Here is a 136,929-nt window from a genome sequence, read left to right on the forward strand (position 1 = left end):
GCCAATAATTTGCAGATTGAAGCTGAAAAATGGGTAGCATCTGATAATATACCCATATCTCTCAGGCCAGTGTTTCCCAGCCTGGGGTCCTAATTCTGAGGCACACAACAACCTTAGGTGGCACAGAGGAGAATCTTTTTATAAAATATTTTCTAACTATTCTAACACAATCAGAAAGATCAACTAACACATCAAACTCATGATTATACAGCTCTAATTTCTTGCAAATGAGGCTTTTATAAGTGGGTCAATTTAATGAAAAAATATTATAAATAAAAATATAAGCATTACACAGATATGACCAAAATATCATGAAGGTGGCATGCAAAGACCTGAAGTTTGAGAAATGCTGTCCCTGGGATAGTATTTTAATAAAGGATTCTTGAATCTCACAAAGTTTTTTTTTTTTTTTTTTTTTTGAGACAGCGTCTGTCGCCCAGGCTGGAGTGCAATGGTGTGATCTCAGCTCACTGCAACCTCCGCTCCCAGAGTTTAAGGGATTCTAGCGCCTCAGCCTCCCAAGTAGCTGGGACTACAGGCATGCACCATCACACCCTGCCGATTTTTTAAATTTTTAGTAGAGATGGGGTTTTGCCATGTTGGCCTCGAACTCCTGACCTCAAGTGATCCACCTGCCTCGGCCTTCCAAAGTGCTGAGGTTCCAGGTGTGAGCCACTGCTCCCAGCCAGCTCACCAAGTCTTTAAGGCCCAAGGGATGGACAGTTGCCTGGGTCTTTGTGCCCCCCACCCCAGCCCTCACCCCACAGGGACCCTCACTCCCCTCCTGCTGCTGACCCCAATGGGGACCTGTCCTTCACAGGCTATTATGTTCCCATGAAACCAAATTTAACTTCCTTTATGTTTGTTACATGGATTTTTTTTTTTTCTGGTCTGTTTCCAAAAGAAACAGTCCCGAGATGATTTTTCAAATGTAAAATCACATATTTATTGAGTGTCTACTACATTGCAAAGCAATATGCTGGGCACTATGGGATGGTTTTTTTTGTTTTGTCTTGTTTTTTAAGTATAAGACAATTCCAACCCTCCAGAACATAGTTGAGTAGGCAAGATAAATCATGCCCACTTTCAAATTCAAAACAGTCATCCTGAGACGAGAGACAGGATTGTCCTCCAAGCCTGTGCTGAGGACTAGCTGTGTGACGTGGAGTGAGTCGTTGACCCTCTCTGCGTCTCAGCCTCTTTACGCTTGCACTCTGGGTGTTGATAATGCCTCCCTCCTAAGCGGGTGTGAGGGCTAAATGAGACAAGATGAAGTGATATGTGTAGCAGATGTTGGTGACCTGCTGAGAGCCCCTTGGCCACGTCCAAGTTCACCTGCAGCTTCCACAGGTGGCAGCTCTTCCTCCTCTGAGCTTCTGTCTTTCTGCCTCTGGAAGGTGTTTTGTGTTCCTGGCAGGGCTTGCTCAGACCAGGCCCACCCAGAGGAGGGAGGAGGTGAGGCCCCCAGGGGCATCCTCGGGCAGCAGAAGACAGAGTCCATGGATGGCGCCCCGCCGCCAGTGCACTGAGGGAGCAACGCTGAGTTGTTGCTTGTGTTTTCTCAGAAGGTCCCCAGCAGGACCAAGCCTTGTCACCCACAGCCATGACCTGCTGGTGCATGCAGGCTTGATTGGCTTTCCTCCTTCCCTTCCGTACCCCGCCCCACTTTCCAAATTAACCACCTTCCCACCAGTCCTCCATCCAATGTCTGCTGTTCGGGGAACCCAAACTAAGTGAAGACGCTGGTTCACATTTGGCACTCAGTAGACATCCCCTCCCTCAGCAAAGAAGTGAAACAACTTTAGCTGCAGAAGATGCTCCCATGAAGCGACAGGATTGGTTGCTAAATGAAGAGCACAAGCCATAAGTATTGCAGGAGTCAAGAGAGAAAAAATCCATTTTGGCTCATTAGCAAGCAAATGGCACCATCCATAGAAAGCTTTGACTTGTCAAGCTGTTGGGGATCTCAGCTCTCAGTTAACTTACAAATTGAGACACTGCACAGTGGAAAACGACCAGAAAGACCTAGACTCAGCCAGTCCTGGTACCAATTGCAGGCCGCCCTGACCAAAGGTTGGAGTGGCCTCTGTTGACACCCCCCGACAACTACCTGCGTGAGCTGCCCTGTATGTGTTCTAGGATTTCTGGAATTGCATTTAGCAGCATTCAGGGAACAGACAGAGCAGGTGCATTTTCCAAAAATTCCCTCCAGAGACGCCTGGAGAAGGGATTTATGAGCTGCTGCATCTCCGTTTCCTTCTTTGGCATTTATTAGCTTTTTGATGAATGTTAGAGCAATTTTTCTGTCAACAGCCTCTCATTAGGGGCCTGGTGATGTTCTTTCTGACCATAATTTTACTGAATATCATGCCTGGTCACCGTGAGGAGAAGAGGTTCCACTTAGAAACCATCCATCTTCACAACAGCAAAGGCCCAGATAATCCCACTCCAATACTCCTGCTCCAAGAGCTGCCCCGGGGCACACACTGAGCGTTCAGACAGATGCAGCCCCTAATGAAGGGCTTGTCGGCAGGCAGCGTGCCCTGCCGTTCCTTTAAAGACCTATTTCAAGTTTGATTCTGTTTCTTTTTAAAATAAGTTATAGGGAACTTGTTGGTGAAGTAATCACTAGGACTTTTTAGAGATGACAGATGCTTATGACAAATGACAAGCCTGCCTTGGAAGAGTCTGGAGCTGGCAGGTGCTGGAAGGAGGTGTCCAGTTGCCTTAATGGGCTGTTTATTTCAGCTCTCAGATGCACCGTCTTAAAACTGCTATGGTACAGAAAGCGTATGGAGGGGGTTCCTGAAGTTTCTGCCATTCTTTAGCATCAATGTCAACTCTTTTCAATATCATCAATTCTTTCTTTTTGTTTTGGAGACGGGGTCTTGCTTTGTCACCCAGGCTGGACTGCAGTGGCATAATCACTGTAGCCTCGACCTCCCAAGCTCAAGTGATCCTCCCACCTCAGCCTCCTGAGTAGCTGAGACTGCAGATGCACACTACCATGTCCCACTCATATTCTTATTTTTTGTAGAGATGGAGTTTCACCATGTTGCCTAGGCTGGTCTCAAACTTCTGGGCTCAGGCGATCCACCTGCCTCAGCCTCCCAAAGTGCTGGCATTACAGGTATCATCAATTCTTTTTCTTTTTTTTTTTTTTTTTTTGAGACAGAGTTTTGCTCTTGTTGCCCAGGCTGGAGTGCAATGACATGATCTTGGCTCACCACAACCTCCACCTCCCAGGTTCAAGTGATTCTCCTGCCTCAGCCCCCCGAGTAGCTGGGATTACAGGCATGTACCACTACGCCCAGCTAATTTTGTATTTTTAGTAGAGACAAGGTTTCTCCATGTTGATCAGGCCAGTCTCAAACTCCCGACCTCAGGTGATCTGCTTGCCTCAGCCTTCCAAAATGTTGGGATTACAGGGGTCAGCCACCGTGCCTGGCCAATTCTTTAGCATCATATCAATTAATATGCCCTCCTCCACCTTGCCATCAGCAGACAAAGGAATATAACCTAGAATGACACTTTTTTTTTTTTGAGGCAGAGTGTCACTCTGTCACCCAGACTGCAGTGCAGTGGTACAATCTCAGCTCGCTGCAATCTCTGCCTCCTGGGTTCAAGCGATTTTCCTGCCTCAGTTTCCCAAGTAGCCGGGATTAGAGGCATGTGCCAGCATGTCCAGCTAATTTTTGTATTTTTAGTAGCGATGGGGTTTCGCCATGTTGGCCAGGCTGGTTTCGAACTCCTGGCCTCAAGTGATCCACCCACCTTGGCCTCCTAAAGTGTTGGGATTACAGGCATGAGCCACCACACTCAGCCTAGAATGGCACATTTTCGAAGATGTTTTTATTGTAAACAATTTTAAATGTATGGGAAATTCAAAAGTGTAATAAATCACCACTTATACATTACCCAGCTTGAACAATTATCAATTTATGGCCAATCTTGGTTCATCTGCCCCACCCGTCCGTGCCTCCTCACTCTAGACTGTTTTGAAGTGAATCCCAGGCCACATTTTAATGTGATTTTTATAAGAGTTTACTAACTCTTGACCACTCTTCGAGTATAGCTTAACAGTAAGTCTCTACCAGAAACAGTTCCCCAAAGGGCTGCCTGTTGAGGCCTTGAGACATTCAAATTATGTCATTGTTTGGAGAGTAATTTTGGCTAAGGACTTGGAGGACTCCTTCAGCCAGGGACCCAGATAAGTTATGTTTTATAGGTCAGCAAGTGAAAGATTCAGGACCCTAAAGACGTAGGTCAGAGTTTTCAGCAAAGACAGTTTATTTTCCACTCAAGCAGCTTTTAGGTAATAATCCTATTATCTGCCCTGGTTTCTCAGCCCTGTGAGGATGAGGTCTGTGAACAGACCCAGTCTAATCATGGCTTCTCGCCCAAGTGATGTTGTCCCCTTTTGCACCTAAGAAGATTCACATCAATAACATCCAATTACAACTTTGCCTGTGCCACTCAGAGCCCTGAGAGGTAGGCTTCCTTTTGTATCTACCAGAACTGATACCCAGAGTTCTTGCTGGGGGAATACCAATGCTAGGGGCAATTTTGAAACTTTGTGGGAGCATTATTTATGGTCAAAAAGAATTGGAAACACTGCAGGCATTTAGCAGTCAAGGGCCATAAATGTCAGATGTCTCACAAACCGTGAGACAGTTCTGCAAACGCAAGTATCTCACATTCCACAGGACTGTGTACTCAGGTAGGTGATAACCTGCTTATAATGATGTAAGCCTAGAAAGTCACCCCATTTTGCACATAAACACAATGCATATTTGCACAGCTGGGCTGTACACAGAATGTTTCAGGAATTTAACTCGTAAGTTGAAAGAAAATGGTTCTTGTTGTTCAGAACTTTACCAAGAATTGTTCACCATTTGGAAAACTGTGTTCCCAAAAGCATTTCCTCACTGAGTCAAATGCATTTTCTTTTTTTTTTGGTGGGCGGGGTGGAGGGGCGCGGGCAGAGTCTCACTCTGTCACTCAAGCTGGAGTGCAGTGGTGCGATCTCGGCTCACTGCAACCTCTGCCTTCCAGGCTCAAGCAATCCTCCCACCTTAGCCTCTTAAGTAGCTACAAGCGTGCACCACCACACCTGGCTAATTTTTGTATTTTTGGTAGAGACAGGGTTTCACCCTGTTGTCCAGGCTGGTCTCGAACACCTGAGCTCAAGCAATTCACCTGCCTCCACCCCCGCAAAGTGCTGGGATTACAGGTGTAAGCCACCACGCCAGGCCCCCTCTTGATTCTTATAATACTTATTGCCTAGGCTGTTTGTTTAGCAACCAATACTACTGCTTCACTGAAACACACCTTTCCTGCTAAAGTGTGTTTCACCTAAAACATCCGACCCATCTGCATTTGTAGTTATGGATTCACGGGGATACTCCATGTAGGTATAGCATCTGACTACGTCATTTCTCCTCTAGTCACATGCAATCAGTTATGTATTGAAACACGTGTCACTGTACATTATATTATACATTCTACAGTATTATATGATCCTTTCCTTTATTTCTCAAGGACTCAGAGGGTCCCAGTCAACAAAGAATTGCCAGACATTTGAGGAAAGTCTCTAACGTGGAAGGTAGGTATCAAAACAAAGTGATCTGGAAGAAACAGAAACTACACAAGGAGAAAAGAACCTTTTCTTTTTAGAGACAGGGCCTCAGGCAGTGGCACAATCATAGCTCACTGCACCCTTGAACTTCTAGGCTCAAACAATCCCCCCACCTCAGCCTCACAAGTAGCTGAGACTACAGGTGTGCACCACCATGCCCAGCTAATTTTTTTTTTTTTTGTAGAGACAGGGTCTCATTATGTTGCCCAGGTTGGTCTTGAACTCCTGAGCTCAAGCAATCCTCCTGCATTGCCTCCCAAAGCACTGGAATTACAGGCATGAGCCACTGCACCCAGTCTAAAACAACTTAAAAAACAACTATCATTGGCACCTGTAGTCCCAGCTACTTGGGAGGCTGAGGCAGGAGAATTGCTTGAACCCGGGATGTGGAGGTTGCAGTGAGCCGAGATCGCGCCACTGCACTCCAGCCTGGTGACAGAGCAAGACTCTGTCTCAAAAAAAAAACAAAAAAAAACTATCATTGGAATAGTCTCAAAGATATAAGAAGTGGTATTCATGAAACACGAACAGGTTGACATACACATATGTGTGACCATACACGAGTATACATATGTATGTATATATAATCATATATGTTATGTATAATACATTGCATATATTATCTGTTATATACAATATATGTATAAAAACATACAAACAAAAAAAGAGCGTTTAGGGCATAAACTCAATAAAGGAATTTGTATTAAAATTGAGGAAAATCTCCTAGAAAATAAAGCAGAAAAACAGACACCATGGAAGAGAAGTATTTTAAAGAACCAGATCAAGAGAACCAACAACTAAATAACAGGAATTCCCAGAAGAAAGAACAGAGAAAAGGGAAGGGAAGAAAGCATTAGTGAAATAATTCAAGGAAATGTCTCAGAACAGAAAGGCAGGTGTTTCCAGATGAAAGGGGCTCATGGGCCAGACGTGGTGGCTCACACCTGTAATCCCAGCACTTTGGGAGGCCAAGGTGGAGGTCAGGAGTTTGAGACCAGCCTGACCAATATGGTCAGAAACCTCATCTCTACTAAAAATACAAAAATTAGCTGGGCATGGTGGCACGCCCCTGTAGTCCCAGCTTCTCGGGAGGCTGAGACAGAAGAATCACTTGAACCCAGGAGGCGGAGGTTGCAGTGAGCCGAGAGAGCACCACTGCACACCATGCTGGGTGACAGAATGAGACTCTGTCTCAAAAAAAAAAAAAAAAAAAAAAAGACAGTAATTCAGCCTGGGCAACATAGTGAGACCCCCATCTCTATAAAATAAACATTAAAAATTAGCCAGTTGTGGTGGCATGCGCCTCTCATCCCTGCTGAGGTGGGACAATCACTTGAGTCCAGGAGTTCAAGGGTATAGCAAGCTATGATTGCACCACTGTCCCCCAGCCTGGGCAACACAGTGAGACGTTGTCTCTTAAAATTTTTCTTTTATCAAATTTTAAAAGCAGTACTGTTTTCATGTGTAATCCCAGCACTTTAGGAGGCCAAGACAGGCGGATCACCTGAGGTCAGGAGTTCGAGCCCAGCCTGGCCAACATGATGAAACCCTGTCTGTACTGAAAATACAAAAATTAGCTGGGCATGGTGGCAGGTACCTGTAATCCCAGCTATTCGAGAGGCTGAGGCACAAGAATCACTTGAACCTGGGAGGTGGAGGTTGCAGTGAGCCAAGATTGCACCAGTGCATTCCAGCCTAGGCAATAGACACTCTGTCTCAAAAGAGAAAGAAAAAAGCAGTACTGCTTTGAGTCCAACACAAGGGTAGTAGTGATTCCAGGACATCTACTGGAAGGGGTATCACCACGCAGCCACTATAAGTGATGTGTGAGGCCAGGCGTGGTGGCTCACACCTATCATCTCAGCACTATGGGAGGCCAAAGCAGGTGGATGGCTTGAGCCCAGGAGTCTAAGACCAGCCTGGGCAACATAGCAAGACCTCGCCTCTCTAACAAACACCCAAAAAAATGGGATTATGGGGGCAGAGAAATCCCACAATCTGCCATCCGCAAACTAGAGACCCAGAAAAGCCAGTGGTGTCATTCACAGGCCTGAGAGCCTACGGTGTCAACTCCAGTCCAGGTCTGAGAGTCTGGGAACAAGAAGCACTGAGGCAGAAGAAGATCCATGGCCCAGCTTCAGCAGCGAGGCAGAGAGCAAGTTCCTCCTTCCTCTGCCTTTTTGTTCCTTTCAGGCCCTCAGTGGATTGCATGACACCCAGCCCCACCGGGGAGGGCCACCTGCTTTAGGAGCCCACCGATTCAAACGCCAAGCGCTTCCAGAAACACCCTCCCAGACACACTTAGAAATCATGTCTAACCAGCAACAAGCTGGGCATCCTGAGGCCCAGGCAAGTTGTCACATAAAATGAACTATCACAGTATCTATGCTGGTAGAGGCACGGCCTAGCCCTGGAAAGATACACACAAGATAGCGGCGCTCACCTCTGGGGAGTGCACCCCTGAGTTCTGGAGCTGAAATGGCCCATTGGAATGCCTCCATATTGGGCCAGCATGATCAGGCCTCCATCCCCAGCCTCCATCAGTCATGGTGCAGCTGGCTCCCTGGAGCAGAGACAATCCCTGAGGGGTGGCAGCTGAGGCAGCAGCTGGGCTCACAAGTCCTCCCCTGGAAAAGGCATCGGTGCATCCCTCAAAGTAACAAAAGAATGCCCATGATAACATGGAGAGATGTTTAGAGAGAAAAAAAGCAGAACATATATTTTTTTTGGCGGTGGTGGAGGGGATGGAGTCTCACTCTGTTGCCCAGGCTCGAGTGCAATGGTGTGATCTCCGCTCACTGCAACCTCTGCCTCCTGGGTTCAAGTGATTCTCTTGCCTCAGCCTCTGAAGTAGCGGGGACTACAGGTGCCTGCCACCACACCCGGCAAATTTTTGTATTTTTAGTAGAGATGGGGGTTTTACCATGTTGCCCAGGCTGGGCTCCAACTCCTGACCACAGGTGATCCGCCTGCCTCGGTCCCCCAAAGTGCTGGGATTACAGGTGTGAGCCACCACACCCACCGTGGCCCATAATTCGTAAGTAATCAAAACTCTAAAAAGCACCCCCTAGGCTCTGCTTCTGTTGTTTCTCTCATTAAGCTTTGCTCTTGTTTCATGACTTCTGTGCTTATAGAGAAGGAACAGGAATAACTAATCATTATCAAATAACCTCTGAATGTATAGGGTACCACAACAGAAGGAAATTGGTCATATAAGCCAATATACTCCCCACCCTTGTAATCAATCACATGTTCAAAGGAAAAAGTCAGTGGTCCCAGACATTCTGTTAAGTTAGAATGACCTGGAACAATTATTTCTTCTCAACACTTAATGCAGCAGTCATAAAATTCTCCAGCAGAGGGCAATGGGTATTTATCTCTAGATTAAAAAGTTAGCTGTGTAACCTGCTGCTGGTTCCTTTGACTGGAAAATGATACAGACTTTTCAGCCCTGAAACTAAAAGTAACTCGTTTAGCAATTTACATAGCAAAGTTAGCTAGATGTCAGTTCAGCTGAGGCAGTGGAGAGAAAGAAGTTCATAAATATAATTGTTTGCATTTTATTTTTTGAAATAGACCCGGCTGACGTCATAGCCTGCTATGAAATCGCTGATGGTTCAGTCCTGGGCTCCAGGGCAGGGTTTCTCAACCTTGGCCCCGTAGACCTTTTAGGCCTGACGGTTTTTTGTTGTGGGGACTGTCCCAGGCCTGGTAGGATGCTGAGCAGCGCCCCTGGCCTCTCCCCTCACCAGCCGTGACAGCCACAAATGTCTCCAGACATTGACAAAACTCCTGTAGAGAGAAAGGCTCCCCCGCAGGTGAGACCACTGTCCTAGATGATTGTCTGGGCAGGTGAGTTTACTGTTAACCATTGCATAGACCGTGCAGGTGATGCCGGAGTCCCGCTTTATTCCCGCCTTGGACTGTTTTTGGGAGTTCTCAAGCCCTGAGCTAAGAGCTGCTTACAAAACTCAGAAGCAATAAATCACATGTGTTCTAGATCCAAGGCCACCTCAGGGCAGAATCAGCACCTGGAAGCTTCCCTGACAAGACTCCACTCTCAGGAAGCTCGAGGGAGCAATGGGTGTATGACTCAGGATGTCCTGGAACAGAAGAGAGGCCTGTTAGTAAGATTCTCCCTCGGACATTTCTGTTCTCAACGCCCCCAATTCCGCCCAGTCTCTGGCAGGGTGGGGCGGAGGAATTCGAGCACCTTCCTTCAGATCTAGCCCACCCTGCCCCGCCCACAAGGCACCTTCATGTTCCTCGGGCACATCCCATCTTAAGAAGCTTAGCAAAGTCTCCCCCCATTCAAAGAAGTTTCTGGCTAACAAGGAGGCTTTCTCTCGAGTTTGTTTTGCTGCATTTCTGTCATTTTTATAGCTAAGGATACTAAGTGATTGTCCCCACATCTCACAGGCAACGCATGATGCCGGATCCTGCTATGATTTCAAGCAGGACTGAGGCCCCAGAAACAGGGAGCTGACCTCTGCCTGGGCCGACCTCCCCGCAGACCCCGAGGCTCAGTGCCCGGGGCTCCTGATACTTTCATGGGCTCGTGAAGACGTTTTCATGTTACTTTCTTTTCCAATCAGGAGAAGGCAGTCGTCAAAAGATCATTTTTAATTTTTTTAATGGAGGAAGGAGCCCTTGAAGGCAAAGGGTCTCACGGCCCACTAAAGTCACCCTTCAGTCCTCATCATTGTGCTGCACCCCCTTTTAGGTGAGGCTTCATACAGGCCCGGTCTTGGTTGGTTAAATACAGAGCTAACCTCAACACCAGGGGAAAACGGGCAGAGTACAGGTCTTCTCTATTACGGGGTCCATTGCATCATTTCCATATATTCATTTATTCACTCATCAAACATTCAAGTGGCTGGGTATAAATGAAAGAAAAAAAGATTAAAAATTTAAATATATTGCAAAACTTTGGGTTTAAATAATACATTAATTCCAAATCATGAAAAACAGAATTGTTTTTAATTCTATGTTAAATCCTTAAGCCACCATAGCTACTTTTCCAACACTGGGTTTGGAGGGGAGGGAAGAAATCAAGCTCCTTTCTTTCCTCATTTTACTGCAGCCTCTCTGTGACAACTAGAGGTGAGATGACATCTTAGTCAGCTTGGGCTGTCAAAACAAAATACCATAGATGGGATGACTAGAACAACAGACATTTATTTTCTCACAGTTCTAGAGGCTGGAAGTCCAAGAGCAAGGTGCCAGCATGGTTGGCTTCTGTTGAGGGCTCTCACCTAGGCTTGCAGACAGCCACTTTCTCCTTGTGTCCTCACATGGTAGAGAGTTCATTGATGCTCTTCCTCTTCTTATAGGGATACCAGTTTTATGGGATCAACGTTCCACTCTTTTGACCTCATTTAACCATAACCATCTCCTGAAAGGCCCCCTTTCCAACACAGCCACAGTAGGGGTCATGGCTTCAACTTACAAATTTGGGGCAGGACACAATTCAGTCCATAGAAGGTGAGTTGGCCAAACAATGGCATATTTTTAGCCTTTAATTGCAAGGCTGGTCTAAAAAAACAATCAAGGAGGAAGGGTGGAGTCCTTTGAGTCTTCTTTCCTAAACCTCACCTCTTCACTGATCTTTTGCTCCAGTGACTGCAGAATATAATGACCTGATAGCCTGATGGCCATTGCTCCTCTAATTGCTGGAACTGGTGAGTAACAGTGGTTATTTGTTTGAGGTGAGGTGGATATTTTGAGTTTGGTTCAGTTTCTTGGTTTGGGTTTGATGCATTTGGTTTTTTTCTTCTTCTTTCTTACCCTGAGAATAGGAAGAGGAATTATTCCTGCCTGGAAAAGATAGCAAGGTTTTTTTGTTTTGTTTTTTGAGAGGGTCTTGCTCTGTTGCCCAGGCTGAAGTGCAATGGCATGATCTTGGCTCACTGCATCCTCTCCCTCCAGAGTTCAAGCGATTCTCCTGCCTCAGCATCCTGAGTAGCTGGGATTACAGGTGCACAACACCAAGCCTCGATAACTTTTTGTATTTTCAGTAGAGACGGTGTTTCACCATGTTGGCCAGGCTGGTCTTGAACTCCTGACCTCAGGTGATCTGCCCACCTTGGCCTCCCAAAGTGCTGAGATTACAGGCGTGAGCCACCACCCCCAGCCTCGATGGCAAATTAATTGCCTAGGAAAGAAATGTCATCTGTGCTGACTCTTCCATTCAGTAGCTTAACATCCCTCTGTCACGTATGTCACGCTAAACTGTATCTCTCCACAGTTGACTCTGACTTTGAATAGTCCATTGAGTGAAGATATGAATAACAAGGTTTCTTAAAAACGTATTTGGTAGGGCACAAAATTATTGTGCTAATTACATTATGTTTGGTGGGAACTTGAATTTCTATTACCTGAGCACATCTTCCCTCTTGCCTGAAAACCCTCTACCTTCGGATGTTCGCGTTCATGATTTCTTGACATTCAGAGCTCACATATTTAATCTGGGACAGCCCTTGCCTAGTAGTGGCCCAGTGTAAAATCATTTGGTCACCCCATCACATTTTTCTTTTTTTCTTTTTCTTTTCTTTTCTTTTTTTTTTTTGAGACGGAGTCTCACTCTGTTGACTAGGCTGGAGTGCAATGGCTCAATCTCTGATCTCGGCTCACTGCAACCTCTGTCTCCTGGGTTCAAGTGAAAGTGATTCTCCTGCCTCAGCCTCTTGAGTAGCTGGGACTACAGGCGTGTGCCTCCACGCCCAGCTAATTTTTGTATTTTTAGTAGAGATGGGGTTTCGCCATGCTGGCCAGGCTGGTCTTGAACTCCTGACCTCAGGTGATCCGCCCACCTTGGCCTCCCAAAGTGCTGGGATTATAGGCATGAGCCACCGTGCCCAGCCCATTCCTATCACATTGTTCACTCATTAGGTCCGGGACAGCCAGAATCACAGAACCATGGGACAAGAGTAGGATGGTGGTAGTTTGAATTTCTCAGGTGGAATAGAAGGTGTAGGAGATGGGGGGATCCTGGGTGTGACTGGGAAGTGGTGTGGACATGAAGGTCATTGGGGATATGGAGTTCAGGGTTATGAACTGGACTATCTTTACAGATGGGCTCCCAGGACTATGGCAGGAGCAGAAGTGGGAAGAATGAATGGGGTCCCCATGAAAGAGGATGGCTGATAGGCCAGGTACCATGGCTCACATCTGTAATCCCAGCAATTCTGGAGGCTGAGGTGGGTGGATCATGAAGTCAGGAGTTCGAGACCAGCCTGACCAACATGGTGAAACCCCAACTCTACTAAAAACATAGCTGGGTGTGGTGGCACATGCCTGTAATTCCAGTTACTCAGGAGGCTGAGGCAGGAGAATCGCTTGAACTCTGGAGGGAGAGGATGCAGTGAGCCAAGATCATGCCATTGCACTTCAGCCTGGGCAACAGAGCAAGACTCTGTCTCAAAAAGAAAAAAAAAAAGAACAGCTGAGCCGGTGGAAGAATCTTAGGGGGAAGCAGGAAGCATCCCGCAGGGAGAAGGCGGAGGAGGAAGACAGAGACCTCCTGCATCTCATCATATGCCGAAGCTACATGTTACAAAGAAAGATGTTCAATTTTTTTTTTTTTTTAAATAAAAGGAATGACAAAGCAACACTCCAGGATGGCGTCACTGCTCTCCAGCCTGGGTGAGAGTGAGACTCCATCTCAAAAAAATAAAAGGAATGCTTTGGAAGTGATCATGAAGAAGATGGGAGAACCCCAGTTCCCTTTTCCTGGACCCCAAGGTGGGGAAGGAAACATCTTCTCCTTGCTGAAGGGCTGCACAGGGAGCCCATCCTCAGGGAAGAGGGGAGTTTCTTTCCTACCAGGAAGGTGGATCAAGCCCAGAATTAGCATGGGAACTGCCAGAAGGTAAACTGAGGCCCATGAAAATGTTAAACAGATTATTTGAGCAAACAGTGATTTGTGAATCGGGCAGCCCCAGATGGCAAGTGGTTTGAGGTCTGAGGAAGGAGCGCACGGGGCAGGCTCCCAGAGGTGAATGCAGAAGCAGAGCACATTGATCAATCACAGCAGAGCAGAGCCTTATACAAGCGGCCCAGCGCCCGGTCCTTAGTTACGGGGCAGCAGGCAGCTTCTGATGGGCCTAGAATATAGCCCCGAATGCTGAGTTGGGTTAGGGTTTGCTGACATAGGAACCCCGGGCCCTGCTGCAGCCTCAGTCTCAGCCCCCCGATTAGTTATTCCAACAGAATGTAAGAAAGACTGTGGAGAAAGAGGCTGGGTGCATGGACAGCGCTGGGAGGCAGCAAGGCTGGGGCAGTGTGGTGTGTGCACCTGGCTCTGAGAGACAGAGACAGAGGGACACAGAGACACAGAGACAGGTCTTACCTGCCGCTCCAGCCGAGCTCGCACCCTGGCACAGAGCTGCACCTGCTCAGAGGAGGGAATGCCGTGAGCCCACGGCCTTTGCCCAGAGGGTCAGCTCTGCAACACCAGCCGCTCCCCTCCATGTAGCCCAGCAACATGGAGTCCCCCCCAGACCCAGGGGACTGACAGCAAGAGGAACTGGAGAAGGCACAGAGCAAACAGAGCTCCCAGGCTGGAGAGGGTGAGCAATGGGGGGCAGGGGGCGTAAGCCTGGAGAGACCAAGACTTATTACCAGGACATAAGCCACTTGCTGCAAACTCAGAATGTGTCCCATGCAGCCTGGTGCACCCGTGGCCAAGTCCTGGCCGCCCTGCATAGGGTGGGCTGCAGGAGGACGCAAAGGAGCCATGGGAGGAGATGCTCTGGAATAGTTGAAGGACAAGTGAAGAAATCCGACTGTTCTCTCAACCTCACCTATGCTGGCATCAGGGAAATATGTGAACCTGTGACTCCTCAAGCAATTTTTATTTTTATTCATTCATTTGTTTTGGAGATAGTCTGGCTCTGTTGCCCAGGCTGGAGTACAGTGGCATGATCACAGCTCCCTGCAGCCTCAACCTCCAAGACCCAAATGATCCCCCCACCTCAGTCTCCTGAGTAGCTAGGACTACAGACACATGCCACCACAACTGGCTATTTTTTTTTTTTTTTTTTTGACACAGAGTCTCGCTCCATTGCCCAGGCTGGAGTGCAGTGGCACAATCTCGGCTCACTGCAAGCTCCGCCTTCCGGGTTCACACCATTCGCCTGCCTCAGCCTCCCGAGTAGCTGGGACTACAAGCGCCCGCCACCACACCCAGCTAATTTTTTGTATTTTTAGTAGAGACGGCGTTTCACCGTGTTGGCCAGGTTGGTCTTGATCTCCTGAACTCGTGATCCGCCCGCCTTGGCCCCCCAAAGTGCTGGGATTACAAACGTAAGCCACCGCGCCCAGCATGCTAATAATTTTTTTTTTTTTGACTTTTTGTAGAGACAGGATTTTACTATATTGTCCACGGTGGTCTCAAACTTTTGAATGCAAGCAACCCTCCCACCTCGGCCTCCCAAAGTGCTGGGATTACAGGCCTGAGCCATCACTCCCAGCCCTCCTCAAGCAATTTGATACGGGCAGAGAAAACAGAAGGCTTATTAATTTCAGAAATAATTGATTTAATTGGATTACAGTATGTTGAGAGCTAACGCCACATAACACTACACAACACTAACAATAATTACTTTCATTGTGATGAGAGAACGATTATGTATTCACCTCATAAAACTTTGTGGAGGGAGGGCATTGCAGAGAATAAAAAGAAGCATTAAGTCCCTGGAATACTCCTGTCTTCACTTTGGCAGCTCAAATACAAGCCTCAGGGCCTGTCAAAATTTCTCTCTGGAACCATTCGTATTAGAACCACCTGGAATGTCTCAGGCCCGCTTTGCTGCAGTAGAATCTCTGGGTTTGGAGAAATGCAGGAATTTGCATTTTTAACAAGCCCCTCCTTGATGCTTAGTGTATCAGCACTAAGGAGAAAAAAATATATATATACACACACACACATATATATATACACACACACGCATATATATATACACACACACACGCATATATACACACACACGCATATATATACACACACGCATATATATATATACACACACACGCATATATATATACACACACGCATATATATACACACACGCATATATACACACACACGCATATATACACACACACGCATATATATACACACACACGCATATATATACACACACACATATATACACACACACGCATATATATACACACACTCATATATATACACACACACGCATATATATACACACACACGCATATATATATACACACACGCATATATATACACACACGCATATATATACACACACACGCATATATATACACACACACGCATATATATATACACACACACGCATATATATGCACACACACGCCTATATATACACACACACGCCTATATATACACACACACACGCATATATATACACACACACATGCATATATATGCACACACACGCATATATATACACACACACGCATATATATACACACACACACGCATATATATATACACACACGCATATATATATATGCTTTCATTTTGCTCTATGCAATCCTTCATGAAGTGAGCAAGGGAAAAAAAGAAACTTTCCTGTACAGCATAAATTCACATTTAATAGTCCTCCTCCAGTTCTGAGTTTGTTTTGTCTAGTCCTAAAGTTGCTTTTAATAAGGGAGTAGCGATCCTAGCCCATTGAGCTTGTTTTTTAAATGATGCTTTGATTTCTCAGGCAGGCTGGGTTGATGTTACCCTTGGCATCCTCCCAGATAATTTTAGTGTCAATAAAAAAATCTGGGCGTCTGCCGCCCTCCTTATTTTACCCTTGGGTGATGTGAGCAGGATATCTTAGGATGTCCCCAGCTTCAGACATCTGAACTCAGAGCTATGTAGAGATCCGTGAGTTTGCACCCTGGCTAGACTTCAAGAGCAACAGGAGAAAATCAAAAGGAAAAGTCCATGCAAAGAGGACCTTCACCAAGGACGCTTTGAGGTCTCAAGGAGGCTATGAAAGTCAATTTCAATAACATCTGGATCTTGCTAGATATTAAAACCAGCTTGTGGTATTCATGGCTGTTCACGAGAGACAGGAACTTCTCCTGCTTGAGCTCCCAGAGGCCTTAAGCTCCCAGAGGCCAAGAGACATGAAATGAAGATCCTGGCAGCAGCAGAAATGTCTTGAAGATGAGGTCCATTCCTAGGAGTTGTATAGAACACCCCAAATAAAATGCACCAATAAAGCCTCATTCCTAAGAACAGCAGATTAAATTCTACTCAGTTCCAGTGAACTTTTTGGGTCAGAAGGTGCCAACCAATCAAATACACCGTGCCTGCCTTCCCTCTCAAAAGCGGGCACTTCCCTCTCAAAAAGAAAGTTGGTACCAATAGCCTGGGAATCCAGCCCCACCTCCGCCAGTGCTGCCCCTGCCTGCTCTGTTCAGCAGCGGATCCCCAGCTTCACCAACGAACCTCCCTTTTCCCATTTCACATTGGACTTCCACAAGTGATTTCAACTGATGAAAGCATCCTGCTGCTTTAAATTTTTTTTAATATTTGAAATCCAACCAGGTCCAGTGGCTCACTCTGGTAATCCCAGCACTTTGGGAGGCCGAGGTGGGAGGATCACTTGAGGCCAGGACTTCAAGACCAGCCTGGGCAGCATAGTGAGAACTTGTCTCTACAAAAAATCAAAAAATGAGGCAAGAGGATGATGGCTTGAGCCCGGGAGGTAGAGGCTGCAGTGAGCTATGATTCTGCTACTGCGCTCCAGCCTGGGCAACGGGGATGAGACCCTGTCTCAAAAGAAAGAAAAGTTTGAAAGCCATTGTGTGTGGGACTTTCCAGAATAAAGAGGAGTATCTTAGGCCAAGAAGAATGACCTGCCCAGGGGTCACATAGCTCGTCCATGTCAGAGGTGGGACCCATTAGCTTCCCAGGGTTCTTGTAACAAATTACCACACATGTGGTGGCTTCCGACAACTCAGATGCGGTACCTTACAGCTTTGGAGGTCAGAAGCCCTAAACGGGGCCAGGCTCAGTGGCTCATGCCTGCAGTCCCAGCACTTTGGGAGGCCAAGCTGGGCAGATCACTTGAGGTCGGGAGTTTGAGACCAGCATGACCAACATAGACTCCAGCTTTACAAAAAATTAGGCAGGTATGGTGGGGCACACCTATGGTTCCAGCTACTTGGGAGGCTGAGATGGGAAGATCACTTGAGCCCGGGAGGTCAAGGACCCAGTGAGCTGTGATTGTACCACTGCACTCTAGCCTGGGCAACAGAACGAGACCTCATCTCAAAAAAAAGAAATCCAAAATGGGTCTCCAAATGGGCTAAAATCAAGGTGTTGGCGGGGCTGCATTCCTTCTGGAAGCTCAAGGGGAGAACCTGTTTCCTCACCTCTTCCAGCTTCCTGCCACTGCCCAGGTGGTTTTGACCTGTGGTCCCAGCCAGCGCTCTGATCACTCACAGCCTCTTGTTCTCTGGCTGTCCACCTCCCTCTTGCAAAGGCGCTGGTGATTCCATTGAACTCACCTGGCGAATCCAGGCAGTCCCCCAGCTAACGAGCCTTCACTTAATCACATGTGCAGAGATCCTTTGGCCACGTGAATCAACGTACCCACGGGTTTTGAGAATTAGGACACCAGCATCTTCAGGGGACTATTACTCTGCTTACCACGTAGAACCAGAATCCAGGTCTGTTAACCCCCAACCCAGGTATCCCTACAGCTCTCAGGTCCTCACTACCCCATTTGTCGTCTTGGGCTCCTCGGAGTTCAAGGTCACCTCTGCGGCTCAGAGACAGCAGCAGAGAATTACCCCTTGAAGTGATGGTTTGGTATTTTGTGTACCGCATATACCCCTAGAGAATTCATAGCACCCACCCCGCCCCATGTTACCTAACTCCTCAGAAGGAAGGGGGTTTGCCCCTTGGGGTCAGGGTGCATCTTGGTGATCCACTGAGAAGGGTTAGGGGGAAGACTCTTTATCCAGGAATAAAGCAAGTGCTGCTCACCTGCTGGTGACTTCTTGGGAACCTCGGGAAAAGGGAACGAACCACCCCAGTGTCCACGAGTCCCTGAGTGCAGGCTGTAAATGAAAAAGTGTCTGAGACAGGTCTCAATCCGTTTGCATGTTTGTTTTACTGAGGTTAAAGACGCGTGCTCAGGAAGCAGGTCTGTGCCTTTCTGCAAAGATGATTTTGAGGGTTTCAATATTTAAAGGGGGCCGGGTGAGGTGGCTCACACGTGTAATCCCAGCACTTTGGGAGATTGAGGCAGGCGGATCACTTGAGGTCAGGAGTTCGAGACCAACCTGGCCAACATGGTGAAACCCCGCCTCTACTAAAAATTCAAAAATTAGCTGTGCGTGGTGGCGGGCGCCTGTAATCCCAGCTACTTGGGAGGCTGAGGCAGGAGAATAGCTTGAACTCAGGAGGCAGTGAGCCGAGATCACACCACTGCACTCCAGCCTGGGTGACAGACCAAGACGGTCTCAAAATATATATATTTAAAGGAAAAGGGGTGTATATTGGGGAAAGAGTAAGAACTTTTAAAAAGTGTGGGTAGACAAGAGGCAAATGGTTGCATTTTTTTGGGTCTTTGGTCAGCCATTCACATGTGAGGAGTGATAGAGGAATAGTCTTAGGCATTCATCTAGCTCGGTGAATCTGCATTTTTTACATAAGAGATGATCAAATAAACAGGGCAGAGGAAGCAATCAGATATGTATTTGTCTCAGGTGAGCAGGGGGATGACTTTGAGTTCAGTCCTTTGTCCCACACCTGTGTAGATAGGCTACCATTTACATTAGCAGAGTGAAGCGCAACACCTCTTTCAGGGTAAAGACCTCAGGGCCACAGGGAATTTCTAGTGGGCAAATTGTGAGAGAGGTATGTAGCTGCTTTTTTTTTTTTTTCTTTTCTTTTGTAGCTACCTTCTTTAGGAAGAAAATGAGAGGCAGGTTTGCCTGATTGCAGTTCCCAGCTTGACTTTGCCCTTTGGCTTAGTGATTATGGGTCCAAGATTTATTTTCCTTTCACAACCCCAAGGCTTGGTACCTTGTGTACCACTTGTGTTGATCAGAAACCAGGAAACACGGGAACCAGGGTGGGAAGAGGAAGGCAGGCTGGGCTGATGGTGTCCGTGGGTCTGTCTGATATCAGGATCAGGGAGGCTGCAGGGACAGGCCAGGGCTCCCAGGAGCAGTAAAGGGCTGGCACCCGGCATCACCCAGCTGAGTCACCTCTGTCCGCACTTCAGAGCCCACTAGGCCAACAAGGGTGAACTCAAGAGGAAACGCAAGGGGCTTCTGACTAAAGATACATGCACCAGGAATTCCTGCATTCCTTGGTGGGTGTGCCTGAGAGTCATTCTCCCTCCCACTGCCGGAATGATAACATTCCAGAGGTGTCACTGACCACTGTCCTACAACAAGCAGGGGCCAAGAAGGCTGTGAGCCTCTCAGAGGAGCCAGATGGGAGAAGCGGTGCCAGAGCGCATGAACCGTGACCCCTGAGCCAAGCCTCCCCTGTCCCTCCCCAGCTCTGGGCAAACTAACAAGAATAATGGCAGTAGCACTTTGGCAGGCTGAGGCACGTGGAGTTCAAGACTCCTGGCCTGGCCAATATGGTGAAACCCTGTCTTTACTAAAAATACAAAAAAATTAGCTGGGCATAGTGGTGGGCGCCTGTAGTCCCAGCTACTCGGGAGGCTGAGGCAGGAGAATCTGCTTGAACTCCGGAGGCGGAGGTTGCAGTGAGCGGAAATCGCGCCACTGCACTCCAGCCTGGGCGACAAGAGCAAGACTCCAACTCAAAAATAAAAAAAAAAGAATAATGGCAGAGCCTGAAGTCAGAGCTTCCTGAGAGCACCGAGGACGTCTCTGGCAAAGCCAGTTGAGAAAAGGCTTCATGATAACTAGAGGTTAATGAAGACTCTTTAGTCATCTAGGAGGGGGTAATAATTAACCAAGAGAGGTCCTCTTCAGTCTTAGCCCTGGAGGGGCACTAGCAGGTTCTGAGGGCTGGTTTCAGGGGCTTGTGACCCACGCAGTCACAGGGCCTCAAGCTTGGTTTAATGGTCTGCTGTTGCCATCTTGAAGTAATCAATTATTTTGTTTGTTTTTAAAGACAGGGTCTTGCTCGATACCCAGGCTGGAGTGCAGTGGCGTGATCACAGCTCACTACAGCCTCAACTTCCCAGGCTCAAACTATTCTCCTATCCCAGCCTGTAGCTGGGACTACAGGCATGTACCACCACGCCCGGCTAGGTATTTAGTTTTTGCGGAGATGGGGTCTCACCATGTTGCCCAGGCTGGGCTTGAACTCCTGTCCTCAGGTGATCCTTCTGCCTTGGCCTCCCAAAGTGCTGGGACTACAGGCATGCGCCCCACTGCACCCAGCCAGTAATCAATTTTGAACAAGAGGCTCGGCATTTTCATTTTGCACTGGGACCCACAAATTATGTAGCCGGTTCTACAGGTCTGTCATCGTTGTGTTTGTGTAGGACCGAGAGTTAGCAAGGCCGTAAAATGCTCAGTCTCTCAGCTTCCAAGCAGATGACTCATCTAGTCATGAAATCAGATTAAACTTGGCAGAGAACTCCCTCCCACACACACACCCCACACGCGCACCCACACGCACACCCACACGCACCCACACACGCACTTACACACACACCTACACACACACCCACACACGCACCTACACACATTCACCTACACACGCACACACGTGTACCCACACGTGCACCCACACACGCGCACCCACACGCACAGCCACACGCGCACACGCACCCACAGACGCACTCACACGCGCACCCACACGTGCACCCACACGCACCCACACGTGCACCCACACACCCACACACGCACACCCATACACGCACACATACGCACCCACACACGCATCCACGCACGCACACTCACGTGCACACATACACACACACGCGCCCACATACACACACATGCACCCACATATGCACACGCACGCACCTGCATAAGCACACACAGGCGCACACGTATGTACTCAACAGATCACACCAAACTGAAGTTCAGGGATGAATGTAGGTGGGATCAGGCCATGACTGAGAGTTGCTCGAGGGAATTTCATCACATTTCAGGGAAATAATTTGGAACTCAGCTAATGGGCTCCTATCCACTTCTACCATGGCTTAGTGAACTCAAGAAAAGAGCTGAGGCCAGGCCAGGTGGCCCACACCTGTAATCTCAACCCTTTGGGAGGCTGAGGGGGGAAGATCACTTGAGCCCAGGAGTTTGAGACCAGCCTGGGCAACATAGCAAGAGCCCATCTCTGCAAAAAAATTAGCTGGGTGTGGTGGCATGCCTCTGGTTCCACCTACTGGGGAGGCTGAGGCGGGAGGATTGCTTCAGCCCAGGAGTTGGAGGTTTCAGTGAGCTGTGATCTGACCACTGCAATCCAGCCTGGGCAACAGAATGAGACACTGTATCCAAAAAAAAAAAAAAAAGAGCTGAACTTCAAAACTAGTTTGAATATTTGGAATTAAGTTCTTTAACAGCCCCAACCACCACCATTATGACTGTACCAGCACACAGGGATGCGGGGAGAGCCCACCTCCGTCCCCTGGGGGCTCCTCCATCCCAGGAATTTGTGTTAAATGTATGGCTGGCCCACCACTGACCACATCAGGAGCACATCCTCAGACTCCCAGAGCTGTGGGTTCCTCCCACTTGTTTCCTACTGAGTCCTCTATTTTACTGTCAACACTGTGCCCCAAATCAATGTGTCCCCTTCAGCAGCCAAGTTGATATTTTTTCCGGTCAGCCCCTTGCTAATAAAACCACTACCAGAACTGGGGAAGAGGGAGGGGCTAGGAACAGAGCAGAGCAAAGGCTGCAGACTCCTGTTGCCACCGTCTGAAGCTCAAGCTCATTTTCATGAGTAAACGCTTCTCAATTTGTTTTCTGCTTCTGGCCAATCTCCAAAACTCTGAAATGGTTGTTTTTGACCTTTTTTTTTTTTTCCTATTTGATCCTGGTCTTTTTGGGGAAGGGGGAAGGACTTGCTGACATTTTCATGCTTCCATAGCTGGATATTTGGCTGCTAAAGGAGTTTTTTTTTTTTTAATTTTAGGGTGGAGAGGTCCGACGCTGTCACCCAGGCTGGAGTGCAGTGGCATGATCATAGCTCACTGCAGCCTCAACCTCCAGGGCTCAAGTGATCCTCCCACCTCAGCCTCCAGAGTAGCTGGGACTACAGACGTGCACCACCATGCCCAGCTAATTTTTTTTAAAAAAATTTTGTAGACACGGGTCTCATTATGTTGCCCAAGCTGGTCTGGAACTCCAGGGCTTAAGCGATCCTCCTTCCTTGGCCTCCCAAAGCACTGGGGTCACAGGTGTGAGCCACTGCACCTGGTGGGCTTTCTACATTTTTTAATGTGATGAGGCATGAACTTCCCAGTTTTCCGCTGTTCCCACCACCCCTCTGGCCCTACCCTTGTCTTGTGACTTTAATGTATGTTACCTGCCCGGCCCTGAAAGGCTTTTGAGCTTATAAACTGTGACCCACAGGAGCGGCACCAGGACATTGTCTTAAAACTGTACTGGAATTTGTAATTAGCGATAATCCTTCCACGAACATCCACCATTCTCCAAGGCCTTTGTGCTAGATCCCCGCAGACAGAAAAGCATAGAAGATCCTTGTCTTCAAGGCCTCTGAAATCCTGGGGGAAATGAGGGACGGGAACACATAGCCATAACTGAGTGCAATGCCTGCAGCGTGTGATCGGCACAAATGTGTTCCCTGTGTGTGGGGAAGGATGAGATTCCTCCAGTGAATACATACAGACCCTGCGAATGGTTTGGAAGGTTCTTTTCCAACTACTAAACATGAGTTAGGTACTTAAACACTTGGAATGAAATCGCTTCCATTAGAGAAAATAAATAGGTGCATCCTACAAAAGAGAATTGAGGTATGGAATGTTCTGGAGGGCTAGACAGCATCTTGTTGGTTGAAGGTAGAGAGTGAAAGGAATACTGGATAGAGAACCCAAAGATGTGGGGTTCGGTCCCAGCACTGCCATTGTGATGCCGGTTGACTTTGGGGAGATCATCTACCATCCTGAGAATCAGTTTTTGCATCTGTACAATAGGAAGAGATGAGGCCAAGTGTACCGGCTCATGTCTGTAATCCCAGCACTTCGGGAGGTCCAGGTGGGAGGACAGCTTTGACCCCTATGATCTCCACCCCAGCCAATCAGCAGCAAGGCCTAGCCACTCCCACCCCTTCCCCCAAACTGCCTGTGCTCTCAAGAGCAAACACAGAAAAAGAGACCACAGGGAGCTTTGGGTTGTAGGATTCAGCTCTGCTAGCAGCTTCTCATTCTTTTTAAAACAGTCAGAGGGAGAAAAGTGAATATTTGGATTAAAAACTAGACCTAGGGCTGAGCATGGTAGCTCACGCCTGTAATCCCAGCACTTTGGGAGGCCGAAGCAGGAGGATCACTTGACCCTAGGAGTTCGAGACCAGACTGAGCCACATACCAAGAACCTGCCTCTATAAAAAATACAAAATTTAAAACTGAGTCGGGTGGTGCTGGTGCATGCCTATAGTCCCAGCTACTCGGGAGGGTGATGTCGGGGGGATCACTTGAGCTCAGGACTTCAAGGCTGCAGTAAGCCAGGATTGCGCCACTGCACTCCAGCCTGGGCAACAAAGCAAGACACTGTCTCAAACAAAACAAAACAAAAAAACTAGACCTACAAATACGTTATAGAAAACAAAAATGAACTGGGCACAGTGGCTCACACCTGTAATCCCAGCATTTTGGGAGGCCGAGGCGGACGGATCACTTGAGATCAAGAGTTTGAGACCAGCCTAGCCAACATGGTGAAACCCATCTCTACTAAAAACACAAAAAATTAGCCGGGTGTGGTGGTGGGAGCCTGTAATCCCAGCTACTTGGGAGGCCGAGGCAGAAGAATCGCTTAATCTGGGAGACGGAGGTTGCAGTCAGCTGAGATTGCGCCACTGTGCTCCAGCCTGGGTGGCAGAGCGAGACTCTGTCTCAAAAACTAAAAGAAAAAAAAGAAAACAAAATGGTTCCACACTAAGAAAGGCAGACTAGAAAACAAGAAAATATCACTCTTAGCGAATCCCAGGCCCGAAGAAGGAATGGCAGATTAAAGGCGTTCATATTTATCATAGCCAAAGAAGGAAACACTGCAGGAAATGATTAACAAGGCTGCACGACCCAATTATAACCAAAGACAGGAAGCTGAAGCAGGAGGCTTATCTCATTAGCTAATTTGAATGCAAAACTACAGGGGATGTTTCCTGTGCGCCTCCAGGGAGCCCTTAATCTGCATAGGAAGGGCCCTCAGAGATCTCGGAGGAGTTACTGAAGCTCTCTTGGGCCTCTTCCGTATGCTCTCTCTCTCTTGGAAAGTGGAGAAGGAATTCACCCAGGATGAGTGAGCATTTTTATTTGAACTCCTAAAACATTTGTGTTTGGTGTTCATTTTGAAATTAAAGCATTTTACCAAGAAGCAGCCCCAGGGAGCTAAGGTAGCAGGGCCCAGTGGCCAATGGGGCCTTTCAGCTTCGACCTCCTGGGCTCAAGTGATCCTCCCACCTCAGCCTCCCTGTAGCTGGGACTACAGGCATGTGCCACCATGCCCGGCTAATTTTTATATTTTTTGTGGAGACGGGGTTTCTCTGTGTTGCCCAGGCTGGTCGCCAACTCCTGGGCTCAAGCGATCGGCCCGCCCCCACCTTGGCCTCCCAAAGTGCTGGGATTACAGGCATGAGCCACCTCGCCTGGCTGGCCTCATGTTTAATGTGCTTATGCCGCCTGGAGCAAGAGGATGGAAAGACCTAGGTTACCAGGGTTACCAAGCACCCAGGCTGGCAACTCTCACATTCCACAGTCACAGGCGCGAGACCATCATCATCTCTCCCAGTGCTACTGCTGTGTTTATGAGCTCCCAAGTCACTCAGCAGGGACAGTGGCATCAGATGCAGAGGGTGGAATCTATAGCACTAAAAGGACTTTGGAGAAGAAAGACAAAATCCAATGCAACCACCCTGTGTGCCCAGGTCTGTGCTTTTGGCTGTGGACAGGCTCGCCGAAGCCAGCAGCACGGCAGCTCGGTTTGAGTCGCGCCACACCAGGAGTGCATCTCAGAGTTTCTATCACATCCATTTTCTCTCCCCCGGTGACACAGTTTCCTGATCAAATACAAAATGAGTCCACTTGAGGCAGCTGCCTTTGAAGTATGAGAGGCACTACGTTTTGGGTATTGTAGGAAAGAGCCCCGGTAATTATAAAGTTTTCATCCACTTTCCTTATTATTTTTTTTCCTTTTCCACCAGTCACTGACAGGATAATCAATGGTAAAGCTGACCAAAGCTACTCTAAACACTGACGGGTGTTCCCTGAATTCTACATTGTACATCCAACTGCCTACAGGAACTTAGTCTTGCTTTTTTTTTTTTTTTTTTTGAGATGGAGACTTGCACTGCCACCCAGGCTGGAGTGCAGTGGCGCGATCTCGGCTCACTGCAGCCTCCACCTCCTGGGTTCAAGTGATTCTCCTGCCTCAGCCTCCCAAGTAGCTGGGATTACAGGCGCCTGCTACCATGCCCGGCTGATTTTTTGTATTTTTAGTAGAGACAGGGTTTCACTATGTTGGCCAGGCTGGTATCAAACTCCTGACTTCGTAATCTGCCTGCCTCAGCCTCCCAAAGTGCTGGGATTACAGATGTGAGCCACCAAGGTCGGCCTTTTTTATTTAAAGACAGGGTTTCACTCTTCCCAAGTTAAACTCGAACTCCTGGGCTCAAGTGATCCTCCCACCTCAGCCTCCTGAGTAGCTGGGACTATAGTCATGCACACCATGCCCAGCTCTTAGTCTTGCCTTTTTTTTTTTTTTTTTTAAGACAGAGTCTCGCCTGTCGCCCAGGCTGGAGTGCTGTGGCACGATCTCAGCTCACTACAGGCTCCGCCTCCCGGGTTCTCACCATTCTGCCTCAGCCTCCCGACTAGCTGGGACTACAGGCGCCCGCCACCAGGCCTGGCTAATTTTTTTTTGTATTTTTAGTAGAGACGGGGTTTCACCGTGTTAGCCAGGGTGGTCTCAACCTCCTGACCTCGTGATCCACCCACCTCGGCCTCCCAAAGTGCTGGGATTACAGGCGTGAGCCACCGCGCCCGGCTGGTCTTGCCTATTTTTGAACTTTCTATAATTGGAATGATATGTGTTCATTTTTCTCTAACGTCTATATACAATCAATTCTTACCTTTTCAAGAGTTACGTTTCACCCATATTGAAGCATGCAGCTGTGGTTCATTTCCACTCCTGTAGTATTGTATTTATGAATATAAGTCAGTTTATTTATCTGTTCCCTTTTCTAGCTTTTCCCCCTTATTATTACAAATAGTAGTGCCATAAACATTGTTTGAATGTGTCCTGGTCCACAAGGCAAAACTTCTGTGGGAATGGAATTGCTAGGGCTCAGTTTTATAGCTAATGCCCAAAAGTCCAAAGTGAGAGTACAAATGTATCCTCCTCTTGTGGGTGGAATTAGTCTCCCCAGAAGTCATAAGTTGAAACCCTCACCCCCTTGGACCTCGGGATGTGACCATATTTGGAGATGATAAGTCTTTTTTTTTTTTTTTTTGAGAAGAGTTTCACTCTTGTCAACAGGCTGGCGTGCAATGGCGCGATCTTTGCTCACTATAACTTCTGCCTCCCAGGTTCAAGCGATTCTCCTGCCTCAGCCTCCCAAGTAGCTGGGTTTACAGGCATGTGCCACCATGCCGGGCTAATTTTGTATTTTTAGTAGAGACGGGGTTTCACCATGTTGGTCAGGCTGGTCTCGAGCTCCATACTTCAGGTGATCCACCCACCTCGGCCTCCCAAAGTACTGGGAATACAGGCATGAACCACGGCTCCCGGCTGGAGATAAGTCTTTAAAGAGGTAATTGATGCAGAGATATGGAACCAACTGAAGTGCCCATCAGCCGATGATTGGATAAATCAAATGTGGTATCTAAACACCATGAAATACTACCCAGCCATGAAAATGAAATTTTGTCTTTTGCAGCAACTTGGATGGAGCTGGAGCCCATTATCCTAAGTGAAGTAACTCAGGAATGAAAAGTGAATAATGCAGATTCTCATTTAGAAGTGGGAGCTAAGCCGTGGGTACACAAAGGCCTATGGAGTGGGACAGTGGACACTGGAGACTCAGAAGGAGTGGGGGTGCAAGGTGGGTGAACAAACTATATGTTGGGTACAATGTATGCCCCTCAGGTGATGGGTGCACTAAGATCTCAGACTTCACCACTACACAATTCATCTGTGTAACCAGAAACCACTTGTGTTCCAAAAGCTATTGAAATAAAAAATATATGCATTAAATAAATAAATAGAATAACATTTAAAAATAAATAAATACTAAAATATTGGGTTGGTGCAAAAGTAATTGCCATTTAAAAATGTCAAAAACTGCAATTACTTTTGCACCAACCTAATAAAGAAGTCATTAAGTTAAAGTGAGGTCTCAGGGTGGCCCTAAACCAATAGGATGGGTGTCCTCCTAAAAAGAGACACAGAGGGAAGGCCACGGGAAGTCACAGGGCGAAGGCAGCCAACTACAGAAGGAGAGAGGCCTCAGCAGAAGCCAATGCTGCCAACACCTTTATCTCAGATTTCTTAGCTTCCAGAACTGCGAGACGACGCATGACGCATATCTATTGTTGAAGCCACGCGGTCGGAGGTGCTTTGTTGTGGCTGCTAAGCCAAACTGAGCCATCTCCCTCCAGCAATCCATGCGCATTCCAGCAGCTCTGCACCTTCTCCAAGTGATTCTTCCATTTTTGCCAACTGGGTGGAGGTGAACGATATCTCATGGTGGTTTCAAGCCGCGTTTCTCTGATTATTGATGACGCTGATCATAGATGGTATTTTCATTTGTTTATGAGTCACTCGTGTTCCTTCTTAGAAACACCTGGGCATGTTGTTTGAGATTTTGCATTACTTTTTAGGAGTTCATATATCCTAGATACTAACCCGCTGACAGGTATGTGTATTGAGAATATCTTCTCCAAGTTCATGCCTAGTCTTTTTGCCTTCTTTACGCACTTTTTTTTTATTATACTTTAAGTTTTAGGGTACACGTGCACAACATGCAGGTTTGTTACATATGTATACATGCTCTTTACGCACTTTTTGATGAACAGAAGCTCTGTCGCCTAGGCTGGAGTGCAATGGCACAATCTCAGCTCACTGCAACTTCCGCCTCCCGGGTTCTCCTGCCTCACCTTCCTGAGTAACTGGGATTATAGGCACCCGCCACCATGCCTGGCTAATTTTTGTATTTTGAGTAGAGACGGGGTTTCACCATATTGGCCAGGCTGGTCTCGAACTCCTAACCTCAAGTGATCCACCCACCTTGGCCTCCCAAAGTGCTGGGATTAAAGGTGTGAGCCACCACACCGCCCAGCTAATTCTACAGCCTTAATTGACTACGGTTCTGTCATAAGTCTTGTTCTCCAGAGTGTGGCCCCTGCCTGAGTATTTCCTTTGGGGAAGAAGAGGTCTAGACTAGCGGTCCCCAACCTTTCTGGCACCAGGGACTAGTTTCATGGAAGACAATTTTTCTATGGAGGAGGGTGGGTGATGGCTTTGGGGTGGTTCCAATGCATTACATTTATTGTGCACTTTATTTCTATTATTATTGCATTGTAATATGTGACGAAATAATTTTGCAACTTGCCATAGTGTAGAATCAGTGGAAGCCCTGAGCTTGTTTTCCTGCAACTAGATGGTCCCATCTAGGGGTGATGGGAGACAGTGACAGATCATCAGGCATTAGATTCTCATAAGGAGCACGCAGCCTAGATCCCTGGCACGCACAGTTCACAATAGGGCTCTTGCTCCTATGAGGATCTAATGCCACTGCTGATCTGACAGGAGGTGGAGCTCAGATGGTAATGAGAGTGAAGAGGCGTGGCTGTCAGTACAGATGAAGCTTCACCCAGTCACCTGCCACTCACCCCATGCTGTGAGGCCCTGTCCCTAACAGGCCACAGAGCAGTACCAGGGGTTGGGGACCCTTTGTCTAGATTATTCTAGGCACTTTTCCCTTCTATTTTAAATTTGAGATTTGTCTTGTCCAATTTCAGAAAAAAATTCTTATTGAAACTTCAAAAGAAATTACATTAAATCTATAAGTCAGTTAAGAACGGACATCTTTATGACATGAAATATTTCTTTTTATAAACATGGTATCTATTTGAGCTTTCTTTAATGTCTTACAAAGAATTTTATAATTTTCTCCGTAAAGGTCTTTTATAGATGTATCCTTAGTACCCTATTTTTTGTCATTGTTACTGTTTTTTATTTTTTTACATAAAATTGAATTTCTGTTTGTCGCTGGTGTAGAGAAACAGAGTTGACATTGTGTATTGATTCTGTCACCAGAAAACTTGCTATCTTATATATTCTAGTAATTCTTGTATTAGGGTTCTCTAGAGGGACAGAACTAATAGGATAGAAATGTATTCAACGGGGAGTATATTAAGGATGCTGACTCACACGATCACAAGATGAAGTCCCACAACAGGCTGTCTGCAAGCTGAGGAGCAAGGAAGCCAGTCCCAGTCCCAAAACCTGGAAAGTAGGGAAGCCCACAGCGCAGCCTTCCGTCTGTGGCTGAAGGCGCCAGAGCCCCCGGCAGATCACTGGTGTGAGCCCAAGAGTCCAAAAGCTGAAGAACTTGGAGTCCGATGTTGGAGGGCGCCACGGGCTCTGCTGCGCAGAGTGGGGACCTTGCAAGGCCCCCGGGAGTGACTTCTCCTGGATTTCCTGAGCAACTCCAGACCCGGGGAGGAGCCGCCAACCCGTGCAGCCAACTCTCAATTAACGCATCTCAGCATTAAAGGGAAAGAATGACACCCCCACAGCCATCAAAACCGAAGTCCTTGTTTCCTCCCCTGGCTGGATCCCGGGGGTTGGAGAAAGCCCGCCTTGGCAGCCGTCGCGGAATCTGTGATGCAGGCAGAGCCCTCCAGGCCCCGTGCAGGTTTCATCATCTGCGGTGCGCACCTTCCCGAAAGGGTGGCCGGTGGTCTGGGTCTGTGCGTAGCCCTCCTGGCTCTCCCTACACGCTGTAGGTGTTCGTGCAGCCGCGTCACGCCGAGGCCCCACTCCGCGTGGCCAACACAGGGTCTTCCAGCCCCTCCTTCCCTGGCGATGTGACTTAACAGCCTCATCCTGGGAACCTTCCCCAGCTACGTGACTTATACCCTGATTCTGGGAACCACAGAGTTCAGCACTCAGTGCTGAAATGGGAGATGTCCCCCCTGCCCCCCGCAACACCCCACCCAGTTCCTCACCCACCACCCTCGACACTGGGTTTTTCTCAGAATCCAGAAAGCACAGGGTACCCTCTGCACGTGATCACCTGCAAGCTGGAGTGTCCCTTCCCCCTTCCCCCTTTTCCTGCCCGAGGCCTGCAGAACCAGGACAGAGCGGCCCTCCTGGACGCCTTCTTCACATCAGGGCTCTCCCAAAAAACAGTTTCCAGAGTTTCCCAGACGCACCCTTCGCTAACCCATGCTCTCTCCCATTCTCCATGCAAGAAAAGAGTGAGACCTCCTTTTCTGGAAATTTCTAAAAATAGGTAAGAAGTGCATCTATTAGAGCTGGAGAACTGGGGACTGCCCAGGGAAACGTCTCCTCCAGCCAGTGCTGTCCGCTGCCTCAGTCAGTCCCCCGCTGAGTGGTCTGAGTGGCGCCGGTCATCTCAACAGGGTGGACCAGCCACTAGCCATGCCCCTAGGTCAGGACAGCCCTGGGCACTTTGACATTTTCCCCACCCGGCTAAAATTAAGATTGAGCTGCCCTGGGAATAGGGCCCATGTGCTGTGCATGCAGGGACCCATGGGTTGTGTTGTCTTCTCTGAGATCATAGATGGAACACTCCAGATGCTCTCTAGGCCATCTGGAGTGTTCCTTGAGTTTCTGTCGGCCCGTTGGGGAGCAACATAGTTGGGCGTGGTGGTGCATGCCTGTCATCCCAACTACTTGGGAGGCTGAGGCAGGAAGATAATTTGAGCCCAGGAGTTTGGGGCTGAAATGAGCTATGATCACACCACTGCACTCCAGCCTGGGTGAAAGTGAGACCCTGTCTCATATACATGCATATATACCTACATGCGTACATACATAGATGACGAATACCAGCTGAGTGCAGGGGCGGGCACTTGTCATCCCAGCTACTCAAGAGGCTGAAGAGGTTCACTTGAGCCCAGGAGGTCAAGGCTGCAGTGAGCTATGATTGCATCACTGCACTCCAGCCTGGGTGACAGAACGAGTCCCTGTCTTTAAAACATTTTTTTTAAGAAAGAGAGAAAGAAGGAGACATGGGAAATGGTTGGGGATACTTGAAAACCTTCATGAAAAAAGTGAAGTCGAAGCTGAGCTTCAAGGACCAGCCAGATTTTTACCAGGGCAGGGGACAGCCCAAGCAAAGACGCGGGACCAGGAAGTACAGAAAGTGCTCAGGAAACAGCAGAACTGCAAATATTAAAGCAAGAGAAACAGCAAGGGACTAGAGGGCAGCAGTCATCTGGGGGCCAGGTAGAAGAATACAGCACTGGAGGGGCTGAATTTAGGAAGCCATTGAGCGTTTTTGAGTAGGACTTGGCTGTGAGGGGTTTCTCAGGCAGCCCAACACCTAGAAACAGGCTCAATTCCTACTTTCCCACTTACTAGCAACAAAGGAATGGAGTCATTATTACGGCTGCAACGTGTCCCTGAAATTCATATATGCCAAGCCTCCTGGTCCTTTTCCACTAATGTAGGAAAAAAGAGAACTCAACAGCCTCATGAACAGTAATTGACTTCAGAGCCTTAATGTGAGCAGCATCAGAAGTTTCCATGCTGAGCCTCCCGCGAATAAAGCATGACAGACTGCCCTCTTTCCTTCTCAAATGTGCTAACCAACAAATCAAACCTTGGGGTGAAGGACAGGTCACAGCTCTGCCCCTCTCTGAAATTCAGAAGCTGCTCCAGCAGGGTTGAAGGAACCTGGGCTTCCCACTTCAACCTCTCAGCTTCTGTTCTCTCCCAGTGTGGCTTTTATTGTGAGAACTGGGTCATCACAAAACCATCCGGAAATGCCTGCCAAGAAGGCTCCTTCCCCAGAGTACCTGCAGCAAGCCCAGGTGAAATGGAAGGCCTTCGAGATAGCACACAATGCTGTCTGCAGATAGTGATCGGACCCCAGAGAGGGTGGTCAGGCTAGTGCTGAAATGTCACACTACCCTGGCGCATGCCCATCCTCCTGTTTCAGTTACGAGATACTTTTTCACTTATTTAAAGATATCTGGCCAACGCCACCCTATGACATCTCTTCGATGGGCAAGAAAAGGAAGCCTATATGTTTACAAAATATATTTAAATATTTTTCCCCTGATCCAATGTTGATGGCTTTTTTCAAATAATTAACTGAAAACTATTTTGCTAAAAAAAATCATAGTATGTTATTCCAGCACTGCCTTGTTTTGTTTTGTTTTGTTTTGTTTTGTTTTGTTTTTGAGAAGGAATCTCACACTGTCGCCCAGGCTGGAGTGCAATGGCATGATCTCAGCTCACTGCACCTTCTACCTCCTAGGTTCAAGTGATTCTCCTGCCTCAGCCTCCCAAGTAGCTGGGATTACAGGCACCCACCACCATGCCCAGCTAATTTTTGTATTTTTAGTAAAGATGCGGTTTCACTATGTTGGCCAGGCTGGTCTCGAACTCCTGACCTCAAGTGATCCGCCTGCCTCAGCCTCCCAAAGTGCTGGGATTACAGGCATGAGCCACCATGCCCAGCCGTAACCTGAATTTTATTAATATACCAAAGGAACTCACTATGGAAAGGTACCTTTTAGCAAATGCGTTTATGAAATGAAGAATTATTTTGCCTTCTTAGAAACACTTCAAACATTTGTGTTTTCTTAGAACAACTTTTAATGCAATGTAAGCTAAAATGACTTCTTCATTCTGTAATTCCACTTATTAAATTAGATGACTTCTTGCTCATATATCATATCGCTTGCTAGCGTCAGATCTTAATTGCTTAGCCTGTTCAATTGCTGAACCTAACCAGGCCTGTTCCTCTTTGGAGCTCATAAACACTTCTTCCCAGGAGAGGAAGGACAACAGAAAGTCAATGAAAATTAGAGTTAATTTTGTTATTTTTAGTAGATTTGGGAAACGGACTCATGAAAGATGAAGCTCAAACCTATTATGGAATTATGTCTGTGTATCAATTATCCCTGCTCTCCTGACATAGTTGCTTGAAAATGGGCATATGGAAAAACCCCATTGAGAATAATTATTCCCCCAGCATAACACATGGTTTACAAGGATGGCCCATCTGCTCTGCCTGGGGGTGTCAGAGAGAGGAGCAGCCTGTGTCCTGGGGCCAGGTCTGCCTCTCACCTGCACGGCCTTGACTTTCCTCTTTGTCACTTCTGACAGTTCTGGCTAAAGGCTTCCAAAGAAGACTGAAGAATGACATGACGATGTGCAAAATGACGACGTCTGTGTAGTATGAATCCCGTGGCATGATCTCTTTGTGGCTTCTGAGTTTTGCTTGGATGTAGGGCTTTTGTCCGTCTCCAGCAGAGATGATGCTTTAATCTATGTCCGCTGTGCCCGTGGCATTCTTCTGTTTGGGGTTTCGTTGATACATGGAAGTACCAAATCTTTTCATACACATAAAACAGCACTTCGTAGTTGGCATGTAGTAATTCTTTATGGACACTTGAGAAAGATTTTGATGCTTTCTATCAAAATCTTAATGGATTTTTATGAAGTTTTCAACCTTTTGCTAGGAAACACAGCTTCTATTTTGTTATCATTCTCCCTGTAGCCTTCCTCTTCATATCTATCAGTTCTCTCTACTTAGATGAATATTTAATAAGGTGAGATTTCCACATTTCTAATGAGATTTCCACATTGCTCATGTTTATTACAATTCCTTAAACTCTCATAAAGGTTATGCTTTTCCCCAATACTAATTTAATAACTTTGAAAATGGTCAACAATGTGAGCACAAGTCCCTTAATGGGCTTTATGGAGAGCAAACTCATGGAAAAGGTACTGCTACACCAGGCAACCAGAAACTCATGGACAACAGCCCTGGTGAAAAGCAGACAGCAGTAGACCTAGAATGATCACTCTGCCACTTACTACATGAGTGAGATAGGGCAAAACATTGAATCCTTTTGATCAGTTTCCTCATCTGTGCAATGGGAATAACAACACTTTCCAAGGCTGTCTTGAGAATGAAACGTGCGTGAATCAGTTTTGCAGGCTATGAAATGGTATAAAGATACAAGGTGATATTATTTATACACGTGAAATGTGAGAAAGAGGGTGTCTAGGCTTTTTAAAGAGCTTAAGGAAGAGGATAGGGGGTGGGGGGCCTGAGACAGAAGATGATGAGCCCAAAGGGAAGGTGAGGACCCAGCACTTAGTAATAGTAAACACATTTACCTCATGAGTTCTCTCACATATATGGAGATTAAGCACCTAGTGCCACAGGGCAATGGCATGCACATGAGTTTTTTTTTTTTTTTTTTTTTTTTTTGAGACTGAGTCTCGCTCTATCGCCCAGGCTGGGTACAGTGGCATGATCTTTACTCACTGCAACCTCCACCTCCCGGGTTAAAATGATTGTGGTGCCTCAGACTCCTGAGTAGCTGGGATTACAGGCGCCCACCACCATGCCCGGCTAATTTTTGTATTTTTAGTAGAGATGGGTTTCACCATGTTAGCCAGGCTGGTCTTGAACTCCTGACCTCAAGTGATCCACCTGCCTTGGCCTCCCTAAGTGCTGGAATTACAGGCGTGAGCCGCTGCGCCCGGCCATGTACATGAATCTATAATTCAAGCATCTCCATGATCTCTGACTTCTTTTCTTTTTTTTTTTTTTGAGGTGGAGTCTCGCTCTGTCGCCCAGGCTGGAGTGCAGTGGCGCGATCTCGGCTCACTGCAAGCTCTGCCTCCCTGGTTCACGCCATTCTTCTACCTCAGCCTCCTGAGCAGCTGGGACCACAGGCGCACGCCACCACGCCCGGCTAATTTTTTTGTATTTTAGTAGAGATGGGGTTTCACCATGCTAGCCAGGGTGGTCTCGATCTCCTGACCTCGTGATCTGCCCACCTCAGCCTCCCAAAGTGCTGGGATTACAGGCGTGAGCCACTGCGCCCAGCCGATCTCCAACTTCTTGAGGTCACTATTTTATTTAACATCAAAGTAAAATGCCTTAAGTAGTTATAATAGGAGCATCTAGAACACTTGCTACTATTTCTTTAACATATTCAAGAGCAAGGGAGTTTGCTTTCGTTGTTGTTGTTGTTGAGACAGGGTCTCGGTCTGTCACCCAGGCTGGAGTGCAATGGCACAAACACAGCTCACTGCAGCCTCGACCTCCCAGGCTCAAGCGATCCTTCCACCTCAGCCTCCCAAGTAGCTGGGACTAAAGGCGCATGCCACCACTCCCAGCTAATTTTTGTAATTTTTGTTAGAGACGAGGTTTCACCACATTGCCCAGGCTGGTCTCAAACTCCTGAGCTCATGCAATCCACCCACCTTGGCCTCTCAATGTGCTGGGATTACAGGAATGAGCCACCGCACCCAGCTGGCTTTGTTTTCTTACTCATAATCACTGACTTCTCCGCATTCCTCCAAACCATCACGCCCAGCTCTATTTCAGCCTCTACTTGCATTCCTGGAAATGATAGGATGTGACCCCCAAGAGCTGCTAACACCAGGCTGGTGTCACTGAAGCTCAGGAAGTGCTGAATGACCACACGATTTGCAAACACTTCAAAGTGAACGCCCAACATCATCAGTCTGTTAATGTCCAGGCCACGTCCCACATAGAGAACGCTTTACTTCCACATCTCTCCATACATAGGTCCTGGTCTCCTATCACATTGCCACGTAGCCCTCCCCCCCCTTCCCCCTATAGACCGTCTTCAGGGCCCCAGTCCCCCTCTGAGACTCCCGTGGATCATTCCTGTTTCTGTATCAGGCAGTGATTTAACTCCTTTTTTGTTTATACTCTCCCATCTCAAGCACTCCGAAAAGAGAACCTGGCCTTTCACAATCAAATAGAGGTGATGGATGGATGAACGCATTTAATAAGTGAGATGCCCAGCAGATGGTTTAAAACAAGGTTCCCGAGTGGAACCAGAGTCAGTGCTCAGCTTGTTAAACAAAACAAATAATGCCCAGCGGTGGTGATTTTTCAGGTCATCATCATTGAGGTAATATTTGAGGCCAGGGTGGTGAATGCTTTTGCCCAAGGAGAGCTGTCTGAACCCTGGGCTGAAGATTCAACTTTGGGAAAAATACTAACATTTAATGGATGATCCAAACAGCCAGATGCCTGAGAAGTGGATAAGACGTACGAGAATGCAGCTTTAGAATCGTGGTGGGAATAGAACCGAGACACCAAGCGTTTAGAAAATAAATGGGGGATGAGATAGTGAAGGCAATAAATAGATTTGGCCTGCTGTAATCTCACGTGAACCATTTTGAAAGTTAGTAAGCATTTTAAGAAAAGCCAAGAAAGAAAAAACTCTCTTTTTCTTATTGCTTTATACTCCCGTAACTGGTTTATTCAGGACTCTCAACTTAATAGGGTATAAACATGAAATGGTTTTATTGCTGTCAGTATCTGTCCCCAGTGCTTCTTCGTTGAATTTCCATTTTCCACAGAGTGGCAGTACATCAGTGATCAGATGGGCCAGATTTAATAATTTTTCTAACATCTAACATTTTTTACTTAATAATCAAATTAAATTAGACTAGCCTAATAACCAGTCTCATTTTTATAGCTAAGATGCAGTCCTTTTTTTTTTTTTTGAGATGGAGTCTCGCTGTGTCACCCAGGCTGAAGTGCAATGGTGCGATCTCTGCTCACTGCAACCTCCACCTCCTGGGTTCAAGCGATTCTCCTGCCTCAGCCTCCCCAGTAGCTGGGATTACAGGCACCTGCCACCACGCCTAATTTTGTATTTTTAGTAGAAACAGGGTTTCACCATGTTGGTCAGGCTGGTCTCGTACTCCTGACCTCAAGTGATCCACCTGCCTCAGCCTCCCAAAGTGCTGGGATTACAGGCCTGAGTCACTGTGCCTAGCCTCTGCTTTTTTTAAAAAAAAGAAAATGACAAATGTTGGCAATGAAGTGGATAAGCTGGGACCTTCATACATTGCTGGTGAGAATATCAGATAGTGCAACCACTGCAGAAGACAGTATGGCAGTTTCCCAAAAAGTTCAACATAGAATTACTATAGAATTAGCATAGAATTCAGCAATTCTTCTTCTGGGTGAATACCGCAAACCACTGAAAGCAGGGACTCAAACAGATATTTGCACACTTGTGTTCATAGCAGCATTATTCACAATACCAAAAGGTGGACACAACTGCAATGTTCATTGGCAGATGAATGGATAAACAAAATGTGATCTATACAGACAGTGGAATAGTATTCAGCTTTAAAACATGAGATCCTGCTACATGTTACAGTATGAATGAACCTTGAAAACATTAGGCTAAGTGAAAGAAGCCAGTCACAGGCCAGGTGCAGTGGCTCACGCCTGTAATCCCAGCACTTTGGGAGGCCAAGGTGGGAGGATCACCTGAGGTCAGGAGTTCAAGGCCAGCCTGGCCAACATGGCAAAACTCCATCTCTACTAAAAATACAAAAATTAGCCGTGTGTGGTGGCAGGCACCTGTAATCCCAGCTACTCAGGAGGCTGAAGCAGGAGAATCGCTTGAACCAGGGAGGTGGAGGTTGTAGTGAGCTGAGATTGTGCCACTGCACTCTAGCCTGGGTAACAGAGCAAGACTCCATCTCAAAAAAAAAAAAAAAAAAGAAGGAGAAGGAGAAGGAGGAGGAGGAGGAGAAGAAGAAGAAAGAAGAAGAAGAAGAAGAAGAAGAAGAAGAAGAAGAAGAAGAAGAAGAAGAAGAAGAAGAAGAAGAAGAAGAAGAAGAGGAAGAGGAGGAAGAAGAAGAGGAGGAAGAGGAGGAAGAAGAGGAAGAAGAAGAAGAAGAAGAAGAAGAAGAAGAAGAAGAAGAAGAAGAAGAAGAAGAAGAAGAAGAAGAAGAAGAAGAAGAAAAACCAGCCAGTCACAAAAGGATAAATTGCCTAAAATAGGCAAATTCGTAGACAAAGTAGAATAGTGGATGTCAGGGGCTGGCAGAGGGGAGAATGGGGAATTACTGTTGAACCGGTGCAGAGCTTCAGCTTGGGAAGTTGAAAAAGTCCCAGAGATGGGTGGTGACGATGGTCGCACAACATTGTGAATGCACTCAATGCCACTGAATTGTACCCTGAAACACAATTAAAATAGTACATTCTATGTTATGTATATTTTACCACAATAAAGCAAATTTTAAAAATTCAGTCCTAGGCATTTGAGAGCTTCCATTTCAAACTCAACCGCCCGCCCATCAGCCCCTCACCTTCTCGCTCTGCACCTCGCACCAGAACTTTCTGTGCTCTTCCATGTAGAGCCTTGGGAAGTGAAGGGTCTCCTTCCATTGCCTTGGAGGGACTTGGAGAACTGGGGTGGGTAGAGTTGTCCCATCCTCTTCCCAGACTCACTGAGCTTCCAGCGCTTCAAACCTCAAAGGAGCAGATTACTCCTATGAACTCCACAGCCTGGAGACGGGCACAAGTGTTACAGGTCTGCCCCTAACCTCAGTGGGAGAGGGACAGAACCAGATGTGGCACCATCCTCCTGGATCCCAGAGCACTCGCGCTGATGCCTCTTACCAGGCCCAGCTCTGTGTGGCCTGGGAACATCTGTGTCATCTGTATCTTAGCAAGAGTCCAGCTGGAGAGAGATGCTGAGAGCCCCATCTTGCTGGACTCTTCATGAGTGATTGTCTCAGGACACGCCTCCTTACTTAGCTTCAGGGATCAAAGGGACCCCTTCTCCTTTGTGATAGGAAGAACTCTAAGACAGTCCCCATGATCCCCACTCCCCACCCTGGTATGATCATATAATCCTTCCCCTTGAGTATGGATGGAGCCTGTGAATATCCGTAATGGAGCTCGCTTCCGTGATAATATTACATCACCTGGCCAAGGGATAGTGCGGATGTGAAGTCCTAATCAGCTGACTGTGTGACCATCAGAAGGGAGATTGCCCTGGGTAGGTGGACAAGGAGGAATACCTCCTTCCCAGCTCCTGTCACCAGGAACACTGACTGTACCTCCACGTGACTTAGGACCCAAAAACCTCCTTAGTTTGGAAATGAGGGTGGGGTTGGGGTGTCATTGGTGGTAGAGTCAGTTCAGGCCTGCAGACCTCAGGAAGCCCTGGGATGTGGTGAGCTCCTGGTAACATCTTGAACTTGGACTGTAAGAGCTAATGAGAACCTTTGGCCCTGAGGTTTGGTCCTATGTTGCAATTTTAGAACAACAGAAAAAATCCCACTTAACATTTTATGACGGGAGGTGGATGGCAGAGTTTGGTGTGTTTCTCCTTTCTTTTCCTGTTGTGGTTCTCTGTAGGAAGAGTTGTTGTTGTTTTTTTTAATCCTACTTACCAATTTAGAAATTGAAATAAACTATGTTAAGTGTTTCCAGGAAGTGTCAGTTAAGGGTCCTCCATCCTCCCCTCCGCCAATATCGCAACACGGAAATACAATGGAAACTGAGTACCCGAGAGCCTGCCCACATCTAAGGCGCCCCGCCCAGAAGCCGCTGTTGGATCTGTAAGGCTCAGGGACACACCTGGGTCTGCTGCTACACTAAGTGGGCAGCTCTCCTGCTGCTGACCCCTCTATCCTGACCCTGCAAGTGGGATAAAGAGCTTAGCTCAGAATTCAGAATTCAGGAAATGAACACTCTTCAGTTCAGGGACAGATGGGAAAGGAAGTTATGTCATGAGTCACCACTGAATTTATTGTATGGAAAAATTAGAAATCTGGTATTATGAAATACCCGAATTAAAAAGGCTTGACAACAATAAACTTCGCAGAAGGGTAACACAGGCTCCCAGTGTGTGCCAGGTCCTCTCCGTATGGTGCCCATCTTCCCTTTCCGATGGGCCGCCTCCTATGTCTGTAACACAAACAGAACTGGGTTTCAGTGGGGATCCCTGCTGTTACCTGGCACTCACCTGAGGCCAATGTCACTCATATTCAAATCTCCTGAAAACAAAGTTCACCCGCAAATCACTCAGGGAGAATGTAGGTTTTACTGGAGGTTTGGCGGGAAGCAGGAGGTTAAAGGATGCCTTACCTAGGAAACTTCCTGAAGCTCTTCTTTAAAAGAAAGCCTTGGCCAGGCGCGGTGGCTCACACCTGTAATCCCAGCAGTCTGGGAGGCTGAGGTGGGTGAATCACCTGAGGTCGGGAGTTCAAGACCAGCCTGGCCAACATGGTGAAACTTCGTCTCTACTAAAAATACAAAAATTAGCCAGGCATGGTGGTACGTGCCTGTAATCCCAGCTACTTGGGGGGCTGAGGCAGGAGAATCGCTCCAACCCGGGAGGCAGAGGTTGCAGTGAGCCAAGATCGTGCCACTGTACTCCAGCCTGGGGGACAGAGTGAGACTCCATCTCAATCAATCAATCAATAAAAGCCTCGCTTTCTCTCGGCAGCTGCCTTACCTTGATCTCCCCAGATACTGCAGGGTTCCCAAGCCAGTCTCAACATCCTGCCAGAGTGGCCTACTCCATCTGCAAACCGAAAACTAGCCAGAGGTCAGCAGAAGCAAAACACATTGTCCTCAGCAAAATTTTAACTGCAGTCACTTCTCAGGCTTATCTTTGGGGAAATCATCCTACCTGTTGCTTCATTTGCAGAATCACTTATATTCTATCTGTGGATTAATTAATTGTTAGCCATGAATGGCTTCCCATCTGGTTCTTGCCTGTAGCCCCCAACCCCTCCTGGACTATAAGTTCCATGCAGGCAAGGGAGTTTATCTCTGCTGTTCATAGTGGTATCTCTCGGACCTTATGCACAAACAGCACAGAACAGACCGCAATTTTTTTTTTTTTTTTAGAAAGAATCTCACTCTTGTTACCCAGGCTGGGGTGCAGTGGCATGATCTTGGCTCACTGCAACCTCTGATTCCTGGGTTCAAGTGATTCTCCTGCCTCAGCCTCCCAAGTAGCTGGGATTATAGGCATGCATCACCACACCCAGCTAATTTTTTTTTTTTAAGTAGAGACAGGGTTTCACCATGTTGGCCAGGCTGGTCTTGAACTCTTGGCCTCAAGTGATCCACCCACCTTGGCCTCCCAAAGTGCTGAGATTACAGTCATGAGCCACCATGCCTGTCGTCACAAATCACTTTTGAATGAAGAATAAATGGGTGCCATACACCCTCTGGTCCAGTTGGATCTCAGTCACTTGCAGTTCCTAAAGTTTGCACAAACAACACTTGTTTCTTACCAGAGACCATTGGGAGACCTGCTTCTCTTTCACAACCCTTATCATTAACCTTAGACATCACTACTGTTTTCTTCCACAGTCAAACGAAACAAGAAATGTGTTTCTCTTTCAAAATATCGGCCCGGAATATGGACGAGGCAGCGCATCACTCCTTTGCTGGGTGTGTGAAACTAGTTTGTTATCTTTTTACAGCTTTTCTCTAAACTTGTCACCAAAAAGTCTCCAAGTCATAATTTCCTCATCTGTAGAAATAGAATAACTTTTAACTTTCTTTTTTTTGAGATGGAGTCTCACTCTGTTGCCCAGGCTGGAGCACAGTGGACAGTGGTACGATCTCGGCTCACTGCAACCTCCACCTCCTAGGTTCAAGTGACTCTCCTGCCTCAGCCTCCAGAGTAGCTGGGATTACAGGCACCCACCATTATGCCTGACTGATTTTTGTATTTTTAATAGGAACGGGGTTTCTCCATGTTGGCCAGGCTGGTCTTGAACTCTTGACCTCATGTTATCCTCCTGCCTCGGCCTCCTAAAGTGCTAGGATTATAGGCGTGAGCTGCCTTTTTTTTTTTTTTTTTTTTTATCAGGAAACTTCACTAACAAGTTATCCCTGAGATGCATCAATCTCCTTTTCCTTCCATATACCTATCAAATATTTATTGAAAGTTTGTGGCCGGGCATGGTGCCACTTGCCTGTAATCCCAGCTATTCAGGAGGCTGAGGTGGGAGGACCACCTAAGCCCAGGGGACAGAGGTTGCAGTGAGCCATGATCCCACCACTGCACTCCAGCTTGGGGCACAGAGCGAGACTTTGCCAAAAAAAAAAAAAAAAAAAAGGTTTGATATAAGCCAGATTCTATGTTGTGCACACTGGCATTTATTGTCTCATCTAAAAAAATGAAATATATTAGTGTTTGTTCATTATAAAGAGAATACGAGGCCGGAGTGGTGGCTCATGCCAGTAATCCCGGCACTCTGGGAAGCCAAAGTGGGTGGATTACCTGAGGTCAGGAGTTTAAGACCAGCTTGACCAACATGGTGAAACCCTGTATCTACTAAAAATACAAAATTAGCTGGGTGTGGTGGTACATGCCTGTAATCCCAGCTACTTGGGAGGCTGAGGCAGGAGAATTGCTGGAACCTGGGGGGCGGAGGTTGCAGTGAGCCAAGATCACACCATTGCATGCCAGCCTGGGCAACAGGAGCGAAACTCTGTGTCAAAAAAAAAAAAAAAGAAAGAATACGAAGTCACAATAGGAAGTTTGAAATATATACAATGCTATAAATAAGAATTACACATAATTACATCCAGAAAGAGTAACTGTTATCCTTTTAATATATTTCTGTCTGGGTTTTCTGTATATATATGCATTTTCCATAGCTGAAGTAATAATTTACATACAATTTTGAAATGTTCTTTTTTCTCTCTTAACAGTATATTTAGGTATTTTCCTGTAGTTCATAAAAAATTCCTTTTTTTTTTTTTTTTTGAGACAGAGTTTCACTCTGTCGCCCAGGCTGGAGTGCAGTGGTGCAATCTCAGCTCACTGCAACCTCCACCTCTCAGGTTCTAGAGATTTTCCTGCCTCAGCCTCCCGAGTAGCTGGGATTACAGGCATGCACCACCATGCCAAGCTAATTTTTTGTATTTTTAGTAGAGATGGGGTTTCACCATGTTGGCCAGGCTGGTCTCGAATTCCTGACTTTAGGTGATGTGCCCGCCTCAGCATCCCAAAGTGCTGGGATTACAGGCGTGAGCCACCGCGCTTGGCCGAAATTCCTTATTTTTAACAGCTGCATAATATTTATTTAAACTTCTCCCTGATTTGGGGTATTTTGGTTGTTTCTAATTTCCTGACAGTATGGAAAAGGGAGACAGTGTATATATATCTTTATCCATAAATCTTTGTGAATATTTTTTATTTTTTCCATAGAAGCCCTAGATATGGAATTATAGGGTCAAAACACATAAACATTTTAAGCTCTTGAAATATTTTACGGCCGGGCGCCGTGGCTCACGCCTGTAATCCCAGCACTTTGGGAGGCCGAGGCGGGCGGATCACGAGGTCAGGAGATCGAGACCATCCTGGCTAACACGGTGAAACCCCCGTCTCTACTAAAAATACAAAAAAAATTAGCCAGGCAAAGTGGTGGGCGCCTGTAGTCCCAGCTACTCGGGAGGCTGAGGCAGGAGAATGGCATGAACCCGGGAGGCGGAGCTTGCAGTGAGCCGAGATTGCGCCACTGCACTCCAGCCTGGGCGACAGAGCCAGACTCCGTCTCAAAAACAAACAAAAAAAAGAAATATTTTACAAAATTGCTTTTCAGTTAAGTTATATCAACTTATGCTCCCACTAATTGTATTTAAAATTGCCCACTGGAGCCGGGCGCAGTGGCTCACTCCTGTAATCCCAGCATTTTGGGAGGCCGAGGCAGGTGGATCACGAGGTCAAGAGATCAAGACCATCCTGGCTAACATAGTGAAACCCCGTCTCTACTAAAAACACAAAAAATTAGCCGGGCGTGGCGGCACGTGCCTGTAATCCCAGCTACTCCGGAGGCTGAGGAAGGAGAATCACTTGAACTTGAGAGGCGGAGGCTGCAGTGAGCCAAGATCGTGCCACTGCACTCCAGCCTAGGCGACAGAGCAAGACTCCATCTAAAAATAAATAAATAAAAATAAATAAAATTGTCCATTGGCTAGGCATGGTGGCTCATACCTATAATCCTAGCACTTTGGAAGGCCCAGGCCGGTGGATCACTTGAGGTTAGGAGTTCGAGACCAGCCTAGCCAACATGGTGAAACCCCATCTCTACTAAAAATACAAAAAATTAGCCTGGCGTGGTGGTGCACGCCTGTAGTCCCAGTTACTCGGGAGGCTGAGACAGGAGAATCGCTTGAACCTGGGAGGCTGAGGTTGTAGTGAGCTGAGATGGCACTACTGCGCTCCAGCCTGGGTGACAGAGCAAGACTCCGTCTCTAAATAAATAAATAAAATTGCCCATTTCTTTGCACTCCTGCCAGCATTGAATATTAGAACCTGAAATATATTTTCTAATTTATAAGGTGAAAATATTGTATATTATTTAACATTTTTATTTTTGAAATTACTAGGTAACCTAAACCCTTTAAAATGTAATAACACACACTTACACAGATACACGCATGGCTAATTACTAACCACTTTAATTTTCTCTTTAAGGAAATTTTCCCACAGACTTATTAGGGTTTTCTTATTAATCTGCGTGTACTCCTAAAGATGCAATTAACTCTTGGGTTTGTTATGCAGAGTTTTGTCATTTCAGATTTTTTTTTGTCTTTTAGAATTCTGTTTACAATATTTTTAGTTACCAGAATTTTTAAAATTGTATGCAATCGAATCTAATGGTCATTTCCTTCCTGAGTATTCCATTTCTTTTCTTTCCTCACCTTGAGATCAAATAAATATTTGCCTATGTTCCCCTAATTTTAAAATTTTTTTTTGTTTTTTTGAGACACGATCTCTCTCTGCCTCTAAGCTGGATTGCAGTGGCACGATCACAGCTCACTGCAGCCTCAACCCCCCCAGGCTTAGGTGATCCTTCCATCTCAGCCTTGTGAGCTGCTGGGACTACAGGCATGCACTACCACGCCTGGCTAATTTTTGTATTTTTTGTAGAGACGGAGGGTCTCATTATGTTGCTCAAGCTGGTCTCGAACTTCTGGGCTCAAGCAATCCTCCTGCCTCAGCCTCCCAAAGTGCTGGGATTACAGGCGTGAGACACCACGCTCAACCTTAAAATTATTTAATGTAGCTAGAACATCTTTCAGCATATAATGACAGGTAAGGGCTTAACTTGATTATCTTTTCGAATTACTACGTTTCTTACCTCCATTTATTGAGACTCCATCTCTTTTTCATTTATTTTTGATGACTTTTATCACATATGAAAGTGTACACTACCTTTACCTGGGTTATATTGTTCTATTATGATACATTTCATCAGTACAGCCTTAGACTATGTTTCAATAATAAATAGGTCAATTTCCCATGTTTTTCTTCATTTTCTTAATTTTGTTAACTTTTCTCACCTGTTATTTGTTCAATTTGTTCAGATACACTTCAAAATACTTTTATTTTAGCCTTATAGGGTAGGTGTTAATAGTCTTATTATATAGATGAGGAACTGAGGCTCAAAAAGGATAAACAACTTAAGGTAATAACAAATCATGTCTTTTACATCTCCCCTGTCAGATGCAAACTGCTGTCGATTTTTTAGTAAAGTTATGAAATTTTCTTACCTTTCTTTCTCCTTTCCTGTCTGCTTCCCTCTAGTGGTCACGATATATATTACAATATAGTACAGTTTCTGAAGTCAATTTTTTTTTTTTTTTTTTTTGAGACGGAGTCTCGCTCTGTCGCCCGGGCTGGAGAGCAGTGGCGCGATCTCTGCTCACTGCAAGCTCCGCCTCCCGGGTTCACGCCATTCTCCTGCCTCAGCCTCCGGAGTAGCTGGGACTACAGGCGCCCACCACCACGCCCACCTAATTTTTTGTATTTTTAGTAGAGACGGGGTTTCACCGTGTTAGCCAGGATGTTCTCGATCCCCTGACCCCGTGATCCACCCGCCTCGGCCTCCCAAAGTGCTGAGATTACAGGCGTGAGCCACTGCGCCCGGCCCTGAAGTCAATTTTATACAGTAATTAATATGCTCCTTTATAATATAAAAAGACATAGCTTTTTTTTTTAGCTTACTTTAAAGTTCTTAACCTATATAAAGTTCATTAATATTTCTTTAATATTTGGGGGTCATGTATTATCAGGATTTTCTTAGCAAAGACCAGCCTCAGAAAACATTTATGAAAAAGTCAAGTGACATTACAGTGAAATTTTAAAAATTTCGTAGGTTTTAAAACTGTAACAATACAAAGACCCTCCAGATATTTCTTTGTTCATTTATTTTCCTATGGACATTATCTAAGTACTTTCATAAATAACTATCTTTATTTAGTTATTTTTGAGACAGATCCTGTCACCTAGTCTGGAGTGCAGTGACGTAACCTCGGCTCACTGCAACCTTCACCTCCTGGGTTCAAGCAACTCTCCTAGCTCAGCCTCCTGAGTAGCTGGTATTACAGGCATGTGCCACCACGCCCAGCTAATTTTTGTATTTTTGGTAGAGATGGGATTTCGCCATATTGGCCAGGCTAGTCTCGAACTCCTGACCTCGGGTGATCTGCTTATCTTGGCCTCCCAAAGTGATGGGATTACAGGCATGAGCCACCGTTCCCGGCCAAATAACTATCTTTAAATTTCCCCCTGTAAACCATTTCTTTTCCTCTGACCTGGCTTCACTGTCCTTTCTCATTTTTTAGTCCCTTTGTGCGTACAGTTGTCATAAAGGTGCATAGGCCAGGGGTCATTGGGGCGGTAGGCCAGCCTGAGCTAACTTTCTGGCCAGGTCTGTGCCAGGCCACAGGAGGGCCACCTGATCATAATTCCCATAAAGATTTAGGACATGCTAGCAGGGGCTGGCCTCACATCCCTAACTGCCTGTTGATTGAAGCCTTCTCAGTCTCATTTTCTTCCTTGTTCATTTTCTGCTTCTATTTTTCTGCCTTTTTCTTTTCCCTTTCTTCCTTGCTAACCCCATCATCCTTCAATCTCATCCCTCTCATTTCTTTTTCAGCTGCAAGAAAAGGCACCATAAAAGTTTAACCAAGCAAAAAGAATAATAATAAAAAGAAAAATAATTCTAGAAAGCATTTATCAACATTTATCAAAATTATTTATCATTTATCAAAATCAAGGGAAAACTTTTTTTTTCTCGATCTGATTTCCTTAAAGGGCCGGGTGTGGTGACTCATGCCTTTAATCCCAGCACTTTGAGCGGCCCAGGGGAGAGGATCGCTTGAGCCCAGAAGTTTGAGACTACTGTGGGAGTGAGACCCTATCTCTACAAAAAGAAAAATAAAAAATTAGCCAGGCATAATGGTTCATGCCTGGAGTCCCAGCTTGGGAGGCTGAGGCAGGAGAATCACTTGAGCCCAGGAGTTGGAGGCTGCAGTAGGCTACAATCTCACCACTGCACTCTAGCCTGGGCAACAGAACAAGGCCCTGTCTCAAAAAATAAAATAAAATGAATTCCTTAAAGACAGCAGCTGCTATATTACCTGTCACCTATAGGTAGGTGTTTAATATTACCATTTATTATGTCACTTCATTATAAATGTGTTCATATTTAACACAACATGAGACAAAAATGTAAGAGGGAAAATAAAAGAACATAACCAGAAAGCTTAGGTTTATTATTCACTGAGGATTAAGGATTGTCAGAGTTGATTGTCTCCTGGATTTTGTTCAGAAAGAGAGGATAATAATACTGACCCAATTAAGTAGCAAGTTGGGTAGATTAAAGTGCTTTGTAAACATTAATTAAAGATGCAGGGAGTTAGGTGAGGCCAATGTGTTATTAGAGGAAAAGTTTTCTTCCCTTTAATCAGGTATCTCTTTCTGGGGAGGGCAAAGAAATGACCTCAGGACTAAGGCACTGGGGCTGAACCCTGAGTGGGGCCAGTGACTCAGCATTCTGTGCAACCACTTCCTTCTTAGTTTTCTGTAAAATGGGAATCAATACAAACATTTTGGGAATCTAGGTTGTTATAACGTTTGCCATTTGAGTATATAACAAACCCTACAATTAATACAACCCCATAACCCTTGCTTTCTCCCTGCCTACTGAGTTAAACCCAGTAACATTAACTTCCACCAACTTCCAAAAGCCTTCCGCAACCAGCTATTAACCTTAGGAGATATTTCCACGGTGATAGCCTGAAGAAGAAAATGCAGCGAGCCGTGGGGTCAAAAATTCTTCCATGAGTTTCTTCAGCTGTGTGAACCTCAGCTTTCCTGCTCTGTAAAATGGGGTTAAGAAACCAGAAAACCATTTTAAGGATTAGATGAAATAATGTATGTGGTGTATGCACATTAAATGCTGTGTCTGAGGGTACAGGTATGCAGTAAGTTGCATCAGCATTATTAAGTATAAAATAGCCTCTCAAAGCTGACCATAATAAAAAAGAAAAGAAAAAATTAAAGGCCAGGTGCAGTGGCTCAGACCTGTAATCCCAGCACTTTGGGAGGCTGAAGTGAGAGGATCGCGTGAGCCCAGGAGTTCCAGACCAGCCTGGGCAATATAATGAGACCCCACCCATCTCTACAAAAAGTTTTAAAATTAGCTGGTGTGGTGGCGTGCACCTGTGGTACCAGCTCCTCGCGAGGCTGAGATGGGAGGATCACTTGAGCTTGGGAGGTGGAAGTTTGGAAGTTGCAGTGAGCCAAGATGGCATAACGTGCACTCCAGCCTGGGCGACACAGCAAGACCCTGTCTCAATAAAAATTAGATTAAATTAATGTCCCATCTCTTGCAAGCTTCAGACACACATCCCTATTGCTTTTCTCCGCGTGGGTCGCTCGGCGATGGGGTTGGGGATTTTCACGGTGATGTCCCCCAACTCGAACTTCACACCTTGACCGAGGACCCCCGGGAGGCGGCCGCGAGGACACCAGCGCGGCGGGGCCTGGCCCTTTAAGCGTTGCGGGCGCGCGCAGTGCGTGCCTGAGGATCGCGAGTCCCGGCGGCGCGAGCGCGCACGGGTGGGCGCGCACGGGGAGAACGCGCGGTGGGGCGGCCCGGGACAGTCTGCGCCGGACGGGCGGCGGCGTGAGGGCTCCGGGTCGCTGGCTGTGGGGACACCTCAGTCCCGGAGTAGGGGTCTCCCGCGAGGTGAGTGTGGCCCTAGGACTCCGGGCAGGGCTGGAGCGACGGGAGGGCGTCCCGGCGGCGGTGGCGGCACTTGGGTCTGGCTAGGACGCCGGCGGGTCGGGCAGAGAGGGGGCGCCGGACCCTGCCTTGCGCGCTCCTCGCTCCGACTGGGGGAGCCCGGCGCCGCTGCAGAGGCCACCTGGTGCCCGACCCGCGACCCCGGGGCGTCGCTGCCTTCTCGGGGGCCTCGGAGTCGGGGCGCGGCGGGGAGCGCGCTGGGTTCCGAGTCTGGGGCTATCCTGGGGGCGCAGGGGTGGAGGCGGGTTTCCCAGCCTTGGGCGCAAAGCGTCCCCGCTGTCCCCACCGCTCGTCCCCCCAACCCGGGACCGCTGTCCTTTGCGCCGTGGGACCCCCATGCGGCCTCGGGGAGAGGGTGCGGGTCCGACACGGCGGGCGGAGCCACCTGTTCCACCCGGGCCCCCAGGTCCTGGAATCACGCGGGGATGTGCAGGGTCTGCCCAGCCCAGCGCGGCGGGAGGGACTAAAATAGAGGAGAAAATGTGTCCCGTGTGATGAAATTGAAAAAGCAGTAAAATAAACTCCAGTATTTCTCCAAGGCTTTGAAAGTTTCCCAGTATTGTTTTACGGAGTCTAAATTTAAGCATCTAGTTGTTTGGTGTATTTTTTCCTTAACCGCAGGAACTAACCTCAAAACTTTTAACTCTTTACCAGAACCTAGTGCGTGCAGAGCAGAAAAAGTGAGTGAAGGAAAATGACTGTGTGTGTGTTTTTCCACCCTAAACAGAGTAAAATGTTCAGATCTGTAGGAAGAAGGTTCTTTCTGGCTCCAATTTTAACGGAGAACATTTTTTAAAAATCGATATTTCTGAAAGGTATCGAAAGACCAAACCAGGCATACGTGGAAACTTGAGGGAAATATTCATAGGAGAAAACTTTATTAAAAATACTTTTTACATTATTTTTTAAAAACACTACATAAAAGTGCCCCAGCATGCACTAAAAAGTTTGCCCTCCAAGTTCCGTGTCTGAATGTTACTGATTGTTTTTCTAGGTGGAGGAGGTATTTTCGTTCATGAAGCCAGTGTGGAAATACAAACAAATGCCCTATTGACTTGGGATTGGGTGGGAAGGATGGAAGTTGTCTAAAATCTTTCTTGCCAAAGTTGACAGCGTATGTATGGAATCTTGTGTGTTTTCTTGTCCAGACTAGTAATAGCCATGTTAAAGTGACTATATTCCTTGGTAACAGCACTTCAAATGAGCTTTCTTTGGAAATTTTAGGTGCTGATGATTTAAAAGTAACACATTTTCTCCATTACTAGAAATCAGAAATCCAAAATTAGAGTGATAGTGGAGCGAAGGCTGGAAAGAGGAGCGATGCTTTTAGGAAGGTCTGAGCGTGTTTGAATCTGTGGTTGCTGGGGGTAGGGGAGTTGCCCATTAATTCATTCAGGAATATTTGTAGACTGACCACCTACAGCTCGCGGAGCCGTGACTGGTCATCCAGCCTACAGTCATTTCTAGATAACAGCCACATGGCCCCAACTGATTAAAACCAGATCAAGCAAGCCTTCATCAGCAGCTGAAGAGATACCTGGCCTTGGTTCCAAAGTTCTCAGACACCCAAGGCGCCCAGAGTTGGCACTGTGTGTTGATTTGGAAGATCATCTCAGATAACTCCAGGAGTGGAGCCTGGAAACCTGAAGGGGGAGAGAGGAAGGGCCTGCGTAGAGCAGAGCTGAGAACCCGGGAGCCTCTAGAACTAGAAGTTCAAGTGCATCTTATCTGCAGTGTTGTGGGACAGCTACCAGTGGCACAGAGGCCATTCGGGAGGTGCCAGGGGAATCCTAGGAACATCCCAGAACCTGAGCTCTTTCCTTTGACGGTGAAGGCCATCGTTGCGTTTCACTTTCCTTTGCACTTGGTGGCTTGCTTCCTAGATGCCTGTGTGCTCTAAGAAGAGGGCCTTGCAATTCCGCCCCTGACTGACTGCAGCCATCCCGCTCCACTCTGAGGGGTCTCCTGGCCACCATAGGAAAGCCTGTGTTCATGGAGGCACTGCCCTCTGCACGGGTTATGTCCAGCCAGTGGCATCAACAGCCTCTGTCTGCGGAACCCACAGTGAAGCTGCCGCTCTCCGTAATGCCCTTGTCCCCTTTCTACACTGGCAGCATTCATCTTGAAACCTAAGAGTATTTTAAGAAAGTTGGTGCTGGGTTTCTAATCTGTGCATTCAGGATTGGCAGGGAAGGACCGTATGGGGAGAGCATTCTGCCTTGTCAGACAGGGATGGGGGAGCTCTTCGTGAACGTGCCTCTTCGGACTGGGTATTGCCAGAGACTGTAGCACTGTGAAGACTTGATGCTGTTTATCTTTTTTATTATAGTCAAATACATAGAACATAAAATTTACCACTTTAAAGTGCACAAATCAGTGGCATTAAGTACATTCCATTCCCAATGTTATGCAATCATCACCGCTATCAAGTTCCAGAACTTTTTCATCACTCCAAAAGGAAACCCATTAAGCAGACGATTCCCATTCCCCTCTCCCAACCTCTGGCAACCACTGATCTCCTTCTGTCTCGGTAGACTTGACCCTTCTGGATGTTTATACAGATGGAATCTTAAAATCTGTGGCCTCTTGTGTCTGGCGTCTTTGACTTAGCACAGTGTTTTTCAAGGTCCGTCCATGTCATGGCGTGTGTCATTGCTTCCCTCCTTTTTATGGCTGAATAATGTTCCATTGTGTGGACAGATCACATTCTATTTACCCATTCATCAGATGAATGACTTTGGGTTGTTTCCACCTTTTGGTTATTGTGAATCGTACTGCTATGAACCGTTGTGTACAAGTTTTTGTTTGAACACCTGTTGTCAATTCTTTTGGGTCTGTACCTGAAAGTAGAATTCCCGGGTCATATGGTAATTCTGTGATTAACTTGCTGAGGAGCTGCCAACTGTTTTCTATAGCAGCTGTACCATTTTGTGTTCCCACTAGCAACGTGTGAGGGTTCTAGTTTCTCAACATCTTTGTCAACCTACTTGTTATTTTCCCCCGCCTATTTATTTATTTATTTATTTATTTATTTATTTATTTTTTGAGACAGAGTCTCGCTCTGTTGCCCAGGCCGGAGTGCAGTGGTGTGATCTTGGCTCACTGCAAGCTCCGCCTCCCATGTTCACACCATTCTCCTGCCTCAGCCTCCTGAGTAGCTGGGACCACAGGCGCCCACCACCACGCCCGGCTAATTTTTTGTATTTTTAGTAGAGACGGGGGTTTCACTGTGTTAGCCAGGATGGTCTTGATCTCTTGACCTCGTGATCCGCCTACCTCGGCCTCCCAAAGTGCTGGGATTACAGGCATGAGCCACTGCACCTGGCCTTTTTTTTTTTTTTTTTTTTTTCTGAGATAGGGTTTCACCTGTTGCCCAGGCTGGAGTGCAGTGGCACGATCTGAGCTCACTGCAGCCTCAGACGTCCAGGCTCAAGTGATCCTCCCACCTCAGCCTCCGGGGTAGCTAGGACCACAGGCACATGCCACCACGTCCAGCTGTGTTTTTGTGTTTTTTGTAGAGACTGGGTTTTGCTGTGTTACCCAGGCTGGTCTCAAACTCCTGGGTTCAAGCGATCTTCCCACATCTGCCTTCCAAAGTGCTGGGATTACAGGCATGAGACACCACGCTTGGCCTTCCTTTACAAAAAAAAAAAAAAATTCCAGTCCTCCTAGTGGGTATGAAGTAGTATCTCACGGTGGTTTTGGTGCATTTCTCGAATGACTTCGATTCTGGACATCTCTTCAGATGCTTGTTGGCCACATCTTTAGAGAAATGTCTGCTGAGAACTTGATTCTCTTTTTGTGTTAGCTTTCATATCGTGAAATTTTGCATGTGACTAAGTACAGTTATTTGTATAGGGCTTGGTTTGTATATTTAGGTTCCTTCCTAAAGCTTCTGTTGTGGGTTTTTTCCTGCTTTCTCTTTTAGGCTGCTGCTGCTTCTCCTCGGAAGCCAGTTGTCTGACTTGTGCTTTGTCATTTTTAATCTTCTGCCTGTTGTAGTTCTTGACCCCAAGCCTGGGGTATTGATCAGTTCATCTGGCAGTACAGTATCTGTGGATTGACCACGTACAATGTGCCAAGCTGTTGGGCGGGTCATTGGGCATATGAACATAGAAGTCCTCTTTTTTTTTTTTTTTTTGAGACATGGTCTCACTCTGTCACCTAGACTGGAGTGCAGTGGCATAATCACAGCTCACTGCAGCCTCGACCTCCCAGGCTCAGATGATCCTCCCCCTTCAGCCTCTAGAGTAGCTGGGACTACAGGTGCGTGCCACCATGCCTGCCTAATTTTTGTCTTTTTGATAGAGATGAGTCTCGCTGTGTTGCACAGGATGGTCTTGAACCCCTGGGTTCAAGCAATCCCCCCACCTTAGCCCCTGAAAGTGCTGGGATTACAGGCAAGAGCCACCTTCTTTTTTTAATATACATCTCTTTGCGATGTGCACAGATTACATTTTATTTTTTTTAATTAGGTTAATGGGCACATCGGGAAAAAGAACGGTACTACACTGGAATTTAAGGGATCTGCGTCAGGTTTCAGCCTCCGATAGCTGTGTGGCCTCAGGGTTCACCCTTCACCCTTCCGGAACTTGGATTCCTGGTCTATAAAATTTGGGGTAAGACTGAATGACTTCTCAGACCTTGAAACTGGAGTTTCACTATATATAGCTTTCCTTTACAGACCTGATTCTGGGGGTATTTCAAACCATTTAGTTTGCACATATTACTTAAAGGAACTCTCTGTGTGAAAAAAAAATGTCTATACTCTTTTGTACTAGACTATAAACAGGTGAGTTGGGTCCATTGCTGCCTCCAGAAATAGTGCAATTGGTATTTTCTATAAATATTCAGAGCATTTCGGCCAGGTGCGGTGGCTGACACCTGTAATCCCAGCACTATGGGAGGCCAAGGCAGGTGGATCACCTGAGGTCAGGAGTTTGAGACCACCCTGGCCAACATGGTGAAACCCCATCTCTACTAAAAATACAAAAAATTAGCTTGGCATGGTGGTGCGCGCCTGTAATCCCAGCTACTTGGGAGGCTGAGGCAGGAGAATCGCTTGAACTCGGGAGGTGAAGGTTGTAGTGAGCTGAGATCACGCCACTACACTCCAACCTGGACGACAGAGTGAGACTCTTTCCAAAATAAATAAACAAACATGCCGAGAGTTTAAAGAGTTGTAGTGAAGATTTGAGTTCCTAACACTCTGGGAATACGGAGGTGACTAAGGCAGTGTGGGCCCTGCTCCCATGAAGCTTTGCTTGGGTAAAGGAGACATTCAGTGTCCAATGTGAATTGATAACAGAGACCCACAGGTGTTTTGGGAGCAGAGGACAGAGAGTCTTTCTGTCAGGGGTGTCAGAACACCAGCTGGAGAATGTAGCATTTGAGCTGGGCCAACAAGGGCAGTATAGGGGAAAATTTAGGCCAACATGGTAGAATCGAGGAGTCAGTTATTATGCTGCAAGGGGTTAGCCTTCCAGTCGGGGGCATGGACCAGCGAAGGTTTCTGAGTAGGCTGCAGTGGCAGATCTTGTTTCCCGGCTCTCCTGTGGAGTAGACATTTACATATGGAGGGATTAACTGGAAGTTGAACAGGATGTTAGGGACTGAGGAAGGCAGCATAGAAAAAGGAAGATATAAGATGGTATGAACAAGGGGAAGACACCTGGGCATGTCAATTGTCGAATTGAATTTTAGGTACAAAAAGAAGTTTTTTAAAAAGTATTACATACCCGGGCATGCTAGATCATGCCTGTAATCCCAACACCTTGGGAGGCCAAGGTGGGAGGATTGCTTGAACCCAGGAGTTTGAGACCAGCCTGAGAAACATACGGAGACCTCCATCTACAAGACATTAAAAAATTAGCCAGGTGTGGTAGTGTGCACCTGTAGACCCAGCTACTCATGACGCCGAGGCAGGAGATGCTTGAGCCCAGGAGGTTGAGGCTACAGTGAGCTGTGATTGTGCCACTGCATTCTAGCCTGTAAGAACAGAGTGAGACTCTGTCTCAAAAAAAAAAAGAAAAAGTATTGTGCTGGAGTAGAAAGCTAGAACCAGCTCTGTCAGACTTGCCAAACTGACTTAGAGGCGCTGTACCACGGTTTTTTCGTATGCCACAAATTGCCCATCTACACCAGGTAACCAATGAATTTGTTGCATGAGCTCATGCTAACGCCAGCAGTATCACTTTGAGATGGCACTAAAATGTACATGAGGTGAGTCTGCTCTGTTTTCTTTTTTTTTCTTTACTTCTGTTTTTTTTTTTTTTTTTTTTTAAGACTGAGTCTCACTCTGTCACCCAGGCTGGAGTGCAGTGGCGTGATCTTGGCTCACTGCAGCCCCCACCTCCTGGGCTCAAGCAATTCTCCCACCTCAGCCTCCGGAGTATCTGGGACTACAGGCGTGTGCCCCCATGCCTGGCTAACTTTTGCATTTTAGTAGAGACGGGGTTTTGCCATGTTGGCCAGGCTGGTCTCGAACTCCTGAGCTCAAGTGATCCACCCGCCTCAGCCTCCCAAAGTGCTGGGATTACAGGTGTGAGCCACTCTGCCGGCCACAATAGGCAGTTTTTCAGCCCTCCTCTCCCCGCTCCGTGGACCGTCCCACCTTTTGGAGTCTCTTCCATGTCCATTATTGCACTCTGTGCATTTATGTGGACCCATCATGAGAACATGCAGTGTTTGACTTTCAGAGTTAGAGTTTGACTTTCACTTAGGATAATGCCTTCAGTTCCATCCATGTTGCTGCAAAAGACATGATTGCATTCATTTTTATGGCTGAGTAGGCATCCGTGGTGTTTATATACCACATTTTCTTTATCCTGTCATCTCTCAATGGAGGCCTAGATTGATTCCGTGACGGTTACTGTGAACAGCACCGCGGTAAAGGTACAAGTGCAGGTGTCTTTTGATGTAATGATTTCTCTCCCTGTAGGTAGATAACCAGTAGTGAGATTGCTGGGTCCTGTGGTAGTTCTAGGTTTAGTCCCTGAGAAATCTCCATTCTGTTTTCCATAGCCGACTCTACCCTTGAGCTACTTAAAGGTGTCCTGATTTCTCTGAGAGAGGTTGATAGGCATTCCTTAGACTTCTGAAAATAGTAACATGGGAACTGTTAGTTGGAGTCTTCCAGTTTTTTCAACAAACATTTGGTGGTCCCCATTGCTTAAAAATGTGCTAAAACCCCCTGCTTTCTCTCTGCCCTATTAAAACTGGGTAATGCCTTTGTGCCCACAGGCTTGGATTGACTTGAGGAATTTGCTAGCAGGTTCCCCAGAGGTATAGGAAGAGCAGGAGGAGAAGCAGCCTCTAGCTCCTCCCCAGGGAGGAGGTGGTTACTGGCCTTACCTTACTGACATCATGCGTCATCCGGCTCGCAAACGGACTGGTGGAAGATGAGGTTAAAAGTTTCATGCGTTGGATTCCCAGCAGGAGGTCTTGTGTGAGCTTGTTCCACCCTGGTGTGGATTTAAATCTGTTCAACTTGAGATAAGATATGTAAATCAGACCACGGCTGCCAGTCTAACCAGGTGTTATAAATACCAGTGCTAAATGAACATGCTCTAAGCCAGCTTTCTTTTCACTGGGAGCATGGATTAAAAATTCAGCCAAGAATTTTGAGCTTCTTGGGGTGGGGGTGTTGGAGCACTGTAGAACCCTATAAAACAATAAGGTGTAATTCCTTCCTAGCAAGAAGTACTACATTTATCTCATTAGTGAAGCACATATTGGGTGCTCAGTAATATTTGCTAAGCAAATAAAGACAAAGCACACAAACTTGTTTCACAAAAGTAGAATGACTTCAACTGGAATTTCCTTCTATCCATAAATAATTTGCTCAGGAATCCAGAAATGTAATAGACATACCAACTGTCCATTTTTCAAAAATGAGCTGAGTAAAAAATGTGCAGGGTCTCTCTTCACAAACATTTCTTTTTTCAATTTTCATTATTTTCCAAAACCTCGGAGATTGATACCAATTTGCAAACATTGCATCAGCTAGAACTGTTCCCCAGCTAGACTCTGCTCTGGTTGACCTCCCCTCGCCTTCCTTCTGGGTCATTCCTTTTCGTTACTAGGACCCAATCAGATGTCTGGTCACGATTGTTTTCAGGTGAGATTTTACTTTAGGAAAATCTGGTTTTGGTATCTTTTTCAGTGATGGCGAACCGGTAGTAGGAAACTTCTTCCCTCGGGGCCTGTTAACCCAGCCTCTCTAGGTAAGGCGACCTGGTGAACTTGTTTGCTTTAAGTGTGGGCGAATCAACTACTTCCATGTGATGGGAGTAAATCACTGCTCCTACTAACACAGCTGAAACTATTCACAACAGAGACAGTTTGAAATCAACCTTGTTTTTGTACATTGTTCAGAAAGTGCTTTTTATTTTAAAAAAATTAAATTTAAAATTAAAAAAAAAAGTGAAAGCATGATCATTCTTCCAGGAAGTAGAATTACTAGCCTTTTAAAATCTGTGTTTAAGATTCTAAGTTCTTACGTAAGGCATTTCAGAAGGGAAATCCCAATTTGGAGGAAAAGCAGAATCATATGAAAAGGGTGCTAACCCGTGACCGCATCGACGATTCAAAACTCCAGAACAAAACTGCCCACACTCCCAGCAGCCAACTTCCACCTGGATCTTTCTTTGATCTTCAGTGCTGGGATATAGTCCTAGTTTGCTTAGGGAGAATTTTTGGAAGCATTCTTTTCTTTCCAAGGTTTTTTTCTTGAAATTGAGAAATAGCGCAGAGTAAAGAGTAGTTGCTTCATATGCTTCATATTTATTTTACTGCAGCCTCTGTATTTCTGTGGAGGCCCATTTTTAAGATTAATTTCGGTCATGGATTACACTTGGAGATGCATACACATTCATATTGACGTGGATTACCTATTAATATTGGGAGGCGTTACTGGGTTAGCGTGTGTAATGTTTATTGGTGTCAACTTTTTAATACATCGTTATTTATGAAGCTGGGTTAAGCATCCTTTCTACTGCTGTGTTTAAAGTCACTCCCCTCATCCGCCCCATTTCCCGATTTAAATGTATAAATTAGATGAGATTAATTTCTCCTAAGTTGGAAGGACTTGATCTATAAATATGGTGGAGAGGGAGGGATAATAACCACACTGATGTTAACATGTTTGAAACGACTCTTAAGTATTCAAGCTTTTCTTTTAGATCCAAGGTCTGTTTTTAGGGTGCTCTATCCTTTTTTTTAATAAGATGGTTTTAGAGTTTTGTTTTGTTTTTGAGACAGGGTGTCACTCTGTCACCCAGGCTGGAGTGCAGTGGCTTGGTCTTTGCTTAGGGCATCCTCCACCTCCCAAGTTCAAGCAATTCTCCCACCTCAGCCTCCCGAGTAGCTGGGATTACAGGCACATGCCACCATGCCCGGCTAATTTTTGTATTTTTTGGTAGAGACAACATTTCACCTTGTTGGCCAGGCTGGTCTCAAACTCCTGACCTCAAGTGATGCACCCACCTCAGCCTCCCAAAGTGCTGGGATTACAGGCTGGGTTTAGAGTTTTTAAACACTAATTTTGGTTAAGTAACAAATAGTGATTAAGTCTGTATTTTGTGACAAGTATTATACAAAATGTTGTGGCTTTTTTTTTTTTTTTTTTTTTAGGTCTTTGCTGGGTGCAGTGGCTCACACCTGTAGTCCCACCTCAGGAGGCTGAGGCAGGAGGATTGTTTGAGCCCAGGTGGTCCAGGCCAGCCTGGGTAATGTAGTGAGACCCCATCTCCAAAAAAATTTTTTTAAATAAAAAGCTTTGCCGGCTGGGTGTGGTGGCTCACACCTGTAATCCCAGCACTTTGGGAGGCCAAGATGGGTGGAAGGTCAAGATGGGTGGATCACCTGGGTCAGGAGTTCGAGACCAGCCTGGCCAACGTGGTGAAACCCCATCTCTACTCAAAATACAAAAATTAGCTGGGTGTGGTGGCTGGTGCCTATAATCCCAGTTACCCTGGAGGCTGAGGCGGGAGAATCGTTTGAACCCAGGAGGTGGAGGTTGCAGTGAGGCAAGATCATGCCATTGCACTCCAGCCTGGGTGACAAGAGTGAGGCTCCATCTCAAAACACACAAAAAAGAGCTTTGCCTACAAGGAGTTTATCATCTAATGGAGGAAAATAAGAATTACATGCAGAAACTTTATGGGATCAATTGTATCCAAGTGGGGAAAATGGCACATAGAGTGAGCAAGCGGTGGGTATCAACAGCAAGCTCGGGAGTCTGGCGGGGAGGCCAGTGATGAGGGAGTCACGAAGGCTTGACCGTGTTCGGTAGAGTTTTTGAGCTAAGCTTTGAAGCCTGGGAGGAGGGCAGCAGGGAGGCAGTGGGAAGGGGTTCCCAAGTGAGTAGCTCTTTTTTTTTTTTTTTTTTTTTTTTGAGACAGAGTCTCGCTCTGTCGCCCAGGCTGGAGTGCAGTGGTACAATCTCAGCTCACTGCAACCTCTGCTTCTCGGGTTCAAGCGATTCTCCTGCTTCAGGTTCCCAAATAGCTGGGATTACAGGCACTCGCCACCACACCCAGCTAATTTTTGTATTTTTAGTAAAGACGGGGTTTCACCATGTTAGCCAGAATGATCTCGATCTCTTGACCTCGTGACTCACCCACCTTGGCCTCCCAAGGTGCTGGGATTACAGGCGTGAGCCACAGCACCTGGCCGTGAATAGCACTTTCATAGGAGACCTGGTTCATATCGTGGAAAGGAAGGTGGAAGAGGCAAGGCTAGGCCAGATTCTAGAGAGACACATTTTAAAGCCTCGCATTCTTGCAGATTGGCTCCTTGGCAGTACAGGTGAGGAAAATGAAAACTCAGCCACCTGGCAGGGCGCAGTGGCTCACACCTGTAATCCCAGCACTTTGGGAGGCCGAGGCTGGTGGATCACCTGAGGTCAGGAGTTCGAGACAAGCCTGGCCAACCTGGTGAAACCCTGTCTCTACTAAAAATACAAAAATTAGCCAGGCGTGGTGGCAGGTGCCTGTAATCCTAGCTACTTGGGAGGCTGAGGCAGGAGAATCATTTGAACCCAGGAGGCAGAAGTTGCAGTAAGCTGAGATGGTGCCACTGCACTCCAGCCTGGGTGATGGAGTGAGAATCTGTCTTAAAAAAAAAAAAAAAAGAAAAAGAAATGTTAGTTATTGAAATATCTGGTAGTTTACAGGTGGGTGTGATATGAGTGTTGGTTTCTTTTGACCTTGGAGGAAGAAAACGCTCTAGGAGCCCCAGCTCCTCTTACCTCTGCCTGAGGTTGGCTTTGTGCGCTTGTGTCTGAATGTGCAACTTTGGTGCGGCGGGGACAGGGATGACATGGACATTGGGCTTGGTGTGTGAACGCAGAGAAGGAACCAGGCGTGTGCTCAGAGCTCTCGGGTGTGTCATGATAACTAGGGTAAAATCCTATTTTTACGAAAGTAGTCTATAAATTATTTTTAGAGTAAAAAGGAAATGGTTAATTTAGTCTAAGAGTGTGTTTTTGTTTTTTAAAGCCCTACTTAAGTTGAATAATAGAAAACAAACAATGGATGGACTCAGTTTCCTTTAATTTATGAATTGAGTTTAAAAAACTATAGAAGAGTCTTGACATCATTCATTGCTTCCTTTTCCAGTACATTTCTTATTATAAAACTCATTTTTGTTAATACACAATTACATAAAAATAGGAAGTAACACAGAACCAGATAGAAACTATGAAGAAGCAGGACTCTCTTCTTCGTTTGAGTAAAATCAAAGCAAAGTGCCTGTCACATAGAAGACACTGATGCCTGTTCACATGGATGAATGTTGTCAAGAGCCACTAGCATTAGGGCCAACAATGGCTGTTTTGTGTTTCCTGATCTTTATTTTCACCCACTGCTTACCCATATGAAGAAGCCCACTCATGGTAATGAGCGGGGTGATTCAGAAAGAGTTCCCACTGTGAAACGCTCTCATTCATGGTGCTCTTGAAGGTCAAGGAAAACACAGCTTTTTGAAAAGGGCTTGGCTGTTAAGTCACCATATAGGGATTTTTGGGGGATGTGGTTTTATTTATTTATCTATTTATCTAGAGACAGAGTCTCGCTCTGTCGCCCAGGCTGCAGTGCAGTGGCACAATCTTGGCTCACTGCAACCTCCACCTTCTGGGTTCAAGCGATTCTCCTGCCTCAGTCTCCCGAGTAGCTGGGATTACAGGTGTCCACCACTATGCCTGGCTAAATTTTTTTGTTTATTTTGAGATAGAGTCTCACTCTGTTGGCCAGGCTGGTGTGCAGTGGTGTGATGTCCACTCACTGCAGCCTCCACCTTCCAGGTTCAAGCAATTCTCCCATCTCAGCTTCCCAAGTAGTTGGGATTACAGGCGCACACCACCACACCTGGCTAATTTTTGCATTTTTGGTAGAGACGGGGTTTCACCATTTTAGCCAGGCTGGTCTCGATCTCCTGACCTCAGGTGATCCTCCCACCTCGGCCTCCCAAAGTGCTGGGATTACAGGCATGAGCCACCGCACCTGGCCAGGATGTAGCTTTAAAGACAATTTCTTTCCTAAGATGTGTTTATTCTATATTTTGGAACAAATCTTCACAAAATTTACGGTGTGCACGCCAGCCCCTTCCTAGCGTGTAGATGTGCACTTTGACCCTGCTGTAGTATGTAAGTATGCTCATTGACCTCTGCCCTACTGTATATCCTGACACAGAAAGGGGGATGTCTTTTAGAAGCTCATTTCTACCTCTTTCCCAGGTCAGCTGTGCTTGTCTTGACTGTATCTTAAAAGTGCTGATTAATGGTGGGTGTCTGGACAAGGCAGGAGAGTCTATAAACCTATACCGAAGTCCTGTCTTACACACGGTTTTACTTTCCATGGTTTCAGTTACTTGCAGTCAACCGTGGTCCAAAAATATGCAATGGAAAATTCCAGAAATAAATCCTTCATAAGTTTTAAGTTGTGCACCATTCTTAGTAGTGGGATGAAGTGCATCATTCCGATCCATCGCCTCCTGCATGCGAATCCTCCTTTGCCTGGAGTCCCCACCTGCCCATCACTTAGTAGCCAACTCAGTTCTCAGATCAGCTGTCTATGTGACAGTGCTTATGTTCAAGTCACTTTTATTTAATAATTGCCCTGAAGCAGATGAGGCATGATGCTGGCTGGTAATTTGTATATGCTGAAGAGAAGCTACCAAGTGCTTCCTTGAAGTGAAAAGGTGTGAAAGTTCTCAACTTAGAGAAGAAAAAAAATCAAATGCTGAGGTCGCTGAGACCTACTGTAAGAACAAATCATCTTCTGTCTGTGAAGGTGTGAAGAAGGAAAAAGAAATTTGTATTAGTTTTGCTGTCACACTTCATACTGTACAAGTTATGGCCACTGTGTGACAAGTGCTTAGTGACATTTGTAGGTAGAAGACATGAACACAAACAAGCTCCGATTGCTGGCAGACGGGTTGGGATCGGTGCTGTCTACAGTTTCAAGCATCCACTGAGGGTCTTGGAACATACCCCCTCAGATAAGGGAGAACTGCAGCAATATAGGTACGTGGGGTTGAGTCTTCAGACCCAGCCTGGACCTGTTTTTGTGAAGTGTTTGCAATGGCAATGAGTTGGGACAGCTCTGTTTTTAAAATGTAACATAGACATGCTAAGCAAGATTGGTTCTGCATCACTTGGTTAAGAAGAATAATTTTTCCATTCACGTTCAGAACTACCAAAGACAGTAATTAGGTTGTGATTTGGTTGAAGCCGTCTGTAGGGAATCCAAGTCTTATAAGACACGATTTCCTTCCCCCACATTTACTCGGTACAAAACCTAATAGTAGAATGTGGGAAACTTCATATTACTTGTTCCAGCTTAGATTCTTCAGTAAAGTGCATTGGGTTAACCGTTCCTTTGAGCTGAACTGTGATGCTAGAAAAGGTTACCTTCGGGGTTTTTCCTCTTCCTGTTACTACACCCTTGCGGTCTTCGGACTTCCCTCCTGAATTGCCCCGGGGTTTCTAGGTGGTGCCTGTCTTTTCTTCCCTCATTAAATCATAGCTTATCTGCCTGTATCATCTCCTGACATATTGGGTCTTTCAAAGGCTCCAAGGTGCTGAAATGACCTGATAAATCATTTCTTTAACCTCCAGGAAACCTTCCTTTTCTGTGTTGGTAGCAGCCAGACTCAGGTGCCCTCCGGTGAGTGAGGTGGGCGGGTGTCTATTTTAGAACAATCAGGTCATGCGCCTCACACACACTCACCCTCAGACTCACCACTGGCTTGCGAGCCTGGCTATGCATGTAAAATACAGCTCTGGGTTTTAAATGTACATGAATAGAATTGTGCTAAGAATCTAACTCTGACTTTTCATTGAATGCTTTGAAGGTCTGTGCATGGCCTCATCCAGCTGATCTAACTGATGTGCAGTATTCCATAGTAAGCATTTACCACGTTTCTACTTATAGAAAGTTCATAGTAGGCGAAGAACCTGGACTGCCACCAACTCTTCTCAACAGCAAGCAGCACTGTATACCCATCCTGGCACGTGTTTCCATATGTTCCTAGTAGACAGCTCCCCTGGAGTGAAGGCTGAGCACTGGGATGTGTGGCTCGTAGGACACACTTAGTTTCTCTAAGTACTGCCCAGTTGCCCTACAGAAAGGTTGTGTGAATTCACTCCCAGCAGGTTCACAAAGCTTGACCCACGTTCTTGCTGAAACTTGTTATTTTTTGTCTAATTTTTGCCACTCCAGTAGGTATGAAATAATGTAGTAGTTTTAGCTTGCACTTTTTTTGTTCACTAGTGAGGTTGAACATCTGTCTTGTACTTCGTAATCATCTGGTTTCCTCATTTGTACACTGTCTGATCATATTCCTTGTTCATTATTTTTTTCTGAGTTTCTTACTGGTTTAGAAGGTTTTCTTATATTCTAGCTATCAATTCCTTATACGTATTAGACATAGTACATAGCTTCTAAGAGCTGGCAGCTTTTCTATTAATATTGTCTATGGTGTCCTTAATTTTTATGTAGACAGATGCATTGAAATTTTCACCTTATAACTTGTATTTTTTGAGTCCTAATGAATAGAATGATTAATAGAGCAAAATAGGAAATTCAGAAATAGAACCAAAAACATATAAACATTTAGTACAAATAACATTAGTATTTCAAAACAGTGGTAAAAGATGGGTCCTTCAGTACTTGGCACTTGAGCTGTCGGGTAACCTTCTTGGCTTGAGGGCAGGGAACAGGTCTCTACTCCACACATTACACTAACATGAATCCAAGGCAGATCAGATATTTAAATATGAAAAGTGGAACCATAAAAATGCTAGTAGAAATTCGAGAGGTATATTCTATATTCTTAGAGTAGGAAAGGCCTAAATTTGCAAAAACACAAGCTATAAACAAAAAGATTGATAAATTCAACTACATAAAAATAAATTCTTTAGGTCATATTACAAATTTAAAAAAAATACTTGCAATTTATATCAAACGATTTCTATTGGATAGAAATAAAACTTTCCAGTCTGTTTCACTGCTGTCTATCCTAGTACCAGTGCCTTGTGTTTTACTTACTGCTACTTTATAATAACTCCTTGGCCGGGCGTGGTGGCTCACGCCTGTACTCCCAGCATTTTGAGAGGCCAAGGTGGGCGGATCATAAGGTCAGGAGTTCAAGACCAGCCTGGGCAACATGGCGAAACCCCATCTCTACTAAAAACACAAAAATTAGCTAGATGTGGTGGGGGGCACCTGTAATCCCAGCTACTCGGGGGGCTGAGGCAGGAGAATCGCTTGAACCCGGGAGGCAGAGGTTGCAGTGAGCTGAGATCATACCACTGCACTCCAACCTGGGCAACAGAGTGAGACTCTGTCTCAAAAAAAAAAAAAAAAAAAAAAAAGACTTAAAATACAATATGGAATAGCAGTGGTGAAAACAGGAATGGTTTTTAATATTTTCCAGTAAGGTGTTTGCTGTCATTTATTTTTATTTTTATTTTCATTTTATTTATTTATTTTTGAGACAAGGTCTAGCTAGCTCTGTCACCGAGGCTGGAGTGCAGTGGTGAGATCTCAGCTCACTGCAACCTCAGCCTCCCAGTCTCAAGCGATTCTCCTGCCTCAGCCTCCTGAGTAGCTGGGACTACAGGTACACTCCTCCACCCCTGGCTAATTTTTGTATTTTTAGTAGAGATGGGGTTTCGCCATGTTTGCCGGGCTGGTTTCAAAAGCCTGACCTCAGGTGATCCTCCTGCCTTGGCCTCCCAAAGTGCTGGGATTATAGGTGTGAGCCACCACGCCCGTCCTCATTTGTTGTCATTAAAAAAAAAAAAAACTCTTATATAGATAATAGAAAAATTCCTCCTAAGTTGTGAAGTTTTAAAAACATTTCTGCATAATTTTAAGTTTCTCAAATGCTTCTTTCATCATCTATTGAGATGATTGAACGGCTTTTCTCATTTAACCTGTTAATGTGGTACATCACATTGGAAAATTAATGTTATGCCAAACTTACAATCTTGGGATTAACTCTTCTTTATCATTATTTGGTTTATAGACCCAGTTTACTAATAATTTTATTTGGGACTTTTTGCATCTGCATTCTTAAATGACTGGCTTATCATTTTTCCTTTCTCATATATTCTTTGGGTTTTGGTGTCAAGGTTTTAGTAGCCTCAAAATTAGATAGTAGGGGCTGCGCGCGGTGGCTCATGCCTGTAATCCTAGCACTTTGGGAGGCCAAGATGGGTGGATCACCCTGAGGCCAGGGGTTCGAGACCAGCCTGGCCAACATGGCGAAACCCTGTCTCTACTAAAAATACCAAAATTAGCTGGGCACCGTGGCTCACGCCTGTAATCCCAGCTACTTGGGAAGCTGAGGCAGGAGAATCGCTTGAACCAGGGAGGTGGAGGTTACAGTGAGCCAAGATTGTGCCACTGCACTCCAGCCTGGGCGTCAGAGTGAGACTGTCTCAAAAAAAAAAAAAAAAAGATATATATATATATGATGGTGGGGGTTGCTTCTTCTTTTTCTCTTCTCTGGAAAAGTTTGTGTAAGGTTGGAGTTATTTGCTCCTTTAATGTTTGGTAGAACTCTCCGGCAAAACTTTCTCACCTGCTTTTCACTATTGAAAGATTTTTATCTGCCGATTCATTTTCATTAGTGGTTATAAGACTTCAGATTTTTTATTTTATTCTTGAATAAGCTTTAACTAGATTTTCTTCCAGGAATTTGTCCATTTCATCTATGCTTTCAAATTTACTAGCATAAAATTGTTCATAAAAACCTTTTTTTTTTTGAGACGGAGTCTTGCTCTGTCGCCCAGGCTAGAGTGCAGTGGCGCAATCTCGGCTCACTGCAAGCTCCGCCTCCCGGGTTGACGCCATTCTCCTGCCTCAGCCTTTCCGAGTAGCTGGGACTACAGGCGCCCGCCACCACGCCTGGCTAACTTTTTGTATTTTTAGTAGAGACGGGGTTTCACCGTGGTCTCGATCTCCTGACCTCGTGATCCGCCCGCCTCGGCCTCCCAAAGTGCTGGGATTACAAGCGTGAGCCACCACGCCCGGCCATAAAAACCTTTTCAACACCCATGGCACCTATAGTTGTGTCCCCACTTTTTATTCTGATATTGTTCATCTATTTTTTTCCCTCAGTTCTGTTGAAAGCTTGTCAATTTTATTAATATTTTCAAAAACCATTTTTTTGTTTTATTTTTCTCTACTGTATGTTTTTCTATTTAATTTCATGTTCTTTTTCTTGCTGATTTTGTATTTGTTCTTTTGGGCTTTTCCTAACTTAAGTTAGATGCTTGGTTCGTTAAATTTCAGCCTTCTTGCCTAATGTCACAGGCATTTCAGTGATGTTTCAGCTGCATCCCACAGGTTTCGATAGGTAGCGTTTCTGTTATTTACTTATGAGTATTTCTCAATTCCCAATATTGTTTCTGAGAGTTATTTAGAAGTATAAATTCCTAGTGCCTACACAAATGGGTTCTTCCAGTTACCTTTAGTCTATTGATTTCTAATTTAGTTGCTTTGTAATAAACAAATGTATATTTGATACCAGTCTCTTAAAATTTGCTGAGACTTGCTTTCTGGCCCCACGTCATCAGTTCTCCTACATATTCTGCATGAGTCTGAAAGAATGTGTATTGTGAAGCTGTTGCATATAATGTGTTGTAAATGTTGATGAGATCAAACTTCCCATTATATTGTTTAAGTCTTCTATATTCTCACGCTTGATACATCAGTTGCCAAGAAAGGTGTGCGAAAGGCCAGGCTTCCTAGCACTTTGGGAGGCCGAGGCAGGCGGATTGCCTGAGCTCAGGAGTTCGAGACCAGCCTGGGCAACATGTGGAACCCCGTCTCTACTAAAATACAAAAAATTTGCCAGGTGTAGTGACGTGAGCCTGTAGTCCCAGCTACTTGGGAGGCTAAGGCAAGAGAATCGCTTGCACCCGGGAGGTGGAGGTTGCAGTGAGCTGGGATCGCGCCACTGCAATCCAGCCTGTTTACAGAGTAAGACTCAGTCTCAAAAAAAAAAAAAAATCCATTGTGACAATGTTTTTCTTTTAACTGGATCATTTTCCATTAAATGTAAATATGCAAATATTTAGATTTTTATCATAATTTGTGCTTTTTATTTGTTCTCTTCTGTTTTGTCTTGTCCTTGCCTTCTTTTGGAATGATTTTTTTTTTAATCTTTCATTTATCCCCTCCTCTAATTTAGATGGTAAATATTCTGGATTTTTTTTTTAGTGGTTTCTCTAGAAATTTTAACGTGAATGCTTATACAATTTTAAAGTTGGTCAACATTTTAACTTCCTCCAAAACTCAAATCCCCTCCCTCCCATGTGTGTGCTGTCACTGTGGCGTGTTTCAGCTCTGCCTTGTACTAGAAAACAAGACTGTTTGATATACTCAGTGTTTGTTTACATTTACTTGCATTTTTAGTCCAAATCTTTCCTCCCTGAAATAGAGCCTTTTTAAAACTTTGCTCTATTGGTAGCAGACTTGCTCTGTTTTTATTTATATAGAAATTTATAACATTTTCCCTTGGTCTTTTTTTCCCACAGACTTTTTTTAATCTGAGGTACAGGTTTTCAACAGTTATAATCTTTAGCAGTTTTTCACAAATATATGTATGTATACTTACATATATGTGTGTGAATGTGTGTATTTTTCAACCTGTCTTGGTTTCAGATGAAACAGAACTCCTAGAAATTTGCATTTTCTATACTATTTTGCCATTGTTCTTTTTTTTTTTTTTTTTTTTGAGATGGAGTCTTGCTCTGTTGCCCAGGCTGGAGTGCTGTGGCACAATCTCGGCTCACTGCAAGCTCCACCTCCCGGGTTTATGCCATTCTCCTGCCTCAGCCTCCCGAGTAGCTGGGACTACAGGCGCCCGCCACCACTCCCGGCTAATTTTTTGTATTTTTAGTATAGATGGGGTTTCACCATGTTAGCCAGGATGGTCTTGATCTCCTGACCCCGTGATCTGCCTGCCTCGGCCTCCCTAAGTGCTGGGATTACAGACGTGAGCCACCGCACCCAGCCTTGCCATTGTTCTTGAAAGAATATTTTTATAGGCCGGGCACAGTGGCTCACACCTGTAATCCCAGCACTTTGGGAGGCAGAGGCGGGCAGATCAGCTGAGGTCAGGAGCTCAAGACCAGCCTGGCCAACATGGTGAAACCCCGTCCCTACTAAAGATACAAAAATTAGCTGGGCGTGGTAGCACATGCCTATAGTCCCAGCTACTTGGGAGGCTGAGGCAGGAGAATTGCTTGAACCTGGGAGGCAGAGGTTGCAGTGAGCCAAGATTGCACCACTGCATTCCAGTCTGGCAACAGAGTGAGACTCTGTCTCAAAAAAAAAAAAAAAAAATTTTTTTTTTTTTTTTTAATTAGCCCACCGCAGTGGTGGGCTCCTGTAATCCCGGCTACTTGGAAGGCCGCGGCAGGGGAATCACTTGAACCCGGGAGGCAGAGGTTGCAGTGAGCCAAGATAGTGCCACTGCACTCCAGCCTTGCCGACAGAGCGAAACTCCATCTCAAAAAAAAGAATATTTTTATAGTACATATAGGTTTAGGTTGAGGGTTTTTTTTTTCTCAATATGATTGTTTCCACTGCTGCTGTTTCAAGAAGTCAGTCTGATTATCACTTCTTTGAAAATAGTCTGTCTTTTCTTTGAGTGCATTTGATTGATTGAGACAGGGTCTTTGCCCTGCCACCCAGGCTGGGGTCCAGTGACATGATCACAGCTCACTGCTACCTCCAACTCTCCTGGGCTCAAGTGATCCTCCCACTACAGCCTCCCCAGCAGCTAGGACCATAGGCATGTGCTGCCCTGCCTGGCTATTTTTAAAATTTCTTATAGAGATAAGGTCTCACTATGTTGCCCAGGCTGGTCTTGAACTCCCAACCTCAAGAAATGCTCCCACGTCAGCCTCCCAAAGCACTGGGATTACAGGTATGAGCCACTGCACCCAGCCACTTTGAATATTTTTACAATATCTTTTAAGTTTTTCAAAAGGTAATACATTCATATGGTTAAAAAAGAAAAAGTAATTATATTTCTAAAAACTCTACATTTAACTCTTGTCCTCAACTCACTTCTACCCCTCACACCCAACAATTGTTCTTGACTTGTATATCCTTCCAGTTTCTTATGCACGTAACAACAAATACAAATATACATTCTTTATCTGTAATCTCTCGGTTTTACACAATGCATAGTATTTTATATATTGTCCTAGACTTTGCATTTTTTTGCTCAGTAATATACCCAGAGATCTTTAACTCATCAGTACATAGAGAGCTTCCTCATTCTTTTTTATTTTTGAGACGGAGTCTCGCTGTGTCACCCAGGCTGCAGTGCAGTTGCACGATCTCAGCTCACTGCAACCTCTGCCTCCTGGGTTCAAGCAATTCTCCCACCCCAGCCTCTCGAGTAGCTGGGATTACAGGCGTGAGCCACCACGCCTGGCTAATACTTGTGTTTTTACTGGAGACGGGGTTTCACCATATTGGCCAGGCTGATCTCAAACTCCTGACCTCAAGTGATCCGCCTGTCTTGGCCTCCCAAAGTGCTGGGATTACAGGCGTGAGCCACCACTCCCAGCCTTCCTCATTCTTTATACAGCTGATTAGTATTCAGTTACATGGATGTACTCTATTTAACCAGCCCCTTATGTTAGACACTTAGGTTATTTTGGGGATTTTTGTTATTACAGACAATCCTACAGTGAATAACATTATAAGGTTGGTGCAAAAGTAATCACGACTTTTGCCATTGAAAATAATGGAAAAAAACCTAATTACTTTTGCACCAACCTAATATGTATGTCCCTGTGCGTGTGTGCAATTTCTCGGTAGGATAAATTTCCCCAAATGGAATTGCTAGGTGCGTGGGAATATATTTTACATTTTGATAGATATCATGTGGTTGCCCCCAGAGGGGTTATGCCAGTTTACACTCCCACTAGTGGGGCCTCAGAGCACCTTGTTTCCCCACAGCCTTTTAACTACTGTTTTGAGGCTGCTTTCAAAATTTGTAGCTGCTTTTAAGTTTTTCTTGTTTTCGGTGTTCTGTGGTTTCATTGTGATTGTCTAATAGTACGTTTAAAATTTTTATTCTGTTTGAGATTCATCAGAATTCCTCTGTCTGTAACTTGATGTCTTTATCAGTAAGCAGGATATAGAGGATACACACAAAAATGAATAATCGAGGAAAGTTTAATAAATAGATTATTTACAAAAAATATAGGCAGGGTTAGGGAAAGCAACAGAGGATGGTTCGGTACCTAGAGGACAGCTGTTAGCACCCCTAGGCCCTGGGGGAAAGGGAGGGAGCCGTGGAACCTGGGGAGGGAGCTGAGAGGAAGGGCAGAGGCTGGGGTTCTCGGCAGGACCCACCAGCCTGCAGGGAGCTGGCAGCCCGCCCTTCGTGCCTGGGTCTCCTTGGCTGGACTCAACCAGCAGCCCCACAGCAAGGGTGCCCATCTGATACATTCCTGCTCCTGAGGCAGCAGAGTGAGGCTAGAGAAAGACGGAGAATGGTTCTTGTGGGGGAACCCTGAGACTGAAGTTATACCACCTAGTATCTTTCATCCATTGTGAAACACAGCCATTGTCTCCTTAAACATTCATTCATTCATTCATTCATTCATTTTGGAGATGGAGTCTCACTCTGTTGCCCAGGCTGGAGTGCAGTGGCGCGATCTCGGCTCACTGCATCCTCCACCTCCGGAGTTCAAGCGACCCTCCTGCCTCAATCTCCCAAGTAGCTGGGATTACAGGTGTGCCCCACCACGCCCGGCTAATTTTTGTATTATTCGCAGAGACCGGGTTTTACCATGTTGGCCAGGCTGGTCTTGAACTCCTGACCTCAAGCGATTCACCTGCCTCAGCCTCCCAAAGTGCTGCAGTTACAGGTGTGAGCCACCATGCCCGGCCTTGAACATTACTTCTGCCACCTCAGCTCTCCTCCCCTCTGAGAAACTCCAGTTAAACACAAACCTTAGACATAGACATAAACTTTTTCAACCTGTGCTGGGTCTCTTAACCTCTCATTGGTTTTCACATCTCTCCGTGCTACAATCTGGACAAATGATAGGCTTCTTCAGATCATTTTTCTTTCTCTCATTCTCTCTCTCGCTATATTTGATCTTCTGTTAACCCCATCTGTCGAGTTTTTTCATTGTAATCAATTTTTTCTTCCTAAAAAGTTCTATTTGGTTGTTTTTCACATTACTCTGGTTATTTTTTAGGATGATAGCATTTGCTCGTGCCTGTCACTGGAAGCGGGGAGTCACAGGTGTTTTATATTTCATCCAGCGCTGAAACAGCTTTGAACAGGCCGACCAGGCCATGGAGTCTGTCTAACTGCCAGAGAGGAAGGTTTCTGGGATTTGGTTTGGTTTTTGTTTGTTTTAGAGATGGCCAGCTCTGTCACGCAGGCCGGAGTGCAGTTGTATAATCATAGCTCACTGCAGCCTCAGATTCCTGGGCTCGAGCCATCCACCCACCTCACGAGACTACAGGCACGCACCACCACGCCTGGCTGATTTTGCTATTTTTGGTAGAGTTGGGGTGGGGTCGGGGAGCATCTCTATGTTGCCCAGGCTGGTCTCGAACTCCTGGCCTGAAGCAGTCTTCCCACCTCGGCCTCCCAAAGTGTTGGGGTTACAGGTGTGAGCCACCACTCCCAGCCTGTCCAGGGTTTTGCCTTCTCTTTTCCCCAAAGCTCATGACTAGTAGGCTCAAGTGTCTCCTATTCTTAAAGAAAAAAAAAAAAACCATAAATATACGTGTGTGTGTGTGTATATATATATATATATATATATATATATATATATGAATCCAAAATGCTTTTCTTCAACCCCGTTTTCCTCTACAGCTATTGCCCCATCTCTCTTTTCTGTTTCTCTTTTCACCCCAAATTCAAAAACCACTAACCGTCTGCTCCCAGGATCGCCGTTCCCAGCGCAGCCCACTGCAGTGTGATTTCTAACCCGCCTTCACCTTAGTTGATGGAGTCAGTGGCTGGTTTTTAGTCCTTATTCTGTTTTGTTTTGTTTTGTTGTTGTTTTGAGACGGAGTCTTACTCTGTCACCCAGGCTGGAGTGCAGTGGCGCAATCTCTGCTCACTGCAACCTCCACCTCCCACGTTCGATTCTCCTGCCTCAGTCTCCCGAGTAGCTGGGATTACAGGTGCCTGCCACCACGCCTGGCTAATTTTTTGTGTTTTTAGTAGAGATGGGGTCTCACTATGTTGGCCAGGCTGGTCTCAAACTCCTGACCTCAAGTGATCCGCCCACCTCGGCCTCCCAAAGTGCTGGGATTACAGGTGGGAGCCACCGTTCCCAGCCCTTATTCTGTTTTGAATTTTTGTGGGTTGTTACTTCTCTCACTGTTGAAATGTTCTCTTCCCTTACGTCAGCCACTAAAACTTCTTGGATCTCACAGCTTTTCTCTTCTTACCTGACAGCCACCGTAGTTTTCACATCTTCATCGTCTCTTTTGTGAACTGATAAAGTAACTTGATAACGGCTTTTATTACCTCTTAAATAGTCTATTGAATAGTTAAGATGTGCAGCATTCCAAAGATAAGGAGATCATTTGGTAAAAGTGCGTGTCCCTCCATCCTCGTCTTCACCCATTTCTGTTCCCAGAGTCAGCCATGGTCATTTTCCTTGTGTATCCTTTCAGAGGTTGTTTGCGCAGAAAACCATTCACACGTATATTTTGTTTCCCTGTCAAAGTGGGAGTGTGCCCCACTCTGGTTTGTTTTTGTTTGTTTGTTTTGTATTTTGAGACAGAGTCTCACTCTGCCACCCAGGCTGGAGTGCAGTGGCACGATCTCGGCTCACTGCAACCTCTGCCTTCTGGGTTCAAGCAATTCTCCTGCCTCAGCCTCCCAAGTAGCTGGAGTTACAGGCACCTGCCACCATGCCCGGCTAATTTTTGTATTTTTTTTTTGAGACGGAGTCTTGCTCTGTCGCCCAGGCTGGAGTGCAGTGGCGCAATCTTGGCTCACTGCAAGCTCTGCCTTCCGGGTTCACGCCATTCTCCTGCCTCAGCCTCCCGAGTAGCTGGGACCACAGGCGCCCGCCACCACGCGCGGCTAATTTTTTGTAGTTTTAGTAGAGACGGGGTTTCACTGTGTTAGCCAGGATGGTCTCCATCTCCTGACCTTGATCCGCCCGCCTCGGCCTCCCAAAGTGCTGGGATTACAGATGTGAGCCACTGCACCCGGCCTAATTTTTGTATTTTTAGTAGAGACGGGATTTCGCCATGTTGGCCAGGCTGGTCTCGAACTCCTGACCTCAGGTGATCCACCCACCTTGGCCTCCCAAAGTGCAAGGGTTACAGGCGTGAGCCACCGTGCCTGGCCCCCCACTCTGTTCTTTCCCTTGCTTTTTTCCACTCACAGAATGTCATGGAGATGGAGGGGCCGCCTCATTCTTTTTTAAACAGTGTGTCGTGTTCAGTTAGCCTCACTGCTTTCAGGGCCTTCTCCTGGTTCTGCCCACCCTTCAGACCATGGCCAGAGTCATCTTTCTAAACTGTAAGTGGGTCCTGTCCCTCTGCGGGGCGTAAACCTCCCTTGGTGCCCCTCATCTGTCGGCAAAGTTCAGAAATCAAAGCTGCTTTTACTGAGGTCCAGCTGACCTCATCTCCCCAGTTTGCACCTCTCTCTACCTGTTTTGCACCTTGTGTTGTATCTTGTGCTTGAGCTGAGTTCACTGCTTTATCCTGAGCACTCGCCATTTTTCAAACAGGCTTACATTTCCACATCTTTGTTGATTCTTTTTTCTGTTAGGAATGCCCATAGGAGTGGGTGACATTGAAGTGGTATTTCAAGAGTTTGTTTAACAAGCCAGGTGTGGTGGCTCACGCCGGTAATCCCAGCACTTTGGGAGGCTGAGGCAGGCGGATCACAAGGTCAAGAGATCAAGACCATCCTGGCCAACATGGTGAAACCCTGTCTGTACTAAAAATACAAAAATTAGCTGAGTGTGGTGGCATACACCTGTAGTCCCAGCTACTTGGGAGGCTGAGGCAGGAGGATCGCTTGAACCTGGGAGGTGGAGGTTGCAGTGAGCCGAGATCGTGCCATTGCACTCCAGCCTGGGCAACAGAGTGAGACTCCACCTCAAAAAAAAAAAACCCAAAAATTAGCCAGGCATGGTGGCAGGTGGGCACCTGTAATCCCAGCTACTCGGGAGGCTGAGGCAGGAGAATCACTTGAACCCAGGAGGTGGAGGTTGCAGTAAGCCGAGATTGCAACATTGCACTCCAGCCTGGGTGGCGCAGCAAAACTCTGTCTCAAAAAAAACACACACACACAAAAAAAAGAGTTTAACTAGCTGTCTCCTTAAATCTTAGGGCCATGGGCACTCCTGGACTCCCTGTAATGGCACTGAACATTGTTACATATCTGTCTTCCCTTAGAGTTGGTGCTATGTGGCAGAATCACTTGTGGAACTCCTTAAAAACACACACACTCCCAGCCTTTACCCCCATAAATATATTCTGTGGGTCTGGGTCTGAGTCCCAAAGAGCTTCTGATCCATTGCCTGGCTTAAGCATCAGTGCATAGATGGGCTCCTCTCTGGAAGGGAAGTCTCTGACTCATCTGCCTTTCTCTAGTACCTGGAATCTCCCCAAGGTGAGGTAGGAAAACAGTAAGCATCAAAGAATATGCTTAGGCTAGAATGGAAGATAGGGTTCAGATGGAAGCAGGTGATGACTGATTGGCTGAAACTTTTATTCTCAAGCCTGTTGGGAATGGGTTAAAATTGACTGCTTTTGGGAGAGTGGTAACAATTAAGTGATGTTTCAAGATTAATCCAACTAGAGAATCCGGCAGAAGAGTAGAGAAGAGGGAGCAGGCAAGAAGGACAGCAGGTGGCGGCTGTAGTTGGAACATGTATCCCAAAGCTCATGTGTTAATCCCCAGCATGGCCATGTTGAGGGGCAGGGACGGGAAGAGGTGGTTAACATTTTAACGTTGATATTGCAGGAGTGGGTTCACTATAAAAGCGAGTTTGGCCCTTCTTGTGCTCTCTCTCTCTCTCTCTCTCTCGCCAGTGATGCCTCCTGTTATGTTACGGTACAGCAGGAAGGCCTTCAGCAGATGTGGCCCTGGATCTTGTATTTCCCAAACTCCCGAACCACAAGCCAAATAAGTTTGTTTCTTGTACAGCAGCACAAAACAGATGAAGACAATGGCTGTGGCAATAACGTAGGCACGTGCTAAAATCGTCCTAAACTTGCGTGTGGGATCAGAAGGGAAGTGGATACAACTGACGTTTTAAAGGAAGAGTCTGCAGGGCTCGGCAGCTGGCCGCTTGTGAGTGGCAGGGAGGGGAGGAGTCGGAGACGTCTCCATGGCTCATTTGTGTGACAAGGCTGCAAGCCCGTGTCTAGGGATGGGCGCTGATTAACACAATGTGGCTCTGGCATTTGGCAAAACCAGCCCTTTCAGGGGAATGGCGGGAAGACCTGGTTACTTGAGCTGCTCTGTATACCCGAGTGTGGCCATTTGCCCCTGAGATGATGGCGGGAAGGGAAAAGGAGGGTTTTGTGCCTAACACCATCCAGGTGGTTCTAGGGCCTCCTGGAATGTACAGGGAAGCTGAAGGGAGCTGCCTTTCTCTGCTGGCTCCACAGCCCACCAGCTCTCCTAGGACCATTGACTTTGTCTTTTTTTTACTATTTGGAATAGTGGCAACTTTATGTATATGCATATCATCTTCTGGTTTCCTAGCCTTGCTCTTAAATCACCATTTGATGTGTACTGATTGAGCAGAAATGTGTTTCTTTTTAAATCTGTTTTACAGAGTTGTCTGTAAGGTTTCTCAGAGGAGGTTTTCATGGTAATGCTTGAAGTCTTAAACGACATATCCCCTAAAGGTGTTCAATGCAGATCGCACTTTCTCCACAAATGGTCATGTTTCCATTAATCAGCAAGAGGCTTATTCCTATGAGTCTTCTTTGGTCTTCTAGAAGGCTTTGTTGAACTGTCTAATATGCCGTTCAGGGGCTGGGCTGGATTTCCTGCTAAAAGGGTCAAAGGACCAGGCATGGTGGCTCACGCCTGTAATCCCCGCACTTTGGGAGGCCAAGGCAGGAGGATCACTTGAGCTTAGGAGTGAACTCCTGAGACCAGCCTGGGCAACATGACGAAACCCTGTCTCTACAAAAAATAAGCTGGGTGTGGTAGTGCACACCTGTAGTCCCAGCTACCCAGGAGGCCAAGGTGGGAGGACTGCTTGAGCCCATGAGGTCAAAGCTGCAGTGTGTTGTGATTTTGCCACTGCACTCCAGCCGGGGTAACAGAGTGAGACCTTATTTCAAAAAAAAGTAGCCGGGGTTGGGAGGGTGGTCAGAGGACTGTATGAAATTAAGGGGCTTACAGGGGACAGTTTCAGTGTCTTTGCTCCTGGAAGTAAAGATGCGAACTTCCTCATAGTTTTAACCTGGGGTACTTTACTTTTGATGTACACATTGCAATAGTATGAGGCTTCCATAGTCTTCAGTTTCGGAGATGTCAGCCAGGCTCCCAGTGGTAACTTGTTAGCTCTTGTCACCTCCCCTCAAGTCTGAACTGTAACAGAGCTGGAGAAGCAACCACAGTTTATGGTGTCTGAGGCAGAAAAGCCAGGAAGAGCCTGAGTGTGAAAGAGCTTGGAAGTGCAGAGGAAGATACCACATTATTCTGTCATATTTCCAGCAGCAAATTCATCTTAAATATACCCATCTTTTCTTCAGATTATTCCGGCTGGGCATGGTGACTCGTGCCTGTAATCCCAGCTACTCAGGAGGCCGAGGCAGGAGGATCGTTGGGGCCCAAGAGTTCAGTGCCAGCCTGGACAACATAGCAAAACTCTATCTCTGAAAAAAAATTTTTTAAATTATTCTTATGTGTTCAGAATGATTAACAATATAAAGGAGAAGTGGCAATCAGCATCCTCAAACTGGTTGACTTAGCGTTTCCCAATCCCCTTTACCCTAATGGTCGAGTCTGAGAGTGGAGATGAATCTAAGCCATGTTTTTGAGGGATTGAGGCGTTCTGCAGTCTCAGCTTACCATTGTCATTTGTGTTTGGTGTCTCTAGGAGTGAGCTGTTGCCGCAGAATGGGCTGCTGGCTCCTGCCCTGCTTCCTGTGATCGAGCCGGCCCTGAGGACTCTGTGGAGATGCCTGTAACCCACCGGAAATCAGACGCATCTGACATGAACACGGACACGTCCCCCAGCTGCAGGCTCCGAGCCTTCAGCAGAGGCAGCAGCCTGGAGAGTCGAAGCAGCAGCTCTCACTCCAGAAGCTTCACTTTGGTGAGTGACAGTTTTTCTTTCATGCTTTCCTGTGCCTGGGTCAGTGGATTTTGCCTCAATCCATCTCCCTTGAAGGAATATCTTACCAGATCTTTTTGGGTCAACTAGCTTGATGTTTTGGAATACCTCTTTGTGAAGTGGTTCTTTATTTTTAATCATCTTAAATTTTGCACAAATACAGAGCATTACCCATAGCCATGGAGCAAATCCCTCGCTGTGGCCAGTAACTCACGGCTGCTTAGACCCAGACAGGACCAGGCCCGGGGCAGAAACCAACCCAGGCGGGAGCGCTGCTGAAGAGCTCACACGATAAACACAGTTCACTTTTTTTTGAGACAGAGTCTCACTCCGTCGTCCAGTGGTGCGATCTTGGCTCACTGCAACCTCTGCCTCCCAACTTCAAGCAATTATCCTGCCTCAGCCTCCCAAGTACTGGGATTACAGGCACGTGCCACCACAGCCGGCTAATTTTTTTTTTGTTTGTATTTTTAGTAGAGACAGGGTTTCACCATGTTGGCCAGGCTGATCTCGAACTCCGCCCACCTCAGCTTCCCAAAGTGCTGTGATTACAGGCAGGAGCCACTGCGCCCGGCCTCCCAAAGTGCTGGGATTACAGGCGTGAGCCACCGCGACCGGCCTCCCAAAGTGCTGGGATTATAGGCGGGAGCCACCGCGCCCGGCCACTCAAGCTGATGTTTCACTCCTGTGCAAGTAAAGATGCTTTTGTATCCTTCTCAGAATCCAGACCCTTGCATAGCTTTGGGAACTTTACAAAGAGTTTGTAAAGTTAAGAGGATCTCGTACCTTCCCCGGTGAGGACATTCATCTTTCAGGAGAGGGGAGACCATGACACTCATTCCTAGAGGGAGGAGCACAGGAGAGAAATGGCCCCCCGGGCCTCACTAGGAACCATTGGGGGCACCTCTCAGGTCCTCTCCTTCCAATGGGAACACCAGTTTCCCTCAGATACACTGAGCCATAAAATTAGCCTCAGTTACGCTGAAGCTAGATATACTTGGTATGGGGTAGTTATTAGTAATGACAGAATTTTCTAGACCCCCCACTTGCATATTTTTTTTAAAACCATTATGGTAATACGCGATAAATATTATTTGATTGGCCAGGCACAGTGGCTCACGCCAGTAATCCCAGCACTTTGGGAGGCCAAGGCAGGCGGATGACCTGAGGTCAGGAGTTTGAGACCAGCCTGGCCAACATGGCGAAACCCCGTCTGTACTAAAAATACAAAAATTAGCCGGGCGTGGTGGCGGGCACCTGTAATCCCAGCTACTCGGGAGGCTGAGGCAGGAGAATCACTTGAACCAAGAGGCGGAGGTTGTAGTGAGCTGAGATCGCACCACTGCACTCCAGCCTGGGCGACAGAACGAGACTCCGTCACAAAAGAAATGCCCGGCACCTAAGCAGCGCTGGTGCGGGCTCCTCCTTCCCTGGTGTCCTGTTAGTGTCCAGGTGGGGCGCCATTCCCCTTCATCCTGCCGCCGCCATCTTGTTTGGATCCATGCTCCTCCTTCCATCTCCTTCTCTTCTCCGTAGACGTTTAAATTATTTTTTTTTGATCGCTAAAGGTGAGGTGGTAAAAGGGAACAATTCCTTCCTCCTCCTTATTGTACACATTTCTTAATTCTACCAGTTTTATGGGCATGAGTTTGATTTTAAATTAAAGGATTCCTGTTCTACCCAGTTCTTTCCTATCCGGTAAATCATCCAGTGGCACTCCTGTGGTATATGTGATGTCCGTCTGTTCCCTGCCGTGCCTGTCCCTGTATATCATAGCGTAGAATAATGGAAACAGCATTGTAAAGCCCACTCATAGGACGCCCGTAATTAAGTTACGTCTACATGGTGTGTGTTTGGGATCACAGAATTCTGCTGCATATCCTGCCTTAGACCTGTTCTCCTCCCGATGTTAGAGGAATGTTCTGGTCGTGTTTCCTTGCCTTCCCCTCAGGCATGTTAACTGTTTTCCGGCATTTTCCTCCAGGGACAGTTAGTGAGCTAAGTTTACTTGTCATCTTATTATTTCACAGTTGTGTACTTTCCTTTAGAACTAGCAAAATGAGAAAATACGGCATTTAACTTTAAATGACAATGAAAGTGGTTTTTTGTTGTTTTTGTGTGTTTAAGACAAGGTCTTGCTCTGTCACCCAGGCTGGAGAGCAGTGGCACAATCATAGCTCACTGCAGCCGTGACCTCTTAGGCTCAAGTGAGCCTCCTGCCTCAACCTCCCAAGTAGCTGGGATAACAGTTGCAGCGGCGCCACACCTGGCTAATTTTTTTAAATTTTTTGTAGAGATGAGGTCTTGCTATGTTTAACAGGCTGGTTTAGAATTCCTGGCCTCAAGCAATCCTCCTGCCTCAGCCTTCCCAAGTGCTGGGATTATAGGCATGAGCCACCACGCCCAGCCTGCTTAAAGTTTTTTTTTTTTTTTTTTTTCCTGCAACCTCCGCCTCCCGGGTTCAAGCGATTCCCCTGCCTCAGCCACCCGAGTAGCTGGGATTACAGGCATGTGCCACCATCCCTGACTAATTTTTGTATTTTTCCTACTAAAGTTTTTTAAACAGTCACATGACACTTGATTTTCACAGAGCCGCACTTAGCAGCCAGTCCCTATCACAGCATTACAGCGTCTTTAAACGTCATACTCCACTTTTTTGGAAGTGTAAATTCTGAGAGTAGCTGTAAGTTTTATTCTAACTCATCAGATCTTTTTTTTTTTAATGTGACTTTTATCTTTAAAACAAAAATCAACCATAGCGGTTTCTTCAATTAAGCGGTGTCCTTTAATTCCCAAGGTCATGAAAGATTAGTCAGTCAACAGCGTTTTTAGGTCTCTAGGTTGTATGATATGTAAATGCACCTCTTAGAGGGCTCTTTAAGTAAAACATAACCTAGTTAGGCTGTGGGTTTCTTAAGAAAGAAAGAAAACCTCGTTCTCATTTATAGAGGTTTGTTTTTTTTTTTTAAGCAAACATTATTCTTAAAAGAAGATAAGGCCAGGCGTGGTGGCTCACGCCTGTAATCCCAGCACTTTGGGAGGCGGAGGCGGGTGGATCACGAGGTCAGGAGATCGAGACCATCCTGGCTAACACAGTGAAACCCCTTCTCTACTAAAAATACAAAAAATTAGCTGGGTGTGGTGGCGGGCGCCTGTAGTCCCAGCTACTGGGGAGGCCGAGGCAGGAGAATGGCATGAACCCAGGAGGTGGAGCTTGCAGTGAGCCGAGATCGCGCCACTGCACTCCATCCTGGGCGACAGAGCAAGACTCCGTCTCAAAAAAAAAAAAAAAAAAGAAGATAAAAGATGAATGCCTGATTTTAATTGAGAGTACCCTAAAGTTTTAAGTGCTAGTTGGAGTGTCACCTGGTATATAACAGATCTTTGCTCATTAGAAACTTTTCTCCTGCGCCAGTGCAAGTTAACAATTTAAAAAGCGTCCAGGTTTGGTGATGCACAACTATAGTCTGAGCTACTTGGGAGGCCTGAGGCAGGAGGATCACTTCAGCCTAGGAGTTAAAAGCCAGCCTGGGCAACATAGCAAGACCCCTATTTCCACACAAAACAAATACATAAATTCTAGAAGATGATCTCAAATATTTGTTAAAGTTAAAATAACCACTTAAATAGGATTGTTGAGGCTATCCGTATGGCCACAATTATGACTGAGGCTGTTCTAAGAGGGCAGTGAACATGAAGTTTTTATTTCTCAAGAGGCTAGTTGTATGTGTGCATTTTTTTGGTAAAGAATCCTGCCTGTGAACATTTTTTAATGAAAGGTATAGGTAGAACTAGAATGAGTTGTCCAAATCCTAGAATATGTGGCCACAGAGGTGTCCCTTGAATTATGTCTTTTCATTTGAAACATAAGAGGGCAGCTTTGATGTGTGTGCAAGGCGGTGCTTCCTGACAACGTCAGGAGTGTGCTTGTGGAGCTTACTACCTGGAGAGGTGATGCAGGCACAAAATAAAAGGCCTGAGAAGGGCTGGAGACGTCCATATGTGACAGCTCTCCTCTCCATGGCTGCTGCAGGCGGCTCTGGGTGTTTGGTTACCAACGTCACCCTCTGAGGCCTGTGTCTCCAGGGCTCACCTTGTCTCACAAAACCCCCTGGGTGCACAGCGAGGGCACGGTGCTGCCTCACACCAGTGTTCCCAGGCTCTCGCTCCGAATGAGGTCTGAAGTCGGGTCTGCCTTCACACATCCTGAAGCTTCCTCTAGAAGAAAATGGGATTTGGCTGCTCGGAATGGGCAGAGAGCTCTCCATTCGCATGATTCTCAAGGAGCGGAGCTCGAACACCATGGCTGCTTTTGTGAGGGTGGCTGGGGACATCCCACATCTACCTCTTATTTGTTTTACCTCTGGCTTGGGCAAAAACAATGATCCAAATTTATGAACGAGTTTTTAGGATTTAATATTGGATGAACTGTCTTGAATCCCCCTCCCTACGCCCACAAGTGCTATGGCCCTGAAGTCACACAGCAGTCTGTGACCAGGCAGCAGCCGGCAGCTCCTGAGCCACCCTTTTCCTCCAGAGCACTTGACACCTTTGGCCCCACACATGGCTCATGGACTAAGAAGGTGCGGCAAGCACTGGGGGACTTCCCACGTGGCCGGGCCAGAGCAAAGTCTGAGGAGTGTGCTAGAAATCCGATGTGCTGTTTGCTCTGTGACTTCAGGAGGGGACACTGAACCGGAGGAGCCTCAAGGGAGCCACCGCCCCGTTAGCCATAACCCCGCCCTTTCATCCTGCCTTCTCACCCAGCTGGAATCCAAATGATCCTGGTCAAACAGCTGCTTTAAAATGTAACTCAGTAGCTTTTCTAAAAGGCCAATTCAGTCAACATTTCATAAATGCCTACTGCATATAAGAACTGAGAGGTGATGGGATAAGACTCAGTTTGCCCCCTTTTAGGAACTCACAATATAGTGGTGAGGCAGCCATGGAGGACCCAAGCTCATAAGGGTCTCGGAGCACCTCAGATGCTGCACACTTGGGGTATGTCTGTCTCAGTCAAGATCTCTCTGTGAGAGAGAGAGAAGAAAGCAAGATCTGTATCACCTGTTTAAAGACATTGAAGGCATCCCAGGAGCCCAGCCGTCCTCTTGTGAAGCCATTATTCTTTGGTTTTATAATCAAAACTGTGCACGCATCTCATTCTTCATAGGTTTGTGTCTCTTTCCTGCCAGAAGTACAGGTTTAAGTGAGCCATCTTGAAACAGGACAGTAATGTCTAGCTAGAAATAACCATAATTGGCCGGGTGCGGTGGCTCACGCCTGTCATCCCAGCACTTTGGGAGGCCCAGGTGGGTGGATCACCTGAGATCATCTGAGGTCAGGAGACCAGCCTGGCCAACATGGTGAAACTCCGTCTCTGCGAAAAATACAAAAATTAGCCAGGCGTGGTGACGCGTGCCTGTAATCCCAGCTGCTCCGGAGGCTGAGGCAGGAAAATCACTTGAACCCGGGCGGCGGAGGCTGCAGTGAGCCAAGATCGCACCACTGCACTCCAGCCTGGGCAACAGATGGAGACTCCATCTAAAAAAAAAAAAGAAACCATAATTAAACCTTTGTCCCAAAACTGTGGGACGCTCCACCTGCATTTACAGTCTCTCTTCCGAGGTTGCCGAAGTGGGCGCGGCACTCAAAGCTGCACAGGAAGGGGCTGCCTGCATTTTCTTCTCTCTGCCCCTCTTCTGTTTCAGCTCCGAGGGGTTCTCTCATAAGGTTGGATTATTAAATCAATAAAGCATTGCTCGAGTGTCAGAGAGCTAACTGTGGTGTTTGTAAGAAGACATCACATCACACTCTGCCCAGTACCTCAGTACCAGCTAGCCCAGGCTGCCGACCAAGGACACGGGGGTTCAGAGACACCTGGCTCATCTCCAGACATTTTCTTAGCCATCAGCAGCTTTTTTGTGATTTTTTTTTTTTTTTTTTTTTGGTCTAGACTAGAGATGAGTTCTGCTGCTTCACATTTTTTTAATCCCTCACAGGGAGTTGCCACAATTGTCTTAGTCTGCAGTTAAACTAAATTTCTTTTTTTTTTTTTTTTTCCCAAGATGGAGTCTTGCTCTGTCACCCAGAGCTGGAATGCAGTGGCACAATCTCAGCTCAGTGCAACCTCTGCCTCCTGGGTTCCAGCAATTCTCCTGCTTCAGCCTCCTAAGTAGCTGGGATTACAGGTGGGTGCCACCATGCCTGGCTAATTTTTTTTTTGGTATTTTTAGTAGAAACGGGGTTTTGCCATGTTGGCCAGGCTGGTCTCGAACTCCTGGCCTTAAGCGATTCGGCCTCTCAAAGTGCTAGGATTACAGGTGTGAGCCAGCCTCTCAAAGTGCTAGGATTACAGGTGTGAGCCACCACGCCTGGGCAATTCAGCTGTTTTTTAGGTAGGGGTTACTTCAGTACACGTATTTTAAGCCTTCTCAGCATTTTTGTTCAACCAACCAAAGATTTTATTCTACCGTTTCTCTAAAAACAAAACTCCTGTCCCAAATCTGTGCTGGCATAGGAATATCTAGGACTATTGACTTCTCGACCTGTTGCAGTTTTTTAAAAAGTTGTCATCTAGCTTTGTATTGGGCTGCTGCCCTCAGAGCTTGAATGGGGCTTGGATAGACCTTTTTTCTGCCATCTCTGTGCAGGAGTCAACAGAGATCAGCTAGACTGGGACTTTGTTCTCTACGTGGGGGCTTGTTCTGGTGCATTATAATTACCTTAGTATGTTCAGCATTTTGAATTTTCTGCTTTGAATGCACTAGAAATTCTTTCTTCAAAATCATATCATATATATTAGGGTAAAAATACATTGCTCACATTCTTGAAGCAAAGCAATATTTCCTTCAGAGACTTGTCATTTCTTGAAGTCAGCATGGTAGGATAGAATATGTGAGGGATGGGCCGGGCGTGGTAGCTCACACCTATAATCCCAGCACTTTGGGAGGCCGAGGCGGGCAGATCACAAGGTCAGGGGTTTGAGACCAGCCTGGCCAATATGGTGAAACCCCATCTCTACTAAAAATAAACAATTTAGCCCGGCGTGTTGGCAGGTGCCTATAGTCCCAGCTACTCAGGAAGCTGAGGCAGGAGAATCGCTTGAACCCAGGAGGTGGAGGTTGCAGTGAGCCGAGATGGTACCACTGCACTCCAGCCTGGGCAACAAAGCGAAACTCTGTCTCAGAAAAAAAAAAAAAAAAAAAAAAAAGTGAGGGATGGTTTTCTAGCCTGTTCTTTTAACATTTGAAGATGTATAGCCTTAAAGAACTGCCATTTACTCCACAATCCAAACTGGTACATTAAAAAACATCATTTGGGCCAAGCACGGTGGCTCATGCCTGTAATCCCAGCAATTTGGGAGGCTGAGGCGGGCAGATCATTTGAGGTCAGGAGCTTGAGACCAGCTTGGCCAACACGGTGAAACCCCATCTCTGCTAAAAATACCAAAAAACAAAGCCGAGTGTGGTGGTGCAGACTGTAATCCCAGCGACTTGGGAGGCAGAGGTGGGGGAATTGCATGAACCAGGAGGCACAGGTTGCAGTGAGCCAAGATCACACCACTGCACTCCAACCTGGGAGACAGAGTGAGACAAAAAAAAAAAAAAAAAAAAAAAAATTGTGAGAAGGGAATTTTCTTTTCTGCTCTCCGCCTTCCTCTAGCTTTCCAACGAATAGGGACAAACTTACACTTTCTCCAACTCACGCTTGCCCAAGAAAGCGGCTATTTTTGCTTCTCATTTCCTATGTACATAGTTCTTAGGGACCTGAGTCATTAGCAAATGCCCCTTCCAATAGCACCCAGCCCTGCAGGAGCCCCCACTGTGGGCTCCAGCTCTCTCCGGCCTCCACGGACCACCAGGCAATGCCTTGTGCTTTTGGATTTTTTACTATAACAGCTTTATTGGGATACAAGTCACATAGCATACAGTTCACCCGTTTAAAGTATACATTCAATGGCATTTAGTGTGTTTACATCCCCACAGTCCATTTAAGAATGTTTTCATCTCCGGAAAAGAAATCATGGCCCATTTGCAGTCACTGCCCATCCCTGCCCCTGCCCTCACCGCCATGACCTGCTCCCCCAGGCCATCTCTTTCTTTTGGGCATCTCTCGAGGGAGGGGTGGACGGATTCTCCCTACTGAGGGCCACAGGCCTCTTTTCTGACCCTGAGGCCCTGATCCCTTCCCCACCGGCTCTGTCTGCTTCTGCCTCCCCTCCCGGGAAGGCAGATCCGGGTTCACTGTGGAGGGTGGCTTCATCCCCCAGGATTAGGCAGCAGACAGCCCACAGCATTACTGGCCCTGCCTTGGGACTCAGGGCACAAGGCCAGGCTGACCACAGAGAAGGTGCTTGGGATACACACCAGGTGCCCAGCACTCACTCCAGCTCCACACCTTAGAGGGGCTCGGGTAGGTTGAGGATGTGAGAATCTCAGGCTTCCAGGACCTGGGAAGCTGCTCACCAGCTGGCTCGGTGAAAATGGATTTTTGGGCTGGGCGCGGTGGCTCACACCTGTAATCCCAGCACTTTGGGAGGCCAAGGTGGGTGGATCACGAGGTCAGGAGTTCGAGACCAGCCTGGCCAGCATGGTGAAACCCTGTCTCTACTAAAAATACAAAAACTAGCCAGGCGTGGTGGCGGGTGCCTGTAATCCCAGCTACTCGGGATCCTGAGGCAGAGAATTGCTTGAACCCAGGAGGCGGAGACTGCAGTGAGCCAAGATCGTGCCACTGCACTCCAGCCTGGGTGACAGAGCAAGACTCCGTCTCAAAAAAAAAAAAGAAAAAAGGGATTTTTGTCTCGTTTTATACAAATAATAAGTAAGCAGAGGAAGAAAGAACCCTGAGGTGAGACCGTGAGTGGAGGAACTCTGGGATGAAATGTATGAGGCCTGCGTGGGGATCCGAGCAAGGGTCCATTGATGCTTGTTAGTGTGTGATGGGAACCAACAGAACAGAACCAAAAGCAAGTATGCAGCTGGGTCAAGGCTGGGCACAGTGGCTCATGCTTGTAATCCCAGCACTTTGGGAGGCCAAGGTGGGTGAATCACTTGAGGTCAGGAGTTCGAGACCAGGCTGGCCAACATGGCGAAATCCTATCTCTACTAAAAATACAAAAATTAGCCGGGTGTGGTGGTGTGCACCTGTGGTCCCAGCTACCCTGGAGGCTGAGGCAGGAGAATTGCTTGAACCTGGGAGGCAGAGGCTGCAGTGAGCTGAGATCGTGCCCCTGCACTCCATCCTGGGTGACAGAGCAAGACTCCTAAAAAATAATAATAAATTGTTTCCCATATTCAGTATTTTCTGCACTATAACCAACATGATCTTTCCAAAATGCTGTGTGGATGACTGTGCCTTGTTCCTTGTTGCTTAACTCTCATCCAGTTCTTTCAGGTTATTGACTGACATGTCATTTCCTCTCTGAAGTTTTTCCTGCACAGACCCCTTTCCCCAGAAGTGTGGCTTGGTAACATGCATGCTGTGTTTCCATCACACCCCAGGCTCACCTTGTCATAGGAGTTCCACACTCTAGGGCAGTTGCTGATGTTCTTATCTGAAGCCCTCGTTGGGTGGTAAGCTCTAGACAGCAGGAGCATGATTTATAGTGTGGTACTGGATTGTGTGCTTAGCAGGTGCATGTGTGTGGCTGTGATTCAGGGGATGCTGTGGGGGTGGGCTGAGGTTTGAAATCCAGCCGTGAAAGTAGGTGAGATGCAGCAGTGCACAGATGGGCGTCGCTGCCTTAGAAGCCGACATAGGAAGAGCCAGTGATGGACTTGAGCAGGGAGCAAGAAGCGAAAAACCATAGCCTGTGACCCATAGCTGCCCCCACTCCTTGCTTTTGTAAACACAGTTCAATGTAACAAAAGTGAGGCTCATTCCTTACCTTGGTACAGTTGAGTAGCTGCTACCCTAAAGCCTGCACAGCCCAGAATATTTACTACCTGGCCCTTTACCAAAGAGTTGGCCATGCCTCCTGAGGAATATAAAGGAGAGAATGGTGGAAAGTTAACTGTGAAGGGTAGGCGGAGCCACAGTAAATACCTAGGAAGACATAGGGCAGAAAACGTCTACGCTGATGTAGATGCAAGATGTCTACACTGGAATGCAAGATGTCTAGCTGGAAACTATGAGAAATCATTGAGAGAAATTAAAGAGCCAGATCTGTGCATCTAAATTGTCAGCGCATCAGACTCCCTGGAGGCTGCGTCCAACACAGACTGACAGGCCCAGCACCTGAGAGTTTCTAATGCAGCAGGTCTGGGATGGGACCCAAGAATGTTTCTAACAAGTTCACAGATGCTGCTTCTGGTCCAAAGACCACACTTTGAGAACCACACATCTAAATAAATGAAGCCATGCGCCATATTCATGGGTCAAGAAAAGATTGCAAAGACATCAGTTCTCTCCAATTTGAGAAACTTTTATGCAGATCCCAATTAAAGTCACAACAGGGGTATGTGTGTGTTTATGTGAATATGGAAACTGACAAACTGATACTAAAATTTATATGGAAATAAAAAAGGACTAAGAAAGCTAAACAGACTTAAGGAAGACTTTAAGAACTCCAACAAAACTGGAGGACTTTGCCAGATATCAAGACTTACTATAGAATGGGCACAGTGGCTCATGCCTACAATAACGCCACTCTGGGAAGCTGAGGCCAGAGGATTGCCTGAGCCCAGGAGTTCAAGACCAGCCTGGGCAATATAGTGAGACTTTGTCTCTACAAAAAATATATAAACATTAGCTGGGTATGGTAGTGTTTGCCTGTAGTTCTAGCCACTGGGGAGGCTGAGGTGGGAGGATCACTTGAGCTGGGGAGACCTGGGCTGCAGTGAGCTGTGATTGCACTGCCGCACTGTAGATTGGGCAACAGAGCAAGATACAGTCTCCAAAAAATCAACAAAAGACATATATGAAACATCAATATTTCATTATGTATATGCAAATATTTCAAAATGTGAACAAATCCAGAACACTTCTTATCCCAAGCATTTCCGATGAGGAGTACTCACCTGTATTATGGAGAAAAAAAAGCTCAACATCATTAGTCTTCGTGGAAATGACACTGAAAATCACAGTGAAATATGACTGCATTCCTCTCCTTCGGGGCGCTAGAGCAACCAGCCCTGCTGAAAGCACGTGTCAGTCAGTACAACCACTTCAGAAAGCTGTGTCCGCCCACCCAAGCGGACACACATCTTCAGACCCGGCGATTGTGCATAGGTTTATATCCAACAGATACGCATTGCTTATCCTCCCTAGCAATGTTCTGCCTGCCTACCTAACCCATGCCTAGGTATTTCCTTTTCCTGAGCCATCCTTTCAGGATTAAGCTAATAAGACCAGGGTAGCTTGAGAAATTTGCATGTGTTCTTGTGTTTTCATCCCCAAAACAACAGTGTACTATGCTTTCAACTGTAGTCTCTGAAATTGTGTAGACCACAGGCTCTTTGTGGGCCTGGGAGTTAGATGCTTTGGGTAGGTGGGCATTTGAATACCTCTCAGATCACAGTGTGGAAAGCATCAGACTACACCACATGCATCAGCTCTTAATCACTTCTGATAAGACAAAAAAAATACATTAGCAGGGCACAGACGTGCACCTGTAGTCCCAGCAACTCTGGAGGCTGAAGCAGGAGAATCGCTTGAGCCCTGGGGGCAGAGGTTACAGTGAGTCAAGATCGTGCCACTGCACTCAACAGCCTGGCAACAGGAGTGAAACCATTCCCCCCACATACAAAAAAAAAAAGTACAGCAGAAGCGGAGTCCACGCTCATAGTATTATAGAGTCAAACAGTCTATAAGATTTATAAAAGCATCAGTCCGCATGTACCACCTCCATTTCCTACTCAATGGGAGGTAACAGCTCTTTACTGTACCTATTGGTTATTTACCTCCACTATTGACATATTGCTATATATCCTTTCAGTTTTTTTTCATGTGTCTGTATTAAGTATGCATAATTTCAATCTGAGACAACAACTCTGTTATGGTGTCGGTGTGTATATTGCTGTACATAGATGATAGATAAATGCTTTCTCTCACATTAGTTTTTCTGTGGTTGATCATGGTTTCGGTTTTGCTTGCGTGGTTTCCTTTGTCACCCTTGGGCTTGCTGTGAACTAGACTACCTGCTGAGCGCACAGGTGGCTTCCTGGGGAGCCCTCATTATTCTAGGATTCCCTGCAGCTTTCTCATGTGGACGCTCCTGTTACCTGGCTCTGTGTCTTCTGTCTGGGTTTACTCCGTGTTTAGAGGAACAGCTACCCTTCCTGACTACCCTGCGGTAGCTTCCTCAGAAAGGCTGACATGGGAGATCAGATTGAAGACCTTGCATGACTTAAAAACACCTTTATTCTTCCGTAGTTCTAATTAATAATCGGATTATGTATAGGATTCCAGTTCAGAATTTATCCGGGTTTTGAGCCCCCATTGTCTCCCGGCTTCTGGTGTTGCTGCTGAGAAGTCTGCTGCTGTTTTCTGATTCCTGATCTTTTGTTTGTTTAAATTGTTTGGAAGTTATTTCAAACTTAATGGAGTCATAAGAATAGTACAGAGAACTCCCACATACCCTTTAATTAGATTCACCAATTTTTAAATTTTTTCCACATTTTAACATGCGCTCTCTCTATACACACACACACTCTTTATTTTTTCTGAACCATTTGAATGTAGTTGCTACATAATGCTCCCCTCAATACTGAAGTACATTTTAAAAACAAGGATATTATTCTCTTACATAACTTACACAGGCAGTTATCAAATTCTGATTTCTGATTTATTTATTTTTATTTGAAACAGAGTCTTGCTCTGTCACCCAGGCTGGAGTGCAGTGGTGCAATCTTGGCTCATTGCAACCTCTGCCTCCCAGGTTCAAGGGATTCTCCTGCCTCAGCCTCCTGAGTAGCTGGGATTACAGGTGCACGCCACCATGCCCGGCTAATTTTTTTTTTTTTTTTTTTTTTGAGACGGAGTCTTTCTTTGTCCCCCAGGCTGGAGTGCAGTGGCGCGATCTCGGCTCACTGCAAGCTCCGCCTCCTGAGTTCACGCCATTCTCCTGCCTCAGCCTCCCGAGTAGCTGGGACTACAGGCGCCCGCCACCACGCCCAGCTAATTTTTTGTATTTTTAGTAGAGACGGGGTTTCACCGTGTTAGCCAGGATGGTGTCGATCTCCTGACTTCGTGATCCGCCCGCCTCGGCCTCCCAAAGTGCTGGGATTACAGGCTTGAGCCACCGCGCCTGGCCGCCCGGCTAATTTTTGTATCTTTAGTAGAGACAGGGTTTTACCATGTTGGCCAGCCTGGGCTCGAACTCCGGAGCTCGAGTGATCCACCCACTTCAGCCTCCCACAGTACTGCGATTACAGGCGTGAGCCACTGCACCTGGACTCTGATTTCTGATCTTTTGTATGTGACCTGCTTTTTCACTCTGGGAAGCTTTCTGGATCTTTTCTTGGCTTTCAATATTCCTTTTTTTTTTTTTTTTTTTTTTTTTTGAGACAGAGTCTCGCTCTGTCGCCCAGGCTGGAGTGCAGTGGCACGATTTCGGCTCACTGCAAGCTCTGCCTTCCGGGTTCCCGCCATTCTCCTGCCTCAGCCTCCCGAGTAGCTGGGACTACAGGCGCCCACCACCACGCCTGGCTAATTTTTTGTATTTTTAGTAGAGACAGGGCTTCACCATGTTAGCCAGGATGGTCTCGATCTCCTGACCTTGTGATCCGCCCGCCTCGGCCTCCCAAAGTGCTGGGATTACAGGCGTGAGCCACTGCGCCCGGCACTTTCAATATTCTGAAATGTCACAATGATGCATACCTTGGCATGGGTCTGTTTGATTTTTATTCATTAGGTTGTACACTAAGGACCCCTTTCAGTTTGGAAACTCACGTGTTCCTGTTTAGGGGCATTTCCCTGAATTATTTTATAATTTCTTCCTCTCATTTTCTCTGATTTCTCTTTCTGGAACTCTCATTATTCACCTAGTGGCCCTCCCAAATCTATCCTTTGATTTTCTTATCCTTTCTTTTGATAGTTTTCTGATTTTACAACTTTATCTTTTAGGCTTTTATTTAGTTTTTCATTTTTTTCTTCTGTTTGTTAGTATTTTTTTTGTTTGTTTCTAAGTCTTCTTTTGTCCTGTAAAGAAAAAAAAATGATGCTGTTTATGGATTCAGTATCCCCTCTTATCTGACAACTGATGATAGCCTTTTTGAAGTTTTCCACCACTCCACGTAGTTCGTTTCCTGTAAGTTGCTTTTTTGTCCTTTGATTTTGATAGCTGTTTCACGTTAACAGGTTTCCTCAGACGCTCGGTGGTTATTAGATATCTGCACATACTCCAGAGTAGGACAGTAAGAAACTGCTGTGCAGTTCTACATTCGTTGACTGTAATCTTTACCTGTGGATTGATCTTGCTAGGGAACCCTTGGGATCAGCCTTTTTTGGCTCTTGGATTCCTCAGGTTTCCCAGAGATGACGTGCACAGTCCTCCGTCTGGAGGGCGGTCACTTGGCTGCACTGACAGCCCACACTGTTAACACGGCACTCCACCATCAGCTTTTGCACCATGGCCCCACTTCAGGGTTCCTCTGTCACCTTTTTCAAGAGTAAGTGGCAAGTTTTGTGCCGGGATGAGCTCATTGCTTCTGAAAGAGACTTTCAAACAGTTCAGCTCTCTTCACTGTCACCTTGCCCACACTTCCAGAGCCACTCAGCACCTCCAGGGCCTGAGCTTCTGGGCAGTTCTGCGGCACGCAGCAGGTGGGTCACTGGCTTTCCTGGGCCTTCTCAGTCAGTTTCCACCTGTCCTGCTCTCCGGCTGCCCTGCTTTTGGCTCTTGGATTCTTCAAGTTCCCCAAAGATGACGCATGCTCCACCATCTCTCTTCCTGTTATTTTGTCGTTGTGATTTGTGCCTTAAAAAATCCCTTTGTTTTGGTAAGGTTTCTAGTGAGAAAGGAGATAAATATGTGAGTTCAATCCACCATCTTTAAGCAGAAGTTTCCCGTGATTATGTAAAAACAGGTGTGTCGGATAGCAGTAGGCTGACTGCAGCTCTCCAGTGTGCTCCCAAAAGGGTGCTTTTTGTCACTGACTTGCTAGGAACCCCAAGGCGAGGTCCCGTTATTAACAGCTTTGAGGCTCTGTTATTTGCTCCGCCTTTCGGAGCACGTTCTCTTCCGTCTGGGTGATGGAGAGGCACACGCAGGCACTGTGTGGCAGGGTACTCTCAGGACACAGTGAGTTCCACCCTGGGCTATGGACCACTCCCAACTTTGCTTCAGCTTTTGTCTCTTTAGTGAAGCCACTGTTTGTTTTCTCTCTTCCATTCCCAATCCCCAAACCTGTACTCTAGGATGATGAGAGCCTGAAGTACCTCACCCATGAGGAAAAGGACGTCCTCCTGTTTTTTGAGGAGACGATTGACTCCCTAGACGAGGACTTTGAGGAGCCAGTGCTGTGCGATGGGGGAGTGTGCTGCCTCTGCTCCCCGTCTCTGGAGGAGAGCACCTCCGGTCCCTCCGAGCCTGAAGATGTCATTGACTTAGTGCAGCCAGCACCTGGCGCCAGGGAAGCCGACGGCCTTCCGGAGGGGACCCAGGCAGCAGGTGAGGGGGAAGACAGGCCATCCCTGGGATGTGGTTTGCTGGTGTCTGTGAGACCCAGAGATACTTCTTTTGTGTTCCCCTGTGTTTGCCAGTAGAAGTTGTTGAGTCTTACTAGATTTTTATAGGAGAAAATAATCCTTGGCAGTTTCATCGTCCAGCAAAGGGAAATGCCAGAGGGACTAGAATAAAGAATGGAATGGGCCAGGCGCGGTGGCTCACGCCTGTAATCCCAGCACTTTGGGAGGCCGAGGCAGGTGGATCACGAGGTCAGGAGATCGAGACCATCCTGGCTAACACGGTGAAACCCCGTCTCTACTAAAAAATACAAAAAATTAGCCAGGCGTGGTGGCGGGCGCCTGTAGTCCCAGCTACTCGGGAGGCTGAGGCAGGAGAATGGCATGAACCCGGGAGGCGGAGCTTGCAGTGAGCCGAGACTGCGCCACTGCACTCCAGCCTGGGTGACAGAGCGAGACTCCGTCTCCAAAAAAAAAACAAAAAAAAAAAAAGAAAGAATGGAATGAACTGGGCACATAAGTGGAGTTTACATTTTTTTTAATACACAATGCATACATGCACAGAAAGAAAATTGGAAATGGCTTCCAGGTAATTATTCTATTTTACAGGCTGGGCGCCATGGATCACTTGAGGCCAGAAATTCAAGACCAGCCTGGCCAACACGGTGAAACCTCATCTCTACTAAAAAATACAAAAATTAGCTGGCGCACACCTGTAGTCCCAGCTGGTCCGGAGGCTGAGGCACGAGAATCACTTGAACCTAAGGAGGCGGAGGTTGCAGTGAGCTGAGATCGTGCTACTGCACTCCAGCCTGGGTGGCAGAGCGAGACCCTGTCTCAAAAAAATAAAGAGAATCTAATACCACTGCTGACGTGGCAGGAGGTGGAGCTCGGTAATGCGAGCCATGGTTAGTGGCTGTAGATACAAATGAAGCTTGGCTCACTCACCACCACGTCCTGCTGTGCACCCCGGTTCCTAACAGGCCAGACCAGTACCAGGGTTGTTCGGGATCTCTGAACTGGAGGGAAATGGGCAGAGATAAATATCTTCCAGTTTTTTTCCCCGATTGGAAAGGATACTGTGAACAAATGTGGCCAAGGGATTAACATTAGAAGGGATTAGGAAAATTTTTTTTTGCTCTGGTAAGGATAAAATACTGTCATTTGTCTTGAGCCACTAGAAATAGTGTGTGCACGTGTGTACACATATATGTCTTTTAAGCAAGGCTATGTATTACTCAGAACTTCACATACTACGGTTATGGATTCCATGTAAATATGGAGCTTGGTTTGCAGCCATCTCTTCAAAGAGGAGAAGTAATGTACTGTACATTTTTATTGTGATTCTGCTTTGAAATAGAGTTCCAAAAGTAATTTGAACCAGCCGATCCTTTTAAGATGTGAGATCACGTAGTCATGCCAAGGAAGACACTCTTTTGAAAAATCAGCTACACCTGTCCATCAGTTCTCTAACATTATATTTTCATAACAATTCTTCTTTCATTTTTCTGAGAAGGAACTCGCTCACTCACCCAGGCTGGAGGGCAATGGCACAGTCCTGGCTCACTGCACCCTCCAACTCCTGGGTTCAGATGATCCTCCCACCTCAGCCTCCCAAGTAGCTGGCACTACAAGCATGTGCCACCATGCCTGGCTAATTTTTTTTTATAGTGATGGGGTCTCACTATGCAGCCCAGGCTGGTCTCGAACTCTTGGGCTCAAGTGTTCCCACCTCAGCCTCCAAGATTGCTGGGATTATAGGTGTGAGCCACCACACCTGGCATATTCATAACAACTTTAAGTGCCCACAGAGTACAGAGGAACATAAAAAGATATGGATTTCAGGTTTTTTGTTGTTTTTTTTTTTTTCCTGAGACAGAGTCTCACTGTGTCGCTCAGGCTAGAGTGCAGTGGTGCCATCTCAGCTCACTGCAGCCTCCGCCTCGCAAGTTCAAGTGATTCTCTTTCCTCAGCCTCCGGAGTAGCTGGGACTATAGGCACACGCCACCACACCGAGCTAATTGTTGTATTTTTAGTAGAGACAAGGTTTCACCACGTTGGCCAGGCTGGTCTTGAACTTCTGGCCTCAAGTGATCCACCTGCCTCGGCCTCCCAAAGTGCTGGGATTACAGGTGTGAGCCACCACGCCCGGCCCAGTGTTGTATTGAGAGACAGGTGCATAAGTACAGCAGTGCCAGGTGATCTGTGATTGATACATGCTATGTAAGGACTCAGAGGCAGACCTGTTAAATTCTCTGTCATAGAGGAAAGTGACACAGCTACATGTCCCTCATCCAGAAAGACCTGCTGGTGTCGGTGTGTGCCACACACTTTCTAGCCTCAATTTCCCCTTTGTAAACTCCCCTGATGAGTTGGTCAATACTTGCGTCCTGTCCCAGCCTAAGGGGCTGGAGCCTCAGCAGCCCACATGGATGGAATGTCTCCTAGGTGCGGACTGTCTGACTTGCAGGGCTATCGTGATTTGTCCCGTATCAACGTGAGGTCATGAGCATGACATACCACCTTCTCCTTACCAAGTCCCGGGAACGGAGAGAGGAGTTGACTCACAGGCAGCACCGGGGAAGTTGGTGTCAGGTCCAGGTTGAGGCTTTTTTTCAGTTCAGTGAGAGGGAACTTCATGCATTTACTTTCACGTGGGCCGGTGGCTCACAGGCTCCTCCCTCGTCTTCCAGGGCCTGCACCTGCTGGGAAGGAGCACAGGAAACAAGATGCTGAGACTCCTCCACCTCTGGACCCCCCGGCTCCCGAGACCCTTCCCGCGCCACCACCGCTGCCCAACACCCCCGATCCCCCCAGGAGGGAGCTGCGCGCCCCCTCCCCGCCGGTGGAGCACCCCAGACTCCTGCGCTCCGTTCCCACACCCCTCGTTATGGCGCAGAAGATTTCCGAGAGGTTGGCAGGGAACGAAGCCCTCTCGCCCACCTCCCCGTCCAGGGAGGGCCGGCCCGGGGAGTGGAGGACACCGGCCGCCCGCGGGCCCCGCAGTGGAGACCCTGGCCCGGGGTCCAGCCACCCGGCGCAGCCCAGGGCCCCCCGCTTCCCCAGCAACATCATCGTCACCAACGGCGCGGCCCGGGAGCCCCACAGGACCCTGTCCAGGGCGGCCGTCAGCGTGCAGGAGCGCAGGGCGCAGGTGCTGGCCACCATCCACGGCCACGCCGGCGCCTTCCCCGCCGCGGGGGACGCGGGTGAGGGGTCCCCAGGGAGTGGCTCCTCCCCGGAGCCGGTGGCGCGTGGCCAGGGCCTGCCGGGCCCGGCTGAGAGTCTCCGGGCAGGTGGTCAGGCTCCGCGGGGCCCGGCGCTGGCCAACGGCTTCCCGAGTGCGCACGAGGCCCTGAAGAGCGCACCCAGCGCCTTTGCGCCCGCTGGGAAGTCCCTCTGCTTCCGCCCCGGCCCAGCCCTGCCCAGCACGCGGGCCCGCCAGAGCTTCCCCGGGCCCCGGCAGCCCAACGGCGGCCAGGACTGGCGCCACGCAGACTCCCTGCCCCGGCCCCAGGGCATCACCGTGCAGTTCGCGGGCCGCGGCTCCTCGGAGGAGGCGCGCAGGGAGGCCCTGCGGAAGCTGGGGCTGCTCAGGGAGAGTTCGTGAGGGCCGCGCGGGCTCCGGTCCACCCAGTTTCTCCCCACCCTGAAGAGAGGGTGGAAGAGTCGCTGCACCCAGGAGCTGTTTGGCCTAAAATGGAAGTGACAGCGGGAGCCCCGACCTCTGTGGTGCATCAGAGTCTAGAGGTGCCAGGCTGGGGCCTCCTGGCTGAGCCCGCACCGCAGGCTTCAGCCACCGGAACAGAGAACTCTTCCCTAAAGGAATCTGGCTGGGGGCTTGTCTCCCTTTTCCCAAGAACTGAGAGAATAACCTGTTAGACCCATAGGTTTCCGTGATGTGTAAATGCCATCTTTTGGGGGTTGGGAGGAGCAGGACTGGTCTGATTATCATTCTTGAGTCTCATCTACCCTTTTCTCGAAGTACATGACATGAAAGTCAGTTCAGATCCCTTCCACTCAGGATTCTCGCCGCCTTTTCTAAGAAAATAATAAAAAATGCTGGTTTCATTTTGTAATGTCTTAATATACTTTTGTTTTTGAAGGGTGAGGCATCATGATACTTTGCTTTTGTTTCTTGACGTAATTTAGTTTGCCCAGTTTTGTTTTTTTACTGAAAACTGAAATATGAAACCTTTAGATTTTGAGTTTTGGGAGTGAAATGGAAAAGTGGTAATTTTGAGAAAGCAAGTCTCATCAGACTCTGAGGTGAGCCTGTGTTTGTGTATGTATGTTTTTAGATACGTATGTGTCAACATATACATGCATAGGTATCCTGGGTGTCCACATGCATCATTATTACATAAATAGAAACTTCTGAACACCCTCCTAAGTCACTACAGGATGCCAGCGCTTCCTATTCTTGGGTAGACAGAGCCACCTCAGCATCCTGATGGATGATACAAGAAATTGTTACTTCTTAGTATGGAAGTGTCTTAAAGACACGTCTCCATGATATTTTGGTGAACCCAAAGTGCTTTTTCCTCAACAAAATGTTCCTCTGTTCCCAATGAAAGTAATATTCCCTGCTTCCAAGTAAGCAAGACTGTTTGCTAAAGAAGGAACTTTTTAGAAAACTAATCTCCTTTATCATCTAATTTTAGTTCTGCATGTTCTGAGGTAGCCAGTCAACAGAATGAAGCAAAAGATTCTTGAAGATCCACCGACCGTCATGTTCCACAAGCAAGATTTCAGAATTAATAGGGAAAAACCAGTGAACGAGGTTGCACAGCAGGAAAAGAACTGGTTTCCTCCCAGACAGTGTCTTACACGCTGAGTTATGCCACAAGCGTTATTATCAAAACTATTTAAGGCTGGAGTCTTAGACCTCTAAAAATAGACGGGAAGGGTTGCCCTGAGCAGTCACACCCTTGTGTTTTTATGTCTCTGCCAGCGCCGTAACAGAGCCTGTTTCTTTCCTGTTGAGTATTACTTAAATTCAGACTTCAGTGTGCTGTGAAGGGCATTTTTAATAGTATTCCATTTGCCTTGTAAGTTATATAAAGTGCATGATTATAATTTTTTCCTTAGAAATGCAATATTTAGTTTCATCCAGCTCTTATTCTCATGAATAATAACCTCATAGATTCTTGATCTTAATTTAAATAGGTGCTTTAATTTTACAGCTTTCAAAAGTAGTTACTGTAAATTTTAGTCCTGTTAATGCTGGATTGGTTTAAAGGATTTATAAGGGCTGTGTTTTCTCTTTACAAAGCAAGATGCCATACAGTGTTCAATAATAGAAGGTCTTGATACAAGCGGCATTTTAAATATTCTTTATAGATGAGGACTGCATCTTTTTCACTGACCCTATGATTTCACTGTGAGTAGGGTGAACTGGACTGCATATTAGTTTATTTGTTGCCATAATCACATTTTTGAAAAATAAATTTGAGTTTTTTCTTAAGCTTGTTTTTGCATTGCATGCTATATTCTCAGTTACTTTCTTTTAAATAGTTACACTCTTCTATTTATTCATAATTTCTTCTCTTTATTCATAGTTACACTGACTATCACTCTGGTCATTCTTGTGTCTAAAACCCTACTAATTATAGCCATATGTTTTGTACAAAGTTCAAATTATAGCTGCTGCTAAACTAACCTGTAGGTATACTTATGTTAGAAAACCCAGTTTGTGGAGAGGCATTAGTTTCCTTGCCATAATTACATGATGTGATTTCTTAAAGGTCATCTGGTTCACGGTAATTTGAAGGACCATGCATATCTCAAAGCAAAATCGTAATGGAAAGGAAAGATGAATTGTAAAATGTCCCACTTTTTTCCCCAAGTGATGCTTGAAATCATTCTCCACTTTTACAAAACTCTTTATCTTAATGCTTAAATCAGAAAAAAAAATTACTCCTTTTTTTGAGATGGTCTTGTCTCCCTCTTCCCAAGAACTGAGAGAGGGAATAACCTTCGCCCAGGCTGGAATGCAGTGGTGTGATCTCGGCTCACTGCAACCTCCGGCCTCCCGAGTAGCTGGGATAATAGGAACGTGCCACCATGCCAGGCTAATTTGTGTATTTTTAGTAGAGATGGGGTTTCACTATGTTGGCCAGGCTGGCCTCGAACTCCTGACCTCATGTGATTCCCCCACCTCGGCCTCCCAAAGTACTGAGATTACAGGCGTAAGCCACTGCCCCAGCCATATCCTTTCCTTTTCAAAAGCTGTGTGCAAATGGCCAAACCAGAGTCCCGTGGGCAGATGTCAACACCAAACACAGGATCACAGCATCAGCCGCAGTCCTCTCCTCCTCCTCCCCTTTCTGATACTTGGTTCCTAGCATGCATACCCAACTTCGTGAGAGTGGCAGAAATGTTGATCTTTGCTTCTCCCCTGCCCGCATTCTCCTGTAAGGCTGGCTGGGGAGAGAAGGGACAGGAAAGACAAAGACAGATCCTGGGATGCTTTCATCAAGAATTTGGGGGACAACTTCTCCATGGTGTTTCATGATAGAGCCCTTGGCTTCATGAATTATTGACCAAACTCACAGGCATCTGAGGGTGGCCCCAGGCACGGGGCTCACAGCCTATACTACCTGCCTGCCCTTCAGCCCCTCCTGGGCTATACAAGCTGTCTTCTGACTCTAGGATTCCTCACTCAAAATTCCTGGTGCAGAGTCCCACCGTAGGATGCCCATTTGAAACCAGCTGTAAAGAGCTGAGCAGAGGTGATGAGCAAGGCCTTACGGAAACCTTAGGATTGACTGTTGTATTAAAAAACAAAAAATCAGAAAAACATTCTCTTGGCCAGTGGCTCATGCCAGAACTTTGGGAGGCTGAGGTGGGGGGATCAATTGAGCCCAGGAGTTTGAGACCAGCCTGGGCAATATAGTGAGTCCCTATCTCTACAAAAAAAAAAAAAAAAATAGCCCAGCCTGGTGGCATGCACCTATAGTCCCAGTTACTAGGAGGCAGAGGTGGCAGTATCGCTTGAGTCTGGGAGGTCAAGGTTACAGTTAGCCGAGATCTTGCCACTGCACTCCAACCTGGGCAACAGAGCGAGACCTTGTCTCGAAAAAAGAAAAAATGGATTCTCTTTAAATTTCCACACCTCTGGCTGTGAGGATTCTGACTTGTCAGAGGATTTGGTGGGGGTTTTTTTATATACAATAGGTAATCTAAGGAAATCAGTTATTTAATAGTTAATAAAGAGGAATGAAAGAGAAAGATAAAATATGACAACAATTTACTTTTATCGAGAAACTCCTGCCGGGCGCCGTGGCTCAAGCCGGTAATCCCAGCACTTTGGGAGGCCGAGGTGGGCGGATCACAAGGTCAAGAGATCGAGAACATCCTGGCCAACATGGTGAAACCCCGTCTCTACTAAAAATACAAAAAGTAGCCGGGCGTGGTAGCGGGCGCCTGTAGTCCCAGCTACTCAGGAGGCTGAGGCAGGAGAATGGCATGAACCCGGGAGGCGGAGGTTGCAGTGAGCCGAGATCGCGCCACTGTACTCCAGCCTGGGCGACAGAGCGAGACTGTCTCAAAAAAAAAAAAAAAAAAAAAAATTCCTAACTGCTGTGCTGTTTTCCCGATGCTGACTCCCCTCAGAAAGGCACTGTTTCTCTGCGTGTATTTATTCGCTGTGACGTGGCGAGATTAATAAACTTGTTTTCCCCTAAACTGCTTCCCTGGGTTCTTAAACTTCTGTCATCAAAGAATGGTGAACTCTGAGTGAGCAGTCGCCTTGTTTTCCTGTTTCTTCTCATCTTGCCTGTGGTCCCCACCAGGGCTGCTGGGGGGAGGAGGAAGGGGAGGAGTTGGGAGTGCTCACCTGGAGAGAGGTTTGTGTTTTCATTGAAACGACAAGTCACCAAACAGGTTTTGTATCTTCTCTTCACAAGGCTTTTCTCTCCCCTGCTTTTAAGTAGGGGGAACAAGTTCCATCTCCTTTTCTAATCTGCTAGTTGGACAAGCCCTGCTTTCAAATAGCTGAGGAAAGACAGAGCTGCAAGCCGCTGTTTCCTGGGAAATCACGTGCTCTGTCACTGAATTTGAAGCGGAGGCGTGGCTGGGAACCCAACTCCATGTGGCCTACCTCCCCCAGGCCTCTGGGGCTTCTCCCTCACCGCCAGAATCACCACTTTCTCTTGGCATGAAAGCCTTGTGGGGGGATCCAGCCATCCACGGAAGAAAAGGCCTAGGGGCCCTCCCACCCCACGCTTTTCACCATGGCAACAGTCTGCCCTGGAGTTTGACAGATAAAGGCTTTCTGAAAGGCCTTTTCCAAACAAGATAGCAGAACTCAGCCCTCTGCATTCCAAATTCACAAGACTTATGAAATGCCCATCACTCAGTGAAGCAGGCTTCATGCTTCCTCCTGGGTGTTGTCCTGGGGGGAGACGGGGAGCCAACCCCCGGGAGCCCAAAAGGGTGTCCTCCAGGCTTGCTTTCTATGTAGACTGTAGGAGCTTCCTATGCAACAACCAGCTAAGAAGGGGCCACATGGTGACTCCCAGTAATGACCTAAACAACCTCAAAACAGCAAACTCCAGCCTAGGGGAGAAGTACCCCAATCACCCTGCAGAGTGCAGCGGGGTCACAGTGCCCCAGCATTTCCTGGATCCCACTGCAATCCCCAGATCTGAGTGCAGGGTCCACAGCCAGACCTCTCTGCCCTGGGCACAGGAGGATCTGGAGCAAGGCGGGGTCGGGCTGGGTCCCCTCTTGCTTCACTGCTTGGGTTTCATGCAGGTTTTCCTGGCTCCTGAGGCTGCTTTAAAGCCCTGGTCACCCTGTTCCCCACTGACCCTTGCTTTTGAGGTTCCTGAGCATCTGGAAGTACAGCCCACTCCAGGCATGCTCAAAGCCCCAGGCCTCTCTGCTGCAGGCTGGGCAGACAGCAGGAACCCCAGGCCAGCATGCGACCCCCACCCCCACGTCCCCTGCTGCAGTCAGAGCAGTCGCTGTGACCAGCCCACCCTAGCCCAAGATAAGAATTCACATTTGCAAGCGGAGGCTGCTGGAACTCAGTGGTTGATAAACAGGTCACCCTTCATAAACTTTAACCTCAGAGTGTTTGTGTATGAAGCAACTCTGCCAACAGTAGTGACCTAAATTCTGGAAATGCCTTTCAGGGGTGGGGCTGAATGAACAAGGGAGCTGCGTGCCCGGCCTGCACAACCTGTGCGCGTGACTAAGGGACAGCTCCCATTCAGGCCCAGGCTCCTTTGACTGCGGGGCCGGCACGTTGCCTTTCACCCCATGAACTGCCTGTGAGTGTGAGGATGGCAGCAAGGGACCTGCCCTTGTTCCTGAAGACACCCTGGCCCTCTGTGGCCCTTATGCAATGGCCCAAGTCCTCATACAACCCATGTCCCTGACAGGTTACGGTGCCGGCAATGCCACCTGGCCACCTTCAGTTTCCAACCGGTTCTCGGACTGTACAGTTTCCTGGTCCTTGAAATCAGACAGACTGTATCCCTTTTACCCGGCTATTCACTTGGTGTCTGGCATATTGAATTTGGGGAAAATAATCTCTGCTTTGGAAGATGGTTTTCAAAGAGTAAGAAGGCTTAAGAAGGCCTGGCCATGCCCAGATATCGGAGCAGCTGAGGTGCCCCATCTCCTGCGCCCGCCTTCCCAACTCAGGGCTGAGGGGCTCACATGGCCGTGACTTCCCTAATTCATCACATCACCCATGTGACTGTGAAGCTTTCTGTGAGGCTCTTCATTCTTCAGCCCAGTCTTTGTTTTTTTTTTGTTTGTTTGTTTTGGTTTTTTTTTGAGATGGAGTTTCTCTCTGTCATGCAGGCTGGAGCGCAGTGGTGCCATCTCACCTTACTGCAACCTCTGCCTCCCGGGTTCAAGCAATTCTGCCTCAGACTCCCTAGTAGCTGGAACTACAGGCGCCCACCACCATGCCCAGCTAATTTTTGTATTTTTAGTAGAGACAGGGTTTCGCCATGTTGGCCAGGCTTGTCTTGAGCTCCTGACCTCAGGTGATCCACCTGCCTCAGCCTCTTGAAGTGCTGGGATTACAGGCGTGAGCCACTGCGCCTGGCGCTTCCGTCCAATCCTAAAAGCCACAGGAACTGAATTTAAACATCTATCATGTAAAACAGTTGGTGGCAGTGGGGAGATGCCAGATATGACAGTCTCATTCATTCATTCACGCATTCAGCCAATCTTTGTGTCCCTTCCACATGCCGACACTGAGCGGTGCTAGATGGTGGCTCCTTTCTCCCTACGTCCACCTGACAGGTGGGGCCGTCCCAGCAGCTTACACATGGAACAGGGAGGCTTCACTTCTCTCCTCAGGTCCTCTAGGGGCTGCTGCGGGTGCCCTGCCCTGGCGGCCGGGCTGCACCCTCCAGTGTGTCCTGCCCTCTTGCTTCCCTTCTTTCCTTGCCACCCATGGAGTCACTTCCTGAATGAACCTGGCCCCCTTCTCCCCATAGCTTCTCCTGATCTTTAGGTAGGCTTCAGGGGCATAGTAATAGGGACAGGGCCACTTAGAGGGGTGACAAGAAAAGGCAGCTGAAAGCTAGGCCATTTGAGGGCAGGCTTGGCAGGAAGAGGGAGCGGGGGCAAAGGGCAGCTTCCAAGAGGAAAGGGAGGTGGGGGGTGAGTCTGGGCTTGAGAAGGGCCCCCAAGGCAGTGGGTGGGGGAGGTCCTTGATATCTGGTGCCTGGGACCTTGGCCTTGGGGACCCAGCTCCAGGCAGGTCCTTTGGTGGCCTCTGTCTCCCTTCCCCCACTTAGGAGCTGGTTCTGGAACCTGGAATTGCCTGTAGGAGTTTCCAGCGCCCTGACATGCAGGACTGCCACGCACAACATGGCTACACAAGCTCCCGGGGTTGCCTGATCCGCTCCTTGGCAGGCCTTTGAAGCCATGGTTGTTGCTAGAAAGACAAGGAGGCTTCCGTGGAGAGTCCAGGGGCCTGGCTCCGACCCAGCATCTGGGCAGCACTGCGCTGCCCTGGCCTGCCTCCGCCTCCATCCCGGCCCCAGCTCAGGGGGCAGCAGGGACCAGGTGGTATTTCACCTTACACGTTTCCAGCTGCAGCTCCATCATGACACAGGTACCCTACAAACTGTTGGCCCCCTCCTGCCCTGTCACAAATTATCACAATTCTGCCGATATTCCTCAGTGGCACTGCTGACATTTTTGTCTCCGTTTTATTGGGTGTGCCGGCCCTCAAGGAACTGAGGTCTCCTTGTCTTGGGAGGCCCCACACTTTGTCTCGTAACCTTGCTATCATTTCGATTATCTTTTGTACATTTCTCTAGGAATAACTACTTTCAGTGCCGGCTTAGGCCAGGTTTTTTTTTTTTTTTTTTTTTTGAGATGGAGTCTTGCTCTGTCGCCCAGGCTGGAGTGCAGTGGCGCAATCTCTGCTCACTGCAAGCTCCACCTCCCGGGTTCACGCCATTCTCCTGCCTCAGCCTCCCGAGTAGCTGGGACTACAGGCGCCCGCCACCATGCTCGGCTAATTTTCGTATTTTTAGTAGAGACGGGGTTCACCTTGTTAGCCAGGATGGTCTCAATCTCCTGACCTCGTGATCCTTGGCCTCCCAAAGTGCTGGGATTACAGGGGTGAGCCACCACGCCCTGCTAGGCCAGGTTTTTAAAATCACTCAAGTTTTCCTTTTAAACCAGATTTTTGTTTTTTTCTCAGCTCAGTCATCCACCTCATACAGTTTTGATTCCAAGGGACTGCTTGCTGTTTGTAAAAACCAGATCCTCCTCGTTTCAAAGGTACATTTTGCTGTAAGTGTACCCCTGCTGGATTTTCAATTCCACGTTGAAGCCTGCAGCTTCCAGAGGAGCCCAGATCCGGTGGAAAGCACAGAGCACACTGACCCAGGAAGTACAGACAGCTGGGAGGTTCCAAAGGCTGAGGGGCCGTTACCCTAGATCATTCTGTGTGGCCACAGAGAGGACAGGTGGAGAGATTTTGACTCAGTCCGGGGAACTGTAGAGCACTCAGACTGCCTGGGATGGAAAGAGCCGTTCATAAGAACATGGTCTCCCCTCCCTATGGCGCGCAGAGGCAGGGCCAGGGCTGGGGAGACAGACTGTCCTCAAGGACCGGCCTCAGCAACACCAGTGTCAGGTGCTTGGCATGTGCCTGGCTCACACCTTCCTCATCCCCATCATCACCGCAGGGAATTCCTACATGGCCCTGGGAACTCGGGAGCAAGACCAGACGCAGGAGTGAAAGCCCATGGGCCTGGCAGCCCCAGCCAGGGACAACCAGCCAGTCCCAACCAGGGACAACGAACCAGCCCCAGCCAGGCACAACCAACCAGCCCTGGCCAGGCACAACCAACCAGCCCCAGCCAGGGACAACGAACCAGCCCCAGCCAGGGACAAACAACCAGCCCCAACCAGGCACAACCAACCAGCTCCAACCAGGGACAACCAACCAGCCTCGACCAAGGACAATCAGCCAGCTCCGACCTGTGACAACCAACCAGCTCCTACCAGGGACAACCAGCCCCCACCAGGAACAGGCAGCCCCGACCAGGGACAGGCAGCCCCAGCCAGGCATAACCAACCCCAGCCAGGCACAAGCAGCCCCGAACACCCTGCAGCGTAGGCCCCTCCCTGACAGTCAGTGAGGACTTCAGCAGAGCAGCCAGTTTTACATTTAAATTTCACCACCCCCTGAGAAACAGAGCTTTCCCACTTTCTACAGATACGTGTCCAGAGTTTATTTTCCTTCCCCGGGGCTGGGCAGGCCTGGCTTCCTGCTCAGAGGCAACATGGGAGGAAGCCGCCCACCCCAGCGCAGGTTTTCCACGTTCCCTTCCTTGCCCGTGGAAATACGGAGCTCTTCTTAGAGCCGGCCCCTCCCTATGCCTCCCTCCCAGCCTCCTTCTGATAAGACGGCACTGAACCCGGACCAGCCCGGCCCAGTCCAGGGACACTGGAAACTATGAGGCCCAGCGTCCCACGGCCACCTGGGCTGGCACAGAGGAGGTGATTGTGTGAACTGCAGGGCCATAGGCCCCAGCCTGGCCATCACGCACAGCATCCTCAGGCCAACGCTGCCCTGACCTCCCACTGGGGCCTGCGCAGAGGTGGGATGACCCAGGCCCAAGTCCCAACTGCTGAGGGAGAGGAGGACTGCCCAGGAGGGAGCGCCACCTGCCCCTCCTCTGCCTTCTAGGTAGGGGCCTGGGGCCCCGCCCACGAGCTGCTCTGCCTCCGCCCATCCTGCCAAGCCAGTGCTCCTTCCAGAACGGAAAGGCAACCCACCACACTGCTTCCCAGACATGGTCTCCTCTGGCCTTTCTCTGGGAAGCCTCCACCAATTCCCCACAGCTTCCCCTGGCCGGGCCCCACAGCTCTCCTAGAACCCCGATGGCACCGGAAACTGTTCCTGTACCACCTGGTGCCGCTAGGAGAGGGCAGCGTCCAACAGGAAGACCTGGGCCCGAGACACAACGCCGACTCTCCCTTGCTGTGTGCACTGAAGTTACCAAGGAGAGGGAGGCTGAAAGACTAAATGATTAGGTTGTGGATGTGCAGGACTCGTGAAAACTGCCAGCCTAGGACAGTCTACGGCAGGGCTTCTGAGTGCAGGCCCCTGACGGCAGAGCACGCACCGGGGAATCTGTGAGACACACACATGATCAGATTCGCCTCACGCCTGATGGATCAGAAACTCTGGGGTGGGCCCCAGGAAGGTGGGATCTCAATGCACTGGGCTGGCAAACAGAACCCAGCATGGTCATCCGAGGTGCACAGGAGGAGATGCACACTCAGGCGCAGCACAGGCATGGGGCTGTGACCTCCTGGAGGTGGGGCCCCACTGTGCTTATCTCTGCACCCCCAGTACCTAGCGTGGCTCTGGCACATAGTAGGTGTTTAATAAGTAGCTCTTCAAGTGAATCACCGTGTGAACACTGATAAACAAGAGTGGCTCAGAAGCGTCACCGAGAGCATATGTCACAATTTAGGAAGCAGAGTCCAGCTCAGATGAGAGAATAGTAGACCCAAGCCACTTTCTTAGTCCTGAGCACAACCACCGATGACCAGGGCAGCTTCAACATGACACGGAGCCAGGCCACACTTCCTGCATCCCCGTACGTGACCTCTGGGTGTCCCTCGAGTAGCTCACAAGGCCACACCTGGCTGTGGCCAGCTATTCCTTGGTTCGTCCTTCTAGCATGTGGCGCCTGTTATGCGTGTCCAAGGCCATCCTGAGGATACAGTGGTGAGCAGGACAGACACAGCCCCACACTCCCCAGGCTCCCAGTCCAGGGGAGGGGAGAGGACAGACAAGTGATCCGGCTACTTGCAAGAAGGTATGGCAGCACTGTGACAGGGGAGACATGGGGCTGGGAGACGAGTATGGGGCAGTGGTCAGGGAAGGCTGGAAGGACGCCAAGGGGAATATTCTAGGCAGAGGGCACGGCCTGTGCAGAGACCTAGAGCCAGTCAGGAGTCAGAGGCATGAGGAAGGGGGTCTACCCACGTGGCGCTGTCAGTCTCTACAGTCCCTGTATAGAGCACTGTGCCACGAGTGGGGGCCTGCCCACACAGGCCTCGCAGTCTAGCAGTCATTCAACAAACACTCAGACACCATCCTAGACGCTGGGGATACAGTATAACAAAAGCAAAACACAAAGCAAGACTCTTCTCTTGAGGAGCTTGTGTACTCTCGTGGTAAAGACAGAAAGCAAAGGCCAAGAATGGTGCTTCAGGGTCAAGCAGAAGTCATGGATGGAATCCCTGTCCAGGAGAGACTGGATGGGGCCAAGGAAGTTGAAGGCCAGTGTCATCACCAGGTAATCAAGAGTTAGGAATGTACCAGCTCACCCAAGTCACAGCCCGGATCTGGCCTCTGTGACTTCAACCTGATGGTTTCAGCCTCCCTGTTTGCAATCAAAGGGAAGGTAGCCAGGCTTTCAGGAGAGGAAGGAACAAGGCAGAGAAGACTATACGAATTAAGCTTATTATACTGTACCACCATATTGTACCATGAATATTATGCATATTGTACTGATCCATGACATTATACTGGGCATGTATTAGACTTATACTGTACTATAATTATGCTACACACATTGCCCTACACTAGGCTACACTATATGTACTGTACTACAGTAAACAGCCTAACACCTGACTCGTAATCCACATTTAAATGTTCGTGCAACTAAACTGAGGTTTTTTCAGCTGAGAATAAGGAGCCATTTGTCCTGCTTGGCATTTGGGGCCCGAGAGAGTGTCACATCCAAAGCTGGTTTTCCATCCACCCAAGTACCAGATCTGGTCTAGATAAACCAAAGGAAGTGGTAAATGACAAGGCCAGGGAGGCTGTTCGTGGGTGAAACCTGACCGAGGCTAAGGCTAATCACACTTAATGGGAGCCTGAATCCCAGCCATCAGCCGCCCTGGCTGGTCCTCTAATGACAGGTTGTGTGGTGAGTGTGCCTCCTGGGTTGGCTACCACTGGAGCATCACCATGCGTGGGTCCTAACCAGGTATTGTCTGAAATAGGGCTTAGAACAAAACCCACCTCAGATTCACACTTTATTTTGTATTTCCAAAAAAGTGTTTAGGAGGGAAGAAATGGGCAGAGGTAGGAGGTAGAATGACAATGAAGATGGGCTCTGGGCTGGGCCTGCCACTTAACAGAAGGTACAGCCTGGCCCAAGTCACCTCCATCGCTGAGCTTCAGCGTCCTCATCGGATTAGTCAGGATGGATGAGGCTATGCAGTGATAACAAACAGACCCTGTGATCTCAGTGGCTTAAGAAAATAAGCTTATTTTACTCACACTTTGTGGGCCAGGCATCCTTTTTCTACCCTGTAGCTACACTAGCAGGAACACGTGGCGTCTGATGCTCCCAGAGGCTGCAGGGAAGGAGAGGGATTTGGAGGGTCTCATGGATTCACTGGAGGGCAGGCCTGAAGCTGGCTGGCATCACCCTTCCATGTATCACTCACCACACGGCCACACTCACTGCAGAGGGACCAGGAAATGCAGTCACCTCTCCAGGAAGCAGCAATGCTATGGGGAGAGCATGATCCAGTCCTCACCCACTCAACTGTTCAACCCCTTCATTCACTCAGTTTGGGAAGGGCACCTAATATGTGCCAGGCATCATGTTAAATGCTGGAGCCACAAAAGTCACTCTGTCTTCAAGAAGTTCAGTAAGTGAGACACACAAAGCGGTGGCACATTAGAGTTCTGGACAGGTTTCTGTGGGAGCAGCAAAGAGAGGCACCAACCCAGCCCAGGCAAAGGAGGTGGGCAGCAGTGTGCTGGTAACTGTTCAGCAGCTGGCTCTCCGAAGAAACATGTATGTATACATGTTTACTTATAAATTTATAAATTCTAATGATACAAAGGATACAGAGCACACAATTTACAAATAACGTTAAAATATTCAATTTCACATAACAGATTGATGCTCACAGAATTTTTATTGATTTTTTGCCAAACATATTCAGCCATGATTTGACACAGTTGCATCTTACTCTGCTCTTTCCCCAACAAGTGTCCTTAAATCCAGTAAGTGAACAGCTGGTAAGCCATTTCTCACCTTCATGTTAATTATTTTTATTAAACTGAAGCCTCTTTTTGGCTTTGGCAGCATGTATTTCTGAACTTGTCAATCACACGAGCAACTTCTTTGCTGAATCACAGAATAATTTCCAAATGCGAGAAAAATATTTCCTCTACTTTTTGTGTTATTCACAATGGAATGGCTACAGGTACAATGCATTGTTAAGTTTAATCTGTATTACTAACATCACTGTGAAGAATAATCAACAGAACCATAAATCAAACATTGATTTATAGCATTTGCCAATTGCAATGGTGTAAATATTCCCACCATGGCCCATTTCCAGCTATCAACCTGATGGTGTCGAGCTCAGAGTCGGGAAGAGACACGCACGAGCAAACCATCACGTGGTGGTCTCCCTTCATACAAACACAGTGGACACACGTAACACCCAAAGTATAGAAAATAGTGATATGGGCCAGGCACAGTGGCTCACGCCTATAATCCCAACACTTCGGGAGGCCAGGGCGGGCAGATCACTTGAGGTCAGGAGTTTAAGACCAGCCTGACCAACATGGTGAAACCCCGTCTCTGCTAAAAATACACAAAAATTAGCCGGGCATGGTGGTGCACGCCTGTAATCCCAGCTATTCAGGAAGCTGAGGTAGGAGAATCGTTTGAACCCAGGAGGTGGAGGTTGCAGTGAGCCGAGATCACGCCATTGCACTCCAGCCTGGGCAACAGAGAGACTCCATCTCAAAAAAAAAAAAAAAAGTGGTATGATTAGGAAGTCATGAATTTACTTATTACCTTTGTCTTATTATTTGATTGTACGTTTGCCTAATTTTAAAATGATGGCTGTGTTTAACACCTGGCTTGTAAAATTCCTGAAACTGTACCCATCAGTCTGGCCAACCTGGACAAGCCAGCTCTAGCAGTCAGAGAAGACAGGGCCCAGCCTACGCTAAGTGACTGGATGCCTTGGAGTTAGTGACTCCAGAAGGAAAAGGCAGGCCAGTGCAGAGCCAGTAGCCAGGGCTAAGCCGAAGGGCAAAATGTTCTGGGCTTGAACTGGGTGACCACACAGCCTACCCACAGACTGGCCAGGGCAGTCCTGGTTATGCTTGGTGTCCCCCAGCCCCTTTTAGTTTCAAAAGCACCTGTTTAGGATGGACATTACATACTTTCCCTGTGACACTTGCAGAGCTATGGCCTTCTGGGTCCCTAGAACTGGCTGAAGAGGGGGTGGGCCGGGCTGGTGAGCAGAGACCAGGATGAGAGGGCAGGGGTGAGTGCAGATGGAGGAGGCCAGGCTGGGAGCGCAGGGGTGGGTGGAGATGGAAGAGGCCAAGCTGGGAGGGCAGGGGTGAGTGCAGATGGAGGAGGCCGAGCTGGGAGGGCAGCGGTGAGTGCAGATGGAAGAGGCCAAGCTGAGGGGATGGGTGGGTGGAGATGGAGGAAGCCAAGGGAAGGAAAAGGTGGTGACAAGAGTGGCAGGCACTTTCTGGGAAGCTGGAATAAGGGAAGGCACTGGGAGCCATCCACTGGTGCCAGGGAGAATTCCATTACAAGGAGCAGCTGAACTCTGAGCTGTCTCCAGAGCCAGGGGCTGGGTGGGTGGCTTCTCCAGGGGAACAAGGGTGCCCCCCACCCTGTCCCTGATCAACTAGGGTGTCTGTCATTCATCGTTGGCCTCACAAAGCTGGTGAGGGAAAAAGAAAAAAAATGCATACGAAGTTCAAGGGCTTCGCACCCTAGCTTTCCAACACATGGGAGGAGACGGCAGGATGGGTCAGAATCCCCCACCTGTGGGAGTCCTGGGACTCCTAGGTCTCAGCCAGAGCCCCCCAGGTAAGAGCCCCCTCGGAGACTGGCGGGGGGAGGTGGGGTTGTTCCAGCAGCCAGTTCCCGTCACTCTCTCCCCCAGCCAGCAGCCTCCTGAATGCCCAAATCCCGAATCTCTCCTGGCCTCCTTTTCCCCCCAGTGGGGACAGGGCATAGCTGGCCCGTCTCCTGGAGGACAGAGCTAGGACCAGGCCAGCAGGCCCTTCACTTCCTCTGCTGCCAACATGCGAACACACCCGTGTGTGGTGTCCAAAGCCAAGCCACTCTCTGGCAAACCACCTAAAGACAGATCCCCAAACCCAAATGTTCTGAAATCTTTTCCAGGCTTTCAAACCTTGGCTAAACAAGGCAAAGGAGCTAGGGAACAGTCTTTGGCCTTGAAAGATGAGAAGGTCGAGGGCTCTCCAGGATGCAGGGCAGATGCCTGTGATGGCAGCATTTTATAAAGAGAGAAATGGAATACAGCTAAGTGCTGTTCTGAAGACCCTCTCTTTGAATATCAGTATCAGGTTATTTCATCTTCACATGGAGCCTGTGGAGTAGGTTCTACTGCAAGAAACTGAGGCACGGAGCAGGTAGATAACTTCCAGATCCCAAGGCTGATGAATGTCAGAGCTGTGACATGGACCCAGGCTGCCTCGCTCTCAGCTGCGATGCTGAGCCGACCCCTGCACAAGGGCCTTGTTCTCGATCCTTTCCTGCCACCGTGGGAACCGGGAGCCTGGGAGTTACATTGTATGTGACATCAGAGCCAGAGCTGGCCCAGGTCACAGGGTTTACAGCTTACATGCTTTGAGGGACACTTCTTAAGATCAAGACTATAAAACTGTGACTGTGAAGAGCTCAGGCTTCAAAAGCAGCCCAGGCCAGCCAGGGAGGCTGAGCTGGAGGCTTCTCTAGCCTCGTGGTAGATGGGCCCTGCCCCAGGGGACCTCCCCGATGATCTGCGCCAGGGCTTCCCGGAGCCCCTTCTCCTCCAGGCAAGAGAAGCCATGTCCCGAAAGCCCCGCAGGAGGGGTCTGAGGGGAAATCCAGAAGCAGCCCGGCCTCTCATCACGCACCACTGAAGCCGACACCCAGGTGGGGCCCAGACGCCGAGTGATTCGGGGAGGCCCTGGCAGCCCGCCTGCCCCCAGACGCTCGAGTAACCAGGGCAAGATGGGAAAAACCCCTGACTAGACCCGAAACCGGTGGGAGTGTTCGAGTTTAACCCACCCAGGGTCGGGAACATGGCCTGAAGCCAAAGTAGAAGCCCTGGAGGAGAAAAGGGCCCATTTCTTTCCTGGGCATGGCCAATGGCTTTTCCTTTTTAAGAGACATAGACAGGGTCACAGATGGCCCCAGGCAGAAGCCTTGGTGTGGAGGGACTGGTCCACTGCAGGCCCTATCTTGGTTTTGAAGATTCAAACACCACCGACTAGAATGTTCTGTGCCATCGAAGGCCCTCATTGGCCACGTCCCTCTTGCTTCCTGAACAACGGCTGGGCAACGCTGGGGTCTGCGGGGCAGGATGGCCTCTGCAGAGGAAGGCATCAGGGCCCAAGTGAGGGAAGCCTGGGTCCTGGGTCCAGAGGCCTGGTGTGGCCAGGTAGGGTGAGGAGAGCTACTGGGCAGAGAGAGTCCAGGTGGGGTGAGGAGAGCTACTGGGCAGCAGGGGGCCTGGTGCTGAGTCTCAGAGCGGGGACAGTGGGAGGAAGGCAGCACCCCCAGGGAGGAGACAGCATGGGATGAGGCCAGTCACAGACGAAGGGAGGGACCCAGCACATCCAGAAGAATAAATGAGCTCACCAGGGCGCAGCTGCTCACGCCTGTCATCCCAGCACTTTGGAAGGCTGAGATGGGAGGATCGCTTGAACTCAGAAGTTCCAGACCAGCCTGGCTGACATGGAGAAACCCTGTCTTCACAAAACAAACAAACAAACAAAAAAACACGAAAAATTAGCTGGGCATGGTGGCACACACCTGCAGTCCCAGCTACAGGTGGGACACTGATAGATACAGAAGCAAGCATGGATATAAAGCACGTACATGCGTGTGTATCCCCAGCTCAGTCCACTCAGGGCTGAGGGCTGGGATACCCAATATCCATGAGCACAAATGGCACCCAGACACTGACTTCTGAATTTCCATTCCCCACTAAAAAAGAATCAGGGAGGCCGAGACAGGAGGATCACTTGAACCTACGAGTTTGAGACCAGCAGGGCAATACAGCGAGACTCCATCTCTATAAAAGATGAAGACATCAGTTGGGCAGGGTGGTGTACACCTACGGTCCCAGCTACTTGGGAGGCTGAGGTAGGAGGACTGCTTGAGCCTGGGATTGCACCACTGCACTCCGGCCTGGGCAACAGAACAAGACCCTGTCTCTGAATAAATATATAATTAAATTAAAAATTAAAATAAAAAGAATCACAGCTCTTGAGAGAGATGGTTGACTCCAGAGCTTGGGCAGGGAAATGACAAGATGAGCCTGGAACATATTTTTGGGCCAGAAGGTAAGGAAGTGCTCAAAGAATGATGGAGACAGGTCAAAGTAACACAGAAGTCAGCTGGAAGGGACTCCCGCTGACCAAATCTGGCCTAATTTGAGCATAAAATAAATAATATAACAACAAATAGATTGTAACCCATTACAACCCACTGAATAAAATGGGAAACCACGTAAGGCCACACCTGTATTAATTATATCCATTAGTTATATTATTAACTATAATTATTTCATGAGCAATGAGATATTTATATAGTTCCAGAGTACCTCTTCTTGAAAAACTTAATTACAAAGGAAAAATAACATCACCTGGAGAAGCCTGGCCAATTCTACCTTCATCGAGTGATGGAAGTGATACCAGGGAAGGGGCAGATGAAAATGGTGTGCCTGGCTAGGCACAGTGGTTAACGCCTGTAATCCCAGCACTTTGGGAGGCCAAGGCGGGTGGATCACAAGGTCAGGAGATCGAGACCATCCTGGATAACATGGTGAAACCCCATCTCTACTAAAAATATAAAAAATTAGCTGGGCATGGTGGCGGGTGCCTGTAGTCCCAGCTACTTAGGAGGCTGAGGCAGAAGAATCGCTTGAACCCAGGAGGTGGAGGTTGCAGTGAGCTGAGACTGTGCCACTGTACTCCAAACTGGGTGACAGTGAGACTCCATCTTAAAAAAAAAAAAAAAAAAAAAAAAAATCAATGCCATCCCAAGCAGAAAAGAAAAAGCCATAGAGTATTAGGCATGGACTTGATGATCAGCGCTGAACTGGGATAGCTGGGTCCATCTGTGTGTTTATAAAGTCCTCTAAACAACAAAATCCTCCCTCGCAGCCCCTTCAGATCCCCTGAGGGGAGAGGGCAGGGCAGGTGGAGAAGGAATTATCAAGTAAAGCTTTCCCCAGGAGAGAGGTAGGGGCCATTCATAAAAGGACAATGAGACAAAGACATTTATTTTAAGGGAGCAAGTCCCTTGCTCAAAGATGTGAAGATGAAGAAATGGAAGGTAACAGCAGGAGTTCTGTGGGAAGCAGAAGGGGCCCTTGTTCTTGCCCTTGAAGGTTGTGAGAGATGCTCTCGTCTGTGCCTGGACAAGTAGGCCCAGGGGACCATCTACCCTCCCCCTACAGCACAGCCCAGACCTAGCCAGACACCAGAAGGCCAAGCTCATCACTGAGGTGAGAAATCAGGAAGGGTGCCAAGCTCCCCTGGTGGGTGTGTGGCAGCACCAGGGCCTAAAAGTAGGCAGGCTGGCTCCAGGACTGTGTCAGGCTGTCCCTTGGGACACAGAACTGACACCATCTGGGTGGTTTTCCACTTAAGTCAAACTACGAGACATCAAATCAAAGATGGTCACCATCTCTGAGAAATGCAATCCACCACAGACTTGAACTTAAAAGTTTCCCCAGGTTCCTGGGGTGACAGAGCATTATGGAGGGACAATGACATTTGTTTTTACAAACAGAGAAACTGGTCTAGAGCCACTCCGTGACTGGTGAACAGAATCTTTTCCCCCTGCCCTCAGTTTGAATGAAACAACCAGGGTCAGCTCCCCTTTCTAGAAGCACTGGCCAGTCCGCCAACCTTCAAGTGGCCACAGGCCCACAAGGAAGGAGGCTGCCTGGAATAGCTTTCTTTTCTGTTTTCCTACAAACTGACCCCAATATGTAGTCCCTGTGACCCCAGGCAGATAAGACCCAGCATATGCTGAGCCCTGTAGCATGGTGTTCCACATGCATGAGGAATTACAAAACCACTGCACCCAGAGCGAGGGCATCGGGAGCCCCGCTGAGCTCTGAGCTGCAGTAGTAGCATCGCAGCTTACCTCTGTAATAAACAGACCCGAACAACACTGGCTTAGACAGAATCGGTACCACTGCCATGCCGAAGTTCCAGTGGTGGACGGAGACAGTATGGCAGCTCCACAACCATCAGGGATTCAGAGCCCCTCAACTTACAGTCTTGGGCTGCATAACGATGGCACACTGGCGACGGACTGCATATATGATGGAAGTCTCATAGTATTAGAATACTGTATTTTTACTATACCTTTTCTATGACTAGATACACAAACACCACTGTGTTACAACTACCTCCAGTATTCAGCGCAGTCACACACTGCCCAGGTTTGCAGCCCAGGAGCAATACTCTGCCATATAGCCTGGGTGTGTAGCAGGCTCCCTGGTCTAAGTGTGTAAATACATTCTATGATGTCCTCACAGCAAGAAGATCGCCTGGTGACTCATTTCTCAGAACGCATCTTCGTCATTAAGTGAGGCGTGACCTTATTTTCTCTGCCATCTTCAACACGCACTTCCATGTTGGGACCCAAAATAGCTGTTCCAGTTCCTGCCATCATATTCAGAGTCAAGCCAAAAGGAAGGCAGCCTAGAAAAAGGTGAGGGCACACCACTTCCTTTCAAACACACCACCCAGAATTCATACACGTCTTGTTCATTCCCACTCCATGAGCCAGGATTTCTGTCACATGGTCACGGCCAGCGGAAGGTGAGGCTGAGAACCTAGAAACTCTAGTACTACGTGAAAGGGTGAGAATGCACAGTAGGGCATCAGTTAGCAGATTCGAGCACAAGAGTTGTGCATTTTGTTATTTATTTATTTATTTATTTTGAGACAGAGTCTCGCTCTGTCGCCCAGGCTGGAGTGCAGTGGCGCGATCTCGGCTCACTGCAAGCTCTGCCTCCCGGGTTCACACCATTCTCCTGCCTCCGCCTCCTGAGTGGCTGGGACTACAGGCGCCCGCCACCAGGCCTGGCTAATTTTTTGTGTTTTTAGTACAGACGGGGTTTCACCGTGTTAGCCAGGATGATTTTAATCTCCTGACCTCGTGATCCACCCGCCTTGGCCTCCCGAAGGGCTGGGATTACAGGCGTGAGCCACCGCACCCAGCTGAGTTGTGCATTTTAGCTGCTAGCATCAAGAACTTCCTTTTCTGCCACCCTAGCACAGCCAGGTCTAAACTGGAGCCAATTTTCTTGGCTAAGAAGTGCACACTGGACCTGAGCCAGACTAGACCAGAGTGTCTCCTCGGCCTCTCAGGAATCTTTAAAAAAAAAAAAAAAAAAGACAGTCTCACTCTGTTTCCTGGGCTGGAGTGCAGTGACGTGACCTTGGCTCACTGCAACCTTCACCTCCCAGGTTCAAGCAATTCTCCTGACTCAACCTCCTGAGTAGCTGGGATTACAGGCGCCCATCACCACACCTGGCTAGCTTTTGTGGTTTTAGTAGACAAGAGTTTTCATCATGTTGCACAGGCTGGTCTGGAACTCCTGACCTCAGATGATTCGCCCGCCTCGGCATCCCAAAGTGCTGGAATTACAGGACTGAGCCGCTGCCGCCCCAGCCCCAGAATCTACTATTCCACACTCTCTTGCCTGTTGGCTGGGTCCGTCCCTTCTGCTCAGGAGGATCAGGCCTCCCAGCCTCCTGCTCTGTCCCTGGGGAGTCAAGCTCCTGGGCATCCACCTCTACACAGTGAGCCTCAGTCTGGCCAGCAAGGATGAGAAAGGGGGGCAGGAACAGGCAGTGGGCCCCCAGGAGAACCAAGGCTCTCTTGGCCAAGGTGAATTTTCAAGCTCATCAACCAGTACCAGCATTGCCTACAGATGTGGAGGTGAGGGCAGCCGGGGCTGCGGGCCCAGCCTGAGCCAATGCTGTTGGCAGACAAAAGGCAGAAATGCCCCACGCCCACCAGCAGACCCAATGCGGGAGTCCCGAGAGACTGGGATATGGTCCTCCGGTAGCCAGGCTGCACGTGTCGCTGGCTGTGGCATCCCTGGGGCTCCTTTCAACCCAGCCGGCTTAAAGCAGCTCTAGGGCCCACAGGAGGGGCCATCTGGCCTGGGCATTCGGGCAGCTTCAGCAGGCGGCAGGGACGGGGAACTCAGCCCACGCGTCTAACAGCTCTGCAGCCTGGAAGGGGCCACGGAGCCTGGTGATAACATAAGGCTTCAGTGTCGGAGTTACTAGACTGGGTAGCTTGTGGCGGGCGAGTTACCTGATGCCTACACGTCCTGGTTTCCCATCAATGACACGGAGACGGTCGTTCCTGTGTGGTGGATGGCAACACGTCGCGCGGAGGGAGCCCTTGCTATACCCGCCGCTGGCATAGCGCATCTCTGTGCCTCAGTTTGGTCACGCAGACAGGCGAGCAGGCTGTCCACACGGCAGGGCAGACGAGGAGGGCACCGGGCCCCGCCTGCCTCCTCCTTGCTTCTCCTTTGCGGTCCCAGGTCTCGGCTTAGCTGTCTCCTTCGGGGAGGACCGTGCTGGCCCGCCTGCTCCCGGGAGGTCGCACTGGCCTTCTGTGCCGAGGTGGGTGCGCCATCTTCTTTGCGTGTCTTGTCCCTTCTGCTGCGTCCTGGCCGATGTCGTGACCCGCCGTGATAGGCAGGGGAGGCAGAGCCGAAAGGCCCAGGCAGGGTGCCGCGCTCCGTGCTAACGGCAAAGGCTTCTGGCAGTGGAGGGCCGGGACAGCAGGAGGTCACCAGCCCAGCAGCCGCACGCGGTGCTTCCCTGCAGGCGACTGAGGCCCACCGGAAGCAGGGAGCACTTCAGCTTAAGGGGAGGGAGGAGGCCCGCCGGAAGAAGGGGGAGGGGGCCCACCGGAAGTGAGAGGAGCTTCTCCTCCGGAAAGCGGGGGAGGAGGCCCGCTGGAAATGGGGGGGCACACCTGCTGGAAAGAGGGGGAGGAGGCCTGCCAGAAGTGAGGGGAGTATGCCCACCAGAACGGAAGGAAGCGGCCCAGCAGAAATAGGGGAGCACGCCCACTGGAAGGGAGGGAGGAAGCCCAGCAGAAAGCGGGGTGAGGTGGGGCATACCCGCCGGAAAGCGGAGCACGTCAGCCAGAAGCGGGAGGAGGCCCGTCAGAGAGCCGAGAGGACGCCACCAAAACAGGGCAGTGTGGAGGAGCACACCCACCAGAAGTGGGGAACATGTCCAGAAAGAAGGAACACTTCAGGAAGCCAGGAGACTTACAGGGGAAGAAGAATTCACAAGGATAACACGACAGTCACCCTATATAGCAATGGTCCAGTCACTGGTCACCTTCCAGAAACAGGGCCCCCATGACCAGCGAGAGGCGGGATCCCCAGCAAAGCCACAACGCTTCTCGCCCGCTCATTCCCCACCACCGCTCAGCTCACTGTCCAAGGGACAGTTAGGAACTGCGGGTTCCGAGGTCTCAGAGCAAGAGACAACCGCCTAAGAGCAAATAGAAGTCTCAGAAAACAGAAGCAGATTCTGTCAAAAGTCTGTTGACGTGTCTTTGACATCACCAGACATTAAGGACCTTTGTGTTTTTATTTTTATGTATTTTCTTTTCAGATGTTATTTTAGGTTCAGGGGTTAAATGCGTGCGTTTGTTACATGGGAATTAGGTATACAGATAATTTTGTCACCCAGGTAAGAGCACGGTACCCGTAGCTTCTCGATCCTCTCCCTCCTCCCACCCTCCACCCTCAAGTAATCCCCAGTGTCTGTTGTTCCCTTCTTTGCATCCATGTGTACTCATCATTTAGCTACCACTTAAAGTGAGAACGTGCAGTATTTGGTTTTCCCTTCCTGTGTTATTCGCTTAGGATAATGGCCTCCACGTCCATCCACGTTGTTGCAAAAGACAGGATTTCACTCTTTTTATGGCTGCATAGTATTCCATGGTGTATATGTATGTACTGTATGTTCTTTATCCAGTCCACCATCCATGGGCATTTAAGTGGATTCCAAGTCCCTTCTATTGTGAATGGTGCTGCGATTAAGGCAAGTGTGCATCTGTTTTTTTGTTTTGTTTTTTGAGACAGTCTCACTGTGTTACCCAGGCTGGAGTGCAGTGGCACGATCTCGGCTCACTGCAAGCTCCACCTTCCGGGTTCACGCCATTCTCCCGCCTCAGCCTCCTGAGTAACTGGGACTACAGGCGCCCATCACCATACCCAACTAATTTTTTTGTATTTTTAGTGGAGACGGGGTTTCACCGTGTAAGCCAGGGTGGTCTCGATCTCCTGACCTCGTGATCTGCCTGCCTCAGCCTCCCAAAGTGCTGGGATTACAGGCCTGAGCCACCGTGCCTGGCCTTTTTTTTTTTTTTTTGAGATGGAATTTCACTCGTTGCCCAGGCTGGAGTGCAATGGCGCAACCTTGGCTCACTGCAACCTCCACCTCCTGGATTGAAGCCATTCTCCTGCCTCACCCTCCCGAGTAGCTGGGACTACATGTACCCACCACCACGCCCAGCTATTTTTCTGTACTTTATAGAGACGGGGTTTCGCCATGTTGGCCAGGCTGGTCTCAAACTCCCGGCCTCAGGTGAGCCACCCACCTCGGCCTTCCAAAGTGCTGGGATTACAGGCGTGAGCCACTGCCTGCGGCTGCATGTGTCTTTTTGGTAGATGGACTTATATTCCTTTGGGTATATACCCAGTAATGGAATTGCTGGGTCGAATGGTAGCTCTGTTTTAAATTCTTTTGAGAAATTTCTAATCTGCTTTCCATAGTAACTGAACCAGTTTGCATTCCCACCAGCAGTGTATACGTGTACCCTTTTCTCCATAACCTCCCCAGCATGTCATTTTATGGCTTTTTAATAATAGGTCTTCTGACTGGTATAAGATGGTATCTCATTGTGGTTATGATTTGCATTTCTCTGTTGAGCATTTTTTCTTATGTGTGTTGGCCGCATGTGTGTCTTCTTTTGAGAAGTGTCTGTTTGTGACCTCTGCCTGTTTGTTTCTCCTTCTAAATATGAGAAGTAGCTTGGAGCAGATAAGGGGCAGAATGAGGCCTCAAGCAAGGGTCAGCACAGGGTCCCTGGTGGTGAAGTGGGTCCCGCAGTGTCTGTGACAGCTGCTGTACCCTCCTGTCAGTTCCTGGGCATGACCTATCTGATGTGCCTTTCTCCTGGCTTCCAGGCACTTTTTTTTTTTTTTTAAATAAAATATTCTTAGTCCCCCTTTATGGTCCTTGTAGAATTTTGTCCTTGTGGCCTGGGCTCTCCCCCAGTATATTTTGCTGACTTTTTCTTGTGATTTCTCAGAGTTTTATACTTGGTTCAGTCCTGTCTTTACGTCTTAAAACTTTGAATCTTTTAGGTAAAGAGATGCAGAACATTCTGCTGAATGCCGGCCGGGCGCGGTAGCTCAAGCCTGTAATCCCAGCACTTTGGGAGGCCGAGGCAGGCGGATCACGAGATCAGGAGATCGAGACCATCCTGGCTAACACGGTGAAACTCCGTCTCTACTAAAAATACAAAAAATTAGCCGGGCGTGTTGGCGGGCACCTGTAGTCCCTGCTACTTGGGAGGCTGAGGCAGGAGAATGGCGTGAACCCCGGGAGGCGGAGCTTGCAGTGAGCCGAGATCGCGCCACTGCACTCCAGCCTGGGGGACAGAGCAAGACTCCGTCTCAAAAAAAAAAAAAAAAAGAACATTCTACTGAATGCCCTTTGCTCCAGGTTAGGTTCATAATGAGTAACATGGGGTAACACTGATAGAAATTTTAACATTTGATCTTTGTTTACTGTCAGGTAAGCAAAAAAATGTTCAATTAAAATAATTTTAAAAAGAAATTCTAACCTTAATTTCAAAAATATGATGTTAGTGTTTAGAAAAGCATATGTCTGGTATACCAGCAGTCGCTACCAAACCGTCACCTGTAATTCAAGATTACAAGTGACCAGCCGGGCTTGGTGGCTCGGGCCTGTAATCCCAGCACTTTGGGAGGCTGAGGCAGGCGGATCACCTGAGGTCAGGAGTTCGAAACCAGCCTGGCCAAGATGGTGAAACCCCGTCTCTACTAAAAATACAAAAATTAGCTGGGCATGGTGGTGCATGCCTGTAGTCCCAGCCACTCGGGAGGCTGAGGCAGGAGAATCACCTGAACCTGGGAGGCAGAGGTTATAGTGAGCAGAGGTCATGCCATTGCACTCCAGCATGGGTGACAAGAGCAAAACTCTGTCTAAAAAAAAAAAAATTATAAGTGACCTAGAGGGCTGTCATAGGATCACAGGATACTTCTACCCATCAGGGGCTGACGTGATCTGGAGTGATCGTCGGGGAGCTGTGTTCCTCCCAGCCTGGAGGAAGCAGATTTAACCGGCAAATAGAAGACTTTCTGTTTTGTCTTTACGATGATAGCAACTTCTGTCTCCTCTATAACCTGCTTGTGTTTGTTTTGATAATTGTTGTCTTATCTACTAAAATTTATGTTCAGAAAGGTGCACCATGCTATCCTATGGCTTTGTCTGGCCCCCAGCACATCACCAGGTAACCCTAGAGATTTGTGATCCTAGTTTCAGAAGCCCAAGATGAAGGCCATGTCAAGCTTGTTAAAATAACAGAAGAAAGGGGATGGCAGAGCAGCAAAGTGCTGTCAGTCATTTACACTACAGTCTAAACGTACCCCCTTTCCTAAGGAAAGGTTTGAGATGAGGGGAGAGGAGAAAGACCAGGATGAGTGAGGGCAGCAGCAGATGAAAGGGAGGGAAAAAGCTGGGGTTAGCAAACTCAGCCTTCACCTCTGTGTGTCTGGCCCAGGGCCAGCCCCAATTCCTCTGACATCACTGAGCAAGCATTTGTAGCACTCATTACACACCTGTTGGTCCCAGAACATTCCATTCTGAGTCCCGTTGCCAGGAAAGGACTGCATTCTCTGACCGGGAATGAAGCCCCAGGGAGACAGAGACCCCACTGGGACCTGGCTGGAGTTCGTGCCACTGTAATCACAGGGCTGGCTGGCTTCCGCTGAGGGCCGCCTTTATCTCTCATCTTTCATCTCCAGGCTCTTCGTGCTCCTCAGTTAGTCCACCCCCACAGCTGCCTGGACTCCACCCTGGGGGAGGAAGAGGCCCTGGGATGGGGTGGCCAGGAGGTGACTTGCAGGCCAGGCCGGAAATGGCACATGGCCCCTGGCCTTGTGAATTCGTGGTCTCCTGCTCCCACCCTCACCTTATCCTCAAGGCCCAGACACCAAGGCCCACTAAGGCCTGGAGGAGGGGAAGCCCGAGGGTCTCTCCCCTATCTCTGCGCCAGCATTACCTCTGCGCGCCTCTGGTGCCTCTCTGGGGGCTGTCTGCATTCTGTTTGGAGGTGTCTTAGGGAAGTGGGTCAAGCAGGCTCTGCCCAGGGCTTGTCTGACTTGAGGGCAGCCGAGACCCCAGGGAGCATTCGGCTGAGGGTGTCTTTGAGCCTGTGGGGGAACTAGTGGCCTTTCCCTAACACCACATGGCGTCTGTCTGCTGAAGGTGTGGTCATGGAGTCCACAAATTCAACCCGTGTTTCTCCCTTAGGGAAAATGAAGCTCTCTGTAAGGTAAGATGGTGACAAAGCCAAGTCCCCATGACTCAACTTGACAAGGCATTGTGGCCCCCTCATGTCCAACAGCCCCAATCAATGCACACTCACTGTTTTCATCACCAGGGAAAACAGCGCGCCTCTGGGACTCCGGCAGACTCCACCATGGGATGAGCGAAGCGGGCGGCTGAAGACTGACAGTCAACAGGGGCAAATGCGTGGGCCTCTATGCAACAGTTACCTGGCCAAGGGCCGTATGCTAATTACCAATTCATTCGCATGACAAGTTTATGAAGTAGCTCCCATTGTTATCTCCCTCCGCAGTAGGATGAAGAGGCTGAAGGTCAGAGGCACAGAGAGAAGGCATAAACCAGTGGCCCGACTCTACCAGCCCCAACCCCATCTAGACCATCTAGATCCAGCCAGGCACAACGAGCATGCCCCAGGACTACGCAGCAGGCTAAAGCCCACCGTGTTGTTGAGCCGCACGGCCACTGCCTAGGCCAGACAGTGGGGTCCCTGGCATCGTCCACATGCCCTGTGCTCATCTGGGTAGGCACTGAAGAGGTGATGAGAAGCCATCCCGCTCTCCACCTCACAGCCCACGACCCTCAGCCAGCGCCCCAACAGGGAGGTGAAGACTCAGGGGCTTACGGGAGCCTGCAAGTCCTAAAGCATCTGCATCGAGCCCACGTCCACAGCAAGTCCATCCTAAGAAAAGGAGCAGATCCTGCCCCGCCAGGAGGGAGGTGGGCTGCCTTCTACAAGGCCCAGTTTTTTGGGTTTTGTTTTTTTTTTTTTTTTTGAGACGGAGTCTTGCTCTGTCGCCAGGCTGGAGTACAGTGGCATGATCTTGGCTCACTGCAACCTCTGCCTCCTGGGTTTAAGCAATTCTTCTGCCTCAGCCTCCTGAGTAGCTGGGACCACAGATGCACGCCGCCACCACGCCCAGCTAATTTTTGTATTTTTAGTAGAGATGGTTTCACCCTGTCGGCCAGGATAGTCTCCATCTCCTGACCTCATGATCCGCCTGCCTTGGCCTCCCAGAGTGCTGGGATTACAGGCGTGAGCCACCGTGCCCGGCTGGCCATTCAGTTCTTAAAGACTCATTTCCTGAGTGAGCGCAGTGCCTGCAGAACCAGGCCTACTGACCACGTCTCTCAACTCAGCCATCTCCAACCAGGAGCTGCCTCCAGGGACAGCAGGAATAAGTGTCTCAAGTCAGGACTGAACAAAGCCTGGGTCCTGTGGTCCCTGGACATCACACGCTCCTTCCCTATCTCCACTTGCTTCACCCACCCACAAGAGGTGGGCACGGCCAAAACGCACAGGAGCCACACTCCTGGCAGCCCCAGCTCTTCCCGGCGCGGCACCACCACTGGCTGTCAGAGGCGCAGGAGTGGCGCCTCTTTGCAGGTGTGATTTGAGGTGGAGCCGCAGAGATTCTCACAACCCAAAAAGCAGGAGCCGGCCGGGCACGGTGGCTCACACCTGTAATCCCAGCACTCTGGGACGCCGAGGCGGGCAGATCACAAGGTCAGGAGATTGTACCATCCTGGCTAACATGGGGAAACCCGTCTCTACTAAAAATACAAAAATTAGCCGGGCGTGGTGGTGGGTACCTATAGTCCCAGCTACTGGAGAGGTTGAGGCAGGAGAACTGCTTGAACCCGGGAGGCGGAGGCTGCAGTGAGCCGAGATCGTGCCACTGCACTCCAGCCTGGGTGACAGAACGAGACTGTCTCAAAAGAAAAAGAAAGAAAAAGCCAAAGCCCAGGAACCGATTTGTGTTTTGTAAAATGCCTTTTGGAATCTCTAATGAGATGAGGCTGTTCACTGTGGCTGTGGAGAGGCAGGCGTGGGCGCTGGGGGTGGGACCACGGTAGCAGGCAGCCGCCCGGTGACAGCCTTCTTGACTTTCCCTTTCTTTCCTAGCATTCTGAAGGGGGGCAATGGCCTTATTACACTGAGCCAGAAAATGCCCAGCAAAGGTCACAATAAGGCTATGTCGAGAACAAACCAGCTTTATTGTTACGTGTTGATGTGGCTACTCCAAAGACCATGTTCTGTTGCCAGTTGGGCGCGGCGGCGCCCAGAAAGACAATACCTACTATTACACTGCCAAGACAGGTCTCAGAAGTTCCATTTTCCTAAAAAGGGCATTTCTGGCTCTGAAAGGGATTGCCCAAAATTTGTTTTTTGATAAAAACATGTTTTAATAGGAACATTTTTCTTGGGGGTTCAAAAACATGTCTTTTTGACCTGAGGCAGCCCAGAAACAGCAGGGGGGCGTGCTGTGGGGCGGGAGAGAGAAGTTCCAGTAGGCAGAAGGCAGAGGGAAGAGGCCCCTGCAGTAGAGATGGGCTCTTGCCTGCCCTCCCCACCCCTTCAAGAACCATCTCCCAAGGGCGGATCTTGACCAAGGTTGTGGTTCCTGCTGTCTGCTCTGACCTTGCCCACCAAAACTTTGGCCCCGTCAGCAAATACAAACAGAACGGATGACTTATCTGTGTTGCCTAATGAAGGCAAGCTGCCCTTCACATGCCCAGGTTCCTGCCCAGGCTGAGCTGCTGGCCCACACACATGCCCAGGGAGATTCTTTTTCTGGCGGCTGTTTCCTCCTGTGTTCTCCTGGATTGAGGAAGTTCCGTTCAAGAGTTTCCTCACTGCCATCATAGAAATCTAAGTCTGGAAGGATCTCTAAGCAGTTACGAAGTCTATTCCCAAACATCGCCAAACTCCCTGCCGTTTTCAGAGGCACAACCCCCCTATCCCCCGACAGCTGCCAGCCACGCTGTGACTCACTTCTTCCACCACTTTGTGAGGTCTCAGCTGAGGTCTTCAGGTTTCTGGGGGGCCCTGCTCCCTGTCGGCTCTTGTCTCTCAAGTGAACAGAACTGTTTCTGAAGGGCACACGTAGGGCAGGTGTCCCCACCCACACTGTCCTTCAAGTTCTGGCTGGGCCAGATTCTCAAAGCCCACCCCAGACCCACTGAATCAGAATCAGCATTTTAACAAGATCTCAGGTGAGTTGCGTCCTCATGAGAGCCCGGGGATCACTGCTGTAAGGGGGCCCAAAATCGCCTGTCAGGCATCTGCTGTCAAAATCCTATACGTATTTTAGGGCTCAGCTTGACTGTGCCCTGCTCCATGTCACCTCCCACTTGCCCTAACAACACCCTATGTGCGGGCGTGCATGCGCGCGCGCACACACACACACAGATGTACTGCTGCCTTTCCTGCAGTGACCACATCGCTGAGTCTCTTTTAGCCCAGAGTTCACCCTCTTTCCTGAAGTGCATTTGAGACTCTCCCTCTGCTGTCAATTACAGCTGTGTGCTGAGTGAGGGCCTTGTTAATCTATCGCATCCCACGCCATGCCTCGAGAGATGCCGTGGACAAAGCCTGAACAGCACAGATGCATGAAGCAAATGAATGGAATAATGAAGGGAGGAACAAACAGAGGTCAGGCTCTTAACACAGGAAGGTCTGCAGGATTCCACTGGCAGCACTATACCGGACACCCTGGGGTGCGAGTTTCACAAGCTTGGCCCCAGCTTTCTTCCCTTGAACAGTGGGGAGCACCTTAGTTTGCCTGCCCCCATCTTGGAGTGACAGGAAATGAGACGCACCCTGGGGTGCGCCCAGGAGCCTCAGAGGCCATGAGGCTGTTCCTGTAGGTCCAAAGAGGACAGGGGCATCTGCCTTGCCAGAGGACGCACAGCAAAGCCTGCGTTCGCAGCAGGAGCCTGAGCCCACCCTCTTCAGTGGCCCGCTCCAGCACCGGGATGTGAGGGCAAACTCACAAACTCCCTGCCCTCGGCAAGCTGTCTTCCTAGCTGCTCATCTTCTAGGAAAGCCTTCCTGGTCTGCCTTACCCAGGATCCTGGCAACTTGGTAGGTATATGGTTTTCTCTGTTGATACTGCAGGGTAAAAAATAGAACACTTTCCTTCTAAGACTGGAAACGAGGCAACCGTATCACCCCCACCAGTTTCGCTGATTATTGTGCTGGGGAGTCTAGCCAGTGCAGTCAGGTAAGAAAAAGACATAAAAGACATCCACATTGGAAAGCTGGTACAGCTGCCGTGATCCCGGATGAAGAAAATCCTAAGGAATGTACAAAACAACCACTAGAACTAATGAAAGAATCCAGCAATGTCACAGGATACAAGATCAGGGTAGAAATATCAGTCGCATTTCTACGTATTGGCAATGAACAATCTGAAAATGAAATTAGTGGCTCGGTGTGGTGGCCCACGCCTGCAATCCCAGCACTTTGGTAGGCCAAGGTGGAGGTGGATTATTTGAGGTCAGGAGTTCGAGACCAGCCCAGCCAACATGGTGAAACCCCGTCTCTACTAAAAATACAAAAATTAGCCAGGTGCGGTGGTGGGTACCTGTAATCCCAGCTACTCGGGAGGCTGAGGCAGGAGAATCACTTGAACCCAGGAGGTGGAGGCTGCAGTGAGCTGAGATTGCACCACTGTACTCCAGCCTGGTGGCAGGGTAAGACACTGTCTCAAAAAAAAAAAAAAAGGAAGAAGAAAATGAAGTCAGTAATTCCATTCATAATAGCATCAAAGATAATGCTATTCCTATCAAAATCCCAGTAAGATATTTTGCAGAAACAGAGAAGCTTATTCTAAAATCTATATGGAAAGGCAAAAGAACTAGATTAGGTAAAAACAACCCTGATGAAGAAAAAAGAGGGAGAAATCACTGTCCTCAGTCTCAAGGCTTACTCTACAGCCACAGCAACCAAGTCAGTGTGGTATTAGCGGAGGACTAGACAGACCAAAGGAACAGAACCCAGACCTAGGCCCCCACGAGCATGTTCAGCTGATTTTTTGAGATGGAGTCTTGCTCTGTCACCCAGGCTGGAGCGCAGTGGCGTGATCTCAGCTCACTGCAACCTCTGCCTCCTGGGTTCAAGCGATTCTCCTGCCTCAGCCTCCAGAGTAGCTGGGATTACAGGCAAGCGCCACCACACCCGGCTAATTTTTGTATTCTTAGTAGACACGGGATTTTGTCATGTTTGCCAGGCTGGTCTCAAACTCCTGACCTCAGGTGATCCGCCTGCCTCAGCCTCTCAAAGTACAGGGATTACAGGCATGAGCCATCGTGCCCAGCCTCGTTTTTTTTTTTGTTTGTTTTGTTTTTATCCAGCAAAACTCTATTTCAAAACTGAAAACAAAATAAAGACACTTCCAAATGAAAAAAAGCTGAGAGAATTTGCTGCTGGCAGACCTGCCTTATAAAACATAACTCGTGTCACCTGATTTTTGCCAAAGGTGCAAAAGCAATTGAACAGAGCGAGGAGAGCAGTTCAACAAACGGGATGAGCCTGACGTTCACAGGTGAAAGTGCTCCTCGACCCAAACCTCACAACCGATACAAAAAGTCGGCCCAAAATGAATCATGGACCTAAATGTAAAACATGAAACTGTAAAACTTCTAGGAAAGAAAACAGAAAATCTTTGAGACCTAGAGCTAGGTGAAGACTAAAGTTTTTTTTGTTTGTTTTTGAGACAGTCTCACGGTGTCGCCCAGGCTGGAGTGTAGTGCTGTAATCTCGCTCGGCCCAGTGCAGCCCCTGCCTCCCAGATTCAAACGATTCTCCTGCCTCAGCCTCCCGAGTAGCTGCGATTATAGGCATGCACCACCATGCTCGGCTCATTTTTGTATTTTTAGTAGAGACAGGTTTTCACCATGTTGGCCAGGTTGGCCTTGAACTCCCCACCTCAGGTGATCCACCCGCCTCAGCCTCCCAAAGTGCTGGGATTACAGGCGTGAGCCACTGCGCCCGGCCAAGAGTAGAGTTCTTAGGCATGATACCAAAAGCACAATCCATGAAAAAAAAAAAATAGGTTGGACTTCATCAAAATTTAAAACTTGCTGAGTAAAAGAACTGTTAAGAGGATGAAAAGACAAGCTGCCTACTGGGGAGAAATGTTGAAAAACCACATAACTCACAAAGGACTTGTATCTAGACTACATAAAGACTTCTCAAAACCCAATGGTAAAAAACACAGATGAAGGTCCTGCTTCTAATTAAATTAGAAAGCGGGCAAAAGACAAACAGACATTTCACCAAAGAGGAGGTGTGAATGGCAACCAGGTGCATAAAGCACATTCAACATCATAGCCAGCAGGAAAATGCCAATGAGAACTACAAGGAGACGCCCCCAAGCACCAGTTAGAGCAGCTACGATAAAAATACTCCTAACAGCAGGTGCCAGCAACGTTAACAGAGAAACTGGCTCCCTCAAACACGGCTAGTGGGAATGTAAGACGGTACATTTACTCTGGAAAACAGCTCAGCAGCTCCTTCTTAGAAGACCAAACAGGCACTTTCCATGTGACACAGCAATCATCCTCTTGGGTGTTTGTCCCAGAGAAATGAACACTTTTACATTTACACAAAAACCTGCACATACCCAGAATTGAACACTTAAAAATGGTTACAGGCCGGGCGCGGTGGCTCACGCCTGTAATCCCAGCACTTTGGGAGGCCGAGGCCGGTGGATTACCCAAGGTCAGGAGTTTGAGACTAACCTGGCCAACACGGTGAAACCCCATCTCTACCAAAAATACAAAAATTAGCCACGTGTGGTGGTGCCTGCCTGTAATCCCAGCTACACGGGTGACTGAGGAAAAACCAAAACAAAACAAAACAAAACAATAAAAGGGTTACTGGTACATTTTATATTACATGTATTTTACCACACAAAATCTGTACATAAATATTCATAGCAGCTTTATTCAGAAGAGCCAAAAACAAGAAGCAACCCAAACGTGCTTCCGTGGGTGGATGGTTAAACCAACCCTGGTCCATCCAGCCACAGAATTCTACTCAGCCATAAAAAGAAACACACAACACACACAACAGCTGCTGGGGCTCCCAAGGCCATTGCAGAGCCACACTGTGCGACCCCATTGACATGAACATTCTCAAAATGACAGAAGAGTAAGGATGGAGACCGGATTGGGAGTTGCCGGGGGACAAGGACAGTGGTGCTGTGACTACAGAGAGTTCCTCTATGGTGGTGGAAGTTTTGTGTCTCGACTGCACGGAGTTACAGCAACCCACACACGGGATCACGTCTCGTAGAACCACACACGCACGCACGTGTATGTGAAAGTGGGTGGAACTGCGTAAGGTTCGATGTCTGATCAACAGCACTGAAGCAGTGTTACTTTCCTGGTTGTGACGTTGGACAATCATCCTATAAGATGCCACCGTTGGGGGAAGCTGGTTGAAGGGTTTGTGGGACTCTGTGTTATGTCTGCAACTTCAGGTGCATCTGTAATTCTTCCTAAATCAACAGTTTTGTTTGTTTTTTTTGTTTTGTTTTTATTTTGAGACAGAGTCTTGCTCTGTCACCCAGGCTGGAGAGCAGTGGCGCAATCTCGGCTCACTGCAAGCTCCGACTCCCAGGTTCACGCCATTCTCCCGCCTCAGCCTCCTGAGTAGCTGGGACTATAGGTGCCCGCCACCACACTCAGCTAATTTTTGTATTTTTAGTAGAGATGGGGTTTTACCATGTTAGCCAGGATGGTCTCAATCTCCTGACCTTGTGATCTGCCCGCCTCGGCCTCCCAAAATGCTGGGATTACAGGCATGAGCCACCACACCCGGCCATAAATCAACAGTTTTAAGTTGTAAATGTGATCAGGAATTTTCATCCTTATTTTGCGTCTCCTCGGCCGGTAACACAGGGTGTTGCTGCCTTCTGTGCATTTGACCCCCACACTTGGATCCGATCGGAGATGGCAGGGCTGGGTGCTCTTGGGCCCAGGTGGGGTGCACCGGCTGATCGTGGAAGGAGGAAGGACGCCAAAGCCCCACAGGGCTGGCACCAGTGATGTAAACACTCCTCTACCTTCAGCCTCTGTCCCGCCAGGCCACAAAGAGGGACCCAGATGGCTTTCTCCTGAGGGACCGAGTTAGTGTCACTGCCACGGAGCCTCAGCAGGCCATTCTCTGCCCCTCCTGCTGTGGGCGGTGAGGCAGGCGGCAGGGCAGGGGTCAGGGCCCGGGCCCAGGTGGGCGCTTCTCACCTGCTGCTGTGGGAAGTGAAGCTTGCTTCCCAAGTCTCGGGTCTCAAAGGAGACACAGCGCAGCAGGCTGTGGCCGGGAGCCCTCTGGCCTCCCCAGGTGTGCGACACTCTCCACTGTCCAATGCCAGCAGCCCGGGCCACCACGGTCACAGCTCCTGAGGCTCGCTTAGGAACAATGCAAAGCACATGCCCAGCAAACAAACAAAGTCAAAGCAGAAGGAAAGGAAAATCCAGCCAGGCAGAACAGAGGGAGGCACCAGCTCACAACCAGCCCCTCTCCCCAGCTCCTGTCCCTGCTGGGGCACTCCCTGCACTCCTCAGGCCCCAGCCCCAGGCCTGAGGATCCCAAGTGGCTCTAGAAGCATCTTCGGTTACCGCAGTTCTGGAAGGGAGCCTCCGTCCCATGCACCCCAGTGCCTCCTTTGCCCTTCCCAGAGCAACGTGACCTCCTCAGCTCCCTGGCCAGACCTCTGCCTGCCAGCTGCAGACCGGGGGCCTCCAGAAGCCAGGTCCACCTGGCAGGGGCCATTCTCCCTGGCAGCAGTAAAGCCATGAGGCCATGCCAGGCACACAGAACAGGAGAGGCACACGGCACTTAGGCAGCTCATCCTCGCCCTCCCCACGAGTGGCATCACCAGGGGCTTCCCACACTCTACCACCCTCCCAGTCGCCAGGCCAGGAGCCCCGAGTCCCCTCACCCCACCTGCTCCTCCATGGAGCCCATTGCCCAGGCCTGGCTGCTCTGCTGGGAACACACGCTCGAGCCTGTCCGCTCCTTTCCTCCCGTCCACCATCCCCACAGCGTCCCATGTCCAGGGCCTCGCCCTCCTGACTCCACCGCAGCCCCTACCATCTGCTCCCCACCCCACAGCCAGAGGGAGCCTTCAAGTCAGATCCAACCAACCCCGTAACACTTAAAAGGTAACGTACAAGTCCCACTGGCGACCAAGCCCACTCCAGCACCGGCCCTGCCCTCATGCCGCTTCCGCTGCAGCTCTCTCCACCTCCCGCTGCATCCTCCTCGTTCCTCAAAGGGCCATGCTCAGTCCTTTCCCTCCGTCCTCTTCTCCTGCACTGTGTCCCCCAGCCTGGGACTGACCCCCTGTCAGCTCTTAATTCTCTCTTGTCCTAGAGGACTCATCCTCCACACCCAACCCAGAGTAGCCAACAAGCCACTGAGCTGTGGTGGGTACGATGGCTCAAACCTGTGATCCCAGCACTGTGGGAGGCCAAAGCGGGAGGGTTGCTTGAGGCTAGGAGTTCAAGATCAGCCTGGCCAACAAAGTGAGACCCTGTTCCGCAAAAAAATTTTAAATAGTTAGCTGGGCTGGTTTGCATGTGCCTGTAGTCCCAGCTACTTGGGAGGCTGCGGTGGGAGGATCACTTGAGCCTCGTAGGTCCAAGGCTGCAGTGAGCCGTGACCATGCCACTGCACTCCAGCCTGGGCAACAGAGCAAGTCACTTACTCCACACACACACACACACACACACACACACACACACACACACACCAAAAGTCACTAAGCCATGACACGGGCCCAGCAACAGCTCCCAGGAACCCTCCAGTGAGGACGGCCCTTTCAAGTCGCCTTGACTTGGGCAGAGGCATTGGCCCTTGTACTCCCACACTGACCAGCGTTTACATGGGGTGTCCCCAGGCCACCCCCAGCCACGTCTGCAGCCGAAACCATCCCAGGAGCTGACAGCTGGAGGCTGCCTGCCAAGAGCACTCCTGGCAGCTCCCAGCATGAGTCCTCCAGGGAAGGCAGTCTAGGCAGCAGGCACAGTCTCCGTCAGCAGTGACCTCTGTGAGACACTGTCCTTAATCACTGTTTATGTGTCTCACCCTCGGAAAACGTAAGCGCCGCAGAAGCAGGACTTTCTCTGCCCTGCGCATCACTGTAACCTCGTTTATTACCCGTAACTAGCATGCAGGAGGGCTGAAGGAATTTTAGCTGCCCAGGACTGGAACCTGTTTTCCATTCTATTTTCACCATCACCCTAGAACTTTCAGAAATTTATTCTCATTATACAAATACTTTAAAGAGGCTTCAGTTATGAAACTTACCTGGTAAGTGGCAGGAGCAGAACTCACATCCAGCCTTGCTTCACCCACAGCCAGTGTTACCGAGCGACACGCTTGCTGCCCCACACGCAGAAAAGCCAATACTACGACGCCGGCGGTTGCGAGTCCCCGGCACGGAGACAGGAAGCCACACTCCCACCCTTCTCCCCATATGAGGTGGGTTAAGCCCTCCTGGCCGTTCTAACTAGTCTCAGCTGATGGCAATGCAGCCGGTCTGCCAGGCTTGTGGTGTTAACAATGAGGATGTCAAACCCTTCCTGCTGTGCACGCCTGGCAATTTTGGCTCTGTCACCTGTAACAACTTAAGAAAAAGTGAATCGGTATGAGCTGGTCCTGCGGGTACACCGGCATCCCTGCCACTGTACCAGAAGGATGGCAAAGGAGCAGCCAGTGGTCAGTCCTGTGTTGAAGGATGAGGGTACACATTCCAGATGGGTAAGGATTTGAGCAAATCCCCACAATTCCTCATCCTCTCAGTGTTGAATGCAATGCTCCCGGTATCATAGAAGTCATAGTAAATGTGGGCTCATTGATTTGAGAACCGACCCCCGCATCCCCTTGTTCTAGGCACACAAGCTAGGGGTCAAAACTGATTATTTCAAATCTTCTTCCTGCTTTGCTCCCTTCACTTATTCTTTGCCAATCCAGTCTCAACGGAGCCCTGCAAAAATCCCACCTTCAGTCTCAAAATGATTCTTGAGTATTGTTCTGGCCCACTCTACTGAAAGAAAAAGTCACCAGTCTGTGGGGTTTAAGAATTCCCATCTTGCCGGGCGTGGTGGCTCACGCCTGTAATCCCAGCACTTTGGGAAGCTGAGGCGGGTGGATCACCTGAGGTCAGGAGTTCGAGACCAGCCTGGCCAACATAGTGAAATCCCGTCTCCACTAAAAAATACAAAAATTAGCAGGGCATGGTGGCAGGCACCTTAATCCCAGCTACTTGGGAGGCAGAGGCAGGAGACTTGTTTAAACCCGGGAGGCGGAGGTTGCAGTGAGCCAAGATGGAGCCATTGCACTCAAGCCTGGGGACAAGAGAGAGACTTCTCTCAAAAAAAAAAAAAAAAAAGAACTCCCAAATTCCCATCTTTTCAGCTGGGAGCGGTGGCTCACGCCTGTAATCCCAGCACTTTCGGAGGCCGAGGTGGGTGGATCATGAGGTCAGGAGATTGAGACCATCCTGGCCAACATGGTGAAACCCCATCTCTACTAAAAATACAAAAATTAACTGGGCATGGTGGCACATTCCTCTAATCCCAGCTACTGAGGAGGCTGAGGCAGGAGAATCGCTTGAACCTGGGAGGCAGAGGTTGCAGTGAGCCAAGATCGCGCCACTGCACTCCAGCCTGGCGACAGAACTAGACTCAATCTCAAATAAAAAAAAAAAAAAAAAAAAAAAAAGAATTCCCATCTTTTCCAAAGGGCACCTTGGATTTTGTTGGTCCCAACTGCCATCCACGATGTGTCTCAGAAACTAACACCTGGGGTGGTTTGACCGATGCCAGTTCCTGTCCAGGCACTTTGCAGGGCTCAGAAGCTGCCATGATACTTTTTGGATGAAGGTATCATATAAACTGGGAATACCATGTATTTCTCCTTGATATTCAATAGCCTCCCAACATTATTGGGAGGGAAGAGCATACAGAAGAAACATTAATGAGAGAATAAAAGGTTTGTGCCTGAATTTAAGTGGTCAGTGGTCTCTGGGGAGGTGGGAACATTCTCTCTACTTGGCGAGGCCGTATTCCCTGAAGGGTGGCATTCCCATGGTTCCCACTACTCTTCAGGTACGTTTCTATGTGCGATAAAGCACAGCTGTTGAAAGTCGTGTGTGTGATTTTAGCTGCCCAGTCCTGAACCTGATATTGACTGTGTACACCTGAGGAGTTTCTGAGGTCTTCAAGGACAGAGCCTGCTTGGTCCACTGTGCGTTCAACACCGTATCCAACGCACAGACACTATGATCATGATAATACTAATAGTTAACCTTCCTTGAGCACTTATGCTATAACAGCCACTGTCCCTGGCCGGGCGCGGTGGCTCACACCTGTAATCCCAGCACTTTGGGAGGCCGAGGCGGGCAGATCATGAGGTCAGGAAATCGAGACCATCTTGGCTAACACAGTGAAACCCCATCTCTACTAAAAATACAAAAAAAAATTACCCGGACATGGTGGTGGGCGCCTGTAGTCCCAGCTACTCAGGAGGCTTAGGCAGGAGAATGGCGTGAACCTGGGAGACGGAGCTTGCAG

At 48.1% G+C, this 136,929-nt stretch overlaps 1 protein-coding gene across 4 annotated transcripts; it reads left to right on the plus strand.

The window, feature by feature from the left end:
- Positions 1–49,677: 49,677 nt before the first annotated feature.
- Positions 49,678–99,834, plus strand: PROSER2 (proline and serine rich 2). Of its 4 annotated transcripts, none has more exons than XM_063610079.1 (5): positions 49,708–49,843; positions 54,376–54,519; positions 78,504–78,722; positions 94,101–94,353; positions 97,061–99,834. In XM_063610079.1, the coding sequence occupies exons 3-5, from the start codon at positions 78,585–78,587 to the stop codon at positions 97,975–97,977; spliced, it is 1,308 nt and encodes a 435-aa protein (XP_063466149.1). In that variant the 5' UTR covers positions 49,708–49,843; positions 54,376–54,519; positions 78,504–78,584; the 3' UTR covers positions 97,978–99,834. The 4 variants fall into 4 exon arrangements, with proteins under 4 accessions (XP_055152502.2, XP_063466149.1, XP_063466150.1 ...); XM_063610080.1 differs by lacking the exons at positions 49,708–49,843; positions 54,376–54,519 and adding exons at positions 57,211–57,345; positions 58,065–58,125; XM_055296527.2 differs by lacking the exon at positions 54,376–54,519 and having other exon boundaries at positions 49,678–49,843.
- The last annotated feature ends 37,095 nt before the right edge of the window (positions 99,835–136,929 follow it).

The sequence above is a fragment of the Symphalangus syndactylus genome, chromosome 10 (genome assembly GCF_028878055.3).
Source record: "Symphalangus syndactylus isolate Jambi chromosome 10, NHGRI_mSymSyn1-v2.1_pri, whole genome shotgun sequence".
NCBI lineage: Eukaryota > Metazoa > Chordata > Mammalia > Primates > Hylobatidae > Symphalangus > Symphalangus syndactylus.

What these genes read in the sequence shown, in the direction of transcription:
- PROSER2 (XM_055296527.2), top strand. Translation starts at nt 78,585, where the DNA reads ATGCCTGTAACCCACCGGAAATCAGACGCATCTGACATGAACACGGAC. An exon ending in ACTCCAGAAGCTTCACTTTG is followed by an intron (nt 78,723 to 94,100) that starts GTGAGTGACAGT and finishes CCTGTACTCTAG; the next exon opens with GATGATGAGAGCCTGAAGTA. An exon ending in GGAGGGGACCCAGGCAGCAG is followed by an intron (nt 94,354 to 97,060) that starts GTGAGGGGGAAG and finishes CTCGTCTTCCAG; the next exon opens with GGCCTGCACCTGCTGGGAAG.